General features: G+C 43.6%; 1 protein-coding gene across 2 annotated transcripts; it reads left to right on the top strand.

Annotated features, from left to right (window-relative positions):
- The first annotated feature begins 48,829 nt into the window (after nucleotides 1–48,829).
- Zcchc2 (zinc finger CCHC-type containing 2) lies at nucleotides 48,830–95,996 on the top strand. 2 transcript variants are annotated; one of them, XM_051147214.1, is made up of 14 exons: nucleotides 48,830–49,811; nucleotides 60,750–60,861; nucleotides 63,964–64,040; nucleotides 66,003–66,074; nucleotides 72,154–72,266; nucleotides 76,204–76,298; nucleotides 78,517–78,600; nucleotides 80,128–80,185; nucleotides 82,518–82,650; nucleotides 83,993–84,057; nucleotides 84,429–84,523; nucleotides 88,667–88,795; nucleotides 91,370–92,848; nucleotides 93,813–95,996. In XM_051147214.1, the coding sequence occupies exons 1-14, from the start codon at nucleotides 48,876–48,878 to the stop codon at nucleotides 93,878–93,880; spliced, it is 3,516 nt and encodes a 1,171-aa protein (XP_051003171.1). In that variant the 5' UTR covers nucleotides 48,830–48,875; the 3' UTR covers nucleotides 93,881–95,996. The 2 variants fall into 2 exon arrangements, with proteins under 2 accessions (XP_051003171.1, XP_051003169.1); XM_051147212.1 differs by having other exon boundaries at nucleotides 82,515–82,650.
- Nucleotides 95,997–144,179: the final 48,183 nt, after the last annotated feature.

The following is a 144,179-nucleotide window of genomic DNA, read 5'->3' as shown; positions in this document are numbered from 1 at the left end:
CCTGTTTTAATATATCAGTGACCCATCAGAAAGTCTTTTCAACTTTTCAGAGCTAACAGTTTGACTTAAGATCACACAAACTCAATAAATGTTGGGCGAACTGAAGAAAACTATTCTGTGTGACTTCAAACCACTTTTCCATTTTCACAGTGGGAAGACAGCACAACAGGTAACCAGCTGTTGTCATAAACAGAAACATTCAGGCACTATCTGTTATTGCCGAAGAGCTTAGACTCTAGGCTGCTGTAGTGCCTGTCAAGGGCTTTGACCTGTTTAGATGTACACAGATACCCCCTCTGTGTCTGTCTGTCTCTCTCTGTCTCTGTCTCTCTGTCTCTCTCTGTCTCTGTCTCTCTCTGTCTCTATCTCTGTGTCTCTGTCTCTCTGTGTCTCTGTCTATCTCTGTGTCTCTGTCTCTCTCTGTCTCTGTCTCTCTGTCTCTCTCTCTCTCTCTCTCTGTGTGTGTGTGTGTGTGTGTGTGTGTGTGTGTGTGTGTGTGTGTGTGTGTGTGTGCGCGCCAGGGTGCATGCATGTGCACAGATGCATGCATGTGGATGCCAGAGATCAGTCAGGAGTGTCATTCCCCAGGTGATTTCCATCCTCAGGTTTTTTATTTGTTTATTTGTTTGCTTGTTTGCTTGTTTGTTGTTTTGACATAGTCTCTTGTACCCCAGGGTAGCCTCTAATTCTATATTGCTGTAGATGATCTCAAGTCCTGCTTCCACTTCTCAACTAATGAGGTTACTGGAATGGGCCATTCTGTCTCTTTTTTGAGACAGGATTTCTCACTGCTAACCAAGTTGGCAGGGCTGGCTGGCCAGCAAGCCTCAGGGATCCCCAGTTCTCCACTTCCCTTGTGCTGGCATGTTGAAGCGCAAGCCACCCTCGACTTTTTACCAAATGTAGGTTCTAGTTATTGAACTCAGTTCCTCAGGCCTAGATGGCAAGAGAGCCTTGGTTATATGAGAAAACTGGTTGACAGCCAGCATCCTCCATGGTTTCCGCTGCACTTCTGTGACTATGAGTGAGTTCCCTAGTGGAGGCAATGCTATATGCAGCAGCAAGCAAGGCCTCCCCTCAGGGTCCTGTCCTGAGTTCCTGCCCTGACTTCCCTCAGCAATGGACTGTGACCTAGAGTTGTAAACCAAGCAAACCCTGTGTCCCAAGGATGCTTTGACGTAGAGTGTGCTATCACAGAAATAGAAAGCACAACAGGAAGGCTAGGAATCCAAACCTCTAATCGCAGCACTGGAATGCCTGAGGCAGGAGGGTTGCTGAAAGTTTGGGCTATTTGCTGACACAGATCTCAAAGAAACATTGAGCTCAGAATTTAAAGCCAGGTTCCAGACAGCAGAGAAGCCTAGTTCCCCGGGGCAGGAAGACGGGAGCTGGGGATGCACCGGCTGCTTTACAGTGAGTTTGCTCTTTTTCCAAAACCAGGAAGGTAATAACCCTGAGTAACAGGGTTTGGATCATTTTGGGTTTTTGTTTTTGTTTTGTTTTATCTACAAAAGTATAAAACACTTAAAAATTAAAACATACAAAGAATCAGTGGGACACTCCATCTGTTATTTAATAACCTTCATTATTTTACTGATTATAATATAATGTATGTTCTTTATAGAAACTATGAGTAATGTAGGAAATTAAGCATAATATAAGCTCCTCTGTAGCTCCGCTATATTGCTCCACCCACCACCAAAGCTGGTGAACCTACAGTCTCCCCTGCAGTGCAAGTTTGGTAATCCAGTCTCTGCTTTGCAGTCCTGTCTTGGATTAACAAGCCAGGTGTTAGGTTCTGCAGGCTTGCTGTCACTCAGCTTGGGCCTTGCATAATGGGAGCAGCTTTCCACACCACCTAAAGGAGCTGGGTATGGCTCGGTCCCACGAAACTGCATTTACAGCTGGGCAGGGCAGCACAAGCCTTTAATTCTAGCACTCAGGAGACAGGGTCAGGTTGATCTCTGTGGGTTCCAGGTCAGCCTGCTCTACATTTATATCCCAGTCATGGCAACAAAGTGAAGCCCTGTCTTCACACACACACACACACACACACACACACACACACACACACACACAGGAGCACATACACACATGCTCAAATAAAACTGCTGCATTTACAAAATAGCTGCCAGAGTTTGGGCTTGTACAGTTTGCCGACAACTGCTTTGTAGTGTTTGGTTCAGGGAAAGACAAGCATGAATTTATAAAGTTTTGTTTCCCCGTTGTGCCTTGGTCATTTCCATTCCCACTGTCCTAACTGCCGAAGACACAGATGGAGTCAAAAGATGGAAATCACTGTGTCCACTGGATAGAAACCACTAATGAACTGATGCAGGTGTTCTATTAGCTGGTGAAAATAGACTTCCAGCCAAAATAAGGCAGAGGAGACAAAGACTCTATTCCATATTATAAAGGGAACAATTCATCAAGAGGCAGAACATTTGCAAATATATGTGCACTGAACATTGAACTTTCAGAACTATGGGAAATGTCTGTTGTCACCCAGGCAACAATGTTTTAAATCTGAAGTCTAAATGAACTACACATTTCTTGACACAATGTCTCATGTACCTCAGGATGCCCTGTATATTATAGGTAAGGAGCTTCGACCTTCTGACCCTCCAGCCTCTGCCTCCCCAGTGATGGAATTACAGGTATATACAACCATGCGTAGCCTATGGGGCACTGGGGATGGACCCAGCCAGGTCTTTGTTCAGGCCAGCTAAGTACTCTGCCAGCAGAACCACATTGCCAGATTGGAGTAAAAGCTTTTAAGTATAGAAAATTGCTTGAGGGAAAGAATGGGAAGATGGTAGCCATAGACAGGAGCAGCAACAGTTGGGTTTGCAGGAAGGGTGGCTCTAAATGACAGCCCAGGACTGTCCCTAATGCAGTCTACCTCAAAAGTGCCTCTGTCACAGGAAATGCTGTGCCTGACCTTTCCCTGGTGTTAGTGTACTCCCCACCTCCAAAATAGTCTTATCCCATGATCCTTATTTTAATCATATTTTCGAGAACCCTTTTCCCCCAAGTAAGAGCACATCCTCCATCCTGGAAGACGCAACTGGAACATTCTGCCTCAACTCCGTAAGTGGTGTTATAGACACGGGTCTAGCTGTCAGTGTTTTTTTTTTTTTTTTTTTAAGACAGGGCTTCGCTATGTACTCTAGGATGGCTTTGAACTTGCTATACCTTCTGCCTCTACCTTCCAAATGCTGTACCACCACATTCAATGAAATTTGTCAAATTGATCTAAATTTCCAAATGCCTTAGTGTAAAGGCATTGGTACCCTTATATTTCCAAGTCTATAAAGTCACAAGCAATATCTTTCTTTTAGGCTCATATTAGTAATCTGTATCGCCTCCTCCCCCTTCTCATTTTCCTCTCTCTTCTTCAACTAAATCTTTCTAGAGCCCCTCCCTTTCTTTTTTGGATACAGCAAAAAGCCTGATCCATTGCCTTGTTGTTTCTATCATACATTCCTTTTGCAGTATTACTTTCTATTCTTTCTTATCCTTTATTTTGATGTCTTAGGATTTAGCTTGTTTTTTAAAAATTTCTTGGAGTGGCTCTGTAGCATGTCAGTTTTTACATCTTGGAGTGGCTCTGTATGTTATCTGTTTTTGCATTCTTTCTTTTTAATATGTGCATTAAAGACTACATTTCTTTCCAAGTGCCTCGTAAGATATGAGTTGCCATCAATTGGTTCTCATATATTGCAAGCATTTTTACTTTTTGCATAGACTTGGTTCAGAATTAATTTGAAATTAGGTGGGGATTACAGCAGCAGCTCAGCCTGAGGGAGCTGACATAACATACACTGCACCCTGTATTCAATCCCTAGTACTAAAAAGTGAAAAAGAAATTAACTTGCACAAATTAATAAAATATGTTTATTTTCAAGAAAATCTTTTGCTTTTTTGTAGAAAATTATTGAGTTTGATGCTTAGGGAAATAATTTCAGTGTTTAAAATATTGGAACTAATTAATCTGTCCAGAATCCATAAGGTGCAGATAGAAATAAATGTCACAGTTACCATTTTAAAAGCATGTTTTATTAAATATGTCAGACATATTAAGATAAGAAGAGTAGTATTGTCCTCATCTTATTTTCTGTTGCTGTGATACAATATCCTGACAAAAACCAACCTAAGAGAGCAAAGGTTTGTTTGGCCCAGAATTCCAGATTACAGGCCATCATTGTGAAAATCTGGGCAGCAAGAACTTGAGACAACTGGGTCCTGTCATGTCCACAACAAAGAGCAGAGAGCAATGAATTCCTGCATACATGCTAGTGCTCAGTTTTCTTGTCTTACTCTTAAGCAGTTCAGAATGTCGTGCCTTGGGAATGGTGCCATCCACAGCGGGTGAGTCTTTATGCCTCACTGCCCTAATCAGGACGATGCCTGCAGACGTGCTCCTGTGAGTCTAGAGTGTGTCAAGTTGACAATTAAAACTCTCTTTCACAAATATAAAGGATACACACACACACACACACCGCCACCAGTGTTGTGTTACTACAAAGAAATGTCTGAGACAATGAATTTATAAAGAGATGAGGTTCCATTTGTTTTATCACATTGAAGGTCCCAGTCCATAATCAGGTGCATTTTTTATTTGGGGCTCTGATGAGGGCAGCCCATCATGACAGGAAGGCATAATGAAGCTAAACACTGTAGATGTTAAGAAGTAAGGAGGAAGAAGAGGCAGCCAGTGTCACACAGGTGCTTTTAGGGACATGCCCCTGCTGACCTGAGCATCTCCCATGAAGCCCCGTCTCTTGAAGGTCAGCAGTATTTCCCAACTGCACTGCCTTGCTCCCCGAGAGGCACTAGCTACTTTCTAATCACCATGACTAAATACCCTATAAGAAGCAACTTGAGCAAACGGCTTCGCCGGTCCAGTCCATCATAGTGGGTAAAGCGTGGCGATAAAGGGATGTCTCATCGAGTCTACCGTCAGAAAGCACAATGGGATGAGTGCAAGTACTTGGCTCCCTTTCTGCTTGTATTCAGTCCAGAACCGCAGACCATCGGATCCGCTGTCGTCCACAGTCCAGGCAGGTATCGCTTTCCTCCAATACCTTCATTGTGCCTCTAAGTGTTACCAGATTAACTCTTTTTATAAAAATATATTTTATTATTTTATTCATATTATATCTCAGTTGTTATCCTATCCCTTGTATCCTCCCATTCCTCCCTTCCTCCCATTTCCCCTTCCTCCCCTCCCCTATGACTGTGACTGAGGGGGACCTCCTCCCCCTGTATATGCTCATAGGGTATCAAGTCTCTTCTTGGTAGCCTGCTATCCTTCCTCTGAGAGCCACCAGGCCTCCCCATCCAGGGAATGTGGTCATATGGGGCACCAGAGTTGCAGCATTGATCAAAAGTTCAACTGCAGCTATAACTGGTGGCCTGTTCCTGGAATTCTAGCAGTGAGGAGACTGTGAAGAAGGGATTTAAGTCTCTGAGTTCAAAGCCAGCATTAGCTACAAAGTATGTTTCAGGACAGCCTGGGCTACTGAGGCCCTGCCCCCACTCCAAATTCTAGAACTTGAAAGAGAAACTCAACAATATGTCCTCAATTAAAGATGATGGCTTGAGGAGAAGGCAGTTGTTACAAACAACCCAGACAGTGGATGAAAGAGGCTTGCAGGTACTGTCTTGGGCTGAGTTTGCAATCAGCAAACTCACCTGTCGCTGGAATTTCCATCTTCCTGGGGCTTTACCTCCATCCCCACAACTCCATCGTGTACATCATCTCCTTAGGGGCTGCCCTGCAGGGACTCCAACACCATAGCACACTGCCTAGCTTCCCACCCTTCCTCTGAAATCTTGGTGGCAGCTGCCGTGTCCCTGCAGCTCTTGCATTCTGCATTTCTGTAAAGCTGAGCCTCGTGGCAGCGTGAGCTGAGCCTGCACCTGCCTGCACCGTGGCCTCTTTGCAATCTATTTGACTTCAGTCAGGATAACCTTTCCGTCAACAGTTCTGGATATGGAATGCATGTAGGCTGAGATACGCTGCCAGTGTTTAGGACAGGTTTAGCGCAATGCTGTGGCAGATACAATGTATACAAGGTTTCTCCAGGCTTGCACTCAACTATTGCTTTTAAAATTAAATATGTTTGCTGTAACCTGCCCTCTCCCCCTTCATTCTGTGGCTTTTACTGTTTTCTCTCCACCAGCTTGAGGTCATTCCATTGTGTATGATGAGATCTTGGGCTTCTAGAAAAAGTGATTCTGGAAATGCCGTCTGGCTAACCATTAGATGTGTCCAGACAGACACACACTCTGCAGATTATCTCCAGGAAGGAAGAAAAATAGATGAGAGTCGCAGAACTATTTATACAACCATCCTGCAGGCTTTGGCCTGGAAAACTGGAAACTGGGACTTTCAGGTTTTTGATTGCTTTCTTCCCCGACCCCCCCACCCCACCCATATTTCACAAAGTTTAAATTATGACCATCTGTTTCAGAAGATATAAAAATCTTGAATTCTGCCTTCCTCCATGTTAACAGAATACTAACCCTTTGGGAAATCGCGTATTGATGGAGGCGCTCTGCTGCTTGTGGCAATCCCAGAATACCACAGCTCGTTGCCTACGCACTTCATCGGCTTTCTCAGTCTAGTGATGAGCACTCGTCTCCAAACCACATTGTCGTGTGATGCTGACAGCGTTTCCTGTTTGGTGACAGTGCGTGATGGTGATAGGATAGGCCTTTTCCTTGCAATTCTTACTAATTACGTTTTTCTACTTATTCTTTTGTTCATCTTTCATTCTTCCAACACCCATGGAACACGTATGTTTCAACAGCTAACATGTTAGAGTTGGGGCACTATGGAGAAATTAGCATGGCCTCTGTGTGATAATGACATGCAAATCCGTCAAGATACACACACACACACACACACACACACACACACACACACACACTGGCTTTTCAAGACAGGGTTTCTCTGTGTAGCCTTGGCTATCCTGGACTAATTTTGTAAATTAGGCTGGCCTTGACCTCACAGAGATCCTCCTGCCTCTGCCTCCCAAGTGCTGGGATTAAAGGCGTGTGCTACCACCACCCAGCTTAGTAGTTTATATTTAAAAAAAAAAAATCACCAAGTCAGTTTCTGGTAGTTTAAAAAGCTGTTCACACTTAGTTGTTAATCAAACTTGCTTTCATTCTTAGAGCCTAAAGGGGATGTGGGAGTGAAAACACTACTCTAAATCCATCTTTCTGCATTCTCATCTAGGCCCCACAAATATAAAGGACACATCAGTGTGCTATATATAGTCAATACTTTCCCCAAAAGTCAGAGGCAAATTATAGCATTAGGACTAGGGAAGAATACCCCTGAAAGCTCTGTGGAAGACCATCCCAGGAAGGACTGGGGAAGACCACCCCAGGAAGGACTATGGAAGACCACCCCGGGAAGGACTAGGGAAGACCACCCCAGGGAGGACTATGGAGCACCACCCTGGGAAGGACTAAGGAGGACCACCCTGGGAAGGACTATGGAAGACCACTCCGGGAAGGAGTAGGGAAGACCACTCCAGGAAGGACTATGGAAGACCACCCTGGGAAGGACTATGGAGGACCACCCTGGGAAGGACTATGGAGGACCACCCTGGGAAGGACTAGGGAAGACCACTCTGGGAAGGACTAGGGAAGACCACTCTGGGAAGGACTATGGAAGACCACCCTGGGAAGGACTATGAAAGACCACCCCAGGAAGCTTGTGCACTTTCTGCTCAGGTTTCTTAAAGATTACTGTGTACTCATTCTCTTTATCTTCTCTCCAAAACAATTCCTTTCCCCATCCTACTGATAAGCTTTCATGGAGCACCAACTGTTTCCTACATCTATTGAGTGCCCACTGTTCTGAGCACTGTCCTGAGTGCTGAAGATACAGATAGAAATTGAGAATAAGCCATGTTAAGCACTACCTACCACACAGTGAAATGAGAGTGTTGCATTCTTCCTCAGTGTATGGCTTCCTGGTATTTTATAGTTAATTCCTTCTTATTTTATTATTTTATCGTTTCAAAATTCTTTCTATGTTCAAAATACATGTTTTTCATCTTCTTTTACTCTGTCTGCTTTTAGCGTGTCTCACAGATAAATATAACCTTTTCTTGCACCAGCTGGACTTGTTGAAGATGTAGAAGTCAGAGGAAAGAAGGATTTTGAGTGAGTGTGCAGCTGCCTGAGTCAACAGTTGAGCTGGAGTGTGGAGAAGAAGCAGGCAGTTGTGTCACACTTGCCTTGCAAACATGCCTCAGGCTCCCAGGAGAAAGGAACAACAAAATGAGTCAGAGCAAAGCAAAGAGGGAACCCCACCACCTCCACTTCTAGCTATAAAGGAAAAAGAGGGGGAGGCCTGGAGAGGTAAGTCTTATTAACAGGACTTCCCAGCCACAGGGGCCTCCGGACACCTCCGCTGTGTTGATTCCCAAAGACGACCAACTTCAGAGCACCAGTGGGTGGGAAATGGCACAAATAAAAGTGTAAAGAGAGGAATGGGAAGGTGGTTAGCAAGTGAAGAGAAATGTGTAAAGGGAGGAATGGGGAACTGGTTAGCAAGTGAAGAAAAGTGTGACTTCCCCTTCGAACTATGACTTAGAAACAAATATCGCAAATAGCTCTCTGGTTTGTATTCAGTTTTGAACTTTATTGTACTTGCACTGTAATTTTAAAATATTTTTGTTACTTTTCACTTATAGGATTTATTGAAATATATTTAATGTATTCTCTTAAAGCATTTTTTTGCATGTGTGACAGTTTTAAAACAAGATGCACCATTGAATTTTAAACCAAAGTGATTCATCTAGTTCATTGCTGTATCCTTAGCATCAAGATTATTCTGGCCCCATAAAAAACATTTAGTGGGTATTTTTAAAATTAATCCCTGGATTTACTGACACACAAAACTATAACTTTGCCTGGTGAACATCTTGAGGAGAGTGTAATTGAAATGCATTATATATTTTTAAGGAATAAAAGTGTTGTATTAATGGGAAGTTTAAATTTATTTGCTTTTCAGACCATGCCCAGTGAAGGATTAGCTGTGGCTCAATGTGTACTATAGGGGAAACATTGCATTTTCACTCTGTGATAAGTTATTAACATAATATCTCAAGTTATGACTATAGGCTAGGAGGTCCAGGGCCACACATCCATCAGAGTGGAAGTACAGTTGGACTCAGAGGACTGCTGTTACAGAGATTGGTACCAGAAGTGGGGTTTTTGCTGCTGGACACTAGCAAAAGGTAGACACCAATCACTGTGCTGCCTCAGTTTATCTGCTCATTTAAATCTCTACCACTGAGATATTCACTATGCTCTTAGGATATGGAGTAGAAAAATGAATTGTTAGACATACTCAAAGGCCTCCTCATAACTCATCAAAGAAGCAGATCTATGGGTGGACTGATGAGCTGAGACTGTGGTCAAGTATTAAGAGGGGCTAGCCAGTCTGAAGGGCAGTAAGAGACTCACATGTGCTTAAGATGATCCACCAGAGATGGAAGCAGGGTTGGCTTTCAAGGGACACAATGTACAACGGTCATCTGAGAGAAGCTGCAATGAGAAAATTCATATTCATTTCCAGAGCTGCTGAAGCAAAACTTCTCAGACTGGGTAGCTAGATGTCCTAGGGGAGGTGGTATTAGGACTGGTTTCCTCCGAGGCCTTTCCTTAACTGTTGGGCAGCCACTATCTAGCTGTCCCCTCCCTCTTCCCCATGACCTTGCACCAGTGTGGTGCTTTCTGTGTACACACAGAAAGTATTCCAATACCATGGTCTAGAGTGTGACAGGCAAGCGTTCTCTCACTGAGCTATGTATACCCATAGCTTTGTTCCTCCTTTTACTTTCAGGCAAAGTCTCACTAAGTTGTCCAAACTAGCCTTGAAGTCACTCTGTACTGCAAGCAAGCCTTGACTCTGTAATCCCCCTGCTTCAGTTCCTGACTGTCTGGGATGGCATTTCTGTGCTATAATGCCTGGCCTCTTCTTTTAAAAAAAAATGTATAACCATTTTATATACAAGTTGTAAGTCTTTCTCTTTGTAAAGGAAGGCATGCATGTGTGAAATTTACTATAACAATCTGGAGAAAACATCGAAAGGTGTCCAAGTAACAGAACCATGCATTGTACTAGTAATATTTCTATAAACTACATAATCTCATTAACTCAAACAAGGCAAAAACACATGCAAGAAGCATCTTGGGTTTTCACATTACCATATCCATTCAAATACGCTTAAAATATATTTTATATTTGCTCATTTTCTTTTCTTTTTTCTTAAATAAACTATGAATCACAAATGACAAAATTTCACCAAAATGTATAATATATTTCTTAGGTGTGCCTTGAACTGTTTGGGGGGGGGGGCGGGAAGAGGGATTTCTAAAAATAAATTAATTAAAAAACTTACAAAATCAAAGTATTCACAGACAGTTATTAACAATGGCAAGACTACATAAGCCATTCACAGCACACAAAGTGAATTTCTGCAAAACCTGGGGGTGGAGGGTGTTTCAGTGTCTCTGAGGAGAAATTAGTACTTTTTAATATATGCCGCTGATGTTTTTGATGGGCTACAGTTTGCATGGGAGATGTTCTGTACCAACAGAGCATAAACTAAGAGGTCTTTGGCTCTCTGTATTCTGGCTTGGCAGCTCAGGCAAAGCTCACACATTCATCAATGTTTGGTGGGAACTGTAAACCTTTTAAAAATTAACATGTATAGCAACTTTCCCATATGAAGTAAATCAATTCGAAGTGGAAGGGGACTCAGTGCTCATGCCGCAGGTGAAAATAAATGCATTAAAAATAAAGACCTTTAAAACACAAAACCAAAAACAAGCAGGTGGTTATACAATAGCATACAAGAGAGGTTGGCCTGGATTTTCATGTTTCGTTTTGGTTGGTTGGTTGGTTGTATTTGTTGCTGCTTCTCTTTGTAACAGCCCTGGCTGTCTTGGAACTCACTTATAGATTAGGTTGACCTCAAACACAGAGAAATGCCTGACTCTACATCTAGAGTACTGGGATTAAAGGAGTGCACCACCCAACCCCCCACCCCACCCCCACCTGCCTTTTGTTTATTTGTCACTTACTTTAAACCTTAAAAAAAACCTTAACACTTCCTCAGATTTCGCTGTGTGCATTGGCCTACCCAAAATCTTATGGTCAAAATATAACTCATTATTCAACAAGTTTAGATACAGCAAGAAGGCAGGATCAGAAGTTACCAATTTAAAAAGAGAACACCCAAACCCTCCAGAGATGGAAAAGAAAGCACTCGGGTTACTTCTGGTGTGTGACGAGCACAGCTGTCTGCCTCAGCAGCTTCTCTCCTTTTCTGCTTGAACATCAAAGCAGTACAGTGTACGGAGCTATATTAAGGTGGCTGCATTTTGTGTTTTTTTTTTTTTTTTTTTAATCCCTGAAGAAACAATACTGTATGAAAATATCACGTTACAATGAGGTCAGTAATGAAATCATAGAAATTAAAATAATAAAATCTAGAAAGTAAAGGTGTTTTTCTTTGTTTGCTTGCTTGTTTCCTTTTTGTTGTTTTTATAAAGACTTTTGGGTACAGCCACACTCTAGGATCTGCTGGCAATGCAGCAAGTATGTGTTTTACAATGAAGAGGCCTTTGCAGAACTAGGCCGCAACAGTTCTCTTTATGGTGTCAAAGGCATTCAAGATGCACTGCAGGACATGGGGAGGGCCTGGTTGCTATGATGAGTTCTAACTTAATGTTCTTTTTTCTCTCCTTTAATAAGTATCTTTCCCCACTTTTCTCTCTCTCTCTCTCTCTCTCTCTCTCTCTCTCTCTCTCTCTCTCTCTCTCACACACACACACACACACACACACACACACACACACACACACAATGAATTGGTATTGTATATCTTAATTAATTCTTCCACTCACTTTCCTTGATACACTCCACCTCCAGGTCTGTCCCCAATGCCTGCAGTGTACAAGCCCAGCTTGGTTGCTTTTTATTTGTTTGCTATTACAGTTTATTTTTTTTTTCAGTGCTAGGAATTGAATGCAGGGCCTCACCCATGCTAGGCAAGTGCTCCACCACTGATCTTCATCCTTAGTCCTCCTTTAATTTTAATTTATTTTTATTAAATTTATTTAATCATGAATTCATTTGGGGGTGTACACATTGTGGCAGGTCACACACGTGAAGGCCAGAAAACAATTTCTGGGAGTTAGTTTTCACCTACCAGCATTTGGATTCCACAAATCTAACTCAGGTCATCAGGTTTGGTGGTAAGCTCCTTTACCTACTTAGCCATCTTGCCATCTTGCCATTCTTACCATGAATGTCCATTCTTTTTTATATACATAATAATGGATTTTATTATGACATTTTCACACATATATGCATGTATTTCAATAATATTTACAGGTGCTGATACTGTCTTGTCTCCTTACTCCCTACAGTCTTCATCTTTCCAAATAACCCCACTTCTACTTTCATGTGTCATGTTTGTGTGAAATATGAATATATGTATGTATAATATATGTAATGCTTGTTGACCCACAGAGTTTCATTAGGGCTGCTTACAGGGGCATGGGAGGGCTTGGCTTACAGGAGCATGGCCACGTTACCAGTGGCTATACCATTGAGGAGCATGTCTTCCCCCTCCCTCAGCAATAGTAACTGCATATACATCCTTAAGGAGGGATGAGCCCTCCCTATAAGGCCCTTTCTCTTCCATGACAGGCAAGGTCATGCCCAGATGCCAGCATTCCACACCATTCCTGTTCTTTCCTCTGGCTCTAAGCTCCCTGACTGTCAGGGAGCTCCAGGGATTTGGCTGTCTCGCCTCCGCCTTCTCAGTTCTGGATCTCAGGTGTGTTGTGTTTGTTTGGTTTTTCTAAAGAGAAAGGAAAAAACCCCAATGTTTTAATCAAATTAATTCAATGTACAAACACCATAGGGCTTCATGAACAAATAGGGCCAATTAGACCTGGTGGCAAGTCTGAGTCACCAGTTTGTCCCAGGTTCAGCATTGTCCATCTCAGGTCTGGACATGCATGGCCTAAGGACTTCTATACCATCTCACTTGACAGTAATAACTCTGATGTATGGTCTGTACAACTTCAGGATTCCCATACATTTCCTCTTCTTCAGACTGAAAGAATGATCTACTCTTGGAGGGTGTATGGAGGTGGTTGGGGTCCTAGGGCCTGGCAAAGGTACCACTCATTGAAGTTGATCACCTGAGGGAACAGGTGCTGGATTGACTCCTGGTTGTGTCCAGCACAGGAGACAAAGGGTCATTTACTGGAATTCCGTCTGATGAGTAGCCAGGGGCTCCCGGGAAATCTTTATGTGCATCCTCAGAGAGCTTGGGTGAATGCAGATTTTGTCACAGCCTTGGATCCTACTGTGGCATGGACATGTGAATGTTTCTTTCAATCATTGCTAATGGCAAACTTGCTGTCACATGTTGTGGTTAATTTAGAAGTAGAGCCTAATAAATGTTTATTATTAGCCCTATAATTATTATCATGGCTGTATTTTCTAACCCACTAGCAGCCAATGAAGACACAGACACCTGTTATATTTTAAAACAGCCTTAGTTAATTTGGGGCAGGGCAGATATTAATCCCCTAAGCTACTTCCATATTGGAGCAGGTATCTTATACACTGCCCCAATCCCATGCCATCTGCTCCAAATGATTTCTATCACACTACCTCCCATCCATAATCCCAAATACTTGCTAATGTTCTTCATCTGGGCCAAACCCTCCATCCATGCCAGCCATGGGCTTCTCCTCCACCAACCCCTGGTGCGGCCTTCCTTCCTTGTTCTCTTCCTGTGTCATCTCCCTTCATCTCTTTCAGTCTCTCTCCTAAAAGCCCAGGAACCTTAGCTCTGCCTATCCCATTTGCCCTGCCCACGTATGATGGCTTTTTATTGGTCAAACAGGAACAAGGTTTTAGGCAAGGTTACAAACATTTTGGGGTACGTGAGTCTGCTCATTTGGGCAGCAACCAGACCAACCTCCAACAGTCACAGAGATCAAGTTCACTTTTGACAGGCTTTTCTCCCTTGTGGTTCTGCACAGAGAGTCTGCCTCGAAGCTGGTGTGGCTGCTCTGCTTTGGCTACATGATGAGGTTCACTCCTTCATGGACAATGCTGAAAGTTTTGGAACAGGCTTTGACACTGCCGGCTGGAGGTGGCAGCCTAGTCTCTTCGCCATATAAGGACAACAGCTAGAGTGCAGGAGGGCCCACCCTAAGGGTCTCTTTTAATTAATTACCCTCTTAAAGGCCCTTTCTCTAAATACTGCTGCATTCTGAGATGAACATTTTTCAGATGAGATTTGTAGTGACACAACTAATGTGGGTTTTAAGGAAGTGGATTAGTACTTAGGCCTGCAGAGCTCAGTAACCAATGATCCATGCAAGGCACGTAGTTCCATCTGGGCAGGGATGAAATATCCACTCACATTGCAAGATTGGCCCTAGAATTCTTGTCACTAAGTTAGACTTGGACAGTTTCAGATTCCACAGACTGTGAAGAACCCACTGATATTAACGAGGTCTGCGACAGCATAAAGAGAAAAATGCCAATTGTCTTAGTAAAGGTTCTGTTTTGGAAAATATAGCTGTTTTCATAAAAATATGTCATTGATGCTAGCATGCATGCAAACATGTATGGTTACTCTTAAGTGATTTAATAAACATTTATTGTAAAGTTATAATGCGGGGGCTGGGTAGAGTGCTGAAAGAGTGGACACAAAGCCCGAGTTTGATTCCCAGCACCACATACAACAGGTGTGAGGGAGCACACCTGTCATCTAGCACGCAGGAGGTGGAAACAAAAGAACCAGAAGTTCAAGACTGCCCTCAGCTCTATAGTAAGTTTGAGACATTAGAGCTTGCCTCAAATCTCTCTCTCTCTCTCTCTCTCTCTCTCTCTCTCTCTCTCTCTCTCTCAGTGTGTGTGTGTGTGTGTGTGTGTGTGTGTGTGTGTGTGTGTGATAAATAAATTCATAGTAGAGGAAATAACTATTGAGTTATATCCCAAACAAACCAGAAGTTTATTTTTTTGGAGTACAAAGATTTATGAGCCTCAAAGGTTTTACAACCATTGCCTTAAGAAAACCACTTTCATCTATAAAGAACGCTATGGAATATGTCAAAAGGTAGCAGAAGGTTATCTGAGCTGTAAACACTGAACTGAACAAAGATGAAGAAGGGCTGCCAGCAGCCGAGGCAGCCCCAATGCTATGTGCTGCAGAGCAGGGAACTTCTCAGATGCATTTGCCACTTTTTAATTTTTTTCTTTTTAGTTAACACATTTGGAGAAGTTATGAGTGTGTGCATGCTGGTGTGCAGGGGAGTGAGAAGGGGGCTTCAGATCTCTTGGAGCTGGAGTTACAGGATGCTGTGAGCCACCAACAAGGGTGTTTGGAATAAAATGTATAAAAGTAGCATGTCTCTAGTAAAAATGGCCATCTTACCAAAAGCAATTTACAGATTCAACGCAATCCCTATCAAAATGCCTACACAATATTTTAAAGACATTGAAAGATCAATTTTCAACTTCATATGGAAAAACAAATAACCCAGAATAGCTAAAACAATCCTATACAAGAAAAGATCCTATGGAGTAATCTCCATACCCAATCTCAAGCTGTACTGTAGAGCAACAGTAATTAAACTGCATGGTACTGCCACAGTAATAGGCTGGTTGATCAATGGAATCGAATTGAAGACCCAGAAATGAATCCATACACATATGGTCGCCTGATTTTTGACAAAGAAGCCAAATCTATTCAATGGAAAAAGGATAGCATCTTCAACAAATGGTACTGGTCTAACTGGATGTCTACATGTAGAAAAATGAAATTAGATCCATATTTGTCACCATGCACAAAACTCAAGTCCAAGTGGATCAAAGACCTCAACATAAAACCAGAGACACTAAATCGGTTAGAAGAAAAAGTGAGGAAGAGCCTGGAACACATTGGCACAGGAGAAACTTCCTGAACAGAACACCAACAGCCCAGGCCCTGAGGTCAACAATTAATAAATGGGACCTCATGAGGCTGAGAAGCTTCTGTAAGGCAGGAGACACTGTCAAGAGAGCAAAGCGACAGCCTACAGACTGGAAAAAAATCTTCACCAACCCTACATCTGACAAAGGTCTAATATCCAAAATATATAAAGAACTCAAAAAATTAACACCGCCAAACCAAATAACCCAATTGAGAAATGGGGCTCAGAACTAAACAGAGAATTCTCAACAGATGAATATCAAATGGCTGAGAAACACTTAAAGAAATGCTCAACATCTTTAGTCATGAGAAAAATGCAAATCAAAACGACTCTGAGATTCCATCTTACATCCATCAGAACGGCTAAGATCAAAAATTCAAGCGACACAACATGCTGGCAAGGATGTGGAGACAGAGGAACATTCCTTCATTGCTGGTGGGAATGCAAATTTGTACAACCACTTTGGAAATCTATCTGGTGCTATCTCAGAAAACTGGGAATAGGGCTTCCTCAAGACCCAGCTATCCCACACCATGGAATATACCCAGAAGATGCTCCTCCACACAACAAGGACATATGCTCAAGCATGTTCATAGCAGCCTTATTCATAATAGCCAGAACCTGGAAACAGCCTAAGTGTCCCACAGTTGAAGAATGGATAAAGAAACTCTGGTACATTTACAACATGGAATACTATTCAGCTATTAAAAACAAGGAAATCCCAAATTTTGTGGACAAATGGATGGAACTAGAAATGGTCATACTGAGTTAACCCAGAAGCAGAAAGACTCACATGGTATATACTCACTTATAATTGGGCACTAGCCCAAAATGCATGTCCCATGAAAGTCTTCACTTACCAGGAGATTGGGATATATGTGAGGGCATTCCACTGAGACTCTAGGTAAGAGAAATATAGGAAATGGGGAAATAGAAGGACCCAGAGGGTCCTAGAGATGTACAAGGAGAACACCATGATAGATGGATCAGGGCCCGGGGGGTCTGCTCAAGCTATTACACTATCCAAGGACAATACAAGTAGTAAATATCAAACCCTTACTCTGATTTACCCAATGGACAGGACATTCTCCACAGTTATGTGGAGAGCAGGGACTGACTTTGACATGAACTCTGGTGCCTTTATAAGTCATGTAAATAATTAAATATTTATTTTCTTTTAAATTATGTGCATGTATGTCTTCACATAGAGATGCACACATGAGTGTGGATGACCTCAGCAGGCGGGGACATCAAATTCCCCTGGAGGTAGAATTACAGGCAGCCCAACTCCAGTGCTAGGAACTGAACTCTCATCCTCTGCAAGCACAATCCATACTCTTTGCTGCTGAGACAGCTTTCCAGCCCTAGAAATCATATATTCCAAATAAGAACTTCCAGACATGGTGGGGCATACTTGTAACACTACCACTTGACAGACAGAGGCAGTATCTTTCTGAGTTCAAGGCCAGCATGGTCTACCTAGACCCTACCTCAAAAAAGTAAAAATAAAGTAAAATAAAATAACATAAATAATAAGTACAAACCCTACTGGCCAGATGTGGTGACACATCCTATACTCACAACATTTGGAAAGCTAAGGCAGGAGGATTGAAAGCTCGAGGAGAGCCTAGGCCATGTAGAGAGACCTTGTCCAAAATCAAACAAACAAACAGCAGCAGGTGGATCCTTCACAGGAATTGATTCTTGTCTGCCAAAAATTGACATCTACCCTTAGGTGAGTCACATGGCACATGACTCCTCTGATCTCTAAAACTGGAATGAGATTAGACTAGATTGAATTTTGCCCTAGCTCCAAAATATTTAAAATTAGCTCTGGGTCAATCATTTATGTTATTAGGTGTTTAAAAAATAACTTCTTGTTATTCTATCTATTTTTATTAGTTTAATTTTGAAGTAGAGTTTCATTGTGTGGTCTAGGGCTCTCTATGTGTCCCAGGCTGATCTTGAAATCTCAGTCTTCCCATTCCAACTTCCAGAGTTCTGGGAATATAGACTGCAACAAACCACCGACCAGTCGTTTCTCTTTAACCTCACTCACACTTACTCTCTATCTCTCACTTCTCAGTATGTAGGTTTTGGAATTGTCTGTATCCTTGTGTGATCTGGCACTTGTGGCTATAAACTGCCTCAACACCAAAGGCCCTGTGCACGTGCTGTAAGCACCTCAGCCTTGGATTATATGTTATGATTTGAACACATAGCTCACATTTTGTAGGGCAGCAATATGTAAATACCATACATTTTTACATAAAGGACTAGAATATTCACAGTTGTTTTCTACCTTCAGTGGTCTTGAATCCAGATAACACCAAAATCAAGAGATGACTGCACAGTGCTCCCAAATTATGTGATACGTCCTGTTATCTCTATGTAGCATTGCTGCTGTTTCAAACAACAAATCCAGGCTGAAGAGGTGGGTCAGGGGTCAAGAGACATGCTACTCTTTTTTTATTTTATTAATTTATTCAGATTACAACTCAATTGTTATCCCATCACTTATATCCTCCCATTCCCCCTTCCCCCCCACTTTCACCCTATTCCCCTCCCTAGGTCTAAGACCAAGGGGGACTTCCTTCCCCACTATATGGTCATAGGCTATCAAATCTCATCTTGGTAGCCTGCTTATTCTTTCTTTGAGTGCCACCAGGCCTCCCCACCAAGGAGAGGTGGTCAAATATGGGGCACCAGGAAAAAAAAAAGGCCATTTCTAATTTTAAGAGTGCTAATTACTTGAAAAATTAGTTACATTGAAAAACGAGATATCGTTTTGGAGTTCTGCTTACAAATTCATGTTTTGAGAACAATTATTATAAATACAGCAAAGCATTTGTTTGCAGCTTCCAACTTGCTTATTTTATTCCCATTCTGCTAGCATTCACCTAGCCATTCAAAATTACACATGGCGTTACACATGGTCATGCATAGCTGTAATCCCAGCACTCACAGTCAGCAGGGGAGCACAGGATGTTCAAAGTGAGCCTTAGCTAGGCAGTGAAGCCCAGGCTAGCCAGGACTCCATGACACGGCCTGTATCTCAAAACAGTAGAGATTCTTAATTAAAAAGTAATAATACAATAAGCTCATACATATAGTGTCTGGTATGTGATAAGCACACTTCTGGGCTCTGGGACAAAAATCAGAGAAGCCCCTGGACTCTCGGAGCATACACTGTACCCAATGGGCCAGAGACGAAGAAAGCTATTGGGTGTGAAAGTGCAGAACAAAATAAGAAAATTCCAAATTTCAAGTTATTGCTCATCTAAAGGGCAATAGAATACAAAGAGATAATTATTAAGAATATAAATGTCTTTCTTCCTTTCTCTCTTTCTTTTTTCAACAGGGTCTTGCTCTGTTGCTCAGGGTGGCCTCAGACAGGGTCTTGCTCTGTCACTCAGGGTAGCCTCAGACTGTTGGCACGTCTTCTTTCTTGCCTATCAAGGGCTGAGGTTAAAAGTGTATGCAACCATACCAGGCAAAGAATGTGATTTTTCTTGCATTTTAAAAGGCATTCTCATTGCCACCACCACCAAAAACTTTGTAAATGACTTAAAGATGTTACTACTGACTTTCTGATTTCTGAAACTCCCTGCACCTAACACGGAGCACTAGACTGTCCCTTTGTGACCATGGCCTTTGCCTTCTATTGCAGCCTTCCTTTATGACATCCAGCAAGGAAGCGGGTCCTTGGCTGAGCAGTTTGAGAAGGAGAATGATCAGTGTTTTAGTGACCAGAGGAGCACATTTTCATCAGTCCTAAATATTATCATTATTATGATTATCCTGAAAATTCAGGAGGGGGGAGGTAAAAATTCATAATTTGAAGGCAGTTGTACTGCCACCACTTTGAGAAATAATTACCAATAGTTATTTTTATGTATGCTTCAAATATATGTTGATACATATAGGTATATATGTAATGATAAATTAATACAGTAGTGTTAGAATCCTGACCTTTTCTACTTCATGTAATAAAAACACATTTCCATTAAAATATAGCACTGAATCACTTCGACAGCTGCGTGAGTACTATCTCATAAGCTAGTAAGCCTTTATTGTCAATCTTTTTCACTGTTGTAAATGTTGCACTGTTTCAGGGCACTATGTTGGTGTGTGTGTGTGTGTGTGTGTGTGTGTGTGTGTGTGTGTGTGTGTGTGTATGTGTGTGTGTGTGTGTCTGCCTTTGTGAGGAGGGCTTAAATGTCTAGGACAAAATGTCGAAACAGAATTTCTGAATCAGAGTTTTCTGTACCTGTTCAAGCTCCCTCCCATATGGACTGACACCTGTCTATCAACCTGCACCCAGTGTGTGTGTGTGTGTGTGTGTGTGTGTGTGTGTGTGTGTGTGTGTGTGTGTGTGCGCGCGCGTGTGGGAGCGGATCAGCAGTTCAGACCTTAATCCAGCATGGCTCGACATTCTAACAGGTGAGTGGGAGGACGCTATAAAGACTAGGCTTACAGATTTCGCTCCACATGTACCCAGTACTTCCCACTTGGCAGATGTGAAAGTTCGTAAATACCACCACTGATCAGAGGGAGGTGTGGGCGGGGCTGCCCTGGTGGTTTCCCATGGCACCAGGGGCTTCTGATGCTTGTAATTGCAGCCAGCAGCCTACCATAGGGCACCACCCCCCTAACTATCCGTTGGCTGGGGCTCACTAGTCAAGAGACTGTTCCTCGCAGCACACTGAGCACCTCTGAGAGCTGGCATCTGTTCCCCAGAGCAAACTCCTCCCCGGTGTATTTCAAATGGGAAAAGTTCTGTGGAGCCAGCAGCGGAAATGGCATCCTCTCCCACCCTAGCCGTCAGAGCTGCAACACTTGGCCCCTCAAGAGCAGCAACACCGTCCTCTTTGACTTCTCTGATCATTTTTCAGGAGAAATTTTGGCTGGCTAATGAAAACTGAATACATTTTGAAGAATATTAGGGTGCAAACACAGTCATCTAAAAAGGAAAGCGGCTACCAGTCCAGGAGCGAAACACTGGGGCATTCCTCGTCAGATTTGTATCTCCTGTCTTTGGACTGATGCTTGCTATCTGGTATGGCGTCACAGTGGCTGGTAGCCAGTTAGAGCAGAGTGCAGTTTTGCCTTTTACATACGGACCATGTCCCACCTGCTGGAGTTCAAGAAACCTGTCAGGGCTGCCTGCTCTGGCTCCTGTCACAGGACTCTCAGACAGAAAAGGAAGAGAGGCCCTCTCTGTCCCACAACAGTCCACGTGGACCATCTGTCTTCCAAATCAAGATCTGCCCCTGCACCCTATTAAACCTTGCGCCCCCAAGGCCTAGAGAGCCACACAGTGTCAGGGCAGTAAGAGCCCCTCAGGGGGACAGTCCTGAAGGAAAGATCCACACGCCGGAGTGGGCTGGAGATCATTTCATCAAAAGTCCAAGTCTCTGGACTTACTGAGCCAATAGCAAGCAGGACCTCATGCCCTGTGGACCCCATCTTTGCCCTGTACTTTGTTCCTACCGCTGCCCATGTCTGTCTCCAAAGAAATAAAGGTGAATGACTTCTAGATTTAATCCAGATCGCGAGATGCCTCAGCACGCAAAGGTGTTTACTGCCAAGGGACAACGTGGGTTCAGTCTCTGGAACACACATGGCAGAAGAAAGAACTGACCTCAACACAAGCTCCAAAGTGCGCGTGTGCACACCACACCCGCATGCACGCGCACAGAACGCATTTTTCTCAGAGCAGCGAGTTCTTTCTCTCACTCGGCTGAGTCGCCACCATCAGTGAAAGTATTTCTAGAACAGGAATGCCCCGCACATTTGATCATTTCCTCAGTTGCTGTTCATCGCTCTTGCTTGTTTTCATGTCACATGTCACCACAGGGGCTTGGCGATTTCAGCTTCCAAAACCTTGAGCCAAAATACTTTTTTTCTTTCTACATAATGCCTGGTATTTTGTTCCACCAGTGCAGAACGGATTAGGATAGTTTACGAGGAAAGGAAGGCTGAAATAGAGGCTGGAGGGTCCTCCTGAGCAGGGAGTTGATAGGTCTCAACTTGGAGTCTGTGAGTCACATTGCCTCTTTCCATTACAGATCCATGTTTATAGCTTCTCTCCTCCCCTCCTTCCTTCCTTTTATTTAAAAATTAAAATTTTCCCTGAGGTTACTATAGATCGACATGAATTTTAGCAAACAGTAAGGATCTTGGCTACCGGCTGGAGTCCACACAGATCTGAACAGCCACCTGAAATAAAACAAGAATGTCGTGGACATGGGCAGCAAAGCCAAGGCTATGACCTGTCTCTACATCACCGTGGAGTTATATTTATCAAGGAAGGGTGCTATAACACATTATTTAAGGGTTTGTTGGCTGGATTTACAACTGTTAAAAATTCAGACATATGGGCTGCAGGCCTCCGTTCGCAGGGGTAGGTTTATTCAGAAATGAATTCATAATGTTCTGAAAACCAGGAAAGGCGTATGGGGTGGTTTGAAGAAGGCTGCGTCCAGGGAAGGATTGTCATGGAATGGTGGACATGAGTGAGCCCTCTTCTTTGGGATTCGCTGATACATGTTCAATGCTTCTCTGATTTGGTGTTTTCTTCTTTTCTAGATTTCTTTTTGAGAATTCCCTTAGCATATTAGTCAAATTCTATATAGAAAGACCTCCCATGGGCCTCGGCTGAGTTTAGAGGCTAAGGAGGGTGTGGGCTGATGTGGATCTAATTAGCTGGACAGAGCCAGTGGGACCAGAGCAGGTAGAGCCATCTGAGCGATTTGCAACTCTGCTACCTACATCACCTACAAAACTGATCAAGGGCCTGGCAGCTCCAGGGATGCAGAGCCTGCCTGGGCCCCACCCTTGTGCCAACAGTACATAACAGCTTAGACAAGGCAATCATAAAATATTTGTTGAATGAGTTGATAAATATCATCTAGCGTGGTACATAAAACAAATAATAAACTGTTAGGTACTTATTTTTTAATGTCTAAATAGTTTCTATACTAATGGTACAAATATAAACAGTGTGTTGTGATTATCTAAATGGAAATACACATAATAGACTATGAATAAAAAGCTTTACTTGATAAAAATGCTAGGTGATTTAAAAAGTGTTATCACATATAGTTAAACTAAGTTTAGTCTTAGGAAGTTGGACCAGTGCTGTGGTTTGAATGAGGACTGCCCTGCATTAGCTCATGTGTTTGAACACTGGGTCCCTAGCTGGTGGCACTGTTTGGGGGAGTCATGAAGCCTTTGGGAGGTATGGCTTTGATGAAGGAAGCATGTCACTGCAGACAGGCTCCCAGGGCTGACAACCTCGCCTCATTTCCTGTTCCCATTCCGATGAAAGTCGACCTCTCTGCTTCCTGCTCTCATGCTATTATGAATGCTGTCTCTCTGGAACTGTAAGCTGAATTAACCCTTTCTTACTTAAATCACTTTGGGTCATGGTGCTTTGTCACAGCAATAGAGAAGTGACTGAGAGCAAACTCAGGTTCAAAGGCTGAGGACCGGAGACTGTTTAAGCTGATACCAAGTGAGTCCATCCTAGTGCCCTACCTCACCGTGCACTGTTACCACCCAGAGCATCATTTTCCAAGTTGTTTGCAGTGTCCTTGATGTGTCTTCCCTTTCTTGACAGATGGGTTGTGAAGAGAATGGAATCTTGCTTTAGTCTGGGCCCAAGGTGAAAACAGTCTTGGACTGCTTAACCCCACTGAAACTTTGTCTCTAAAAACAGACAAACATCTTGGTATGTTTAACTCAGCCCAAGACAAAAGACAAGTGTATTGTATTGAAAAAACAACCATCAATTGGGAGGAGGAAGTGGGAGAGAGAGAGGAGAAGATTGGGATGGGGGGGGGAGAAGAGGGTGTGGGGAGTCGGGGGATGGGGAGTGGGCGGTTGGGGGGCAGGGGGTGGAGGGTCTGGGGGTGGGGAGAGAGAGAGAGAGAGGGAGGGAGGGAGGGAGGGATGGAGAGAGAGAGAGAGAGAGACAGAGAGAGAGAGAGAGACAGAGAGAGAGAGAGTGTATGAGTGAGTGAGCTTGGAGGTTCCTGCTCACAGCAACCGGAGTTTCAGGATTTTCAGCAGCAGTGGTCTCAGGGGATACGTCCAAGTTCAGTCCACAGATGGTGTGGCTTCTTCTGTCGGACAGATGATCTGCAAGACTGCTGAGAGTTACACCAGGGGAATTGCCCCCATGGAATTGATACCCAAAAGGTTTCATTCTTGTTATCCTTAATTGCCTATCTCTCCTATTTAGGGTAGTCTGGTTGTAAAGGAGGTACATGTCTTTAATAAATCCCTAATAAAGTAGAACCATTAAGGAGTTGGAGCCATCAAGTGGTGCCCAACATGGGGCAATTTTGGTCTTGTACCTGTCAAAGGAATTCATCCACCTACATAATAAAAGCTATGCTTCTCGGACAGGTCTGCTGAGTAAAATTGCATTAGGCTCTTTCTACTTAAACATTTTTCTGAAGTTCCTGAGAAATTCCCTAGCCTGCCCTCTCAGCGTGCTGTCGGCAGCACTCAGGCCTAACATGAAGAGCGTTCTTCCACTACCAAAGCAGGCAAAGATGGCTGACTGCTGTGGCTGGAGTGTTGTCCTCTCATGGGCTGGATCCTTTCTTCTTCTTTCTTTTTTTTTTCCATAAATTTATTTCCTTAATCACTTTACAACCTTATCCCAGCCCCTCCCTCCTCCTCTCTCAGTCCCATCTTCATACCCACCTCACCTCATTCTCTCCTCCTCTCTCTGAGAAGGGGAGGCCCCCTATGGATACTAATCCCCCCCACCAGATATCAAGTCACAGTGCATTCTCTCCCACTGAAGCCAGACAAGGCAGCCCATCTAGGAGAAGGGGATGCAAAGTTAGGCATCAGAGTCAGAGACAGCCCCTACTCCCATTGTTATGGGACCCACATGATGACCAAGATGCAGATCTGCTACATATGTGTAGGGGGTCTAGGTCCAGCCCATGCCTACTCTGTGGTTGGTGGTTCAGTCTCTGTGAGCCACCATGAGCTCAAGTTAGTTTACTCTATAGGTCTTCTTGTGGTGTCCTTGACCCTTCTGGCTCCCTCAATCCTTCCCCTCACTCTTCCACAAGACTCCTCAAGCTCTGCCTATTGTTTGACTGTTGGTATCTATATCTGTTTCCATCAGCTGCTGGATGAAGCCTCTCAGAAAGCAGTTATGGGAGGTTGCTGTCTGCAAGCATAGCAGAGTACCATTAATAGTGTCAGGGGCTGGGAACCTTTATTTTTCAGCGTGACTGGTACTGATGGGAGGGGCCTTCATGGGAAGTGCTGGCCTCCTGGAGCCAGAAGCCTCACACACAGACTCATGCCTTTCCTGCCCAACTTCTCTCTCTCTCTCTCTCTCTCTCTCTCTCTCTCTCTCTCTCTCTCTCTCTCTCCCTCGCTCTCTCCCTCCCACTCGTCTCTCTCTTCCTCTCTCTCATCCTCCCTCTCTCTCTCTCTCTCTCTCTCTCTCTCTCTCTCTCTCTCTCTCTCTCTCAACTGAGAGTCAGTTCTTATAAAACCCGGTTTGACTTTCTCAGCATTCTCTTGCATCCTGCATTGTCATGGGATCCCTTTCACTTTCTGTTGTGCTTTCCAGCAGCATGAGAACCTCATTAGATATGAACTCCCAATATGGAACGATAAACCTCGTGCCATTATAAATGACCTAGGCTCCCATACTCTGCTAAGACAACTAAATATGTGGACTCTAGCCAAATTGTATTGATGTGCTACTGATCTTGTCTCCGTAGAAGGTAGGCCATAGACTAACCTGACTCATTCATTCACAAATGATAACATATATGGGCCAATGAATAGAATTTGGAGTCCAGAAACAACACCATGCATCTCACATATCTATGACTAATCAACAATAATAAAACAACAGAATACAGATGAATGGTGTCCTCCACCAATGTATATTCACATGCAAGAGAATGAAGTTGGACCCTAATTTGTATTACATACAAAAATTAATTCAAATAAATCAAATATCAAAATCTCAGAAGAAAACAGAGTGGTAATTCTTTATGGCCTCCTGTTTGATAGTAGACTCTGAGAAATGACTCAAAAAGTAATTAACAAAAGAAAGAAAACTGGATTTCCCAGGAACTTAGCATGGAATCCAGGTGTGGTAGCACATGTCTCTAATCCTGCTACTGGCAAAGCAGAAGCAATAGCATCTCTGTAAGTTTGAGACAAGCCTACCCTCCATCGTGAGTTACAAGCTAATGAGGGCTACCTAGTGAGATCCTGTCTTTTAAAAAGTAGTACATAAAAAGACATTATTGAGAAAATACAATGATATCCTTACACAATGAGAAAAAATATTTGCAACACGTATATCTGTAAGAGATTTGAAACCAGAATATACATTTAAAAAAACTTATAGTTCAACAACAAAAGGGCACAATTAAATTCAAAAGTAGGCAAAAAATTGATACATATTTCTGCAAAGATGATGTTTTAGTGGAACAACAGGCACATAGAGGGAGGACCACCTGGCATGGTGGAGATGAACACCAAAGCCACAGTGAGATCCTTCTCCAGGATCCGATCTGTTAATGACGGAACTGGAAAAGATCCTACTGGTAGCAACTCAGACCCAGAAAGACAAACATGACATGTTCTCTCTATTGGAGGCTCCAAGCCCCAAATCTTCAGATGTGACTACATATCCTGGAGTAATGCAGATGCAAAGAAAGTAAAAAGAGACCGTTTCCAGGGTAGGTGAGTGGGGGAGCCAGAGAGAGAGGAATAGCAGGCTACAAGCCATCTGATGCTTATTGGGGAGGGGGAATGGGAAAAACAGGGGGGCGGGCTATAATTAGGGAGAGCGGAGGGAGATAAGCACAGAAGAAGGAGGGAGGAGAGTAAAATGACAGTAAGAATATCTGGAAAGTCATAAGGAATCACACTATTAACTGTCTACCTAAATATACCTATAATACATTTAAGTCAGTGTATAACTTGAAAGGACCTACAACCACCACTTTACTAAGGGAGCCTAATCCCTGTCAACAGTCTCCAAACATTTGTCCTTATGCCCTGAGATAAGTGTAGCCTTCACTTTTCAGCAACAAAAGTTCTTTGCAACAGATGGAGACCATTACAGAAAGGTGCAACCAGTCAACATGCAGAATTGTGGAGCCCACTCCCAATGGATACATCTACAAACCTCCTGCACCTAAGGCTCAGGGAACACTGCAAAAGAGGGAAGGGAAAGACTGTACGAGCTAGAGATCAGGGAGTTTGCTGTGAAAGTGTGTCTCCTAGGAATGTTAGAAGCTGCACATAAAGTCTCACCACATGACTACCCAAATGCGAGTTGAACAAGGCATGCTAAAGTGGAAGGGAAAGGCAGGAAGTGTCAGCTGTACACAAACAACTACAAGCAGCTAAGAAACTATGACAACAGGAGAAATACCCTACTGGTTACCCAATACCAAATGGACAGCCCTGAAAGCACACATACAAGTAGCATTATGCAGACTATGCAAGCTGTACTTAGTTATTTGAGAGAGAAAGAGAGAGAGAGAGAGAGAGAGAGAGAGAGAGAGAGAGAGAGAGAGAGAGAGAGAGAGAGAGAGAGGACACAATGAAAAATCATGAATTTGAAAGAGAAAAAGGAGGGGAATATGGAGGGCTTGTGGAGAAGAAAGTGAAGGGGGAATAATGTAATTATATTATAATATCAAAAATATAAAAAAATAAGCCATGCTTTGTGTCACATGCCTTTAATCCCAGCACTCAGGAAGGCAGAGGCAGGTGGATTGTTGTGAGTTTGAGGACAGCCTGTTCTACCAAGCAAGTCCAGAACAGCCAAGGCTACACAGAGAACCCCCCCTCATATATATATTTTTTAAGGTCACAATAAGACACATTTAATAAAATGAGAAATGACAAGTGTTGTCAAAGACATGGAGAAAAGGAGCCCCCTGGACATTGCTGGTATGGATGGAAAATAATGTAGCCACTATGCAAAACCATTTAGCAATACTCCAAAAGGTCCACAAAGGTCAACAGAGCCAGGTCCCCAGAAATACCCATCAAAGTAATTGAAACAGGTACTTTAGTTCTTGTACATAAATGCTCACAGTAGTGCTCTACTGACAATAGCCAAAGGGTAAGATAACTTGATCATGAACAAGGCAAATGAATAAATCAATGTGCTTTATGCAGTCAATTATTAGCCTGATGATGGTTTGATAAAATACTCTGTGTATACACGTTCATGTAGGGGTGTATGTGTGTGTGTGTGTGTGTGTGTGTATGTGTGTGTGTGTGTGTGTGTGTGTGTGTGTGTGTGTGTACGCACGCACATGTGCAGGCCACAGGTCAATGTTGGGTGTATTCCTCAATTGGTCTTCTCCTTATTTTTTTGAGACAAACTATCATGAAAATGAAGTTTGCTGATTTGGTTAGACTGACTGGTTAGCAAGCCCAGGGATCCTTCTGTCTCTTGCTGCCTCCCCAGTCCTAGGATGACAGACATACGTCCATGACTGGCTTTTTATATGGGTCCAGGGGACTGAATTGAGGTCTTCATGCCTACCTGACAATCCCTTTACTGAACAATAGTTTTGACTCTGGTGTGAAAGCCATATACATTCATTTGAAAGCCTTCTGTGAAGTCAGGGTTTTCTTCTTCTCTGAGGCTTATGTGTAAGAAGATCCTCTCCTAAGTTGCTGGGCAGTGGGAGAAAATCACAGCTCTCGATGAGTCCCATGATCACTCATGGTAACAGCAGATGTTCCATGCCATACTATGTAACTGAGCTATGAAGTTGTATGTAACACAAAACTCACTTTCAATTTACAAAACTCTCACCTTGTGATGGATGTATTAGGGCTTAGCCCAGCTAAATCTGAGAAGTAAATGTGTGCAACACTGGACTATAGTGGAACTCCAAAATCTCAGTGCCCCATGCATCAGTTGGAATGTGAGTGAACCTAAAAACGTGTTCAGTGAAAGAAGACAGATTTAAGATGTCACCAAATGTAGGATTCTATTTGTCTAGTCTATCAGGAATAGATGGACCCACAAAACCAATCTGCAGGAGCTCAGGCTAGGTGCGGTAGGGACCAGCTCCTGAGTGGGCACAGGTTTCCTTTAAAAGTGATGACAGTGTTTCAGAACTAGGTGTGCTGCACTACAGAGGATGTGTACTAAAATGCAACTCAATTCTCCACATTAAATGGTTGCTTGTATGCTGTGTAATTTTTTTTTACCTCTATAAAAATAAAACAGAAAGAAACACCATGACAGTGTGCACCAGGCCCTTGACTGCCCCCAAGTACTGGGCTTTGGGCCTAAGCACAGCCTATCATCTCATAAACTCTCAGCAGAATCCTTCAAATCTAAGCTATGTCTGAATGGGCAGGAGGTCTGGCCTTGTCTTGACATTTACTGTGGCGTAGGAAAAAGTAACACATATATCTCTCTTCTCCAACCTTCTGTTAACAGGACTTCATACCTACTACCAGCATGGGTTATGTAATTTGCAGAGTCCCATGTAAGGTGAAATTATGAAACTCTCTGTTAGTAGTTATTAACTGGTCTGCCTAGTCTTGTGCCTGCACCATACTGTTTTATTGCCATAGTTGTGTAATTTGTCTTGAAATCTTGACTAGCCATCCTTCCAGCATTGTTCTTTCTCCTCAGGATTGCTTTGACTATTTGCCATCATTTGTGGTGCTCTATAAATTTTAGGGTTCCTTCTCCTATTTTCCATTTTAGAAATAATGTTGTAGAAAAGAGATTTTTGACTGGGATTTTGTTGAATCTGTACATTGTCTTTAGTCGTTGCCACTGATTCCACCCGCCCAGAAGCTTGGGAGCCGTTCCATTTTCTAGTCCCATTCTCAATCTCTTTCTTTACAGGTTTTGTGGTCCAGGGCTTTCACTTCTTTGGTCAAGCTGATTCCTATCTTATATTCTTTGAGGCTATTGTGAAAAGGAGTGTGTTTATGATTTTTTTCTCAGCATGTTTGCTGTTAGTATATAGGAAAGCTACTGATTTTTTAAAATTGGCTTAGAAGGCCCCAAACACGAGTACACATAGCTACAGCTGTATGGCAAAAATGCTAATACACACACACACACACACACACACACACACACACACACACACAAGTAAAGGCAGGCTCTTGAACAAATTGTGTTGAGAAAACAGAATGTCTGTATGTAGAAGGATGAAATTACAGCTGTGTCTATCACCTTGCCCAAAAATTGACTCTAAATGGGTCAAAGAACTCATGTGAAACCTGAATAATTGAAACTGCTAGAAGAAAATATATATTATGTGTGCCCTACATAACACAGGTGTGGGAAAGGACATTCTGAGAAGGAATCCTTTTGCCCAGAAGTTAAAGCCAACAGTCGACAAGTGAGAACTCACAAAACTCAAAACATCTGTACTACTAAGGAAATAAGCAAGCAAGCCAAGAGGAAGCCCACAGGGTGGGGAGAGAACCTTTGCTAGCTAGAAACAGAGATGATTAATATCCAGAATATGCCAAGAACAAAGAATCAAGAAAACAAACCGGGCTCTGCAGACACTGTGCAGGGACTGAGACCTTGGAAGAATCGGTGTTAAAAGGAAGGTGTCCAGCAAATCCCTCCCCTCGGAGCTCAGGGGACTCCACAGAGGAAGAGGAGGAGGAGGAGGAGAAGGAGGAGGAAGAGGAGGTAGACAGTGTATGGAGGGCACTGGGAGAACAAAGCCCTCTAATTAAGTGGTGCTCAACCTTCCTAAAGTGGTGACCCTGATACAGCTCCTCATGTTGTGGTGTCCCCCAAGCATAAAATTATTTTCACTGCTACTTCATAACTGTAATTTTGTTACTGTTAGGAATCACAATGTAAATATCTATGTTTTCTGGTGGCATTAGGTGACCCTTGTGAACGGGTCACAATGCACAGACTGAGACCTCTGATCTCTGATGAGAACGCTTCATCAGCAATCTTCCAGGCTATTCTAAAGACAGGGTCTTGTGTGCACTTTCTAAGCCAGGTCAGTGATATGCCCCAACCTTTCCCTCTCAGGATCCCTCTTGTTGCGCAGGGATTCAGTTTACGTGAGCTCCTGTGCAACTCCGGCCCTAAGTCCAAACTCTGGAGGCCAGATGTGAACCAGAGCCAACAGGACAGGACCAAGGGCAGGTGCCAGGCTCCCATACCCTAAGACCCTCTCAAAGACTGATGCCTTAATGCCCTGGGCATCATCAAGCCAACACAGGGTGCTATCTCTCGTTTTTCAGATGAGTAACAAGGTTGTTTCCAGCATACTTATCCCTTGGGGAAGTTTGACTTGCGATAATGCTGGCTTTGTTTGTTTGTTTGTTTTAACATGGTATAAGATTTACTATAGAAGCATGGGTAGAGAAAGAAAGGGGGCATCCCAGGGGACAGCGATTGTGTGTGTGTGTGTGTGTGTGTGTGTGTGTGTGTGTGTGAGAGAGAGAGAGAGAGAGAGAGAGAGAGAGAGAGACAGAGACAGAGACAGAGACAGACAGAGACAGAGAGACAGACAGAGAGAGAGAGAGAGAGAGAGAGAGAGAGAAAGAGAATAATAGAACAGTGCTGGCTCTTGAACTCCTACCTGGGGCATTCTTAGGATCAGGATTCTGTTTTCATTGTGCTGTTGGCTGAGATTCGGTTTCCTTTCCTGTCCTTCCTATCAGTTAAGTTTCAGTTCTGTTTTTCACTATAGTCTCTTTCCCTTTCCTGACGGTTCCCATTTGCTGTCATTGTTCTTTTTTGCTCTTTAACCTGATTAAAATAAACAAGTTAGTTCAAGGCAGATGTTCCCAAAGAGGAACTTTCAACATATTGAAAGCTCAGTACCGTGTCTGTCTATTCTAGAACAAGCAGAATCCATTTGCTTTATTAGATTACATACCTGCTTGTGTACACACCGGCTTGCTCCTGGGAAATTCCACAGAGTGAATGGAGCACCAAGAAGTTCCAGTGCTGCAGAGGATGTAAGGGACCTACACACCCAGTGTGCCTGGACAAAGGACTGAATGAGACCTCCCCTGAGATGGAGAAGGATCTGTAATCTACTGTCTCCTCTTGGTTAACACTTAGCCACCTTATGCACTGTAGAAATACTCCCTGTACTAGGCTCCCGTTTTTCAAGTTGCACGACATTCTCTCATAGCGGAGGTATTTGCTCAAAGTGTTATTTTTGAACATTAAAGATGATCCTACCATGAATATGTTTTCAAATGAGGAATTTTTTGTTTCCTTTTTCTCATATAGGATTATTTCCTCAAGGTGCAATCATAGTTACAAAAACCTTTTAAATCCTGGCTTTTAGGTTTTCAAATGCACCATGATGCATATGTGCAGGTCAGAAAACACTATAGGGATTGGTTCTCTCCTCCATGTGAGTCCCAGGGATCAAATTCACATAATCAGGTTTGGCAGGAGGCATCTTTAGCCAAAGAAGCATCTCATCAGCCCTCATTATAACATGTCCATACATAATTATCATCCCATTTCACCTCACTCTTATCTCTCCACCATCTGCATCTTTTCTGTCCACGTGTCAGTTTTAAGACTCTTGATACCTATTGTCATTACTTTACAAAATGGGTCCAGCAGTTTACAGCCTAAAATGCCCATGTTCATGTTGCTGGCAAAATCAGCTTTTGTTTTGTTTTGATTTTTTGTTTTTTGTTTTGTTTTGTTTTGTCCAAAAGAACTATTTTGTTAAAAATAGTTTGCATGCTTAATTTGTCCAAAAACTTCTTAACTTCATACATGGCCATCTTTGATTTTACAAATCAAGCTTTAATCAGCACATCTATTTAACACAGATGCATAATCAGAGTAAAAGAATATAGTCTGTGAATGGATAGATGAGCATTACTACAATGAAAGGAAGCAGAGTTGCTGAACTGGGTGACAATTGTTACTGTAGCTCAGAAAAAGAAAAGCTCCATGGACTGGCATGTCTGGGGACACAGGATATGTCCTTCTGGACATGAGAGAATGACAGGCCTCCGGGGAAGCTAACCAGAGGAAGGAGCTCTTCCACACTGGGAGGGCGATTCACAAAGCCGCTGGGGCAGAAAAGCAGAGATTTGCAAGTGACTGTACAGTAAATTCAGATCCTCCATTTCCTGAAACCAAAGGCGTCAGCCACACGTCATGTAGTGTAAATGCTACATAGTTTTAAAACTGCAAGACCCTAACACCTCTTCAGCTAACCGTCTCCCACCTCATTCATCTCACAGAAAGGTGAAAATGTAAATGAAGGGTTATAAGTCTTCTGTCTATCCCAAGGACACTGCTCCTTCTCCTGATGCCTTAATAAGAATCCAGGGCACTCAGGTGCTTAGACAGATAGACAGATAGACAGACAGACAGGTGCACCTGTAACTCCAGCTCTGTGCTGAGAAAGGATAGGAGGATTGGTGGGGTTTGCTGACTGCTGGCATAGCTATAGGCCCAGGGAGAGAATAGGTCAAGAAAATAAGCAACAAGTGATAACCTAATGTCTCTCCCTGGCTTCCACACAGTCAAGGGCATGTACAGCCGTGCACACATGTTTACACACCCCTCTCTTTATGCCTGTCTCTGTTGCTCTTACACACACACAGACACACACACACAGACACACACACACCAAGAGACAAAATTCTTCAGAGAAGACCCAAATGGTCATTGGGTAAGGGTGCCAACAAAGAATGATTATGCAGATTTGAAAAGGTATCTGAGCTTTGAATAGCCTGAAAGGTTAGTTCCATGTCTCTACTCGGTTATTTCAAATACAGTCATGAAACAGTACAGCTGGAAATTTGAAATTACTTCCATTTGCATATTTAAAGAAAATCTGTAAATGTAAGTAAGCATCATGTCCAGTCAACGTTTCCTTGAACTTTTCTTTTTTTCTTTCTTTTTTTTTTGCTTCACATAAGTCACCCTGCTAAATTTTATGAGGAATCAATAAAAAGTAAGGGCGTGGATGCACCACTAAGTAACACAGCTTATCTATAAATGCAGAGAAGCAATTGGTACAGACAATGTCTATGTAACATCTTCAGCCTAATCAGAGTGAGCACTCAGTACCAACTAACATTTTGGAGGCCAAGGCACAAAGATTCTTGCACATTCAAGGGCAGCCTGGGCTACAGAGTGAGACCTTGTTTCAAAATTTTACATATAAGTATATTATGTAAAACTTACTGTATAATTTTTACAAAATTTACATAAATGAAGGAAAAGAGACGGGGCCATTCCTGGGTGGAATGGGCAGTGTGGGGACTCTATATAAGGTGTGAGTCCGCATGTCCACAAGGACGGCTCAGGGTTACAACAGAGATGAGAGCTATCCCAGACAATGAATAAAACAAGAGCCTTAGTGCCTATTCTTGGCAAATTAGATAAACACATTCTCTAGTTGCTAAAAATTAACTTTCCAAAATAGACAAATGTGGTAGAGCCAGCCACATAGCATAAAATAGCATTTACATTGCATAATATTAACACACATACATAACATAACATAAAATTAGCAGTGTACCTCACCAAGAGATAATGTTAGCACAAGAGAAAAATGTATTTCAAAAGATGACATATAAATTATCTATTCTCTAAAAAGTAAAATAATCAGCTCTAAAGAGACACCCAACCTTAAAAGCTATAATGCATATATATTAGAATAGCTAGAAAATGCACAGTTCTGAGGGACAGTGGTGACTAATGGTCACATAGCTGTGAGAGCCCACGATGGGTGTGGCACCCACTTTTTCTCTTTGTAGAAAGCATGTAAGTTCTGTAAGTGTGACTGTACAAGGAAAAGGTGGCTTGTGTGTATATGGGACAGTCTGTCTATACATGGTACCTTTACCACAAATAACCTCAGAAGACTTTACACATGACAGAATTAGACCCATTATTCTAAGTAGTCCTCCATAGAATACAAAGATGCTATTTCCTGTTTGGAGAAGTCTAAACGTCAAGAAAAGACACCACTACTCACAGATGCAGAACACATGCGAAGTACTTTTATTAGAGCTTTCTTTCTCTCCTGAAGGCATTCCCGACTTTGAATGAAACCAGGCTCTATGAATATTTAACCCAAATCCTAGAAGCTGTTTGTAGACGTGGAAGATATGTGATAAGTATAGCAGAAAGGACAGGAGGTGGGCACGTTTACCACAAGGGTTTCCGTCACCGAGGATTTACACTCTGCATGAATGACTACACTATGAAAAACTGGAGGGATACATTAGATTTCTAAAGGATCTAACTTTTGTGTTTGTGCATGTTTGTGCCTATATTTGTGTGTACACAGCCACAGGTGTGCATGTATGTTGAGGCCAGAGGTCAATCTCAGGCATGGTTCCTAAGAAGCTGTCCTTATGGCTTGGTTTCATTTTCTTCTGAACATTTTTGTGACACCCTATTGGTTTTGTGTGTCTGTGTTTGTGCATAGTCACACTTTCACAGTGTGTACAGGGCCAGAGGACACCTCGTGGGAACAGGTTCTCTGGTACTGAGCATAGGTCATCTGGTTTGGTGTTGGCTTTTTGTTTTTACTTATTTTTTTGTTTTTGTTTTTTAAAATTTGAGATTACAATGACAATGCTTCTCCCTTGTCTTTTCTCCCTCCAAACCCTCTCATACACCCCTCCTCACTCTCCTACTAAGGCCTTTCCTGAAGACCAACTCTTTCGCTCCTGGCATTCCGCAGCTGCCTACAGTTTGCCATGAGGGTAGAGACTTGTGGGGCTTTTCCCTGTCCACTTCTGTCATGTCTGTTGGTGTCATCCCTGTCGGCTCACATTTGGACAGACATGCTGGTGAGACTGCATGGGTGTAGCTTCGGATATTCCTAGGAAACACAGTTGCACAGCAAACTCCTCAGTACTCTAGCCCCTACAATCTTTCTGTCCCGTCTGCAACGTTCCCTGAGCCTGAGGTGCAGGAGCATTCTGTAGATGCCTCCAAATGGAGTGGACCTCACAACTCTGCATTTTGATTGGCTGTGGGTTTTGTAGCGGCATCTGCCTGTTGCAAAGAGAAGCTTCACCGACAAGGGGTGAGGACTACATTTATCTGCAGGTACAAGATCAAATGTGTGCGGATTATTGTTCGTGATTAAAGGCGGTACATTCATGGTTGTTGCTTCTCCTCCAATAACCATGACGACACTGAGAATGGGCTTCCAGAACCAGACACGCTTTTCCTCTTATTGGGTGAGTCTTAAGTCCAATTTGAGAGCAGTTGGTTACCGCCAAGGCATGTGTGCCACCCACTAGGGTCTGTGCTGACAGAGATCCAAGAGTCCGCGTCCCTCCTAACAGAAACTCCAATACCTGACACGAGAAGCCATCTTTTGAGTAGTTATCCACAGCTGTCCAAGAAGCTCTCAAAACATACAGCCTATTGCTGTTGCCCTTGGTTGCTCCCCAGAGGTGGAAGGTGAGTCTCTATTGCTGAAGACACCACACACTTCAGACCAGACCCAGAGACCCCTGAGCTGGAACTGACGTGAAAGCTTCTTCTCCGAGGACTAGGTTTCATGGTATCAGCAGGTATCATGCCTGCTTCTCAAGAAGAAATGCAACTGACAGTCCTGAGCAGCTCTGATGTCTATTAACCACGTCAGCACAACATCAGTATTAACTCTGCTCAGTTTGCACAGCAGCTGCTACATGTTTTTAGAAAGCCAGCCTCCTCACACAGTCCAGGTAAATCATTAAAGAAATGAGTAAAAGAACCACGGCAGCAGACACAGTTATAGGTGTTAGGACTTAATGTTATACTCTCTGAGTGTTCAGACCTCAAGAAAAACATCACGAGGTTTACACAAAAGCAGTAAGACTCCAATAGGAGAGAAAGAGCAGCTAATAGAGACAACCTCTGAGGGGCCAGATGTCGGAGACAGTGAACAAAGAAAGACCAATGGATAGGTATTCTCCACTGATGAAACGAGCCAACTCAAGCCAAATTAAAATATAAAGGCAGGTTCAGTAGGGGAAGCTCTTAGGCTGGTTCTCCAGTCTGAAGGAATGGGGCTAGGGAAGTCACCATGCAGACCGGGACACAGAGAAGGGGGGAGGAGAAGAGAGAAAGAGAGAGAGAGAGAGAGAGACAGACAGAGAGAGAGAGAGAGAGAGAGAGAGAGAGAGAGAGAGAGAGAGAGAGAGAGGTAGGGGTGGGAGAGACAGAGAACCGAATGTCTGGAGAGTTCAGCACAAAGGCAGGTAGGTGTACCAGCCATACCCTGTAACAGGTAAGGACTGAGGGATGCTGGGAGAACCTGGAGGCCAGGTCTGCTTTGTTTAAATAGGCACCTCAACTGCTTGTCCCAGGTCTGAATCCCAACACTGAGTAACAAGGTAGACAAAAATTAAAAGAAATGCCAACAATATACTAGCAGACACAAAATATTAATAAGAATATAGAAATTGTTTTTTAAAAAACAAATAAAAAATGTGTAATTGCAAGTGACATAAAAAATTAATCAAGGGAGTCTCAGTAACAGATTTAATGTTTCAAAAGAATAAATGGATTTTAGGATAAGCTCAACAAGATCATTTCATGTGAATAATATCTTAAGGGAAATGCTATCAGTGTAATAGAGAAAAAGTATTAAAATATATAGGCTGTAGCCATGGCAGTACACAGAAGAACTTCAGTCAGTGGAAACACTGTTAACAGAAAATAATAATCATCTTAAATTAAAAAATATAACAAGACAAAACCCTACTTTTCAATTCTTAGTACACAGAAGACAGAAAAATAAGCCCAACTAATAAAACAGAGGGAAGAATGGATATGACAAAGGAAATAAATAAAAATAGGAAACAGAAAAGCAATGGAGAAATTAAAGATAGAAAGGTTTTGAAAGGATATCAAAATATGTCAAAACTCTAGGTAGATTGATAAAAATAATAAGACAGGCAGGCAAGCAGGCAGATACACACACACACACACACACACACACACATGAAGGACGGGTATCACTACTGAACTTACACATTTTAAAATTAAATGAAAGGGTTGAAGCTGGACAGTGGTGCTGTACACCTTTAATCCAACCCAGTACTCAAGAGGCAGAGGCAGGTGGATCCCTTTGAGTTCAAGGCCAGCCTGGTCTACAGAGTGAGTTCCAGAATGGCCAAAGTTACAAAGTGAGGCCAAACCAAAAAGGGTGGAAGGTAAGAGAAATATCATGAAGGAATTTATGCTAACAGATCAGAGAGCTGAAATGAAATGGACAAATTCCTATAGAGATAAAAAAATTTTTTAAAAAACACCAACAGTCTGAATTCTACAAGAAATAAAACATCTAAACAGCCCCATAGGGGAAAACCTTAATTTGTAATTTAAAATACTGCCATGGTAAAATCCAAGGCCTGCATGGGTGTGGCCTAGGCCCTCTTCATATATGCTATAGCTGTGTAGCTTGGTGTTCTTGTGGGACTCCTAACAGTGGGAGTGGGGTGTCTCTGACTCTTTTGCCCGCTTTTGGGACCTTTCCTCCTACTAGCTTGCCTCTCTAGCCTAGACTATGCCCAGTCTTACTGCATCTTCTTAAACGATGTTTGGTTGACATCCCTGGGAAGCAATTATTTTCTGAAGAAAACTGGGAGGAGTGGATCTGGGGGACAGGGTAAGCTGGAGTTGGGGGAGAGTAGGAGGGAAGGAAGGAGGAAAAACTGTAGTCAGGATGTAATATATGAGAGGAGAATTTTTAAAAATCCAAAGCCCAGTTATTTTCTAGGGATGAAATCTACAAGTCAGGTACAAAGTAGAATAACTTCAACTCTCCCAGAAAACAGAAGCAAAGGGCATATTTCCAAGTTATTCTGTGACAGTGTTAATGTGTACTCAAACCAAAGCCATGAGATATATGCTTGTATTTTTATGTTCCTCCTAGGAATGGACAACAGCAGAAAATTGGTAAGGTGAAAACAATATGTACAGATTCCACCAAGAAAAGTTTATCCTAGCAATGCAAGGACATCTTAGCATCAGAACGCCACTTAACACACACAGCATTTAATAAAAATAAAGTTTACAAAGCACAGAATCACGTGACCAGACTCAAAGCATTTCTTTCCAAAGTCCAGCATATACTTAGGATTAGAAAATAAAGCAAGGGCTGGAAAGATGGCTCAGGAATTTAAGAGCCCTGGCTGTGCTCTGCCAAAAGACCAAGGTTTGATTCTCAGCAGCCACATGGCTGCTCACAGCCATTTGTAACTCCAGTTCCAAGGGATTCCAAGGCCCACTTTTCTAGCCTTTAAGGGCCCCAGGCACCACTGTGCTACACAAATATAATTTCAAACCAAACACCCACACATAAAAAATACATTTAGAAAAATATTAGACCCCAAGTTCAATGCCCAGCACCATGGGAAGTGGATGAAGTGCACGGCAAGTAACATGTAGAGAAATTGTGCCTAATTTACTTTTTGCTCTATTATTAAAATTTTAGTAGTGAATACATATGACTTACGGAGTTGAAAAATAAGCGGTTAACACTAAACTCTTTGGTTTCATTCGAAGTATCTCATACACCATTGAGTGTATAGTAACTACAGCTTGGCTTTGGGGTGGCCAGCAAGCATTTGAATGCCTGCGTTACCTTCTAGCACAAGAGCTAGGGGAAGCGAACCAACTCCACAGCCTCCATTTCCTCATCTACACAATGACACTGTTGGAAGAGAGTTACGAAGACGAATGGATGCTGTACAAAATCACTCATCAACTGACACTCCGCTCAACACTTGGTCTGTGGTCATTCACACTAATGTGGTTGCTCTGTTAAGGAAGTCTTGTTTTCCTATGAGGAAATGATTTTTTTCCTTGGCTGTCATTTCCTTCCTTTTGTGACTTCTTGAAACCACCAGAGTGAAGAATACACCAGCCAGAGCATTGGTTGGGTGAGACAAACAGGAATCCTCACCGTAACTCTCGTCCTTGGAGTAGTCCTGTACCTGAGTCCTTCACTCTACACATGGCATCAGTTCTTAATGCCACTGCTCCGGTGGCCAGGGGCTAGGTGTCAGCAGGGGAGAGCTGGTGTAGCATTTACCAGAGCAGCTGGCAACATCCCTTACCTTAAATGCTTGTGAGACCTTGCAGCCAAAGGGCTGGATGAAGCAGAAAGTGTGCTGGGGTGGGCTCTGGGAGAACTGATCATGGGCATGAGTCTTAATTTAGCACCTTGTGTTCATCTCCTACATATGACTAGCTTGCCTGTGTCAGCGGCTGCAGCCGAGACTCAGGGAGGTCAGAGGTCAGCAAATGACACCATGGCCAACAGTCTTTAGTCACTTCTAACTTAAAGTCTTCTTGTAGAACTAAAATGGTTCTGCAGGCTACCCAGATCTCACGGCAACAAGGGCAGCACCACGAGCTTGCTAATCTTACATTTGCAGTTAAATTTGGGAACCAGTAGGCTTGTGGACATAAAAAACATTCTTCACCATATAGCTCACAAAAACACAAGAGAAGACTTAGGCTGAAAATTCTATCAACATTTCAAAGAGTGATCAAATATTTTAAATACCATTACAGCTTGTAGAAAAATGAACCTTGACTTGAAGTAACAAAAATAATCATCTGCTAATGTTTCGAGTAGAGTCAGACTATAAAAATCAGTATCACCTGTAGACCTCAACCATCAAGCAAATTCATGAGGAAAATAGTCTGTTTACTTAAGACTTAAGCTGATCTAGTATGTAGGCCCTTTGTGTAAATGTTTGCAACAATTTAAAACTGGTAAGTAGCATTTAAAACTGTGTATTAAAGAGGAAGGACAGCTGGTAGCCATGAAGAGACTTGATACCCTATGAGAATATACAGGGGGAGGTAATCCCCCTCAGGAACAGTCATAGGGGAGGGGAATAATGGGAAAATGGCAGGGGGGGGATGGGAGGATACAAGGGATGGGATAAACATTGAGATGTAACAAGAATAAATTAATTTAAAAAACACAAAAAAAACAAACAAAAAAAACAATTTCTTCAAATTATTTTTTATAAAATAAGGTTTCAGCCTTGGTGTAGTCTTAGCACTTGGGAGGGAGAGGCAAGTGGATTTCCATGTGTTCAAGGTCAGCCTGGTCTACATACTAAGTTTCAGCCTAGCCAGGGCTATACAGTGAGATCCTGTCTCAAGAAAAGGAAGAGGTTTATGTATCCTAGGCTGGCCCCAAACCAGCTATGCAGCTGAGGATAACCTTGAAAATTTGGTCCCCTGCCTCTTAAATGCTAGAATTACAGATGAGTGTGACTATGCAGGATTGTATGCGACCCCGGGGATCAAACCACGTCTTCCTGCATGCTAGAGAATTACTCTAGCCACATCCCAAGCTAGTTCCAACTTGTCGTATTGGCATGCTATTGTTTGGGATCAATATTACTTACATTTATGTGATGTATAAATTTAAATTTCAAAGAACATGAGCAGCAGGTTGAGTCATCATTCTTGGCCATACCACTTACCCTGTAGGTGATGCTCGAGGTACTCATCACTCTGACTTACCCCTGAGGATCTGGTCAAACAGATTGCCATTCAGTTCTAATTAGGGATAGCCTTGCTGTGAAGGTAGATCAGAAGCTCTGTCCCCCAAAGTAATGCACAAGGAAACTGGGGCTTAGCCAAGATTGCTTCTGAATTAGAATTACAGTGTGAAATTTTGACAGAGGAAAGACAGAGGTTTTTTTTTTTTTTCAATGAAAGTAAAGGACAAGCCAAAACAAACAAACAAACAAATTAACTAGTTAACAAACCTTCTCCAGGGCACAGTGGGTGTCTCTTGTGATAAAAAGTTAGACCCACAGATATAGAAGCTGCCTGCGCCAAGGAGTGTGCCGTCAGCCGTGCCTAGTGCATGCACTGCCTGTCCACTTCCCTGTTTCAGATTACAAGCACCCTCCTGGATCTCTTTTGGAAGAAGGTAGATAAAAGAATCAACTACTGCAGAGAATTTAATTCTAACATCCCAGGCAGGACAGCATCTTCTTGGCACTCCACCACGCTTCGTGTAATACGATTTTCTGTGGCCTCCCTTAAGGTTTCTGCTGAGGGTGACCTTGCCTGGACTTGGCTCTGTCACAGGTTTCCCTTGTAACACATTGACAGACTGACTCTCGGGACACCTTGTGAATGAGTCGGCAAGTCATGACCAGTTGGTTCTGACTGGCTTTACTCCTTACATTTTCCAGAGGTCAATAACTTGAGGTGACACATTCTCCAGCAAGTTTGTAAGCCCTTTATAAATCTTCTATCTTTGTTTTGAAGGGATTTTTGAATAACGTTTTGTTCCATTTAGAAGACCAGGTAATTTAGCTACTTTACACGTGCTAAACAATGCCTGAATATTTAATATTATGGCAAAGTATCAGCAATTGATACACTCTGAGAAACGCATGGCCAGCAGATGCTGCTATCTGAACACCACAGAATGCCTCCCTCATTCCGCACAACCAAGACACACAATAAACACGAGTCTGTTGCAACTGTGCCACAGCACTCTTTATCCATAAATAGGACATGCCCAAATAATGACAGAGTATACACGTAGCAGTAGCAATCACTTATCATCATCTGCAAGTACTATGCACACTATAAATAGTTGCATGTACTATACTTTCTTTTTTCTTTTTTGGTTGTTGAGCCGGGTTTCTTTGTGTAGCCTTGGCTGTCATGGACTCCCTCTGTGGACCAAGCTGGCCTCGAACTCAAGGTGATCCACCTGCTTCTGCCTTCCTGAGTGCTAGGATTAAAAGCGTGCATTACCACACCACTGAGCACACTATAAATAGTTGTATGTGCTATATTTTACTTCTTTGTTGTTTTCTTTGGCTGTTTTGAAACAAGGTTTCTCTGTGTAGCCTTGGCTGGCCTCCCCGAGCTGGGATTAAAGGCCTGCGGCACCGTGCCTGACTGCAGTGCTTTCCTATAGTGGCAGCGCCATGGGCTTATTACAGCAGAGTCATCACAGCAGTCAGGAGTGTGCTGTGTTGCCACGTTAAAATGGCTATGAACTTACTGAGTGGCAGGAAGCTTTTAGCTCCATTGTAACCATGCGGATTCATGTGTGCATGCCCATGACTACTGCTTTCATGAGTCTTTTGGATGTGTACTTGGGATCTCTAGATTTTCCATTTTATTTTGAAAAAAAAGAATCACACTAACAGAAAACTAAAACAATGCATTGCTTACCACTTTTAGATTTATTTATCACATTTACTTTATTTTTTTAATTAATTTTTCCTAAGCTATCTGAAGATAAATTGTAGGTACCATTTCAATCTTTTGTGCTTCTGCTCACATCTCTTGGAGACAGAAGCTTTTTCCTATAAGCCACAATGTTACTATGTCATCTAAGAAAGTCACCATTGAGGCAAAAAGTATCTAATGAGCTCGTATCCAAATTATCTAGTTACCCCCCAAATGTGTCTTTAGGTTTATAATTCAAGTAATCAATAAAATCAAGCATTGCATTTAGTTGTTATATCTCTTGAGGGTCCTTTCATGTAGAACAGAACCCTCCAATTTGCTTTGATGATGTTAATATTTTTATTTTAATATTCATGTCATCCCAAATAATGATTAACCTAGGTTACTCTATTTCTGCATGATTATATTCATTATATTTTGACAATACAAGATGCATTTCTAGTAGCACTCTTGACATGACAAAGAAAAATACTAGTGGTCCATTACTGCTAATACTAGCTGTGGCATCGGCTTTAATGACATTCATTAGATTTATTCCAGTAAAATATTTTTTCTTTGTTTTAAAATAGTTTTTAGATTTACTCATTTCACATATACACATGTTTTGTTTGCATGTATGTCTGTGTTCCATATGCTTGGTACTCCAGAAGACAGGAGAGGGCATCAGATCTTTTCCACCAGTTATGCAGATAATGAAAATTGAATAGGGTTCTTCTGCAAAAACAGAAAGTGCTCTTAACTGCTGAGCCATCTCTCTAGCTTCTATTTTCTGTTTTTAGCTGAGGTGATGGAGAACAGGTGTTTTGTTTACTTTGTAGCCAATAGTAAGCATGTCAGAACTAATGATTACAATTGACAGTTACAAAATGTTACCTTCAATATTTTCTGCCTTTTCCTGTAGAATTTTCCCAGAACCACATCCATTCCTCTTTTACTCCCATGGATTAGATTTTTCTTATCCTCTAACATTATTGTATTATGTTTACACTGAATATTTCCCAAACCTCGAAAGTTGGACTTCATCTGTCCTTATTTCAAACTAAGCAGAATTTAAGATTTGTAGATTTCTAATCGAAGTCACTAGTTTGAGGACCTTCTAAACCAAACCATTTTAATATTAAATTTGCTTTTCAATAGTTTCTAAGATCATGAGTTTCATTTTTTAAAAATTCAATGTACAGTGTTTGAGAACATACTAATCCTGGCCAAGCTAGGCCCAGGAGTCTTTCTGACACAGAGTCAAACCTCCAGGGAAACTCCACTCACGGCGAGGATCCCAGCAAAAGTGTCTTCCACCACATCTGGGGCACAGAGTCCAGACTACCAGTGAAAACACCGTCACAGAAATGGTGCTTGTGATTTTCACTTTTCCCTCATCTGTCTTGTATTTTTAGAAACCCTACCTCACAAAACTTACCTTGTAAATTTTTATGTGTAATTTTCCCTTAAGTTGTAGCTCAACCAATAATTTGCCTATGTTATCTTCAAAATCGTTTGATCAACTTTTCAAATAAATTTTAAAAACTAACATTTATATATAAAGCTGTATGTGACTTCACCGAACAGAAAATAATTTTTGAAATATACTTGTGACAATTTAAATTATGAAAAGGGCAAAGTAAAGTACAATGATGCTGCCATGAATGTTTCCTTGGCACCCGCCCTTCCCTTTCTGCTTTGTGGCAGCCTCTGTCTGTTCTGGGGATCCTTATAAATCAGAAGAAGCCGACTCCACTTCTTTGGACCCAGAGATTTATCAAGAGTGGAGTCAGGGAGACCCTTGGGCCTGGCCTGAAGATGCTGATTTATACATTTTGGTCTTTCCTGCTAGATGATGCACAAAGACTCAAATGCCGCAGAAGCTTCTGGCCTTTACTTCTGTTTCACTGTTTATTCCTTTGTTTATTTCACAATTGTGTATGAACATCTACCATGTCCTAAATGCGTTGAACATGTCAGCAGCCGGTAAAATGTCAAGTTGAAATAGACATGGCCAGTTAATAGACAGATATAACCCAGCCACAAGTGCTTCGTGACTCACACTTATAACCCTACTACTTATGAACTCAAGGCCAGCCTAGCCTTGTGAGACCTAGTCTCAAAAAAATAAAATAATAAAATAAAGGTATTCAGTGGAAGAAATAGAAAAACATGTTAGAAAGTCAATAGGTCAATATTCATGATTCACAGGACAAGCTTTGGAGGTGGATCAGACTGGCAGTTTGGGATTACATCTTGGCTACGTAGAGGATTTGAACAAACAGCCCTTTATATTCTGGGTATATGTATGTCTGTGCACGTGAGTGCGCTGCCCATGGCAGACAGAGGCATCAGATGCCCTGGAGCTGGAGTCACAGGAGGTTGTGAACTTCCTGATGTGGGCACTAGGAATTGAACTCCTGAATTCAGGTCCGCTGCAGGAGGGGCACACTCTTATCTGCTAAACAGACTCTAAATACATCTTTTTCATGGAGAGGATAAAGTTAAGCAAATCAGGGTTTGGATAAAATTACTTGCTATAACCCAATTAATTGCAAAAGTCCCTTCCATCATTGCTAGCATCCAAATCCAAAGCACAACTTACCCTGAAACAAGTTTTCTTGTTGCAGTGAAAGACATAGTTGGATGTTAAAAATAAAAGCATCTTTTATGTTACACTAAAGGTATATCAAGATCATCTAAAGACAAGACACCGATCTACAGGCTTTCCTGGGCTGTCTCTTCTGTTTCCCAGAGAAACAGAAGCAATAGAACATGTTACAAGAAGAGTTATTAGACTGGCTTATACTGTATGGGATAGGTAGTTCAACAATGGCTGTCTACAGGCCAGAGAGGCTGAGAACCTAGTAGCTTCTGGGTCCACAGAGCTAAATGCCAGCAGCAGTCCCAGCTACGGGTCTTCAGTTCTCACTAGAACTGGGCTAGATGTCAGGGAAGAAGGCAGTGGCAGGAGCAGAGATGATGTTCTCATCAGAAAGGGGGGCAAGGCAGGCAGGCAGGCAAGAACAGCAGCGTGACCCTCAGACCGCTATTAATTTGGGCCCCTTGCTGGCAGACGCTGCCTTCCCTAGTGGGTGCCGCCATAGGGGACGATCTTTCTCCCCAGTCGCCCCTTCCAAGAATTATTCTCTTGATTCGTTCAGAAGCATGTCACTGACAACCAATTTTAACTATCACAATTCAAACCCCGCACTCACTGTTACTATCCCCCATGTGATTTGATTCTATATGGAACAAATATATATAAGAATTTTAGAGCAGGTTTTTGGAACCAGGTGGGAGCTCGTATTTCTTAGGAGTCACTAGAGCCGTCAGGGTAGTTCTCCCCAACTAAACCCACTCCCGTTTTGCCCTGGGCTCTCTCTTACAAACACTGCAGCAATTCATCACTCTTGCTCACTGTGTTCTCTCACTTATCATAGGGTAGAAATACACTTAGACCTGTATGCGACTTGCAGGGTGGAGAGAGGGCCCCGAAACAGCACCCTGTGGGGATAAAATCCCTAGGCTGGTGGAGGATAGCCTGAATTACAGCGTAGTGTGTATTATTAGAGTTGTTATTATCAATTGTTCTCTAATGCTGGCCAAAGCTACAAAAGATGAAAGCCATCATTACCAAATACAAATTTAATTCTGAAGAAAACGTGGATTGGGTGTTGTGAGTCCATTAACTAAGTAGCTGTTTGATGCCAAGGAAGATGTAAAGATGGAAAAATGCAATGTCTGGGCCACATGTATAAATCAATTTGGAGGTAGAGTATTTACTCAGTACAGAAGGCATCCAAGTATAATGTGGGTGGGTGGGGGGAGGGGTCCTTATACTACTGTCACTTAAAGTAGTCTACCTTAAGTTCCAGAAATGTGACGATGAGATTGGGCAGGAACAGTAGACTTGAGGATAGTTGGTAATTGAGGCTGACAACAAATGGGGCATTAAGTTCAGAGTAATACATGGCAGGAAAGCTTCCACTTATTTTTCTCAACCTGACATGTACTGAGTAATTCTCCATCTCTCGGTTTCATCACGGAAGCTGATTCAGGATTCAACTCAGCTTTATCCCAAATGATAAAACTGCGGAGTTGTGTCTACACACTCTAGGAGATGGCCAACACTCTGAGCCAGGGGGAGTGTGGAAATTCATTTTCTCACACTCTACTAATGTTATGTAGTATGAGTTTTTAAAAATTCTGATTCCCCCTACCTTCCAGGCCACAATTTCTACTTACATTCATGGACTGACAAACAGACAAACAGCATCGTAGGGACTCTGACAGGCAGTTATGTTCCAGCACCAGAGAAAGATAACACGGAAGGACGGCCCTGAGGGCTCGCTGAGAAGAATCATGGCCCTTGGCTTTTTTTTTTTTTTTTTTTTCTTCCGGGGCCAGGGAGGGGATATATATAATTTTGGGGGTCTCCAAACCTTAAAACTTTGTCCAGACAGTATCTTATTAAAATCTTTAAAATGAGTTACAGGAAAATCACACCAGCACAATGATTCCAAATGCTCGAGGATAGGAACTAAAACGTAGCCAATAAATGAAAAACCATAGATCTGTGCCAGGATCGTGTCCTTAAACTGAACTTCGGAAGCTAGAAGCATTAGGCCATAGCACCCCCAGCCTCATGGTCCCCTGGCCTGATAGACAGTCCAAATCTGCACCTTGCAGCCTGAGCGTGGCGCTCGCCACTTCTGGCCACTCCGCATACCAACCTAGCTCCCGTATCTACGACCCAGTGTCCACACGAAAGGCCTGGTGAAGTTTTAGAATCTGGTAATTTCCCGTGGCCGACTTTTGCCAAGTCCATCAGGAGGCGGGGACTTGGAACCCGCTCGCCCAGCTCCGGGGCGGCGGCTGACGCGAGATGGCCCGCAGCTACGACAGGGCCAGACATCTCAAGAAAAACCAAATGCATTTCTCTCTTCCCACGTGAACCTCGCACGCGTCTCACTGCTCCGGGTCGAGCTCAGCTCATCGTGGTCCCAAGGTCTCAAACCCACGTTCTCAACCCGGGGGAGCCCACCAAGCATTAGGACCACGCGGGAGCTACCGGACCTTTGCAGCCTGCAAGAGCGGGGCGTGGCTTCTCGGAGAGGGAGGCTCCTGGCAGGGGAGGCGGGGCGGCCGAGGAGCGCGCGTCACGCCGGATCTGGACGTTGATTGGCTGGCGTGCGGTGCGCGGAGCCCGCCAGCGTCCCCGCCCAGCCCCGCAGCTCCTCCTCCTCCTCCTAGCCAAGCGGCTCTGCCAGCGCCGGCTCGAGAAGGAACCGCTCTGGCCGTCGCCACCAGCCCAGTGCGGACGCGGAGGAGGCGGCGGAAGGACGACGCGCTTGTCGGCTTGCTCCTTCCGCACCGGACTCCCCAGCGGGCGCGGCGCCCAGGGGAGGAGCCGCCGCGGGCACGCCCCGCCTCCTGCCCGGGACGCCGCCGCCGGTCGGCCACCGCCCCCTTCCCCCTCGCCGGCGAGACCCGCCCCCGGCCCGCCCCGGCGGCATGGAGGGGCAGCGTTCTTGACGGCCGTGCCGCCGCCCCGGTGCTCGGCTCCTCCCGCCGCCCCCGCTCCCTCGCTCGTATGTCCGCGCCGCCTTAGCCGAGGATGCTGAGGATGAAGCTGCCGCCTAAGTCGACGCACCCCAGCGAGCCGCCGCCCGACGCGGAGGAGCCCGAGGCGGACTCGCGGCCCGGCGCAAAGGCGCCGCCGCGCCGCCGCCGCGACTGCCGCCCGCCGCCGCCGCCCACGGGCCCGCCGCGGGTCCCCCGGCCGCTGCCGCCGTCGCCGCCCCGGGGGCTCGAGCCGCCTGTTGCTGGCGGGCCGACGGCGGGCGCGGGCATGCCGGGCGACGGCGGGCACGCGGCGGCGGCGGCGCTGCGCGAACAGGAGCGGGTGTACGAGTGGTTCGGGCTGGTGCTGGGCTCGGCACAGCGCCTGGAGTTCATGTGCGGGCTGCTGGACCTGTGCAACCCGCTGGAGCTGCGCTTTCTCGGCTCGTGCCTGGAGGACTTGGCGCGCAAGGACTACCACTACCTGCGCGACTCGGAGGCCAAGGCCAACGGCCTCTCGGACCCAGGGTCGCTGGCCGACTTCCGAGAGCCCGCCGTGCGCTCGCGCCTCATCGTTTACCTGGCGCTGCTGGGCTCGGAGAACAGGGAGGCCGCCGGCCGCCTGCACCGCCTCCTGCCCCAGGTGGACGCAGTGCTCAGGAGCCTGCGCGCGACTCGGGCCGAGGGCTCCCGGGGCAGCGCGGAGGACGAGCCGGTTGGCGATGGCGAGCAGGACGCGGAGAAGGACGGCCTCGGCCCGGAAGGCGGCGGCAGCGGATGCGCCGAGCTCGGAACTGGAGGCGGGCTCGGCTTCAGGGCCCAGGAGGAACTGCTGCTGCTCTTCACCATGGCTTCGCTGCACCCGGCTTTCTCCTTCCACCAGCGGGTCACCCTGAGGGAGCACTTGGAGAAGCTCCGCGGCGCGCTCCGGGTGGAGCCCGAGGACGCGGAGGAGGTGGAGCAGTGCAACTTTGCGGGCTCCAGTGCCCAGGTAAGGCGCCAGGAGGTGAGAAGGAGTGACGGTGCGGTGGCAGCCCCGGCCTCGCCCTCGGAGGCCTCGGGTTCTAGTTCCGACCCCAGCCTCGTGCAGGTGTCTCTGAATAACCACGCGGCAGCTCTCGGCCCTGGGTACTCCTCTCCTCTTCGTTCTCTTGGGCGGCTCAGTTCCAGTCACCCGCGTGCGTATAGAGCCAGCCACCCGCCATAACAGAATGCTCTAGAATGCTCCTCCGACGTGCACGAGGTGTCACGGAAGACGTGGAGCTCCCTGACCCTAGACCTCGGATGAGCAGGCTCGTGGGATATTTTGGGATTTGTTTGGGCTCTAAGTGCAGGGGGAAAGCCAAGCGCTAGAGGGGCCTGTCAACTGCAGTCTGGCCCTGGGTGGGCCCTTTCCTAGTCTGTCAGCCTTACCCCTTCGCGAAACTCCCAGGTTAATGCCCGTGTCTGTGGCACACGAGACTTTTCATGTTTAGTGTGTGCCAGTTAAAAGGTTCGAATAGGTCTTTTGGCCTTTACTCAGAGAACTTTGATTCCCAGAAAGAAGAAGAAGAAAAAAATCTATGTAGACCTATGAATTGGCTGACCTAAGTACTAATGCTGGTCATCAGGGTAAGAGGCCTGGGATGGCCTGGCTAAGCCTTTAACAGACTACAAACAAGCCCTCCTAAAGGGGCTTGATTTCTGCCTCCAGATTTGTGGCTGGTGATCTCTTAGGTCTTTACTGTAGGCATTAACGTTGTCTAAAAGAGTTATTAAAACACCACATACTTTGTAGGGATCCACTTGTCGCAAACATTAAAGAATTTTTAGAGCCTGGAAAGCGATTTAATTAGGCCCAATAAACCGCTTAAGAATGACAATTTAATGGTGCATGGGGCTGTTTCTTATTTTTGTGGGGCAGATCTTTTGAGCGGTATTGATTGGGTGTCATGCTTTTCCACTTTAAGGGGGGGGGGTTCCCTCCTCTGCTTGCCTGAAAGTTAACATGTATCAACAGCCAGCCATTCAGTATCCTAGAACTAAACTTGAGCGTTATGTTTCACTAGTGATTGTATAAACTCATTACCCCAGAGCTGTGAGTGTTCAGGGTCAGTCTCAAGGGCTTTAGAGACATTGTAGCCTGAGTACTTAGTTTTTTCCTGAGGTGTTTGTGAAGTGACAAGTTTATATTTTATTATAAATCTAAGAAAACCCAGATGTAGTAAAGCTAAGACATTGCATTTTCTTGGTGACTGTAAAGTCATACCATCTTCTAGTGTCTCCACCACCAGCATACACGTATGTGTAATGATGGGAAAGGCTTAATTCACCCTTCAGCCTACTCACCAACTACACCTGAGAAGTCGCACCACAGAGCCTTGACATTTAGAGAAGCGAGCATGAGCTCTGGAACATGTTTTCTTGTCACGCTATAAAGATAACCTTGGATTTGGTCTGATGAAAATGTCCCACGAATTACATTATCCCATTCTTATTGTACGAGCACAGGTACATCACTGATTTGCCGAGTCTTAACTGTGAGGAGTTACCTTTCATGTTGCTTTTAACATGCGAACTGTAAAGCAGACTGAGGGGCTAGGTTTGCCCTAATCAGAGTAATGAGATTTTTATCTCGACTGCTGTGCATGGCCTTTTCTGGCCACCAGTGAGTGCTGGGAGGAGAGAACCAAGAAGAGTGGGCATCCTGCCATTAATTTCAGCACATCATCACTTCTCAGGAAGTGGGAGTAGGGAATAAATCCTACAGGGATTTGTATGGGCTACAGGACTCGCTGGGGCTGTTGCCTCGCACTTGGTACGTTGCGCAGCAGATTTCCCCAGTAGTTGTTTGGGGTTGATGAACAAGCCATTTATGTCTGATGAGACAACTATGATCCCACCTTCTTGAGGTGTGTGTGTGTACTGGGATGGTGTAATTGTGTGCACCCCAAGTCCTCCAGCTGACGCTTGGCCTTGGCCTTGCTGTTGCTCACAGGCTGTCATTCTCGGGGCTGCGGGTGCAGGTGGGCTGTTTTAAGTGAGGATTCCGGCGGTCCAGCCCAGCTATTGCTCCGGCCCTCGATGACCTAAGCACACACTAGCTATGGCGCGGGCGGGATTCCGCAGGGAGCAGACTGGAGCGGGCACCGGCCGCTCCCGGGGCCGCGGGGTCCACCCGAGGGCGCTGGGGTCGCGCGCGGTCGCGGCCCACCGACAGCCGCGAGCCGGGGCTGCCCCTCCCCCGCCGGCCAAGATGGCGGCCGCGCAGCCCACGTGACCAGCGCCGTCCCGCCCTTGCCCCGCCCGGGCCCCAGTCTCGGTGTGAGGCTGGCAGTGGAAGTGGAGAAGAACCACGTGGGCCCAAGGCTAGTGAAGGCTTAGACCTGATGAAGGGGAAATTCATGGGGCTGCACTTAATTGCACCGGAAGTAACTTTGGCTGCAGGTATGCAGCTTCTCATCGCTTAGGAACCATATTTTTAAAATTAGTGTTTATGACCAAGAGAAACATTTGCCCTCGATAGATGAAGAAAAGCAATTTTAAATTTTTTGCTAAAGTATAATGGTTCAGAATATTGTGCCTAAAAACTGTGAAGTGGATTTGTTTAATTTTTTAAAATCTAATGGTATTGAGGCGTAGAATGTGTACTTTTATGCTAACTTTGTATTCTGTGCTTTGAAGGTGACCTGGACACAGTATCAGTTCAGTGACAAGTCCACATCAGAGAAACAGGATAAACAAGTACCAGGGTAGTGTTAACTCTTAGGGCATTTTAAGTGAGATTTGCATCATTCTTTACTATTACGTTATATTAAACCTTCAGTATTGGCACATACATGTCACCTTTCTTCCGGGCTGCAGGAGACTGCCATTAACTTGTATATGATTCCACAAATAGGCCAAGGAATGGTACTGGGAATACTCAGTAACGATGTCCTAGGAAATTATGTGAAGTTCTTTGTTAGAGTTCACATACGTGGCAAATAGCTGCAAACACCTGATGTTAAACATAGTTCTCTTCCTTTTATTAATAAGGTAAACCATAAATGCTTAGAAACCAAAACCTGTGTAGCTTTAGGTGCTAGCTTTATTCCTGTGTTTGACTGACTATAGGCACTCAGAACTATTTGTGAGCACTCACTGCCTACTTTTAGAGGTGTATCCCCTAACTAGCAATACAGAGGTGTAAGAAATGAACCGCTCTGGTTATCGTCTGGGTGGACAGTGGCTGGTATTGTGGGGTTAGCCTTTTTTGGTTCTTGGTGCTTGAAGCATGGTTGTTTGACAGATGGTACTAATGTTTGAATAAAAGATTTTGTGTTTTAGTGTTACTTTAACTCGTAAACTGTACTGAACTCAGCAGAATTAAGTGACCATGAGTCCTTTACTGACTAAAATTAGTACATTTAGTACAGGGGAGAAACACCTTGTGAAGTTGTTTGTTTTCCATAAATATGTAAATTGGCTGTATTGCCTTTGGCCAATCTAATATTTCTATTCAGATTCCAATACAGATAACGTATGAGTTGTGTTGGAGCATGAGAAAGAAAACTTTACAACAGGTTTTAACCTAAGTTTTACTTTTCCAAGAAAATGTAAATGTGTTTGTGCCATCAGAGTCCATAGAAAGAACACCTACCTAGAAGTTTGTAGCAGGATTCTGCTGTTGTGTTAGGTGCTAAGGTGTGTTTGTAAGAGATGGCAGTAAAAGGAAGAGTGTTTTGTTATGTTTGAGCTGGTTTCACACTGTAACCCAGGCTTGCCTTGAGCTGGGGGATCCTTCTTCCTCTGCCTCAGAAATATGGAATATAAGTGTGAGCGATCACATTGGCTAGGAATCATTTTTACGGTTCACTAGTAACATATTTGTTTTTAGGCCATTGCTAGAATGTGTCTTACGTGAAGTGTCTGTGGGACAGGAAGTGGGTCTGGCCTGAGGTTTTCTCACTTGTTGGGAGCTTTTGAGCTGGGTTGGCCTCCTGGGTGGTGGACAGAAACATGAAGCACAGCATCTGCAGGTAGAGCTGGGAGCAGGGATAGCCTTGTCTTCCATACACAGTGTTTGGTCTGCTTGGCTGCAGCAAAGATTAAATGCATCAGTTATGATATAAATCACTGTTGGAAGAGGCTTTTTACAGTCAGGTCATCTTTATTTTTTTAGCAGATAATTACCAAAACAAAGTACCTGGTTTCCTATGGGGATGGTTTTCTCCTGGAGTGCAGGGTGGGGTGTGGGGGTGCACAGGGAAAGCTAGTACTCCTCAGTGAGGTAAGATAGGGCTCTTACAACCACACACCTGCGCTGCTTTCTTTACTTTGTGGAGATGGGTGGGAGGTTGTGCTGTAGAGCTCTTGCGGGGGTGGCAGGGGGTGTGTGTGCCTACATTTCCAGCTCTGAGACATTAACCAGCCAACTTGAATCTGAGCCTTAGTGTCATCTATAAAATAAGGAAAATGACTTCCTTTCCAGGTTATTGTGATTGCATTAAGAACAAGTCGCAAGACAATTCAGACTGTTTTGAACACATTCTCATGCTAGTGCAGTTTTCTTTAACACTGAGTTATGACATTTTATTTTCAGGAAAGAGTAGTCTTTTTGTATTTGAGGCTTTTAATTTTCTTACTTAAAGCCCACAGGATAGAGTACTTTTACATTCTTATTGCTGTAATTCTAGATAGATTGGTTTTCAAGAATGGATACATAGTTAAAAGATAGATTTGGAGAGATATTTATTTAGGAAAGTTATTTTTGTAACACAATGTAAAAAACATTTTTTTTTCAAACCCCCAAAGAAGAAATCCTTTTGAGTTACAAATTCAGTTACACAATTTCTTTTAGTATTGGATTTGGGACGATAAATGGAAGGGAATAAATATTTTAACTCTGGTACAACTATAATCTTATATATTTTCACCGTTTAAGTAGGAAATTATAATTTAAATTTATGTGAAGTCAAGCATGGTGGTACATGCGTGCCTGTATGCCAACAAGTGAAGGAGCTCAGGCTGGCTGGCCTGTACTAAGAAAAGCTATTTTATAGTTCGGTTAAGTTACGTAGTTCATTAGTTCAGAACACAGGTAGGGATCCATGTGTACTTAAAAGCATTTCTACATTGAAGCTGTTGTATAATTTGTTCTAGATTGTTTAATAGTTTGCATTCTTTGAGAAATGTTAAGCTAATCTTCTTTTCTTGTAGTGCTTGAATCTTAGTATTTGGGAGGCTGAAGCAGTGAATTTGAGACCATATCAGCAAAAAACCAAAAAAAAAAAAAAAAAAAAAAACAGAAGCAAGAGGTAGTGTTGCTCCGAGTACATTAGTTTTTCATGTTACATGCTCTATGTTTCCTGATGGAGCACTGTGTGACAGGACTTTTGTAACAGTGAGAAAGGGAAGTGGCCTGTGTTTGTTGTGTAGTGGGACCCCAGCCCTGGGTCCATTCCTTTCGTCCCTGCACTCTTGGATTCCCTGTCACATGGCTCATTTAGCAATGTTCAGCGCACATTGAAGGAGTAGTTTATCTGGGGTTTTACTTCATATGTATGTTTTGCCTTCATGTATGTATGTGTGCCATGTGTGCCTCATATCCTTCAAGGCCAGAAGAAAGCATCAGATCCACCGGAACTGGAGTTACAGGTGGTTGTGAGCTGCCATGTGGGTGCTGGGAACCAAGCCCCAGTCTTTCGCAAGAGCAGCCAGTGCCCTTGCCACTGAGCCATCTCTCCAGGCCACATTTAGATTTTGAAAAGCTCCCTTCCAAGCTTCCCAGTTCCCAGAATAAGATGGAGACGTCCTCCTCATCGTGTTTTATGTAACTGTCTTGACGATGAGTGTGAAATGAAGTATGTGCATAAAACTCCCATCACTATGATGTGTCTGGTTACCTTGACCGTCTTCCCTCTTTATTCTGACTCTGTCCTCCAGTTTTGAAGTATTGATGCCATGTTCTTTTGGATCTTGATTTTTTTTTTTTTTTTTTTACAATTACTATTTACAGTATTCCCTAACTAGTTCCCTTGGTTTCACTTTTCCATCTCACTGCTTGGGTACTGCCACTGGATATATCTCTCTAAATCAATCTTTAGTCTATTTAATTTTCTTTCATTGACTGAGGGACCCTGACTTTAATAGACCCTTAACTCAATGCCTTCATAGTTCTTGCACTTCGTCCCACGGAGCTCATGCCATCCCCTCTTCTGTGAGGATCTTAGACTGTCAGTCTTCTAAGCTTCTGTCAATTCAGAATCCCATTAGCACATATATTCTCTTGGAGTTTGGGCACTTCTAGAATTCTTACTACTATTTTAAAAATACATGACTGACCTTTCTTGGTAGGTCTTTAGATTATCTGCTTATTTTTTGTCAACATTGCATATATCCTAATTGCTCAGTCATAATTTCTTAAACCTAGGCTTTCAGATGTAGCTCTGGAAGTATTGCTTTAAGACTGAAAGCATTGAACTGTGACTTTTTTTTCCTGGTCTTATTTTGTACTCCCTCCTTAAGCCTCTGTATGGGGGATGCACAGATGGGTACAGACCTGGAAGTGATGGTTTACTAGTTGGAGATGTCATAGTTATGAACTATTGTCATATTCTTTGGATAGTTGACTGTGTAGAGTCTCTTTCGGTGTTTGGGCTCTAGCTTTTGATTTGTGTGAGAGGCAGAGAGAGGGAGAAGAGGAATGGAAAATACTTTGCTTGTGTTTAGAAAGTTAAAAACTTGACTTTGGTTACTGAAATGAGCACTCTGTAAATTCATGTGGAATTTTTAAAGTTTATTAATAAGACTGTCTAAACTGGGATCGTTTCCTAGAGTATAATTGATTTTTGTTTTAAGTGGTCCTGGAGGGGAAAGTGGTTAGGTATAAACCAATGACTGTGGTATTTAGAGAACTACTTGACAAAAAGCCCATCCTAAAAAGAGGTTGCATGTTACATGGTGAAAGGAAAAGCTGTTGCTTTTGGAAATGCCTTGTTTCCCTTCTTTGCTGTGGTAAGTGGCTGCCCTGGTAGGTGCACTTAAGTGTCACATCCTAACACAGCGTTTCCCAGCACTGTACACACTTTACTGACTGTATATCACTGTTAAGGCCCTTAAATTTTTAAGCTTAAATTTCTACATGATTCCAGGATTTTAAAACTAACTTTTATTCACCTGATGTAATTGTGGTTTTGGAGACTTATTGCTGAATATGCTCACTTTTTCTGCTAGCTTTTTTTCTGAACTCTTGCTGACTGGTTCAACTTAGCTGGTCTGGCTCAAAACTCCTCGCCAAGCTGACTGATTCAGTTTGGCTTCTCTTGGCCTCTCACTGAATTGCTCTGCTTGGTCGCCTACTAATTTTGGCAATATGTTCTAATCCGGCTCCTTCTTATTCTTTGGCTCATTCTGTCTTCACCTCTGTCTAGATTGTTCTCTCTCTCTGACCAGTCTCTGTACAACTGTTCCGGTAAAACTGCCTCCATGAACTGAACTGCCACAAACTCAACTCCACTGCAGTGACTTCCCCCTGACTGACATCTGACTGACCTCAACTCAACTGAACTGACTATCCCTGCACTATCTTAAATCGCCTCTCTTTCCTGTATGAGTTCTCTATTCTGTCAAATCTTTCTCTGATTTGTCACTTTGTCTGTCCCTCAATTAGACTTCACTGTTTGAAATCAAAGGTGTGCACTAAAAGTGTTCCTGTATTCTAGCCTGATCACGCAGACCTAGGAGGTCTTTGTCTGTGGTTAGAGCAGCTGGATTAAAACTCCTCTACACAAAAGTTCTTCTGCACTGAAGGTGACGCTGTGGCCTGGAAGGTCTGGTAGTACCTGGACCATGTCCTGCTCTGGGTTTAGTTTGCTTCCTGTTTAGAACTCCTCCCTTGGTCTTGCCTCTGCGTTCTCCTCTCTTGTGGGGTAAGGCTGTAATGGAAAAGCAGTTAACCGTGGGTGTGGGCTAGCGAAGGGACGCATGCATGACTAGGTCCTTCTGCACCCCTGAGTTTGCCATGTCACCCCAGCCCAGGGCAGGAGTGAAGCAGCTCCTGGTGCACTTTGCTCATTCCTTGCACAGAAGGGAACTTCACTACCTGTTTCTTTCTTGTCTCCTTGTCATTTTTGTCCAGTGGAGTTTGACTTTCAGCCGTGCACCTGTTGTCTTCCCAGGTGGCACTGTTTAGATTGAAGCATCAGAAGCGTGAGAGTCACACAAGGAAAACTTCAAGGGCAATTCTCGGATGAAACGTGATAGAGACAATCTCCCTGCCGTCTTGTTCCATCTGTGCGGTCCTGTATGGCTTACCGTTGTTATTCCAAGTATCGTGTTGAGAAGACTGTGCATACAGAGAAGCAGCCGTGCCCTGGTCTGGTCTGTGGGCTGCAGTGGCAGAGTGTTTGTTGTGCACAGGTTAGCTCCCTGTGCTCTCGCTTCTCCTTGACTGGCTTCTTCCACAAAGGTGGGATCCAGAACTTAATGGGGGAGGTAGAGGTCTTTCCTGAATGTACAGTGACATCAAACAGTAGTCCTCAGATTTCACGGCATCATTCTTCTGCTGAATGCCATGCTGTGTGGCACGTGAAGACGGAGATAGCATAACTGACAGCCTTTCACATTTGGTGCTGATAAACACCACAACTACGTTCTCTGCAGCTCATTGTGAACTTTAGAAACAACTTCTAAATTTAATCTGAATGATTTTCACAGTATTGGTACCTACCAAGACTTGGGGATAAAAAGAAGCTATTTGCAGAACTTAAGTGTTGTTAGACTTGGTCCTAGTTTATTAAACAGGTTGCTACACAAGCCTTCTAGCGCTCAGCTAAACTCTTGAGCCCTGTTGTACTTTATTTTGAGGCAGTCTTGCTAAGTTGCTCAGGCTGGCCTTGAACTTAAGAGTATTCTGTTTCAGCTTCTAGTGCAGCTAGGATTATAGGAATGTACCACCATGCCTGACAGTTTCATTCTTAAAATTAGCTTCAGATTTATTATTTCAGTTATGAAGCAAATTATTTTCCTGTGGCAACAGTGTGGCTAATTAACTATGCTAAGATATTTGTAACAAACTTTGCTGCCTTCTTCTTTTTAGAGTGTTTGGTGTGGTGGTATTGGTTATACCACATCGTCACCAATTATTCTTTCCTTATTTTAGATAATAACCATTCTGATGGACATAAAGTAATCTCATTGTGGCTTTGATATGCACTTCCTTATGGAAATTTATTGTTGCATATTTTCCATTTGTTTATATTTGGAAATTTTTTAAAACTCAAACCATATTTTGGCAGTGTAAAAAAAATAAAATAAAAAAACAGTCTGCTATAAGAAAAGGAGTGGAGCTGGAGAGAAGGTTCAGTGGTTAAGAGTGCATACATACTGCACCCTAAGAGGACCTGACTTGCCTGTAGCTCAGCCTCCTCAGGCCCTGTTCTCATGTACACATACCACATATACACCATAATTAAAAATAAAGCCTTGAGGGATAAAAAGGAGAACTGGTTGAAACTGTTTAATAAGCTTCTTTTAGGTAACAGCTATTTGAGAGGATTGTAATGCTTTGTTTCTGCTTTTGTTTGTTTGTTTGTTTTTTATCATGCTGAGAAGAAAACCTAGGACCTTGTGCATGCTAAGCAGGTACCCTGCTACTGAGCCATATTGCCAGCACTGTATTGCAGTTTTTGTTTGTTTGTTTGTTTTTTAAAGTACTTAAAGCGGTTGAAATTTCAATTAGCAAAATCTCTCAGGCAGATGTGGGCTGTGGAAAGATTATATAATCTGAGTTAGGATAAATCCAAGTTTATTGTTAAAACTAGATAACATTGCAGGTTGGTAAAGACTGTGGGGCTGATTGTCTTAGCTGTTGGGCACTGAAGAGAGCCGTGCTCTCCTCAGTACATGGTTCTTTGCAAACAATACAATTACCTTGGGTTTCTAGAAGGCGGATATAAGGCTTAGTTCCCAAGAGTATTTAGTGTACTCTATTCACACAAATAGAGCTGTCTTCTGGAATCTCACACTCACTTTCAGGCCAGTTTGGGTCATTAGGCGGCAGGCAGGTAAAAGACCTTCCATGAGATCCTCGGAAGTTTAGGGTCCTCTATTCTTGGCATTCCCACAATTAAAAAGTCAGTATATGTTACTTTCTGTGTTTGGCTCTTGAAACAAGTGATGCTGATATGAGTGGTATTGTGAGGTTCTAGGTAAGAGGAGGTAAGATGCCAGGATAGAAAAATAGAGGACTGTTTTCTGTTTTTCTGCTTACCAAGAGTCTCATAATAACACTATACAAATAGCACTGCTTTAATTCTGGAGAGCTCTAAGCTTGGTGTGATTTTTATTATTGTAAACATCCAACCTTCAAGGCACACAGCCATTGTTCACTAGTGATGGGCTGAGTAGACTAAGCCAGGGTCTGAATTCTTAGTGGTTTCTGGGTGACTTGGCTTTGATAGTAAACCATCCATAGATAGTGTTTCTTTCAAAGATTTGCTATGTCTTGATGGTGCTGTTGATAACACTTTTACTAATGGAGCATCCTGTTAGACTCTCACTAAAGCTAATCAGTAACTAAACTGTAAGTAACGATTGACATACAAAGTACCAATGCACTTAGCTTGGAAAATTAACATAAAGTGTACCATTTATTCTATATGTCCTCTTGATATGTCTGCTTCTTGTGGCATAGAGTGGACACCACTGGCCACTCTTGATTAGCAACATTTGATTTTTGTGTACTAAGATAGCTGGGAAAGTAAATATTTGAAAAGACTATTATTACTGCTAAATAAAAATAAACATTGATACTGCTACTTGTGACTCTAATACTTGGTGTCTTTGTATCCTTCATGCTTAATCACTGGTAACTAATAAAATCATTATTCAGACTAGACTGTAGGACTTGACTTTCTTATGGAGTTTCCTACTCTGATGTAGACTAACACAGCATCTTTTCTTCCAGAATGACTCTGCTTGTGGTGATTATATACAGAGTAATGAGACTGGGTTAGTAGAACAAGCCCCAATACCTCAAGATGGACTCACTGTGGCCCCTCACAGAGCTCAGCGAGAAGGTATGCTGTATTCACTGTGTTTACACTGTAACTCAGGGGGGTTTGTTATGTTGCCCTTGCTGCTGCTGGTGGCAGGTGGTGGTTGAGACAGGGGCTCACACAGCCCAGGCTGGCCCCAGACTCACTATAAAGCTAAAGCAGGCCTTGAACTCTTCATCCTCCCATCTCTATCTCCCAAGTGCTAGGATTACAGGCATGTGCTGCCAGGCCTCGGTTATGTGGTGCTGGGGAGCCGGCTTAGGGCTCATCCATGCTGGATGAACATACTGTTTCATTGTAAACTCTCATTTCAGAGAAATCTCACTGGTCCTGGGCTTTTGTCCAAAAGCAATGCTCCAAATATTCTAACTTCTGTGTTCTGGGGACCCCTTGCTCTGCAGCGTGGATTGTCCTCTCATGTGTGTCTGGCCTGTGTCACGGACAGTTGTCTTTTTGGCTATCTCTTAAGACTCTATATGTATTTCTGGAGGGCAAAGACTTTATCCTATTCCTAAAGTATCGTAGGTATTAAGTGTAGCGTTTTTTCTGTAGAACGTGGTCGGTGTCTGCTATTTAAAATAGGAAAAGCAACAAAGTTCATAATAAGAGGATGAAAATGCTCACTTCCATTTTCCCTGCAGCATGCAGGTTTAAGGAGGGTTGGCATGTGGGAATGAAAGCCATTACCATCTGTAAAGAGATGGGCTCGGATGGTGCCTTTTCTGTGCATTTGGGGAGTCCACAGCCCGTATGGAGAGGAAATCTGAACAAAATGTAGGCTGCAGCATGCACATGTAGGTTGCAAAATGCAACATTTTCAGTCACAGCTGTGCATGTATGTCAGTATACTGCCTTTTAGTCAGAGTCCTTTTGATGTGCAGTTTTCCTCAGGAAATCTATGTCTCTTGAATTATTAAAAGTGTTTATCTAATTATCACCTCTGTTGAAGATGACCAGGGTACTCTCCCAACTAAACTTCAACCATAAACTCAATGAACATGAGTAACTTGATGCAGAACTTGATTTTTATAATCTTTTGGTTTTTTTGTAAAAGTTTCTTTTAGAAAAAGACTATTTCAAAATGATAGCAGTTAATTTTAAAGTGGTACTCTGGTTATTCATTCTGTTAAAAATGTGGTATGTAGTACATGCTCTTTGGTCTTAGTTTATGAGTATTAAGACAGGCAGCAGCAGGTCTGGTGTAACTTGAAATCCAGGATGAAGCTGAATTCATATTCCCAGCTTGGTAACAAGACCATGCCCCCTCCCTTTCCTCCTTTCCCTCTGCTTAACAGCAAATAGTAAGGACTGGATCAGTTGGTAAAGCACTTTGCAACCTGAGGACTTGAAAATTAGGTCCCTAGCACCCACACGCAGAAAGCCAGGCAGAGCAGAACATGTGCTGGCAGACAAAGACAGAAGAGAGTTCCCGGAGCTCACTGACCAGCCAGCCAACTTAGCTGATCACTCCACCCCAGGTCTAGTCAAATACACATTTCAAAACAAGGTGGAGAACCAACATTGGCCTCTGGTGTCTCTCGCTCACACAAGCGTGTACGTGTACGTACGTACACACACACACACACACACACACACACACACACACACGAAGGTGGATGTGGGGTGGGGGGATGGCCTAAGATGGCCTTGTCTTCACAGTCCTCCAGCCTTTGCCTATGCTGTGTTTGGGGTCACACCCAGAAGTTAGTACATTCTAGACAAGCACTCTGCAAACAAAGCTCCATCAAACTCGTTCAGTGAGGCTTTATTCAATAGCATCGATCTTTATGTGATTCAGTGATAACTGTGCTTGGAAACACAGACCTTCCCATCCCTCTTTGGTCACTGTAACGTTACACAGGTGTGAGACTTACCACCAGGCATTTGAGATTTTTTTTTCTACCTTCACCCTCAACCAACAATTTCTGAAGCTTTGGAGAGCCTGGCTTGATGCAGTCATCAGACCAGACCTCTTGAAAGATGGCACTAAGTGCTGTTCCTGCTTTCTCTCTGCTTATTGTGGGTGCATTTCCTGCTGCGTTTCTGTGTGTTGTGTTTCATGCTCCCTCATTGCTCACCTTTCACGACATGTAACAATCTGATTGTCACTTCTGTGCTTCTGCTGGTTTAACAACTTCTAAAGCAGAGTGAATCCTCCCCCTTTCCGTGTCATCACTACACATTCCTTTCCCAGCTCTTCTCTGCCATCATTGTCAAACTCACTGCTGTCAGCCTCCGATGTTGTGGCCTCAGCACTAAGTAAGTATTGCTCCTGGTTTACACCCCAGGCAACAGGCTGGTCGTCTTCAGGTCCTTGTAGTTTGTAGTCAACCGTTGCAGAACGGCTTTCCTCCTCCTCCTCTTTTTTTTTTTTTCTAATTTGATGTATTGCCTATGATGACAGCTTACTGACAGAGCTGTAAAGTGAGTGGCTGGTGGTTTGCAGTAAGCTTACTTAGTTCATGAATAGACTGCTTATCTCTGTAAATAGTCCTTGTTCTCAAATTCACAATCACCGGTGTCCACTGTTTCCTCCCCGTAGTAAACTGTACATTTAGTTCATTCACAGGGAGACTTTATGGTTCCTAATAGTGACCAGTTTATACTACATTTTGCCAATTCCAGGAGTTACAAAATCTCCTTCCGGCCTCTGGGCACCAGACATATATGTAGTATACATACATATATACATACATGCAGGCAAAACACTTGTGCATATAGAAATAAAAAACAGGAAACTAGATAGAAGTTATTCCTATTATATATGAATATTTGAATGAGCTATACATATTTAGTTGATTCCAAAGAGCTATTTTGAATAAGAATTTTTATTATTGTCCGTTAGGAAACAACTTTCCAGTAAACTATCTTTTGATATTTTGTTTGTTTTGGTGTTGAATGCTTGGTTTGGGTGTTCAGCATCTAGACGTATATAGAAAATATTCACTCATGGTTGAGTGGCATGTTGCTGTGTACCAGTTTGTTTCGTGAGTTAAGGCCAGTTATTAAGTAAGCAGATTAATTACTAGCGTTTTTCAAGTTATAGGATTATTTTAGGTAACTGAATATTTGTGTAATCTCTTAACACAAGTCAGCATGTGTGTTTTTTTTTCTTTCTTTCAGCTGTACACATTGAGAAGATAATGTTGAAAGGAGTCCCGAGAAAAAGGGCTGACAAATATTGGGAGTACACTTTCAAAGTAAGCTATTTTCACCCCCAGGGATGCCTCATTTGCTACAATAAGTGATCTTTAGAAGAACTAACTGCTAACAAGCTTACTACTTTAAACATAAAATAAATAAGTAGATAAATCAATAAATAAATAGATAAAGGCAGATAAAGGATAGCTATAGATGCTTGATTGATAGAATGATAAATGGTTGATAAATAAATGATAGTTTAAAAACAAGGAAAACCTTAAATTTAGGGGGGACTATTAAAAGTATAAGGTGTAAGATGTCACTTTTAAAAGTAAAAGTAAATATTTTCACAAGTATTTGCAGACCAGCGAGCTCTGTCCCTGACTGCCCTGCTTCCCTTGCTCCTCGTGGGCTTCTCCTCCTGCTCTGTGGCTTTGTGTCTTGTTGGCTGTGACCCGCAGGCCCAGTCTGACTCTGTTACTTTCCTGCTTCCCTCTGTGCTGCAGCTAGCTTCACTGCTGAGCCTTCTGAGGGTGGACCACACATACTCTAAAGTGACGTGGAGTGAGGCCAGGCTTGCGCAGCATCACTTCAGTTCTTCCCATAGGCACTGCTTACCACATTCCAGCTCTCCTTTCCTGAAGACTCTCCTAACCCTCTGACAGGATGCTTTCTCCTTCCTCTGCAGATTGCTACCACTATAGCTTCCACAGATCCTTGAATAGATTGTCTTATGGAAGCAGACATCCTCATCCCCTGCCATCCTCTAGTGTCTGCCTTGCTCAGTACATTTGTTGAATGAATTTCAAAACTCTTTACTTCTGCTTTGAAGGAGGAAATCCTTGACTTTGTAGTTTCTGTTTCCAATTTCCATGTGTTTCACTTTTGGAGTATTTGGCTCTTTGCCCTTGAAACTCAGCATGCTGGCTTCTTTAGTTGTTGGAGCTCTCTGCTTTTCTCTAAGACCTTTCTCTTCACCCTGGACCAAAGCACAGCTAACATCCGGCTCAAACGCTCCCTCTCTGGAGAGGCTTCTTAACACCGGCTACTCTTGTCTTAGTCCCCGCCCAGCCCCATCTTTGAAGTAATGATGACTGGTCGAAATTCTTAACACATTCATTTGGTTTTATGTAACATGAGACTGAACTCGGACTTCAGTTGTCATGTCTACTCCTGTATCCACCTACCAAGTCGATATTTATCATTGAAGAAATGTCTACCAGTCAATAAGGAAGGTTGCTAGATAGAATTTTGTGTGCATTTAAAGTATCTAATTGACAAAGCGAGTCCAGGGCAGTCAAGGTTACATAGAGAAACCCTGTCTCAAGAAAACCAAAAATAAAAGTAAAGTATCTAATTGTGATATGATTAATTTGTAAGACTTATATCTCAAACAGTTATTTAAGTTAAGCCACTGTTCAGTAGAAACTGAAGTTCACAGAGCTCTGAGAGTGCAGAAGGCAGAGCTGCACATCAGAGTGCAGACCCAGGTCCTACTTAGCTCATTTTCTCCATCTGAAAATGCAAGTAATTATACTTGCCAAGCGTCTTGCTAGGACTTACGACGCCTGAGATGAAGGTGAAGCCTCTTGGGTAGTTGAGTCCCCCTCAGCTGTGAGGTGGTACTTAGGAGGACAGCCTGCACTCTTGCTTCTCTTGGGATTTACATGAGTGAGCTTCAGGAGGCGGGATCTACCCTGTCAGGATCTTTTTTGTACTTAACCATAAAAGCAAGACATTCCTGAAAATTTCCTGAAAATTACTAAAACAGTTATGCTTTTAATACTGTCCCTTTTTAAAAAAAATAATGCAATTTAAAAGGAATTATCAGAAAACCTTTTTGAGTAGAATGTCAATGTACAACTGAGCACCTGTATAGAAGCCGTGATAATGCTAGATGAACTTTATATTTCTAGTTGCTAATCTTAAAACTTAAGGCCTTTTGTTTTACACATGGCTTTTTCCCCAGCCAGTTTCTGCCTAAGCAATAACCATACAATATGTGTGTTTTCTTAAATCAGGTAAATTGGTCTGACCTTTCAGTCACAACAGTAACAAAAACCCACCAAGAGCTACAGGAATTTCTACTGAAGGTAAAATTACAGATTTTGTTGTTAAGATTTGTATTTGATATAGAGATTCCTAAAGTTTCAATGTCAAAGGAATCGCCAAGAAAATTAAAACACACATAGGCTGACTCCAAACTCTGAATGAACATGAGCTGTAGAAAATGTTACGTTGTGTTTCTTCTTACCTTATATTACTGGCACAAACAGCGGAAGAATGTAGAAAATGGGCCCTGTTCTTAGCCCCCTGCAGAGATGTTCCTTGTTGGTGGTGTTTGCAAAGGTTCTTTCCCCAGACAGTGGCTGCAGCGAGATGAGATTTATTTTTCTGTGGTACCTAATACATGAAGTGAAGCTCTGCCTGTGGGCTCTTCTTAAACCTTGCGTCCTTTCTTCCTTGGAGTTCATCCTTCTCCCACCCGACCCTCATAGTGTCTTAATACCATTGGGAATAAGAAGATGGCGGAATTCTATCCTGCGTGTTTGTTTTGTGTACATCCTTACTGGTTCCTTTGAGTAAAGTCTACCAATCAGATATAATTGAAAAAACAAAAGAAATAGGGGGAACTAGGTCTCGGCGATCAATAAATTATTACTGCACAGTAAGCAAATAGAGTTTATTGTAGACTGGGAGATAAAACTGAAAAATCCAGAAACAGGACATGTTCCTGACTCAGGCACCAGATTTTATGTAGATGTGCCTTTACTGAGCACCGGACTTGAGGATTTTTCTGGGGTTCACATTGTGTGCTTGTCACTCACTGTATGTGTCTTCTGTTCAGATCACTTGCGTGTCTGTTGATTCTGAACTCTGCAAGGGACTGATCTTCACCAGTCTGTGGGCCTCAAGCCTCATGCTGGAGACTGGTTCTCTGACACACATTTGACACCCTGTCAAAATGTTAGTTTGCTGGATTTGTTACTCTGTTTAGATTAAGTCAATTGAATGTTTTTTCCCTGTGCCTTATTTTAAACTGAATTCTCGCTTTCTCCTCCCCTTTTATTAAACATAGATTCTTTTTCATGCTGTATATCCTAGTTACAGTTTCCCTTCCTCTCCTTTCCCCAGTTTCTCCCCACCTCCCCTCCCATCCACATCCATTCCTTTTCTGTCTCTCATTAGAAAAGAACAGGCTTCTAAAAGATTAACAAAGTAAAATGTAGCAAGTTATATAAAACTACCACAAGGAAGTTGGACAAGGCAAGTCAGCAGAAGGAAAAGAGCTCAAGAGAAAGCACACCAGAGACTCACTTGTGCACACACTAGGGAGTTCCATAAAAGCACTGAGCTGGAAGCCATAATATATACAGAAGACCTGGTACAGGCCTTGTTCTTGCTGCCTCAGTCTGAGAGATCATATGGGCTTTGCTCTGTTGATTTAGAGGACCCTATTCTAGTGGTACCCTCCATTCCCTCTGGCTCTTCTCCTGAGCTCTGAGGGCAGGGATTTGATGGCGACACCCTATTTAGAGCTGTGCGTCCAACGTCTCCTCACTCTCTGATGGTGAATAGGTGAGGTGCTGCTCTATAAGCACAGCAAGAGGCCATTGAGGTCATTTTTATTGTTTTGTTTTTAACCCAGTAGTATTTGGTTTTACCTTAGGTTTCTGGATTCTCTCAGTTAAGGGCTGAGAACTACCTGACCCATTCAAGTTACTCACCAGCTGCATGTGAAGCTGAGGGGAGCTTCATTCATTCATGTTTAGTCACCAGGGCCTGTGCTCGTCCTATCAGTCCTAGACAGTTTGATGAGAAAGAAGGCAGGGAAGAGGTGACAGAAGAGCACTGGCCTCTTTCTGCCAGACGCATGGGAACAACTAGAAAGGAGTCAGGGAAACTACGGCTGTGACCCTGCCAGGTACTGAGAACCAGGCAGCACTGCAGCAGGGAACGCAGCCCTTGGCTGACCTCTGATGGTGGGTTGGGGCTGCCTCTCCATCCTTTGCATACATTTGTAAGTCTCTTCTGCTTATCACCAGCTCTCTTGTGCTTGATAGGATACATGTACCAGCATCTAATGTAAGTTAAATAAGCAGTTATGAGCAGCCACCATTTGGCTTTGGCGACAGGATGCTCCTGTTTCCTTCTTTCTTCTGTTTTCTTCTCCGGGGCACAGTTCCGCTGCTGAAGAATGAGCTCCAAGGGCTACAGAGACACGGCTGAGGTTTTCAGGGAAGCCAGACACTGCCAACTTGGGTGTGATGTTGCCACCTTATTTGTTGATCTTCCTGCAAGAGTTCAGTGAGCAACGCAGACCCCGCTGCAAGGCTCTGGCCTGGCTTCTAGCAGGCTTCTTTCTTGTGTTTCTCTCCCTAAGCTTTAGCAGTGGTGTCTTGACAGGTTTCCTTTCTTCTGTCACATAGTTTTTCTAAAAGCTAAGTGCCTAACAGCAACAAAAGCCGCAAATGCCTTCTCATTCTTCAGGGTTGTGGTAATTAACCTTCAGCTTAGTCAGCATTTGACTGAAGCATTTTTCTTAAATGCATGAACACCACACTTAGCTAAAATAATCTGCACTGTCTTCCTAGAAATGAATTGTCTGTTGTCAAATATCCTTGATGTTGCCTGCGCCCATCTTTCTCACTGTTTGTAGAAGGCAGAGCAGAGCCTGTCCGGGGCAGTGGCACTGGTCGCTGTTTAATTGCACTTACGGTTTCAGGAAGTGAGCTTGAGGTTGAGGTTGCTGAGTTCTCTCTTCATGAGAGCAGCAGCTTCTGTCCTCTATGTCCTGGCCCCTTTCAGTTTTCTGTGAGTTTTTATTTCTTTCTTCGCTGCTGTATCCACAGTTCCTGAAACAGACCTGGGACCAGAGTAGGAGTTTGGATGCTCGCTCACTTGAGTGAAATGTAGTTTGTATTGCAGGGAGTTTTACAAGTAACAGTAGGGGACGCAGTGCAGATCTATGACCTCCTTCAGGAAGGTCCCTAGAGCATCTACTCCAGAAACTCACTGTCTTAACGTGAGAGCGGACAAGTGCTGATGCGCATGCAGAGTATGCACTGTGAGCTGCGTTTCTGCAGCTGTTCCGCACTTTCCAGATTGAGGCAGTTACAACCGGACTCGGGCGTTTCTAACCCTGAAAATTACTCCATGGTGTCTGGAGGCTCCTTTAGAGATCCCAGAACTGAAGCATGTGATTGGCACAGCTGCATGGGATCTAACCTACTGTGCGGATCTAACCTACTGTGTGGCTAGGGAGCCAAATCAGAACGCTGTGGTTCAGATGGCAGTCTGGCCCACGGTCCCTCCTCCACATGTTGAGAGGTGGCAGCCTGGCCTTCAGGTCATGGTCTTGACATGCAGCTGTATTCTATTAAAGTCTGAAGGCCGCTGTCAGGGAGAAAGACAAGTTTGGCATTTGCAGCACAGTTTAAGTTGACTGTCCCCTTTCAGAGGGAAGGACTTCTTCAGTGAGAACCTGCCTTCTGAAGCCTCCTGAATATGGAGAGAAGACTGATGAGCTTATGGGAACCAGTTGTATTCATCAAGATTTGGGTGCCAAGATAACACGAGCTGGCTCTAGCCAAGCCTCTGAGTCTTTGCACATTCCTAATGTTCAGGGGATGATAGTTGATCACACTTGCAAAAACAAAGTTGACTAAACTCTGAAAAATAACTGCCAGTGATATCTGACTTGGTGTCTAGTCTTCCAATCAAGGGATGCGTGTTGACCAAGAAAGTTGTCATCAAGGTTATATCCAAAGCCATGCAACAGGAGATTAATATGGTTACATATAAGGACATCTCCATCTGACTTGTGCTACTGAGACTCCTAGGAGACTCCTTAAGGTGAAGGCTGCAACTCCCTAATGTAAATCAGCAGTTTATTCTTGTTAACTTTGTATTAATAAGGAAAATTAAATAAAAGTAAATGGCTGAACATTAGGCTTTAGTGTTTTTAAAGATAAACTTGTATCTAGGTACAAAAACCTTTCATTACTCTGAGATTGTGCGGAGCCAGGACTCTGGACGTGGAGGCTGGATATTTTACAACTAAGATAGAAAGAGAAGAAAAAATCCAATGTAAAATAGATATACTTTAAATCTTTATTTTTGGCAAATAAGCTTCTTCCAACCTAATGGCCTTTGGAAAAAGAAGAGAAAAACAACATGAAAATAATTGCATACTAATGACTGCATTTCCACATTCAGCCCAGTAATGTGAACCATGTCATTGAGTTGGAAGCACTTTGTGTGGCAGAGTCCTCAGTTGAGTAAAGCAACCACCAGTGGTTTGAAACTTGAAATTGATGTCTCTGTCAAAGCTGTTTTTCCTTGACAGGGTATACATACTCCATAGAAATTGTGGTACTGATGAGGCAGCTTCCTTCTAAAAATGTTTGCTACATAAGCAAGAGTAGCCATGTAAAAGCTGAGTGTGGTCAGACACACCTGTAGCTGTGACATTGGGATGTGGAGGGGCAGGTGGATCTCCTGAAGCTACCAGCCAATCACTCAATGAGACCCTGTCTCAACAGCTGAGATGGAGAACAATAGTAGAAAACACTTGGTGTCAGTTTCTGTGCTCCACATGAGTGCACATGTACTTGCATGCACACATGTTCATGCATATACACTATATGTGCACACAATATAAAGAAAAATCATGTTTAAAATTAGTAATAAAAATATAGTGTCAAAAATCTGTATTAAAGTGCTGTTGCCGAAGTGTCATTGTTGAAACTAGGAGTTTTTATTTGGGAAATGTGTCAGTTCAAAATTTGTGTCTTTCACACTGGTGGTTGGAAGACATGATTTCCTTAGTGGTTTTGTGATCTCCTCATCTTGATTAGCAGATCCCGCCCAAACATCCCAGGGCCATGCTCCATGCTCACTGTACCTGATGTCAGCAGTGCTGCCACCTTTGCTCAGCGGACACGATTTACTCAAAGAGTGTTTACTTTGAAAACCAAATTATGTACATTGTTTATGTCTGTGGCTCCTTAGGTTATATACTCGACTTTGACAGTTGTTCCTGATTTTAATGATAATGACAGAAATTCAGAAGTTAATCACAAAAGTCAAAACTGAATTCTTAAAAAACTTAGTTTTAGAATCCATTTTCTAGGAATATTTTTTATTAAACAAGTTAAATAATATGGTAAGAGTTTTGTTTCATTTAAGCTTTTTTCCTGACCAAATGATACTTTCTTACAAATTCTAGCATATTGCTTACACATCCATAACATTGAGGAAAAACTCTGAGCAGTGGTTTTTTGTTTGTTTGTTTGTTTGGTTGGTTTTTTATTTGTCTGTTTGTTTTGGTGTTGTTTTTATGGGCATAGGGTGTGCAGTGTATGTACACATGTAGAGGGCAGAGGGCAGCTCTGAAGAGTCCCTTCTCTTCCCTGGGCTTGGGGTTGGACTGAAAGTTTTAGGCTTGAGAAGCAAATGCTGTGAGTCGTCTCACCAGCTCTGATGGGTGGTTTTTGTTTTATTTGTTTTGTTTTTCAAAACAGGGTCTCTCTGTGTAGCCTTGGCTGTGCTGGACTCTTTTTGTAGACCAGGCTGGCCTCCAACTCAAAGTGATCTACCTGCCTCTGCCTCCCACATGCTGGGAATAAAGGCATGCTCCATCATGCCCAGCATGATGGGTGTTTTTTTTTCTATGTAAATAAAATGGCAAGAATTTGACCCAGTTTTCATATCTTGGTTATTTGGCATATATCATTTAATTGCCGAACATTGCCTGAGATTAAAATGGGAGAAGCAGGAAGCACTGAATTGATAACTGTAGAGGCAGAGATAACACTGTTCCGAACAGTGTTCCAGCATCAACGTGCCGGCTGTATTATGGAGAATGCTCAATTTAACTTGAAACTTTGTATAAATGTCATCACAAAGCAGGGTTGGGGGCTTGAGTGTGAGATTTGCATGCTGAACACTTGGCTTTCCAGTGCACTTAGGCTAGTCTCCAGAGATCTGCTTCCTCTAGGACAGACTTATACCAGTTCAGCCTGCTGCCTTGGAAAATATGCGTTGAGATGGCCAATGAGAGAAGGCATTTCTTTTAAGTTTATTTGTATTTGTTCAGTTAAAAACACCACCACCAACAAAAAAACCTCTCAGCATTGGATATTGTGTTTTTTTTTTTTTCTCTTGTAGCTTCCAAAGGAATTGTCGTCTGAGACTTTTGACAAGACCATCTTAAGAGCCCTGAATCAGGGTTCTTTAAAAAGGGAAGAGCGGCGACACCCTGACCTGGAACCCATCCTAAGGTAACAGCGTCTGTGTTAGAACAGGCTGCTGAGGGAGGGCAGAGATCTTTCGCTGGCCTTGGTGACCTGGACTTTGAACTCTGGTACTGGATAGGTCTAGGCTCACAGTAGAAGATAGAAACCCACACAACAAGGATATATATTCAACCATGTTCATAACAGCCTTATTCATAATAGCCAGAACATGGAAACAGCCTAAGTTTCCCATAGTAAAAGAATGGATAAAGAAACTAGTACATTTACACTATGGAATACTACTCAGCTATTAAAAACAAGGAATTCCCGAAATTTGGGGATGAATGGATTGAACTAGAAATGATCATAATGAGTGAGTTAACCCAGAAGCAGAAAGACTTAAATGGTATATACTCACTTACATCTGGGCACTAGCCCAAGGGGCATGTCCATGAAAGTCTTCACTTACCAGGAAAGTGGGACACAGGGAGGACAGCCTATTGGGACTCTAGATGAGAGAAGCATGGGAGAATGGGGAAATAGAAGGATCCAGAGGGTCCTAGAAACCTACAAGAAGAACATTATGATGGGCGGATCTGGGCCCAGGGGTCCTGCTCAAACTATGGCACCAGCCAAGGACAATACAGGCAGTAAACTTTGAACCCCTACCCAGATCTAGCCAATGGACAGGACATTTCCACAGTTGAGTGGAGTCTGACCTTCACAGGAACTCTGGTGCCCCATATTTAACCATGTCCCCTGTATGGGGAGACCTGGTGGCACTCAGAGGAAGGATAGCAGGCTACCAAGAAAAGACTTGATACCTTATGAGCATATACAGGGGGAGGAGGTCCCCCTCAGTCACAGTCATAGGGGGAGGGGAGGGGTGTAGGGGGAAAATGGGAGGATACAGGGGATGGGATAACAATTGAGATGTATATGAATAAGTTAATAAAAGAAAAAAAGAAAAAGAACTTGCAGCTTTAAAAAAATAAAATTAAATAAAAAAAAAAAAAAAGAAGAAGATAGCAACCCTGTTTGTCACTATATTCCTTCTTTCTCTAACATCTATTAAGGATGTCCTTGCCTCGTGTGGGGTTGGGAGAGACTAAGTGAGATGCGGTTGATGGGAGGGAGTGGACAGGAGGAACCTTGGAAAGTACTTGTTTACTACCATTTGCTTGAGTCCAATGCTGCTCAAGGTCTGGCCTTTGCCCTTGTGAAATTGTTGTGTCATTTTGAATGTATGTATTGCTTAGATGGTTAATTATAGGGTCCTGTGCCTTTAAACCCTACCTTGTGTTCTTTCCTAAGACCTTCCATGTACAGGGGCTAGGGGTGGGGTGATACGGGGTAGTAGGTGGCACAGCATACTCCTTCCCCCTCAAATGCAAACCCTTTGTGGTGGGAATTTGAAAGGTGTCTTATATTATCACTGACATAGGTTTGCACGAGAAGGGAGAGGTTGAAGTGATGGATCAGATACTGGAGAGGAAACTGTTGATACAGTTCTATAGGCAGGGTGTGGTGGCCCATGGTTTTAATCCCAACACTGGGACATGGGACACATGGATCTCTGAATTCAAAGCCAGCCTGGTCTAAGTATAGTAAGAATTTGTCTTTAAAACAGAACAAAACAAAACAAAACCCACCAGGTACAAAGGCTGAGAGTAACTGAGTGAGGGAAACTGAGAGGCCACACAGGAAGGTCAGCTCACACTCCAGAGGCTGCCCACTGGCTACTCCATGCTCATTCCCAGGCCTGCAACTTTCAGAAGATAACCCTCTATCTTCCCGTAAGGCTAGCGGTTTATTTATGAAGTCATGAGGCTTTAGCCACATATCTGTTTAGATATTTGTGGCATTCTTAGCTCTTTGAATGAAATATGAATTAACGTTAACAATTGTCCTTTGTACTGTTTAGCTGTGATGGTTAAAATGAAATTTTGGATGTTATTTCAGCTCATTCTTTGTTTTTGTGTCTCACCTATCTATCTCTTGTAAGATTAGAAAGTCATTCCAGGGTTTTGGTTTCAAGTTTCCAGTTTTACTGTAAGACCCCCCCCCCCCCGCCCCTGCTTTGCCTTCAGAGCATTGAAGCAGGCTTCCTGAGGAGGAACTGTGCCCTATAGTGTAGCCCAGGCAGGGAACGGCTAGGTTGTCCCCAACAGAGATAGTTAGAAATCTGGAATGGGACCTATTGCTATTATTATTACAAAATCCAAAGTGTGACTGTGGGAGAGAAACACTAGGCCGAGATGGAGCCCAGGATGGCTACCCTTGCAGATACCCACATCACCAAGTGAAACATGACTTAGGGTGGGAGACACCCTGAGGCTCATTCCAAAATTGAATGTGAAGGTGGATCTAAAGTTGTTAGGAGACTTGATGGGTGTCGACTAGGTTAAAATGGAGGAAGAGAGGCCAGGTGACAAGGCAAGACTTGCAAGCACATGAGGGCCAGGATGGTTGGAGGAGATAACCACCTTCCACCAGAGCAGCTCAGAAGAAAGCTCGAGTTGTGTGTTTAGTAAGGATGAGGAGATACAGGCTATAGTCACTAATTTGTGGAGTTTCAGATGACACAGGGGAAGAATTTAGTAGAAGAAAGGGTAAGAGGGGAGCAGAGAGCATTCTGGGTAAGAGCAGGTGGATAAAGTTACAGAGTGATTGAATTCTTAAGTCCCCATATGCTCAGATTTCAGAGAAACGTGTACATTTCTGGTGGACCGTATGAAAGTGCGGGTCCTTGTTCTCCAATACTGGGATGGGCAGGGCATTCCAATTCCAGCGAGCTCCAGGAGGTGCTAGTGGTTCACAGAGGGTCTTTACAACTGACCCAGCACTCATCTGCATCCAGCTCAGCTGTGGGGGTAGGGTGTGTTGAGCATGAGCCCAGGGCCTATGTGGGAACGAGCATGAAGAAGCCAGGTGACAGCCTCTGGAGTATGGATGGCAACAGAATATGACCAGAAGGTCAATTTGCGCTGTACTCTGCCCATATTGGCGTCAATATGTTCTTTGAACCCAGCCAGACCAGGTAGGTCCCCTGAAATCACTGGTCAGCCAAGCAGTGAATTCTAGCTTTAGGAAGAGTGACCCTTTCTCAAAAGACGAAATGGAAAGCAACAGTGGAAAACACTTGGTAACTAGTAACTAACTAACTAGTAGTGGACAGAAGCTCCGCTGTTCTGCTTCTTCAGTAAAGAGGAAACAATTTCATAAGCTTAATTCAGTATGTCTTAATCCAATAGTGTGCAATGTACAATGACTCTTCGGGTGGTTGTGACATTTCCATGATAAATCTACCAAGTGTTCAATAAAGACCACGAGGGAATTCACAGGAGAAAGAAAAGAGCCCTCTTGGCCAGATGATCTTTTTTAAATTTTTTTTTCTTCGCCTATAATTACAAATCTACAGTTAAGTTACCTCTCAAGTTTAAAATGTAGTTCTTCCTGTAGAAAATCTTAAGTTAAAATCATGGTGTGATACGGATTTGACGTGCCTTAGGATGTGGTGGCAATCTGTCACTGTGTTCTCTATTTCCCAGAACTCTTAACCTTTCAAACTGCTCAGCCTGAGAGTGTGGGGAGGTCCCTTGATAGAGTTGCGGATGACAATGGTGGCTTACATGAGAGAGAGGCTTCTGCAGGTCTTTTCTGAGTAAAGGCAGCTTTTGGACCATCTGAAGCAAACAGCTAAATAATACGTTTTTGTTTGTTTGTGTTTGGTCAGGTTGAAATGCCCCCATAAAAAATAAATCTTTGTAGTAGATTCTTGCAAATGGGTTTTGTTAGAGTTTTCCTGTTCTTGCAAAAATACATTAGGAAATAATGCTTTCTTTGGGGAAAGTTTGGCTTTCGCTCCTCACCTCCACCCACCCTTGCTTGATTGCAACACTTACTTAGGTTAGTGTTTTAATCTGAGCTGAGACTACAGATATGTGAACTGGTAGTTAATGCAACTCTCCTTCTCTCTCAGGCAGCTATTTTCCACTTCGTCCCAGGCTTTTCTTCAGAGTCAGAAAGTACGCAGCTTTTTTCGGTCAATATCATCGGAGTCTCAACACAGTCTCAGTAAGTAGCCTCTGATCCTCTGTAGAAATCTGGGAAGTGTTTTTGTCTGTTTTGTTTTGTGGGTTTGTTTGTTTTGTTTTTTTCTTTTTTATGAGGTTTGTTTGTTGCTTGGTTTTTCTCTTTCTGTGCCATCCTGTTGTTCAGATGTAACAAATTTTAATCAAGTTGAGGAATAGAGACATGCAATAAAGAAACATTTGTCCTCTTTAATGAACTTCACACTGCACCTTTAAAGATAATGATATAGGAAGGGTAATAAAACCAAGCAGACTGGTTACCAGGAGAAATATGTCCCTCAGTCCTCGGCACAGCTGCCTGCTCTAGGGCAGAATGTGCCCCCTGCCTCCTGTAGTGCCATTCTGTGCTGGCTTTCACAGCTCCGTAGCTGTGTGTAGCTCCTGTATCCTCTGTAGTCAGGCCAGCCCGTGCTAGCCGGAGGACGCTGTGCTCCATCCCTTCCATGCTGTCTGCTGTCTCCAGACAGGCTGTCTTTGTTCATGGACCCTGCTGAGTGCATAGCCTCTGCCTTATCCCAGAACTACTCTGGAGATATATTTTACTGTTAGTCTTCTGATTAAAAAAAAAAAAAAAAACTTTAGAAGTTTGATAAGAAATCCAGGTATTTATTAAGCCCTTGCACCTCCCTTGGGTTCCTGAGGCCGTAGCTTCTTGAAAGCTCAGCTCTTCTGAGAGCGTTGTGGCTTACTGTTGTGGTGTGTCTGCATCCATTGCTGTCACTGCCCCTTACGGTCAGACCCATTCAGTGCCAGACTGCACACCACCTCTTCAGGAGATTCTCGCAGTCTTGTTTCTCTGTGTTGTTTGCCTTCCTGTTTCAGTGTTCATCTCTTCTGTCTCATGTTCAGTTTTCCACAGATTCTCTTCAGCCTGATTTTTAAACAAATATTTTGCCAACAGTGCTGATATGTTCCAGAGATAATTTCTACTCATTTTAAGCATAGCCAATATTTTGAGGAACTTTTTTTTCTTTAAATCTTTCCTTCTGTGTTCAATTGTCATTTTCCTATACCTAAAGGAAAAAGAAAATACATGGCTCCTCAGTTTGAGGTATGAGAAAAATAGATGAAAAATATAATTGATTATTCAGTGTGTGCTAACTTTTAAAGTTTAACTAACTGCTGGTGTGGCACATGTGGCATGTGTGTGCATGCCTTAAGTGTTTGGAACCTAGTTAGCAGGGAGGATCAAAAGTGCAATTGTAAGACTAGTTGACTGAAGAAAGACACACCACTCTGTAACTGCATTTGTCTGAATAGGGGCAGTACCTGTTAAAGTCATGGGTATCCCAGAGCTCTGCAGACTTCTTAGTCAGCACTTCTCCCAAAGCAAAGTGTGAGCATTCTTAATAGTGTCTACCTGACTCTTTTTAAAAGATGTTGAAACAAAGTTAAGCTTTTTCCTAGGTTATCAGCCTGCTCAGGAAAGCTCGCCACACGGGACGTATACATACACATGAGACAAAGTCTCCTGGGGGCTTGGCAAGGTTTTACATTTCCAAGCAGTGCTAAGGAGCCTGGATGGTTTTATCTGAAGAGTGGACATGTAAAATACTGTTGAACATACACATCTTGGATTGTGGGGAAACATGTCAGCAGTCCACATGTGTGAGTTGTTTTGCTGAAGAATAACACAGTATTGTCAGGATTCATTTGCACACTTTAAAAAAACCCTCTATCTTTTGTTCTCCTGTGGCAGAAAAGTGTCCCATGTACTTGAGCCACAGTGTTACACTCTTACATGGCTTAGCATCTCTTTGTCTAGAGTTCACTGTTGTCAGAATGTGGTCAGTGGGTCAGTGCTGATCCAGTCACCGCTTTGTAACCAAACAGAAATGTGGGGCTCTATAGCAGGTCACCCTTGCCACAGTGTTGTTGCAGGGCTTTAAAATGTAGCAGTTACCAACATACTGGAAAATTTAAAAAGTTTAGACAGCAGATAGTAGAGGCACACTCCCCATTTGATCTTCCGGTGAGTGAGCTGACAGACGTGGGGTGACTTCTCCAGCCAGGTGGTGCCTGAGGGAACAGCTGCCTCCAGGACTCCACTGCCATAGTCCTGTGGATTCTCGAAGGTCCTTCTTTCCCTAGTAACTCTTCCCTGTCTTCTCCTTGGAGCAGAGGGATAATCATTATACTATTTTCTTTATCTCGCTATTATAATTTTCCCAGAGTTAGTAGTATTGAATTATCTCCTGCAGATAACTTACAGTCCTCTCTGAAGACTTCTAAGATATTAGAACACTTAAAAGAAGACAGCTCAGAAGCTTCAAGTCAAGAAGAAGGTAATTGTAGACTCACTAGGCTAAGTCTGCCTACACTGACACTCACACAGGGCAGAGCAGAGCAGAGAGCCCGGATACACACAGGGTGCTGGGGTGTGTCAGACATGGCATTACAGAACAGAACAACGGGCAGAGGAGCGGTTGTTCACTCTGTGGTGTTGGCACAGCTGGCTTTCTGTATGAGCTGTGTATTGAGCAGAACCCACAGAATGTCATGCACAAAGCTTTCAAGGGAATAACAAGTATTTGTAAATGTACATTATAAAGCTCTATGTGTAAACCTGGGAAAAGAAGGCCTTGTTGAATAAGGAGGATCGTGACTGTACGTTTGACTGAGCAAGAACTTGATATGTGGGGTCAGAGAGGTCAGATACTTAGAAGAGAGTCCACAGATGAGTTACTAGCAGGTTGTCCTCAGGAAGAAGACTAACGGCTCTCAATAGAAGGATCCTTCTACGGTGGTTCAGGCAGTGGAATCCATCATGTGATGTGAATCAGGGAAAAAATGCCTTCCAACAGATGAGTGAGTAAAGACACAGATAGGAAGTTTGTAGATGAAGAAACCCTCAAACTGACAAGCACACAGCCTCACAGGTGACTGAAAAAGTGAAGGAGAGGACATGGGACACCATTGCACATTCATCAGACCAGTGAACCATTCTCAAATCTGATGCCAGGAGGAGTGGCAGTGGGAGCTCAGACAATGCAGATGAGGTACACATGGGCACGCACGCTTACACAGACCACATTTGGCATGATGCAGTAAAGCTGGAGATCATGCTGCTGGCAGCTGATCCAGCATCTGGGAAATGTGCCTGTGTGCTGGCTGCAGCGTGGTTCATAGCAACACATACCAGGGAGTTGCCTCAATGTGTCAGTTAAGTAGTGATATGACGACTGGGCAACAGGTAACATAAAAAGGTATTGTAGCATGTTCAACAAGTCCCAGCCCTGAATGAGTTTATGAGTGTACTCACATATACAGGCAGTTAGAAATGGAGCTTTCACGGGAGTGTTTCAACAAGTTAGATGATATGTAACCTCTGTGGATGGGAGTGAAGAGTGACCCTTAGTCTTATCTCATACATTATGTAACTAGAGAGTAATAGTACATGGGTGTGTGTGTTTCTTACAGACTTTTGAAATGGAAATAGTTTTACCTGAAGTAAATACAGTTTGAAGTAAGATGTGCACACTAAATTTGCATGATTCTGAGTAAAATTGGTTGCACATTTGAAGCAATTCAATAGTGTATTATGTAACTGAAGGTGTGTTATAGTGTGGTGTGCTAGTGCATACCTGTAATCCTAGCACCCTACAGGCTGAGGCAGGAGCTGGAGTTTGAGGTCAGCCTGGACTCTAGAAGACTCTGTCTTACAAGCGGAAACTCCCCTTATGCTGGGGACTGGGTCCAGTGCTTGGCAGGGACTCCCACTGTTGATGCACCAGTTCCTGCCATCATCCTTTTGATGTTTTGCTGCAGCATAGAGTCATAAATTAATTCTGCTTTCCCTCCTCCTACCCTAGATGTGTTACAGCACACCATAATCCACAAGAAACATGCTGGGGAAAGTCCCGCTGTGAAGTAGGTATCTAACTTTTAAAGTGTAAATGCTTTTGCACACCTTAAAGTCAGCTAACACTTAGTTAAGTTTCTAACATATTTATTGTCTGCCATTGTACCATCTTGTTCTTTGTTTTTTTCAGTTGTCTTACCTGCTGTTCCCCTTTTGTCTCTCTCCTTGCTGTCTTTTAGGGAAGCCCTTCTCTTGTGGCAGCCTTCATAGTTGCAGACTATATTTTGTTTCTCTGGTTGTTACCCCAAAACTTGCAGTGTGTCTTTCGTCTCTTGATGCCTAATGTAAATTTGTGCTTGCAGCATTTCTCAAATAATCCAAGGAACTTAGATCACTATAACTTCATATGTTTCCCTCTTCTGAGTTATAAATCATAATTGTTCTGTATTTTCATTCTCTTTGTAGCTTTAAATTTTGATAACCTTATTTTAAATTTTTGAATAATAATCTTTATTAGTGTATTTTCAAAGATACATATAATCCTGAGCTACTTCATTTATACATTTATCATTTCTTTTTGAGGTTTACATGTATTTCACTCCAAACTTGCCAAGTGGCAAGCACTTTTTTATATTAATCAGGAACATAAATAATTTAAACCATTGGTCTTGTCCCTTGGAATCACCTACTAATTTACTCAGGTTGTCTCCTTGGCTCACTCTACAGTGTGAAAGCATTAAGACCGCTGACTGTCAGTAGTTCCTTCCAAACTGCAAGAACAGGCAGGTCCCTTTTTGCTCCTTATCCCTAAGCATCCACCTATGATGATTTACCTCTTCAATGAAAGCACTGTTTTTCTGCAATTTATTTGTATGTGGTAAATGCAGTTAGAGGGTGTGTGTGTGTGTGTGTGTGTGTGTGTGTGTGCGCGCACGCGCACGCACACACTTTGTGTTACTAAGGGCTTACAAATGCGAGGCTAGCCCTCTACTACTGAGCTACAGGTAACCCTGAGTGCAATTTAAATTTTTGTGTGTTTTTTTTTTTCAAGACAGGGTTTCTCTGTGTAGCCTTGGATGTCCTGGACGTGCTTTATAGACCAGGCTGGCCTTGAACTCACAGCAGTCTGCCTGCCTCTCCCTCCCTGAGTGCTGGGATTACAAGTGTGAGGCACCATGCATGGCTGTAGCTTAAGTTTTTATCTACAGAAAAATAAGTATAGCTTGCCTTAGTATTTAAAAGCCTTTTTGCTTGATTTGTGATTTGTGGTTGGCAGTTGCTTTCAGCTCTTTGAAGCTATAATTGATCTTCTAGTCATATAGTCCTCATCTATATGGTCTACCTACCCGTGGTCTACCTCTGACACCTCTGATGTCCACAGCAGATCACATAAAATCATTTATGTCATTTCTAGTTTACATAGCAATAGTACTACTCCCTCAGTCAAGCAGCACACGCTTTCTGCTTTGTTGATGAGGGCCCTTGTTGGTTCTGTGGGAGCCTGCTTTCTGTCTTTGTAGGTGGGCTTGGAGCTTCTCTGCCTAGGGCAGTCCCTGCTCCTCCTCTCTGAGATCCCCTCTCACTCTAGAGTGCTCTTGGGGCGGATCCTCGAGGTCTGTAATAGACTTTTGTAGCTGTTTTGCATCAGATATGCTTCTAAAATCTGTAACTTTGTATCCTTTGAGGTTAGAAAATTCTTAGCTTCTGTCTTCAGATATTCCTCTTATTTCTGTTCTCTTGAGCCATCTTGTAAGAGTCACTGAGGTCCTTATGTGTTCACATATCCCACTGTCTTTTACATTTTTATGTTATGCCTTTTTTTTCTCAGTATATTTTGTTCAAACCAAACTTATCATAAGTTCTTTTCATTAGTTTCCCATCCTTGAATTGTTACTCTGGTTTTACAGTGAAGACTTTACATTTGGTTCTTTAGCGACTTTGTGGACTCCTCTGTCTTCTTTTATTCATTACTAGTGGTATGCACCCAGAGTGTAGAACCAGTAACTTGTCTTTAGCCTGTTCCTGTTGTCTGTTCTTGAGGGGTTTCTAGGCACTTTACACTGATCCTTCATGTGCCGATGCATACAGCTCCTCACTGAGCAGTTCTTACCTTTCTGTTGAGCTGACTGACAGTGGAGTAGGGACACTCCAGTCACACAGACACTAAAGGCAAGTAGACACTTGCTGCTACTCTTTAAAGGCAGTTATTACTGATAAATTAGACATTTACCTATTTCTTAGAGTATCCCTTTTTCCATATACCTATCACTAGACACTCCAAAACAACAGAATCTAAGAGGGTCGAGAAATAGCTCTTGTAGCTTCTTCATTGAGATGGTAGGATAGGCTAAGTTATGGGGACAGACTTCACACTGTCATATGCTTTCCTTTTACAAGCAGTGTTGGTACGAACTGTTCTCCATTGGATGGGCTTACCATGCAGTATGCAGAACAGAATGGAATTGTGGATTGGAGGAACCAAAGCTGTACCACCATCCAGCACTCAGAACACTGTGTGACCTCAGCTGACCAAGTATGTGGCGGGTTGGCTTTGGTACCATGTGGTTAAGGCATTGCTGCTCTGTGTATTTCCTAAGAACTGCACTATAAGCCACTGTCAGGTGGCTTATCTGGGAAGAAGTGAGGGAACGGCTCAGCACAAGACTTTGTCCTTAGACCTGATTGAATTCTTCTGAGGTCTGGAAAGGTCTGTCTAGATAACTGGCTGCTTGCATAGGAATGATACCATTTAATAAGACACCTACAGTCTTTATTCTAGTTCTGAGGGTTCAGTAAATTTTTCCAATTTTTAGATTTTGGTCTCAAAAGAATTATTCACCTGCAGGTCCCTATCTTGATATGATTTTCAGACTGGCCTTTCCTGATAAGAGTTTAGGCAGGGTTACCAGCACCCTTGCATGTGCTAAGTGAGTGTTTGCTCTCTTGTGAACTGCTGTGGTGCGAGGACAGTGCTGTGGTGCACTTAGTGCACTGGGCCACCACGTACTGGGGCAGAGGACTCAGGCTGCAAGTGTGATCTGTCTAGAAGGTAGATCTGTGAGCTTTATTGTTTCTGACCAGTACACAGATCCAAGTGTGTTTTTGTGGACTAGAGCTTAATTTGAGAAATTATAAGTTGTCAGTGTTTTTCCCTCTATTCCAATGTCTATGCCCTCTCTTTAAGTTTGACAAATAGGAGGGTTTTATTGACCCAAACTTTAGGTGAAGACCCATAGCAAATACAATCGCTGGATCACAGTCTGTTTTGGACAGTAGTCTCCCTTGCCCACAGAGGTAAGCAGAACTCAGCAGAACATTCAAAAACATAGGTGGTATCAAATCCTACAGATGATTTTTCCTATACATACATGCAAAGCTATGATAAACTTGTAAGTTGGGTCCCATACGAGGTTAACAACAGTAACTAGTGTAATAAAAAATAAGATATAATGGATTGATATCCTAATTTATGTGGTTGTACTTAACTGCTCTCCCACAAGTAGTGAATATGGCCTGGATGTATCCCAGGAGGGTGGAACAAAGTGAGGTTTCACCACGCCACTCACAACTGAAATTTAAGACGTAGGACATGTTTACTTCTGGAACTATCCTCAGTATGTTTTTGACTGGTTGACTTATTGTTCTTAGAAAAAAAGAAAATTGAGATCAAATTTAAAAGAACAATTTTCCTAGGATTAATTTTAAGTATTTGTCATAGAATATGTACGCTTTCCTGCTTCTGTAGGTAACTTGAGAAGGGGCTGAAAATCCAAGTGTGTTAGTCTGTAATGGAGAACATGCTGTTTTCATGTCTGAGAAGGGCACCTGTAGCAATGTGTGGTATGGCTGAAGTCTTTGTTTTTCATTTCTACTAGCACTCTGCTGAAAAACGGAGCTTATCTTCAGTAAATAAGAAGAAAGGGAAGCCACAAATAGAAAAGTAGGTTCAATTTAATGTTTCCAAAGATAGGAAAGACAAGCATGGAGTATTTGGCTATGGATGGGATGTATTTAGGCCATATATACAAATAGTATGTTCCGATGGTTTTGCTTTTCTTTTTAGTTTTGGGATTGACATTTATAGTTGAAATTATCAACATGCAAATGACAGAAGTAAAGCTGTTATCAAAGGATATGTTCAGTGTAGAGGGGCAGAGCTCTCAGAAGCACTCTGAATGTGGCCCCTAGCCGTTTCTTTCTTAGAGTTGTTGTTAATTATACAAGTTTCTGGGGATTTCAGTACTACTGTATTTAACATTTGTGATAGAGAACCTTACAAAAGTATTGATCCTATATATCTATTTGGTTTAGGGAGAAAAATAAGAAAACAGAGAACAGACTGAACAATAGAATAAACGGCATTAGACTTTCTGCTCCCCAGCATGCTCTTGGCAGTACTGTGAAAGGTAAGAAAGGTCTCATTCTGCTGCTCCTTTCATCTTCGGGGTGACATCAGCTTAGTGCACGCTGAGCTATTGTGTCAGACCCCAGCAGGCCGTGTTCAACAGTTTCCAGTTAGACGGTCCGGAAGGTAAAGTGGCCAGGCTCTACTGCAGAGTTGGCTGGTTCTGGCGTCATGGCGGTCTTGTTGTGGCTCTGGGGAACCCCCTCAGGGAAATCTACACACATTCTTGTCAGTCAATTTTAGAACATTACCAACACTTACATTTGATGACTTTTCTTTGTGGAGCTTTGCTAGAGTCAGTTATTTAGTTTCTATTTGCCTCCCATCTCGAGGTAGGGGACCGTAAGTCCCTCTGTGTTTAGAGTAAAGATCCACCTGAAAGCCCTCTTCTGCTAGTTCATCAGTTGCTTTTTTGTGTTTTATTTGCCTGCAGTATTAATTGTAAAGATAGGAAAAGAGTGAAAAGCCATAGATCTCTAGGAAAATAATCTGTGTGTGCCTGACACTAACCCATTGATTTATTTTTTTAATTTAAGTCTTACTGCCCTGGTAGTACATTAATTTGTGATACAACAAAAGTAACAAAAATAAATGTTTTAATGTATATATTGTTATGTACGTGGGTGTGAGGGTGTTGGATCCTGGAGTTAACAGACAGGTGTGAGCTGTCATGGGGGTTCTCTGGATGTTCTTAACTGCTGAGCCATCTCTCCAGCCCCAAGAATATATTTCTTAAATTAGTTGTCCATAGAGAGACTATAGAAAGAAAATGATTGTATTTTGAATCTCAAATAGTGCCAGTTTATTGTATTAGCTAAACTAGGAGTGACTTTACTTTTCTATTGCTGTGATAAAACTCCATGACCAAGTCAACTTTTAGAAGAAAGCATTTAGTTTGGAGCTTAACAGTTTTAGAGGTGAGTCTGTGCCCATGCCAGCAGGAAGTGTGGCAGCAGACAGGCAGAGGAGTTAAGTGCTGGAGCAGCACAAGACAAGAGGGCTGCCTCTCGTGAGAACACCTCCTTCAAACAGGCCACACCTCTTGATCCTTGCCAGGTAGTTGTAACTGGGGACCAAATGTTCAAACATGAGCCTGTGGAGGCTGTTCTCATTCAGACCACCGTGAAGGGGAAGGGTGACCTGGAAACCCGTCTTGCCTATGTAAGGTTGTGGTCCAGGAGTGTGTTGTCGCACTTTGATGTCTTAGGTTCCAAGTGGTGATGGCAACTGATAGCAAAGGTCTGTCTGCTGGCGGCTGACTAGAAGTCACTCCTGCCAGGGCCTTGTGTTTCCCCTGGCTCATTTTCCATATTGATTCCACATTTGTCTTCAAAGAGCACATTTAACTGAGTCACATAAACTGGAAATAATTGTTTCTTCCTTTATGGAGCTGTACATCCCATGAAATGTATATTAGGGTTGATATATGGGTCCTTCTGATTAGTGTGTTGTTCAGCTTTTTCAGCAATGTATTCTATCTTAATGCATACCATTTACTTTAAAAAAAAAAAAATGGTAGTGCACACCTTTAATGCCAGCACTTGGGAGGTAGAGGCAGGTGGATCTCTGTGAGTTCGAGGCCAGCCTGGTCTACAAAGCAAATCCAGGACAGCCAAAGCTACACAGAGAAACCCTGTCTTGAAAAACAAAAACAAACAAAATCTATTTACTTTTATGTGCATTGATATTTTGCCTGCATTTATGTCTGTTAAAGTATCATCAGATCTTAGAGTTAGAGACAGTTGTGAACTTCCATTTGCGTGCTGGGATTTGAACCCGGGTCCTCTGGAGGAGCAGTCAGCCGTTAACTGCTGAGCCATTTTTCAAGCACTGTATCATTTAATTTTTAACATTTTATTTTAAATTTTACCTTCTCCTTTGACTAGCAGTACATTTGTATAGCTAAGAAATATGAAAAGGAACAAAATAAAGATCTCTCACTGCTCCCTTCTGGGTTTCTTCTGTGCTACTGGTCATCTCTGTAGGCAGGAGGTTTTCTTGGAAACCTTTTTGGTAGCTCAGTGCTAGAGATGGTGGCACACTCCTGAAGTCCCAGGGCTTCGGAGGCTGACGCAGGAAGATTACCAGTTCAATTCAATGCCAGAATAGATCACTCAGTATATCATGTCTTTTTTTAAAAATCGCTTTATAACTATTCTAAAGAGATATAGGCATTACTACACAGAGACCACTAAGAGCTTACTGCCTTGGGGTCTGGAGAGAAAGCTCAGTAGTTAAGAGCACTTTAGGCTGCACAGTCATGAGGACCTGAGTTCTTAAAGGAGCACTCGCAAGCTGATCTGGATCTGCTGGGGGCAGAGACTGCTGAGCCTCCTGCTTCCAGCCTGATGGAAAATATGTGCCTTGGATTCAGGGAGAGACTGTCTCAGAGGCATAGGTGGAAAGTGCTAGAAAGCACAGGGACCCTCTTCTAGTCTCTGCATAAATGTGCACACAGGCATGTGCACATGCACATACACGCAGACACAAACATACTCCAAAAAGTAGTAATTAAACTTTAAAGAGAACTTAATGTTCACTTTATCTTGCTAGTGTTTCTTTCTTCCCATTTTTTATGTTTTTGATTGCTGCACCACAAAGGAAATCAGACCCTCTTGAGATTTGTTTTTGTAAAATTTTTACCCTTCCATATAAGCCCACTATCACTTCCTTACAGCTTCATGAGTTTTTGTTTAGTTTTTCCTTGGCAAGTTGGTGTAACCAAAAGGTGCCAGAAATATTTACATTGCTAATGTACATTGTTAATAATTTTTCATTATTCATCTAACATTTGCATGGCTGTGGTAGGTTAGGTCATTTTTAACCATCTTTATGCTGTTAGAAGTGTATTCCCTTCATAAAGCACTGGTTAAATTAACTAAATTTAAATTGCTTATTGCACAGATATGTCTTCGCTGGTACATAATTTGCCAAAATAATTAACAATCTGTTAGGAGATGTTCTGATGTATTTTGATGCTAATTAGTGCTTACTGTCTCTGTGACCCAGCATTTGCTTAATAAAAAGCCATCTCACCTGGGCAGGGCAGGAGATAAATGTGGCTAGGAGAGAGAGGAATCCTGGGAAGAAAAAAAGAGAGACTACCACAAGGAGGAAGGAGAGCGACCTGAAGGAAAGAGAGGAAAGCCGCCATGGGTTAGCTGGAGGAGAAGCACCTGGCCGGTGTGGATGGAAAATTTGGCTCAGATAAAAAACAGTAACAAGTATTTGGGATTATTGATGGGAGGTAACTTGATAGAAGTTATTAGAAACAAATGACATGGGATTGAGACAGGGATCTCATGTCTGCCCCACTATGAGAGGTAGTTTAGAGGGTTAATATCTGTCCTGTCCTAGGTTAACTAAGGCTATTTTAAAATATAACAAGTGTCTGTGTCTTGATTGGTTACTAGCCGGGCCTATAACAATCACTGCCTTTTATTAGTCTATCATGTTGCCATGGAAATGAGTGGCTTGTCCATACATCTTAAGAATTCTCTGGAGTTGTTTATATGTATTTGTAGAGTAAACATGTGTTGGATGCTGGCTGTGTAACAAAAACGATGTTAGCAATTGGCTTACTGAAATGAATAGGGCTAGTGTACGAGGGACCCATTCTAGTCACATGAATATTCTGTCTTCATGTGCCTGCAGTGGGTGGGGCTAATTGATCCTTGTGTGGACTGCAGTCATTCCTACAAGGTCTTGCCATAAGAGTAGCTAGCCTCTGGATAAAACTAAGGTGCTACCTGATCTGCTTAATGAAAAACATGTTGTTTTCAATACTCTGGTATGGCTAGTGGTTTTAACAGAACAAGTATGATAGACCACCTACTCTTAGAGGATTTCTTTAGCAAGCCCTAGGGAGATAGATTCTGTAGACATAGAGCATAGCTCAACGTGGCAGTATTGGACCAACCCCACAAGAAACTAACAACTGATTTAGTAAAATAGACTTATTCTTCTCTGCCTTTGTTTTAAATATGTATTTATCAGCTTCTTAATAATGAACTTTAATATAGATCAAAGACAGTTTTTAAGTGTTATAGGAAAACAAATTATTTATAGCTACAACTAATTTCTAATGATTCCATTTGAAAATTAACATAACTATTTAACATAACTGTAGAGTTGTTACTTTTAGATATGAATTTGGACATTGGATCTGGACATGACACATGTGGAGAAACGTCTTCAGAGAGTTACAGTTCTCCGTCTAGTCCACGCCATGATGGAAGAGAAAGCTTTGAAAGTGAAGAAGAAAAGGACAGAGGTTTGCTTTTAAGAGAGGGGATAGAAAGAGGTGGGGGTGGATGAAACTGTGCTTTCTCTTAAATAAACCCAGAGGCATAGAAAACCCATTATTGACTTAAAATTTGTATAAAAGGTATTTAAATGCCAGTCACTGTATACTAAACCAGATTGAAAGGAAAGGGATTATAACCAAATCGTCTGCTGTGGAGGAGAAACCATCAGGGTGCCCTCAGCTCACACGGTGATGGTTTTGTGGAGACATGTCCAGACTGAACATCTTTCCTTGTGATTTCTGTGGTACTGACTTTCAAAGCTATTTTCATTGAGATATCCTTTCTATACGAACTGGTAAGGAGATGGGATTAGAATAAAGTAAAAGGTCATAAGGGTCTCTGTTCTTCCTAGATTCACCTGTTTCTCTTAAACACTCTTTGATTGCTCCAGGCCTTTAGTTAATTTCCACCTTTCTAAGCAAGTTTATTTTGGCATTTTCTGCTGTTGTCATTGGAGAGCCTTACTCACCATTCTGGTCTGCCAATCAGAGCCCTTGGAAAGCCTGGGTGTAGTGAGGACGCTGTACTTCATCTGTGCCAGCCACAACTGATGGTTGACATCACGATGGTGAAAGTACCATGCTGACTGCAGTCTCAAGCCATTTCTCTGTTATAATTCTGACACCATGCTTCCGGGCCACTTACAGCCTGCCTCGGGACACCACTACTCCACAGACACTTGCAGTCAGCCTTTACCTTGTGGTTGTTTTTATAGTCCCATCAAATGAATCCTGCAGTGGTCAGCACTACTAATCTGAGGCCACACTGCGCTTTTGCACAGTTTTCTCAAGAAAGAAGTGAAATACCCTCTCCGAGCTATGAGACGCTGATAGAGTCGCTGTGCCTTAACTGTGTGTCGTAGTGCGCATTGTCGTGAGCAGATGGCGCCTGGGCTGTCAGGTCTGTGGATAACCCGTAGCATTCCTGTCTTGTTCTCAGATCTGTAAGGTGATAGGCCTGTATGGAGGATACTGCCCTTTATTCCTGTAGGATTCCCTAAATACTTAGCCCATTAGGGTGCTCCCAGTCTCACACTGGGATGGAGAGTTTTGGATGTTTTCCAAGTTTAGTGTACACGCAAAGAGTGTGTGGCTCTGTTGTTGTTCATTTTAATGATGCTCTGAGACTTTATGCTTTCCAAAGTCAGTACAGAAAACATCCTTCTGTCTGATCCTTATAGTGCCCCAAAATTACAGGATTATCCACTGTGACCTAAGACTTAAAGTTTTAATTTATCTGAAACATGGTTTCTCTTTTCTTTTTGAACTTGATTTTTGTTCTTAACTCTGCTCTAGTGGATGGTACAGATCCAGTGCCTTGTAGGGGTTGTTGACTTCAGGGTACTATCTCTGTAAAGTTTAGTAATAAGTAGTGTACTGACTTATCTGTTAGGGAACCAATTTACTATGGCCATCCACTCATTAACTCAGTCCCCCTTTAGTAAATTGAGACAGTTCAGTAATAATATGAGATTGTCTGTGTCATTAAGTGGGCTCTGTTTAGCCTTTCTTTTGAAAGGTTAATTAGCTTTTGATACTCTTATTTCAAGAACGTTTGCCATTATTAGCTGCACATAAACAGTCTCGCCTTAGTGAATACAAACACCCTAAGCGCCTCGTGTGATACAGCTTAATTTGCTGAGAAAAAGATTTTTATAGTAGGCATTACATCTAACTGAGTGAGCTGTGTAGATGGGCAGGGTAGCATTTTCCATGTTTAAACCCTTCTCTCTGCCCTGACTGGAAGCTGGAGTGACTTTAGTATGCACCATGGTGTAGTACAGGAGTAAACACAAACACAGAGCAGTTCCGTGTCTCTTGTGTGGTGGTGGAGAAATGGCAGTGCTTTCTTTCTTCTTCTGCCTCCTGTGTTGCAGCAGTATATTCATGTAGGACTAAAACAAGGAGCTTTACATTTGCCCTGTTGAATATACTGGGACAAATACCAGTTCCATTTCCACCTTGAGCATTTGGCTTAAATATTGTCCTGATCAAACTCCTTAAATTGAATTATTTATGAGATAAATTAAAATCAGGTTTGATTGTACAGAAATAAGTAGGTTACCTTAAATTGATTATTTAATGCTTATCTCAGTAAAAAGGTAGTGGTACATGTATTTTCCGGTGACTTTTGTTGTTGCTGCTGCTGCTGCTGGTGGTGTTGTTGCTACTGCTGCTATTGCTACTGTTGTTGCTGCTGCTGCTGGTGTTATTGTTGTTGTTGCTATTGCTGGTGTTATTGTTGTTGCTGCTGCTGCTCTTGTTACTGTTGTTGCTGCTGTTGTTGTTCTTGCTGCTGTTGTTGCTATTGTTGCTGCTGCTACTGCTGTTACCATCGTTGTTTTGCTCATAGCTCCACACTTTAGAGATCAAGCACGCTAAAAGCCAAGAGCAGAAGAAGTTAGCTTGGGTGTTTGCGAAATGTCATAGAGGGACACATTCCAGGCTTGAGAATTAATTTTGGAAATACCTAAATTTCAGCTCTAAGAGGAGAAGTGGGAATTCAGCCTGGGTTAATGGGAGTTTGCATGTTTTCTGTAGACACAGACAGCAATTCTGAAGATTCTGGAAATCCATCCTCAGCCAGGTTTACAGGCTATGGCTCGGTCAACCAGACTGTCACTGTCAAGCCGCCTGTTCAGATTGTCTCACTGGGAAGCGAGAGTGGAAACCTTTTAGAAGCTCCATTGACCTCACACAAGTATCCACATATCCCCTTTATGCCAGCTCTACACTGTGTCATGCACAATGGTGCCCAGAAGTCGGAAGTCGTCATTCCTTCACCCAAATCTGCAGATGGCAAAACAATAGGGATGCTTGTCCCTAACCCTGTGGCTATTTCTACAGTGATGGAGTCTACAAATTCAAACCCTGTTGGGATCCTAGGCCCAGCAGCTTCCGGAGAGTCAGAGAAACACCTGGAATTGTTGGCGTCCCCTTTACCTATTCCATCAACCTTCCTTCCACACAGTAGTACTCCTGCTTTGCAGCTAACATTGCAGAGGCTAAAATTGCCACCACAAGGATCGTCTGAGAGTTGCACAGTTAATATTCCACAACAAGCAACTGGAAGTCTGAGCATCGGATCACCAAACACTGCCTTTATTCCTGTTCATAGCCCAGGTAGTTTCCCAGGCTCTCCTGTGGCTGCCACGGACCCCATCACAAAGTCTACATCCCAAGTGGTAGGACTAAATCAAATGGTGCCTCAGATTGAGGGAAACACAGGGACCGTCCCTCAGCCGACCAATGTGAAGGTAGTTCTTCCAGCAGCTGGCCTCTCAGCTGCACAGCCACCAGCTTCCTACACCTTTCCAGGCTCACCCCTTGCTGCCAGTGTGCTACCCACCCAGAATTCCAATGTGCTCAACACAGCCACTTCTGCACAGCCAGCAAGTACAGGCATCAGTCAAGCCCAAGCCACAGTTCCTCCTGCTGTTCCTACCCACACCCCAGGCCCTGCCCCAAGCCCCAGCCCTGCCTTGACACACAGTACTGCACAGAGCGACAGCACATCTTACATCAGTGCTGCCGGGAACACGAACGCTAATGGGACCATAGTGCCACCACAGCAGATGGGGCCCTGTGGTTCTTGTGGGCGAAGGTGCAACTGTGGGACCAGTGGAAATCTTCAGCTAAATAGTTACTATTATCCCAATCCAATGCCTGGACCAATGTACCGAGTCCCATCATTCTTCACTCTGCCATCCATTTGCAATGGCAGCTACCTCAGCCAAGCACATCAGAGCAATGGAAACCAACTTCCTTTTTTTCTGCCTCAGACTCCATATGCAAATGGCCTGGTACATGACCCAGTCATGGGGAGCCAAGCCAGCTATGGCATGCAGCAGATGGCAGGATTTGGGAGATTGTATCCCGTATACCCAGCACCCAGTGTAGTTGCCAACACCAGTGGTTCTGGGCCCAAGAAGAATGGGAATGTCTCATGTTACAATTGTGGTGTGAGCGGACACTATGCACAGGACTGTAAGCAGTCGTCCATGGAGGCCAATCAACAAGGTAATCACACTAACTCCCAGAGGACTTGCTTTTGACTTCCCCGTTTCTTCTTGATTATGTGATTCTGTCTTAGCAGAAAGATCGTTTGTGTGTTTGTTTACAGAGATTGTATTTTCAGTGACAAATCAAAATGCAGCCAGAGAGACCCAGTGTAGACCAGGTCAAGGAGCACAAGGAAGGTCCGGAATGAGCCAGAGAAGCCCTGTGTAGGCCTCATCACGGAGCGTGAGGAAGGTGTGAGGAAGCTTAGCTTGTCACTCAGGCATGGGCACCAGAGGTACCTGTCAAGGCTCAAGGGCCATCCACATTCTATGTTAGGCCCCTTGCTTGCAGCACTGTATTTTAAGTTACAATCCTCTTTCATAGTATTTATGAAAACTTTCAAAGCTTTTAAATTTAAAAACTAGGACGTCCGCTAGTCACCTGGCATACGGTTAGAATCTGTGTGCAACCGGCTGGCCCACATATGTGTCCATGTTCCCTTTCATTCAGTACATGAACATTAAAAAGAATAAAATTCAAGAGTCCATTGAATTCTTACAGGAACAAAGTTATTTGAGCAGCAGTTTGGGAGTTAAGAAACAAGAATGAATTTGAATAGTGCTAACATAAGAAAGAAGAAAACGCACTTTAATAGATGTGGATTAAGGGCCAGTTCTGGTCACACTTTTTTTCTCTCTTGCATTTGGCCTTTGTCATTGTGCCAGATCTTACCCAGAGGTCATCCTGAATCCAGAGTATATAAATTAGGCACCCTCAAAGGGAAATCCAGCTACATAGCTTTAGGTGACACTTACAGCAAGCTTGCCACTGCTTTGGGGAGAGTGACTGAGTTGCCAGTTTGGACTGGAGCTAGTGCTGAGGAAGGGCCTTGGAAAGCATGCCCGTTTACAGTCTTGTGTAGTGGGTTGTGATATGTGTAGCCATAAGCGGTGACTTAGCCGTTCTGTCTTTCCTGTTTTAGGCACTTACAGACTGAGATACGCACCTCCCCTCCCCCCTTCTAATGATACGTTGGATTCTGCAGACTGACCAGAGTAAAGCTTGCCTACTTAATGCACTCACGTGTGGGGAGTCATGGGGTGTGGAGGGGAGGAAAGGAAAGGTATTTGTTTCTTTGTCTGTACATTTCCTAAATTTCTATGCAGTTGGGAGTTTTCATTTCTCTTTTACCTATGTCTACAATAAGAATGAATGCTATGCTCCTGAGCCGCTGGTCTCCTGGCTCAACAGCAGGCTTCCGTGTATGATACATGTAACTTAAACTTCAGACAAACTCTCAAACAGAAGACATTGATGTGTGCTTTTTTACACTGAATACTTGCTGTGTGCAATGTTTACTGAATCTTTAAACTGTGTATTTGACCTTATTTGTTTTCACAACACTGGTAACAGTCGTATGGTTTGGGGAAAAAAAAAGCAGCTTGCTTCTTCCTGGCTTTCTCACATTCACCCTGAACCACATGTGTCTTGCCAGCCGCCTTCTTTCCGTGGCCTGCGGTGGCAGTGATCAGCAGGCCTTGTGGCACTTCTCTAACTTGCTCTGTGTGTGAACCAAGGGCAACAGGTTTCACCATAAATTTTAGAAGTCAGATTCCCAAGAAGTATGTATATATATCACAAAAACATCACGTAAATACATTATGCAGCACTTGTCCAAATAACATGAAAACAGTGGGAGAGAGGAAGTAAGACCTCGGGAGCCAGGAAACGGACACACAGGCTTTCCGTGAGAGGACAACTCACCTCCCATCACACTTTTGTAGCCTGTTGCTTCAGAGAGACGCAACGTGAACTCACTGGTGTGAATGTTGTTCTCTGTGTGCTTATGTCTGTGATGACAGTCAACAGCCAGTTCTACTTGTTGTCACCCACAGTGCCCTACCAGACACACTTACATCATCTGTGCTACACCAGCTGTTACAGTGTTGCATTGTGTTTACAAGTGTAAAGCTGTGGGTTTCTACAAAAGCCAGGGATGTGCTCCCTAAGCTGTGTCTCATAGCAAAGTCACTTTTATAACCGTTTACCACTATGCTTGATGACCGGGTGAAAGGCTGAGTTCTGCGTGTGAGGAGATGGTATTAATCATGTCGGTGTCGTGTCACTAAGTTTAATGCTGCTGGGGTTGTTTTGTTTTGTTGTTTTGTTTTAATTTTTAAAGCCAATCTATGTACTAAATTGCTTCCAGGTAATTTTTTTATTTCCTGAAGTGCACTGAGGTTATCTGGAAGGTTGGATGTCTCTCCAGTGACTGCCGCATTCAACAGCAATGAACAAGTACCACCATATATTATAGGCCTAAGGGCTGGGAGGGTATAGAGCAGAAACAGCCGGCCACTGCTGTGGGGAGTATAGTTGGTGCACAGCAGAGGCACGGAAATGTTGGCTCTGGGTTCCGAAACCTGACATTGTGAGACAGAGAAAAACTTGAAGAAAAAAGTTAGTTCAACACTTCAAAAGTAGCAATTCTATTTATAGCACCACTGTACATTCTGAGACCTTCAGGGGTAGGACCTCTGGGGAGAGGGGGGAGTGACGGGGTAGACAGAAGCTTTAATTTAGAAAGAAACAGTTCAAGTAAAGGAAATTATTTTGATTAAATATATTTTATTTGACCTGGGTATTTTTGGACCACATTATTAAATTGTTAAGCTGCAGTTGAGTTGTTCAGGGGAGAGTATTGATAAGCCTTGTACAGGTGCATTGTGACTCACTTGCCAGATGTACTTTATGGAGCTTATTTTATGATTTCAAATACTGTACTGTACATAGGAGGTATGTTACCTTCTCCTTATTTGTATGTTTACCATATACTTTGATATTTGAAATGTTATGTACTGGAAAGGCCACTTATATTTCTAGAACAGATTGGATTTTATGCAACATTTTTTCCTTGAATTAACAGCAATAAAAAATGAAAAACAGCCTAAGAATTTTGCCTTATTTCAGGTTTTATAAAATTGCAAGTGGGCTTTCATGGTAATTTTTCTTTTAAGGCGTCAATTCATTTTCCTCTTTACATGGGCAGTGTCTCCCAGTGTGACTTACCACCTGAATGTTCTAAAGCCTTACCCTGGTGTAGGTCATCTGTGTAGCCTCCAAAGAAAGGGAAGACGGAATGGCCAAGACCATCTTTATAAACAGCACTGTCCTTAGAAACTAGCCATCCGGTTTATGATCCCATTTACTAACAGCACGAAGGGCCCAGTGCGTCCATTTTGTTCTGTGTTGGCTGTGAGAGGCACCTAACTATCATGGTTCCATATGTCATTCTTGTCGTTCATTGTCCTCTGATCTGCTCTCAAGCCTGTCCTTAGGCTGTCAGTCATTTCTAAGCATTGGAGGCCAGTGTGCCTGGTGTGCTGTCAAAGTCTCTCCCAAGTGCCTCAACCGCTGACAGCACATGGGCTGTCACTGTGAGAGGCAGATCCAGAGCTCCTGGACTGTCCCTTGACCACTATCCATGTATGTTTAGTTGTCCATTGAACTGTATTACTTGTCTATTACTGTGATAAAACACCAGGACCAAGGCAACTGATAGGACTATGGTTCCAGAGGGTTAGAGTATACAATGGTACCCTGGACGCCGGAGCAGGATGCTGACAGCTGATGTCTTGACCTCTCTTAACTCTCCTCCAGTGACCCACTTGTCCACCGAGGCCACACTGCCTAAGGCTCCCCAAAGTCACTACCCACCAACTGGGGACTAAGTGATGCCTGGGACTAGGGGTGAGGGGAAGCATTTATCATTCAGGCTTCCACAGCTACCCACTTTCCCCGTTAGCCTATCGGCATGCCTGTCGGCATCACAGAAGTGGTGAACTCACCGCTGCCATCACGTGTGCTTTCACCCGTCCCACCCTTCTCACCCCACCAGTGGGTAAGTTTTGTTTCCTCACCTGTGCTTCTTCTGACCGGAGGGAGGCAGAATCTTCTCACACGTAGTCCCCTGGGGTCTGTGTCTGCTCACCTGGTTTGGGACCCTGATGCTGCATTCCTGACACTCATTCTCACACCTTGAAATTAGTCCTATGGATGAGTATCGATAAATGGATCCATTCTGTTAGTGGACTAAATTTATTGGCTGTGACTAAAGTCCATTTGTCTAAAGTAAAAACCAACTAAGTCCAGCCACCTTAATGGAAGAGACAGAAGAAGAGAGGTGTAGCGTGAGATGGTGTTTAGAGGGACGGGAGGCTGGGATTGAGGGGGGCCTAGAAAACTTTGAGGGATTGGTTAAGTCTGCCTCATGTGCTAACAAAACCTACCCTTAAAGAGTTTGTCTTGTTGGAAACCCCCAAGTCCATCATAGATATGGGCAGTTTATACATAGCCAAAGTGTACTAGTTACTTTGTGAAACAAGTTCATTTAGTAGGGGAACTCAACATTTAGTTTTCTTATCTAAGTCCTAAAATACTGTGGGTTTTGTTTTGTTGTTCTGAAGAGGTTCCAGCTTGAAAAGGATTCAGGTGTTAATGGGGTCTGATATTTACAAGCCACACCCACTCATGCCTGGGAGACATCTTTATTCAGTTCTACATACCAATGCAAGCATTCCAAGGCTGAGGCAATCTGTGGTATAATCCAACCCCATAGCCTTGTTGTGATTTGTTCTCAATGCAGATGCATGTGCACACACAACACACACCCATTCATTTTCAGAACAGTGTTTTGAGACACTGGAGCGAGGAATAAAATGGCCTCTCTGACTTGAACTGTGGCCCTGTAGGCAAGGACAGCTACAATGAGAAGGGCTGTGGGGTCCCAGACAGGAGAAGAGCAGCACGATTGCCTTTGCATATGAGCTTGAGCAGAGAGAGCAGGCCATGTAGGCAGTCCATCCTTCTGGGGTACCCCATGACTGCTTTATGTACCTTAGATTCCTATAACACCAGCATGCTTTGTTATATATAAATCACAGCTACTATGTCTATTCATGTAAAAGTTTGTTTTCCCCCCCAAATCTGAGAATGCCTATAATTTCCAAATGCCACTCTATTGAAAAAAAAAAATCACTAGGATTTTTTTTTTGAGGTGGGGGTTCATGGAAGCACCAGTGCATTGAGCACTTCTATGAAGCTCTGTGGACAAACTGAGTTCCAAAGACTCTTCCCTCAAAGTCTCAAGCTCAATGACTGGCCTTTGTCACCTGAGGAATCCTGTTTCAGTGTGCATTGGGAGGTGAGGTGGGGTAGAGGTGGGGTGGAGTGCAGTGAGGTGCTTCATTATTGCTTTTTTTGTTTTGTTTTGTTTTCCCTCCTGGAGCTCCAACTTTGAACCACTGTGAAAACGAGTCCTGGGCACCACCTCTCGGGGAGGAGCAGTTGTTCATTGGAAAGCAATGCCACCACCTGGTGGGGGACAGAAACAGCACAAGCAAACAGATGCATTTCCTACTGACCTAATTTAGAGAAAATTAAATATAATAAAGAACATTTGGTTTTGTTAGCCTGTGCCCAAAGCCTAAATGAATGCAGGCATCCGGCCATCAAGTGTTGCGAGCCAGCGCCTCTCTCAGTGGTGTTTGTGTCAAGGCGTTGCTGGTGATTCTGTTTCCCTCTTCCTGTGGAAGGCTTGGCCATTTGAGGTTCAGGGCAGGAAACAGTACAAACAGCGGTGGTGAAGACCAGGGCCCTGCTTGAGATCAGCGCTCACCTCCATGCTCACCTCCAGGCACATTGCCTGTCCAGTGCAACACTGCACCAGAAAAAGATGGCATAAACCTGTAGGAAGCTTCCTGTGAGAGGGCTGGGCCAGGTGGTGGGCAGCCTGCTGCACAGGCCGGGTCCTAGTCAACCGTGTGTCCGTGTGGTGGACGGCATGGGATAGGGAAACATGTCCACAAACAAGAAGTCTTAGAACTTTCACAGACAAGCTAGGCGAGGCTCAACCCATAGTGAAGGTTTTAGATGTGCGCAGGCGACCTCTAACAGAACGCTGCTTAACTTTACGGAGGTTATGACTATCCTGTGCATCTTAAGCGTTAAGTGTAAAAGTGAGGTGAGCTGTAATGGCGCATCTGCAGTTCCAGCACTCAGGAGGTTCAGGTTCAAGACCTGTCGGGTCTGCATAATGGGTCCCAGACCAGCCAGGGCTCCATAGCAAGACCCTGCTTCAAAGAGGCGAAATAGTTAAAAGTGAAGGAGGGTACAAGCGGGAAGAACAAACAATCCAATGATCTGAAGCCTGAGAAATGGAGTTGCAACCACTCCACCCCGCGCGCCCACGAAGGCCTGCTATGTGGCAAGAGGACCACCAGGTGGCGTACTCTCACAGCCACGGTCACTCAACTCTCTGTGCTCACAGAAGCCACATTCCATTTGTTGTGTGGAAAATAACTGCCCTGAAAACAGAAACAAACTCGGCTTGTGCTAGAGCCCGTACCAGTCATGGCTTTGTTCTTGTGCCCACCTTACGACATGTGACCCCAGCAGGCTGATTAACAGAATGGCAGGTGGGAATGGCAACGCTCACTTTGTTGCAAGGAGTCAGTGTGGCAAAGTACTTTATAAGCACTCGATTTCTGGCCTATCCTAGGCTGTCAGTCTGTACTCTCAGCACCTGAATGCTCAGTATAGATCAGGCTGTCAGCCTCAAAGCACTACCAGGTAGGAACTCTGCTTCCATTTTACAGAAGGGGAGTCGCTAGGGGTAAGAACCCACAAGCAGAGAGCACTCAAGTGACAGCACAGGCAGTGAGGCCTCAAGCATGCTGTCCCACACGCCATCTGTGTCCGGGCAGAGGAAGATCTGCTCTCGCATAGGGCCATCTTCCTCGGGTGCACTCCTTTCCGCCCGGGCCTTCCCAGGCCTCACACTTGTGCACCACCACACTTGACTTCTCCCTTCTTCCAATGCTGGGGATGGAACTCAGGGCCTCCTACATGCTAGGCCAGCACACTGCTACTGAGCCACGCCTCACTCATCTCAAATGAATCCTGCGCAGATGATCAGAAAGCTTGTTGGGAGCCCAGCCATGACATCTCCAGCGTCCCTTCAGCTTCGGTGTTGGGAGACTTGAAGTCTGACTTCCCCTTTCAGTGATAGGGTGAAGTCTGTAATTTTCACTCCTATGCTTGTTTTTGACCTTGCACCGCTCTGGAATGTCGCACGTGGCTGTGACAGTGGACAGATGCTAAGAGGGGGCACTGCAGAGGAAGAACTGAGGACAGTCAGCCTGCCCCTAGGAAGGACAGCCAGTAGATGGCAGGATAGACGTGTAAACTGCGCAGGCCATCTTTCCCATCACCGGTTCCAGGTTTTGCTCTATTTGGAAGTGGAGTTTTCATTTGGGGGGGGGGGGGGGGGAGAGCTGATACCTACGAAGACCAGTGCTGACAGCGTGAGCCTTGTGCTAAAGGGTGTGGAGTTACCTGTGGTTTGAGGGTTGACAACAAAACACCAGTGTCAGAAAACAGTGGTTCTGTGAGCTAAGGTGCTTTAACCTCTTTAAATAGGTGAAAAAGAAATACTGATGCAGGTGGATTTACTAAAAGCCCAGACTGGGATACATAGTGAGAGAGTCTATCTACAAAAAGAATATTTCAGTGTTCACAATAAAGTGTGTTGGAGCAGACATCCATTTGTTTACATTGCCAGCATGCTTTCCACTTACGGCAGTAAAGCTGAGTGGTTGTCAACAACTCACCCTATGGCCCTTTAAGCTAAAGCAGGTGTTGCCTATTTCTTCACAAAGACAGCTCGCTGAGCTATGCATACACTCTGCTAATTTTCTTTTGTGAAATAAAGACATGTTTCCCAATGTCTTTAAACCCTGGTGTTCTGGAGCAGGAATTTGTGCCCTTCCTTAATCAGTGCTTGCACATGTATGTTCCGGATCTCAGCTGACACTGGCAGGGGGCCTGGTTCCTGTGGTGGGCACAGTCAATGCTACAGTAAATGGCCCGGGTCCTCCAGACCCAGAGGATGAGCACTAACTATGGAAAGGGTGACAAAGGGTATGTTTTAACTGGATCAAGAAGGAAGAAGGGAGCGTTTCCTCGTGAGGAGTTTCACAAGATGACCAAGAATGGACTATTCAGTGATGGATTTCAGGATGCTCTGCAAAGTGTTGGGTGGGGAAGATGAAAAGCTGGAAGAACAGAGCTGGATGCAGGCCCAAGGACAAACCTAGGGTAAAGTGGCAAAAAAAAATCCCACAGCTTTAAAAGAAATGAGTTCCTTTGTTCTGCCGAGTTTGGTGCTGTTAGGGCTGTTTCTCAGACTGTGATGCTGGGGTCTTCTGCAACACAACCCCCAGAACACTCCACCCCACCACACCACACACACACCAAGAAACAGTCCTACTGGAAGGAAATTTCCAGAAAGCACAGTCATCAAAGAAGATTGAAAATAAGAATTCAGACACTGGAGAGCAAGACAAAATACGTACGTACATACATACATACATACATACATACATACATACATACATACATAGTTCAAGGATGAAATAGCACCACTGTGGACAGTGTGGATATGACATTGTCCTGTGAGGTCAATAGTGGTAGGAGAAAGTCACTGGAACAAAGGTAGGGCACTGGGGAGGGCACTAGGCAAAGCTGGAGGAAGCCTGCAAGCTACTGTGCACACAGGGCTGGTACTGTCACAGTGCAGGGGGAGGGAATGACTCAATGGCCTCTTGTTCCTGGTGAAGTAGGTGGAGGCAGCACTAGAGGAGATGTGCCAGGCCTGGAGTTACTGTGCAAGATTAGCTGCCTGGAAGCAACAAGGAGAGACATACCCCACCCACCCTTACCCCCAGAGTTGACTGGTGTGACCAATCACAAGGCACACTTTAAGAATTTTGTTTTTGTTTTGTTTTGTTTTTCTCTTTAATGATGCAGGAAACTGGATTTCAGGTTAAGGGTAGACACTTGTGGATTCCTGGCAGAGTTTGTGTTGACTTTGCTTTCTGAAGTCATCAACCTCTTTTGAGCCATCCAGGTTCCCAACCCATCACTCTCCCAACAAATGTTTTCTCCTTTCTTTACCTCCCAGAATGCCTTGCTAAAGGGGCCCTGTTCATGTGCTCACCATGGCTGAGCCCATTTCTTCCTTGTCCCAGGAGCCTGCTTGCCTCCATCTCTGGAGGCTTCACTCTCCTGAGTTCCACTTCCTGTCCAGGCTTCCAGGGCACTGTCCACAATCTGTGTGGGAAACAGACTCACCTCAGGAGACCTTGCCCACTAGCTAGTGATAAGCCTCTGTCGGTTCGTACCACTCAAACTCTGGGTAGGAGAGTCACTCTGGCCCTCCAGGGTTGTCTGTATATAGACAAACCAAGTGTGCACACCAGACAGCCCACTAAACTAGGTACATGCCCAACAGAATTTATATGAACTTCGTTAATATGGATTATGGAGGGACAGAAAGCTGAGGGGATGGAATTCGTCTCCTGCTGGCAGGAGGGCATGGAACAGCAAGTGAACCTACAGTCTAATTCCAGGACATGTGCGGACCCCAGGATAAGCTACTTCCCAAATACCTGTTAACTAACAAATAGTCTAGTGGTGATAAGCAATAATAATACATAAGGTTATTGGTGTGAGGAATTTTAAAAAGCTGCTCCAAACTATGCCTCATCCTCAGCATATGTTGAGGAGCAGGAGCAGCCCCTCTCCTGCCGTACCCCACATGATGAGATGGGGACCACACACAGCCTTCAAGGCCTCCTCCTCCTCCTGTTGCCTTTTCTAATTCTGAGAAAGAGCATTCCCCCCCCCCATTCTGAGATGGCCATGGAGTGTCTAGTCACCTACTGTTCTGCGGGCTCTCATCTGAGAGACTGCACACTAAGAGCCTGTTCCCGTGGCCTGGCTTCTTCGCCCCCTCTCACAGGCCTCCACCTTCCTTTGCTCCGCACCCCTAGTGTTCTTCCACAGAGTAAGATCTGCACTGTGTTGGGCTTGTTTGAGTCTCAGGTTTTGCTTGGCTGGTGTGTTCTTGCTTATGGCAAACGAGTATACATAGTATCAGTTTAGCTCATTGGCTCAAATATCAAACCACAAAGAAGAAATGTTGGGGTATTTTTAAGCTGTTATATTTGGTTCTTATTCCTCTACATCCTTTCCTACACTTATTCCTTCCAAGCCCCCCCCCCACACTAGGTAGGAGAGAAAGGAGGTACTGTAACAACAGGAACCAGGAGCAGCAGGGTGGGAGAAGCCGCTGCCTACTTCATTGAGTGCCTTTGGCCCCTCTCAGGGCTCTCGCATTTATACCCTCTCGAGAGTCCCCAGAATTCCAAATGTAAACTATCTGCAGTTGGCAAAACTATACCCAAGACAATCATAGTTAATGGCTGTGGAAAAACTGAAGCAGCCTCATATCCTATACTTGGAATTAAAAAAAAAAAAAATCACATAACATAACTGTGTTTTTAAAGAAACTAAAACTCTCACTACAAAGGAAGGAAATTTCCCTTAGGATCCTAAGGCCACAGGCCCTGCCTGAGTGCTCATACCTGTCAATAAAGATGGTAGCAGTGTCCACCTCCTAGGTGTACATAGAGTTAAGTAAGATAACACACGTCAGCATTTTTAAACCATAGTTATAGTTCCCTTCAACACATCTTATTCTAAGTCTGAAATCAGAAAGGCCCCTCTTCGAACTAAACAATATCTTGCTTTCTCTCATTTTTGATCTCTCAACAGACAGGACAGGGTGGCTGCCTTGTCTCTGCCTATTGGGCTCTGGGAACTGAACGTGAGTCCTCATGCTTAAGAGACAAACACCAGCTGTGCTACATTTGTAGCCCTGTGTATTTTACCTTATTGAGATGAGGTCTTACTGTAGCCTAACTCATCCGGAACACACTCCAATCCTCCTGGTTTGGCCTAAGTACACAGCATGTGCTTTATTTTATTTTGGTGTCAACTCCTTTTATTTTCATTATGACCATCCTATATCTGCATTTTCTGTCCTTAAAACTGATAAGGCAATATTGATGCTTTCCTTACTAAAGTCCATATGCAGTTGACAGGTGTACAGTGGGCATTGCTAGTACCCAACCATGGAATATTCTGTGATAATTTCTAATAGAAAAATCATCTGAGCTTCATCTGCTCTTTTTTTTTTTTTTTTTTGGCTACATAGTTTTGCCTTTCCCAAATATCATATGCACAGATGTTTCTCCACTTATCATAAGGTTACATCTTGCTAAACACATCATAAATCAAAACACCTATCAAACACCACAGGTTAGCACCATGGCGCACTATGGACAATTAACTGTTTACTGGTGAGCAAGTGACTAACTGGGAGCCCTGGAGTACCACCACTGTCCAGTGTTGTCAAGAGACTATTATACTGCACATCCTTAGCCTGGACAAATAGAAACTTAAAGTGTGGCTCCCGCTGAATTTGTACCATTTTCACCGTGAGGAAAATCAAAGTGGAACCATCATATGCTGGGATGGTGTGCAATTGTCATCATACATGTAGCTTTTCAGATTGACATTTATAGTTAGGTGCTTCATGCATTTTCATAGCTTCACAGATATTTACAAGTAATATTCCATTGTATGGCTGTGCAGGATTCTCTATTCATGTCTTTTTTAGGACATCCTGATTGCTTCCACGTTTTGTCAGTGGTAGATAAAGCTGTCTTAAACATCAGTGTGGAGGTTTTGAATTGACATTTTAATTTTCAAGTTCTTTGAAAAACATACCAATGGTTGTTAACTGCTGGTTTATGTGATGTGCTCAGTTCTATAAGCCAATAAACCAGCCGCCAAAGTGACTGTGCCATTCTGTGTGCACACCAGAAATATCTGAGCGGTCCTGTTGCTCTGCATCCTTGGTAACATAAGATGATATATATCAGTGTAGATTGTAACCATTCCTGCAAGTTTGTGATGGCATCCCATTGGTGTCTTAACTTCCTCTTATGGAGTGATGCATCAAGTCACACATCTCTTCATCTGCTAATTTGGTATCTTTGGTGCGGTAAACTTATCTTTCTGCTGATGTTTTAATTGGGTTGTTTCTCTTTTTTTATTTCAATTTTATTACATTTACTGTGTGTGTGTGTAGGGAGGGGAGAGGTGCACGTGTATGTTTGTGCCATGCCATGTACGTGAAGGCCAGAGCATACTTTGTGGAAGTTGCTTTTCTTTTTTTTTTTTTTTTTAATTAATTTATTCTTGTTACATCTCAATGTTTATCCCATCCCTTGTATCCTCCCATTCTTCCCTCCCCCCATTTTCCCATTACTCCCCTCCCCCATGACTGTTCCTGGGGGATTACCTCTTTTTACCAAGTGTGTCCCAGGGATGAAAGCCAGGTACTGGGCTTAGCGAACACCTTTCTCCACTCATCAGCCTGAGAGTTATTTTCTTACTAGTGAGTTCTAACAATTCTTTGTATATTATTGGGGTACAAGTCTTTGTAAGATACATATTTTGCAGATATTTTCCCCAGCCTGTGGCCTGGTTTTCATGTGTGTGTGTGTGTGTGTGTGTGTGTGTGTGTGTGTGTGTGTGTGTGTGTGTGTGTTTTAACTGTAGTGAAACAGAGATGTAGGGACACCACAGGACAGAAAGCAGCCAAAGACCTTTTTTCTCTATTTTTATTCTTATCACAGGACATGTAAGCAGTCTCCACCGGGGTTACCTTATGCACACAGCAGCTTGCCAAAAGTGAGATTCCTCGAAGGTTGCCAAATCCTTGGCCCAGAGCTGGCACAGATCACTTGGCAAAAGACATGGAGATTCAGAGCGTCCTCCCTGTAGGGATAGGCAGGCACAGTCAGGGCCAGAGCCAGTGCCTACCTTCCATGATTCCAAGGGCACAGGGACAGGGAGCCTGTGGGGACATCCTCTTCAAGTTCCCTTCTATCTTATTGCAGACACACTTGACTGATGTGAGTCATAAAAGATCAAGTGTGCAAGCCATCAAACACTGGCTTCATGAAGGGCTGCAAGGCTTGGCTGTGCTGTGCACACAGGGATGTTTCTTTTCTGAAAGGCGCCAGCAGATCTTGGCAGGCCTTGGTGGGACAAATAGTGTGAGATTATTCCTTTCACCTGTGGATGGGAAATTATTCCCTGGCAGTGGGAAGGGAGTTCAGCCCGTGGAAGGCTCTTCCTGTGGGTCTCCAGGACTTTCCTTCTACTCTACCCACCTCTGGGTCACAGTTCTTTGTAATAGAGTCACATTTTCTCCTGAGTTCAGTTGTGATACAAGTGTGTGTCCGGCTGGGTTGGAAAACATGCAGCAAAGTCTCTTTGACCCACTGAAAAGAAACTATTGTACCCAGCTTGTTCTAAATTACAGCTGCCTCCCAAATCACTCTTTCCACCTACTACAAAGTGGACCTTCAAGTTGACCCCGCAAAAAGAGTGGTAATTACTCTTAATTGAAAATGTCTGGAGGTGGGTATGGTAGCTCACATCTCTAATCCCAACACTGGTGAGGTGGAAGTACATGAATCTTGGGAAGTTTAAGGCAGCCTGGTCTACTTCAAACATTGTACAAACTTCTCAAATAACTAAGAAAAGAAAAGAAAAAAACTAAGTCATTTTTATCAATGGAACATGAAACAAACCAATACATTTCTATTTTCTGTTAGGAAGATAACGCCCAAGCCAGACTGAGTATGCACTTCACAAGAGCCTGGGCCACCCAGATGCAAGACATTTATGACACTTGACAGTCATTTAATCAAAACCACAAAGTAACCCAAGTGTGGTGGTGAACACACTTGGGAGGATAGTGAGTTTAATAACAAATTGTACCACATAGTGAGACCTCAAACAACAAAAACCCCAACAAACAAACAAAACAAAACCAACCAAAGCAAACTCCTGCAAACACCAGAGACCTGAGAACCTGAGTGTTTGGAAGTTTTGTTTCTATATGTAAACGTGTTTTTGTTTTCATCCCAGATATGGGATCTGGGGAGCTGCTCCAGTTTGTCCACAGCGGGTAACTGTCTCATGAGAGGACATGTTATCTTTGTCAGCTGGGAACTACCTCATGTGGGGGTGTAGTCTTTGCAAGTGGGAATAAATGCCAGGCCCAGAGAGAGACTGGTGGCCCTGAGAAAGAAGAGGGCTGCTGGCGCTTTCCCCTGCTGCTCCTGGTTGCTGTTCATACAGTTTGATGAGAAGTTGAAGATCTCCTGAAATGAGGATTAAACTTGCCCCCCAGGAACCCGATGACCCTAAACAGCAGGAAGTAGCTAAGGAAAACTATGCCCCCTCTCCCCACTAACCTTCTTTCTTAGTGATTAAAAAAAAATACACAATTCCTAGGCATGTTGGTGCATACATATAGCCTAGCACACAGGAGTCAGAGGCAGGAGCTCCAAGTCCAGTGCTAACCTGGGCAAACACTGTCCAAAGAAGTGAGTGAGTGAGTGAGTGAGTGAGTGAGTGAGTGAGTGAGTGAATGAATAGGAAGGGAAAAAAAGAAAGGAATGCAGAGAGGGAAGAAATGTGAGCAAAGGGAAGGAAAGATTAAACCAAAGTAAAAATGGGCAAAAGATCTGAACATGTCACCAAGGAAGGCCATACTAATGAAGTCCAAGTCAGTGGGAAGATGATAGCATCAGTCACTGGGGACCTGAGAACAAAGCTGCCATCAGGTACACCAGGGACAACGTGGCTGCACAAGATATTGGCCAGGATATGGGTCAAACACTTTTGGGGGCCTAGCAAGTTCTTAAGTTAAACATATGCCCACCCATGATCCAGCCATTCTACACTCAAGATTGAAGTTACACCAGAGATGTGAAAAAAAAAAAAACTTTCTGTACAAGAAATGTCCACCAGAGCTTTATCTGTACTGGGCAGTAACACAAGTGAGTCTCAAAGGAATTTTGCTCTCAGAAAGAGGCATGCAAGTATGGTGGAACATAGTTGGGAGGAAACCACGTAGTGAGGTTCCTGGAGAGCTGGCCACTGGAAGGCTGAATGAGATGGGTTCCAATGGCAGCAAAGGGTCACAGCAGCAGCGAGGCAGATGCACCTGCCAGCAAGCAGAAAGGCAGGCAGGCAGGAGACTCTGCTTTTCCCTCTTATACTTACACTGCCACCAGAGATGCTGCCCACCTCTGAGGTGTTTTTTTCTCCCAGCCCCAAGCTCCCTGAATAGACCAGTGAAACTCAAAATATATATACAAATATCTAGTCTATATATATCTAAGCTTATTTATTCTAACCTCAGTTCTGCCACCTAGCTGGTTACCTCGGCGCAAATATCATGTGTCTGTCTTCCTTACATCGTGCTGATGACTTTCCTGTGCCTGCCTCTATCCCAGAATCCTTTCTGCCTCCCAGATGACCTACTTCCTATTTCCTGTCTCAGCTATAGGCCATTGACTTTTTGTTGACAAGTGATGGCCTCCATACAGACCCAAGAGATTTCTTCTACAGCCCACTCTGGGGGAGTGTCTCCCCCACTATTGCCTGGAAAACTCTCATGGACCCAGCTACAGGCATCTCTCAATTTATTCCCATCTCCAGCAATCAACGTTAACCATCACAGCACCCTAGAGCGCATCAGCATAGGTGAGGATTATCTATGTGGGTGGGTGTATTTAACAGGAGGCCCAGGAACTCAGTGACCACACCACACTGAGAAAATAGGATGACACTCTCCTAAACAGGAGGCCACCCAGCACTGAGATGGCAATGGCCCCACTGACCCCACTGATCAGACTACGCGGTGAGTGCAGAGCTCCTGCCTCTCCCTCCCCGGGGCTCACATCAGCTTGCTCCCCACTCTGACACAGGCTACTATGGCCATCTAAGTGTTCAGTTCAACCCGAACCAGAGGCCTGGATCAACCCTGTGCTCTGGCAGCCCCTTCAACCTGGCTCTGGTCACTAGCATCACCCCAGCTGAGTTTGTAAGATGATCTGACCAGTGCTGTGACTTGCCTTGCACCTGTGTCAGCTCTCTGCTCCCCCTCCAGTGAGGCCTCTTTCAACCACCTCGGCCTCTTTAATCCTTCTGTAACAGTTGTGGAGCCGACATGGATACATATAGATATAAATACAACATTGTGTGATGTGTTCTATGTGATCTGACAGTTCGTACTAGTAATTAAAATTGGAATAAAGGAGCCTATATTTGCCAGCTACCAAGGAAACACTGACACTATGGAAATTGCAGCTGACACTATGGAAAGACACAGTTGTGTCTATTTCTGACATTGCACGCTCCCCACGTTGCTCCCGTGTCTGTCTTCTTCATCTGGTTGCCTGGTACCTCATCCGGAAGGTCTTGGGCCCAGGAGTATCAGAGAATGCCCTACAGCCAGGGAAAGTCCTGTCCCTCTGGAAGCATTCACCTCCTTCCTGCATCTACCCAGGAGCCTAATCTTATTTACTGCAGGTTTGGTTCTGTTGCAGCACAAAGTGGAGATTTGGACCCCGGGAAATGTTTGCAAACGAAGAGGTGCCAGGTTCCTGGTAAGCACTCAGCAAACTAACGTTTGCTAACAACGCATGAGAACGAAGTGAGACACCATTCTCATGACTCCATTGTGATTGTGTGTATGTGTCCTTGTATGCTCCCATAAACGTCAAAGTCAGAGGTCAATGTTGAAATAAGTAAAAAATGAACAAAAACAAGTCATTAATTATTGCTGGGGTGTGTGTGTGTGTGTGTGTGTGTGTGTGTGTGTGTGTGTGTGTGATGTGTATATGTGAGTATAGGCCCATTTGTGCCAAAATGTACACGTGGAGGTCAGACAACAACTTTCCAAGTGTTTTTTTCCATCCACAAAGGGTGCCAGGGATTGCACATAGTTTGTCAGACTTTTGCAGCAAACACTTGTACTCACTAAGCTATCTTGCTGATGCTCCACATTATTTTTTGTATTAAAACAATGTTTCATGTGTACGGGTATTTTGCCTTCATGCTGTCTATGCACCATACCCATGCAATGCCTGCGGATGCCAGAAGACTACAGATAGCTATGAGCTGCTCGGAAAGTGCTGGAAAACAAACGGTTGTCCCCTGGAAGAGCAGACTGTACCCTAGACTGCTCGGCTACCCCTCTAGCCTCTCACCTTACTTTCTTTGGGATAGATTCTCTCACTGACCCTGGAGCTCACCAGTATGTCAGGACTAGCTAGCCGTGGAGCTTCAGGGATCTTAGTGTCTCTACCTCCCTGGCACATGGATTACAGGGTTGAGGTCCCACCCCTGCACTGGGATTACAGGTGTGTGAGGTCCTGCCCCAGCACTGGGATTACAGGTGTGTGAGGCCCCGCCCCAGCACTGGGATGACAGGTGTGTGAGGCCCTGCCCAGTGCTGGGATTATAGGTGTGTGAGGCCCTGCCCCAGTACTGGGATTATAGGTGTAAGGCCCTGCCCAGTGCTGGGATTACAGGTGTGTGAGGCCCTGCCCAGTGCTGGGATTACAGGTGTGTGAGGCCCCGCCCCAGCACTGGGATGACAGGTGTGTGAGGCCCTGCCCCAGTACTGGGATTATAGGTGTGAGGCCCTGCCCAGTGCTGGGATTACAGGTGTGTGAGGCCCCACCCCAGCACTGGGATTACAGGTGTGTGAGGCCCCACCCCAGCACTGGGATTACAGGTGTGTGAGGCCCCACCCCAGCACTGGGATTACAGGTGTGTGAGGCCCCACCTCAGCACTGGGATGACAAGTGTGTGAGGCCCCATCCTAGCATGAGGATTACAGGTGTGTGAGGCCCCACCCCAGCACTGGGATGACAAGTGTGTGAGGCCCCACCCCAGCACTGGGATTATAGGTGTGTGAGGCCCCGCCTCAGCACTGGGATTACAGGTGTGTGAGGCCCTGCCCCAGCACTGGGATTACAGGTGTGTGAGGCCCCGCCTCAGCACTGGGATTTTAGAGTGCTGAGAATCAAAACCAAGGACCTTGTGCTTTCATGAAAAGCACTTTTTCTAAGTCACCCCCACTTTTGCTTTTTTTTCTCTTACCAAAAAAAAATGATGTGTGGGCAAAAGCGATGGCTTAAGACACTGTACTGCATGGCCTGGTGTGGTGGCATATGCCTTTAAACCCAGCACTAGGGAGGCACAGATGGATCTCTGAGTTCCAGGCCAGTCAGGGCTATCCAGTGAGAACCTACCTTTAAACACGTGTGTGCATTGGTTCTCCGGAGAACTAGAGTTCAGCGCTCCTCACCCACATCAGCAGTCTCACAATCTCCTGTAACTCAGTGTCAGGGGATCCAATGCCTGTAGCCTCTATGGACATTGGCATTCATAAAACAGACTCCATACACATATATAATTGAAAAAATAAAATAAGTATTTTTTAAAAAGAAATGGTGTTCAATTCTACTGGACATTTCAGAATTGTGCCTCTTTTGAGAGGAAACTGTGGGGATCTTCAGGAGATCTGTGAGGTACCTTTTCCTACTAAAGGCAAGAAAAGGGCTCCCTTTAACACAGGGTAGGAAAGAAGCTCCTTGTCAAAGGAAAAACAGATGGCTTCTCTTTATATTTTTAAGTGCAACACATAAACATGGCATGCTCATAAACAGAATTTTCAATAGAGTGAAATATTAAAACGCTAAAATTCTCTCTCCCTGGGATAACCCACCCACTGCATTCCATGTGTGGGTTTCCTGCTATTCCAAACTGTTCCTCACAGGCCTTGAAACTTCTTCTTAGCTGGGGGTGGGGGTGGGCGGCCTTGCTCCCTTTCCTATGCTTTACTTTATTTTCTTTTATTCTTTTTTTCTTTAAATAATTTATTTAGATTACATCTCAATTGTTATCCTCTCACTTGTATCTTCCCGTTCCCCCTCCCTCCCTCTTTTATCCTATTCTATTCCTCTCCCCTAGGTCTGTGACTGAAGGGCACCTCCTCCCCCACCATAGGGTCACAGTCTATCAGGTCTCATCCTGATAGCCTTCCTATTCTTCCTCTGAGTGCCACCATGCCTCCGCACCAAGGGGAAGTGGCCAAATAGGGGGCACCAGAGATCATGTCAGAGGTTGTGTATGTGTGTGTGTATGTGGTTTTTTAATAAGATATTTTCCTTTTATTAAGTATCACATTCATGCAGTAAGGCACATGCTTGTCTGAGCCTTTCACTGCTGGGATCGTAGGGTGCATCACCATGCCTGGTTTATGTGGGCCTACGGGGATGGAGGCTTCATGAGGCCAGGCAAGCACTCTGCTAAGGGAAGTCTTCCTCAGGCCCTGAAGAGGCTTTGTAAAGGAACTCCCCATTGACTATGTGAAAAAAGTGCTAGCCCTGGTAAGCTACTGAGCTTATGGGTGATGTTATTTTTTTTCACCTCCTCTATACTTTGCCATGTTCTAATGATGCACATGCCACTTTTTGAATCAAAACATTAATTGTGGCAAAATGAATCTACAACAGCACTTAGCCTTAGCCATTGGGAGTGTGGTTTAACTGTGAGGCACAGCCACGCTGCTGTACTCCAGAGTGTCTTTGACCTAGCAAGTCTAGAACTCTGTGTCCGTCCTTCACCCAGCCTCTCCTTCCTTGACTTCAGCCGCTGGTTACCACTCCTGCTACTGCTTTTGTTTTGTTTTCTTGAAACAGGGTTTCAATCTATGGTCTTAGATGGCGTGGAGCTCACCATGTAGACCAGGCTAGCCTCAAAACTCCACCTGTGTCAGCCGCACAAGTTCAGGGGTTCAATGTGTGCACCACCATCCTTATGCTATTTCACTTAAAAATTTTTTTTTTATTATTTGTGTGGAGGGTGCATTCCATGCCACAGTGCATTGGGGAGGCCAGAGGACACCTTCAGGACTCTGGTCTCTCCTTCCACCAGAGACAGGTTCCAAAAGTTGAATCAGGTTGCCAGGCTCTGATGGTAACCATCTTGCCAGCCACAACCTCTGTTTGCTGTGTCTGAATTCAACTGCTTTGGATACTTCAGGCCAGTAGATTCATAAATAATCTGCTGCTTTGAAACTAGTTTATCACATCTAGCAGGCTAAATGACTGTCCTTGCTGTACATTTGTGCTGTAACGTGTCATATACACACATACATACATACATACATACATACATACATACATACATACATATATTGCATGGATCCCTCATAGTTTGCCTGTCACTTCATCCATCAACAGATATTGGAATTTGTTTCTACCTTTTGACTTGTAGAAAAGTATTCCTGTGGTTGTTGAGCTGCGGATGTTTTGATGAACTTCACCCTTCAATTTGGGGTTCTTGGAGGAGGTGGGATCACTGCACGCACTGTTCCTTCATTATTTGGGGGTTGCCTCACTCCTTTGTAGTTACTGCACCCTGGCTCTCCCACCAGCAGTTCCCAAGGGTTCCACTGTCTTCACAGCTTTGCCAATGTTTGTTCTTTATTATTGTTTGTTTTTCAATAGTGGCCATCTTCGTGAATACGCATTGTGCTTCAACTTGCATTCCCCACATGGTCTGCACTGTCAGACGTCTTTCTCAGGCTCACGGCTATTTGTGTATCTCTGGAGGAATGACTATTCGAGTCATTACCCATCCCTAAATTCCCCTCTTTGGTTGGTCTTTGTTGTTCAGTTCTGAATATCTGTTACACTCAAAATCAGAAAATGATTTTATTTCACAAAGGAAGGAGACAAAGCATAGGCAATGTCAATCGAGGCACGTGTCGTGTCTGAAAGCTTTAAACACTTTGGCTCGAAAAATAAAAAGTTCAAGTATTGGAACTCTTTAGCAATTACTGTGTATGTCAGGGTAGACTGGTCACTCTAACAAAGACCCTCCAGACCTTAGGGCCTTAAAACCAGGAATTGCTCCTTTCAAGTCCAGCCTGAAGGAAGGATGGGAGGTACAAGGGAACACTGGGGCTGTGAGTTATGTCATCATCTAGGGACCATCCTGTAATACTGGCATCCTTAATATGTGTTCTCTAGGGTGTCCATGGAAGAAGATAAGGGAAAGGTTGCACAAGGGTAACTTTTGTGCCTCAATCAACCCAGCACCAGGGTACTGACATGAAGTTTAATGTACTTTATTTTTTAAAAATTTTTAATTTAAAATAGATTCCTCTCTCATATAACACACCCTGGCCAGTTTCCCCTCTTTCCACTCCTCCCATCTGCCCACCTCAACCTCCTCCATCCCCCAGATCCACTCCCTCCAAAAGATAAGAGCCAAACAGGACAAAACAAGATACAACAGGACAAGGCGAAAACCCTCATATCCAGGCTGGGCAAGCAACCCAGTAAGAGGAAAAGAGTCCCAAGAGCAAGGAAAAGAGAAACAGCATTAGAGAAAAGAGGCCCTCCAAACACCAAGCTGACAGCCATTACATATATGACCTAGTGTAGATCCGTGAGGCTCCATGCTTGTCACTTCAATCTCGCTGAACCCATGTGAGCCTGGCCTAGCTGACTCAGTGGGTCATGTTCTCCATCCCCTCTGACTCCTACAATCGTTTGTCCCCCTCTTCCTTGGGGTTCCTCAATATCCAAGAGGAGGAGCCTGATGGAGACCAGTTTAGACTCTCTCTACACACAATGTCTGCCTGTAGGTCTCTGCATGCATTCCTGTTTGCTCCTGGAGGAGGCCTCGCTAATGATGACTGGGCACCAATCTATGAGTACACCAGAATATCATTAAGGATCGTTTTGTTTTGTTTTTCAGTTTTGTTTGGTCATACCCCAGATTTCTGGCTATCCAGTTTCCTGTCCCTGACCATTAGGCAGTGCAGGACATGGTCTCTCTCACATGGCATGCCCTCAAGTTAATCATCGGTTGGCTCCTCCCACAAATTCTATACCACCGTTGCCCCGTCACATCTTGCAGACAGGACATATTGAGGGCTTTATGGCTTGACCTCTCTACATCCTGTGAACTGTGGATGATGTCCTTGGTAATGGGACCCTGTTGGCAGTTTTCAGAAAGTGACCTTCTGTCCTAGCATCAGCCTGGGTTGTTTGGGCATCTCAAAGGAACATAACCCAGTCCCACCACCAAAAAATTTCCTGGCTACAGAAGATGCCAGTTCAGATCCACATCCTGCCAGGAGTCCCCACTAGGGTCACCCTCACAGAGCCCAGGAAGTCACACTGTGCCCCAATGCTCCCCAGTTCCAGTGCTCTCTCCCCTCATTCTCTTCTTCCATCCCTTCCTCCTCTCCCATCTGATCCTTCCCACTCTGTCCCCCACCCATCCCCAGTCCACCTGCAAGAAGTGGTTTAAAATTTCCCCTTCCTAGGGAGATCCACACTTCCCCCCACACCCTGCCCCCGCTGAGCCCTCCTCATTACTATACTTTGATTATCATTTACGTAACAGTAAATATCTAGTTATAAGTGAGTACATACCATATTTGTCTTTCTCTGGGTTACCTCACTCAAGATGATTTTTTTCTAGTTGCATCCATTTGCATGCATGTTTCATGATGTCATTTATTTTAAACAGCTGAGTAATAATATGTTGTGTAATGTACCCATTTTTCAGCTGAGGGGCATGTAGATTGTTTACAATTTCTGGATGTTATGAATAAAGCTGCTGTAAACAGAGTTGAGCAAGTGTCCTGGTGGTAAGATGGAGTGTCCTTTGGGGATATAACCAAGAGTGTTATAGCTAGGTCTCAAGGTAGGTTAACTCCCTATTTTCTGAGGAACTGCCATGTTGATTTCCATAATGGCTCTACAAGTTTGCACTCCCACTAGCAATGGAAGAATGCTTGTGTTCCACATCCTTGCCAGCATGGACTGTTCCTTATGTTAAGGATCCTAGACATTCTGACAGGTGTGATATGGAATCTCAAAATAGCTTTGATTTGCATTTGCCTGATGGCTAATGATATTGAACATTACTTTAAATATTTCTCAGCCATTTGTGACTCTTCTACTGAGAGTTCTCTGCTTAGATCTGTACCTCATTTTTTAATTGGATTATTTGTTTTTTGATATCAAATTTCTTGAGTTCTTTATATATTTTGGATATTAGACCTCTGTCAGATATGGAATTGGTAATATATATATATATATATATATATATATATATATATATATATGTGTGTGTGTGTGTGTGTGTGTGTGTGTGTGTGTGTGTGTGTGTTCTATTCTGTAGGCTGCCTCTTGTCCTATTAACAGTGTCCTTTGCCTTGAAAAAGCTTTTCAGTTTCATGAGGTCTCATTTATTAATTGTTCACTTAATTAATTCACTTTATGTCCAGATCATAGCCCCCTCCCTCCTCTCCCAGTACCTCCCTCCCTCTTCTTCTCTCCCCCCTTCTCCTATTCCTCAGAAAAGGGGAGCCCCATCCACCTGCTCCAGCTCAAGTCACATCAGCACTGAGCTCATCCTCTTCCTTTGTGGTCTGGCAATGCAACCCTGCGGGGGGGGGGGGTGGTGGTCAATAAAGCAGACAATAGAGAGAGACTCTGCTCCCCTTAGTAGAGGACCCACATGAAACCTAAACTGCCCATCAACTACAACTGTATAGGAGGCCTAGGTCCAGTCTATTCATGGTCCTTGGTTGGTGGTTCAATCTTCACAGGCCCCTCTGGGCCCTGGTAAGTTGGTTCTGTTGGTTTTCTTATGATAGTCCTGTCACCTTCAGGTCCTTCTATGCTTCCCTCCACTTTTCCACAAGATTCCCTACACTTTGCCCAATGTTTGGCTGGGTGTCTCAGCATCTGTTTCAACATGCTGCTGTGTGTAGCCTCTCAGAAGACAGCTATTCTAGGTTCCTATCTGTGAGCCTAACAGAATATTATTAATAGTGTCAGGGGTTGGTTCTCTCCCATGAGGTGGGTCTCAGGTTGGGCCAGAAATTGGTTGGACATTCCCTCAATCTCTGTTCTATCTTTATACCTGCACAACTTGTGGGCAGAGTAAATTCTGAGCCAAAGTTTTTGTGAGTGGTTGGTGTTCCCCTCCCTCCACTAGAAGTCCTCTGGAGGTATCTCCATCCCTGACTTCAAGGTATACTACAGAGCAATAGTAATGAAAACTGCATGGTACTGACATAGAAATAGACTGGTTGATCAATGCAATCAAATTGAAGACCCAGAAATAAACCCACACACCTATGAACACTTGGTTTCTTGACAAAGGATCCAAAACCACACAATGATCTTACAGTAAATAGTGCTGGTCTAGCAGATGTCTACATGTAGAAAATGCAAATAGATCTGTATTTATCACCCTGGCACAAAACTCAAGTCCAAGTGAATCAAACCTCAACATAAAACCAGAGACACTAAATCTCTGAACTCATTGGCACAGAAGACAACTTCCTAAACAGAACACCAACAGCTCAGGCTCTAATATCAACAATGAATAGATCAGGCCTCTTGAAATGGAAAAGCTTCTGTAAGGCAAAGAACACTCAATAGAAAGAAATGGGAGTCTAATTACTGGGAAATGATTTTCACCCATCCTATATCTGGCAAAGTGCTAAAATCCAAAATATATTTTTAAAAACTCAAGAAATTAAACACCAAAAACCAATATAATCCAATGAAAAATGGGGTACAGAACTAAAGAGAGAATTCTCAACAGAGGAATCTCAAATAGCTGAGAAGCACTTAAAGAAATGTTCAACATCCTTAGTCAATAGGGAAACACAAATCAAAATGACCCTGAGATTCCATCTTACACCCTTCAGAGTGGCTAAGATAAAAAACTCAAGTGACAGCACATGCTGGCAAGGATACGGAGAAAGGGGAACATTCCTCCATTGCTGGTGGGAGCGCAGACTTGTACAACCACTTTGGAAATCAGTCTGGCACTTAGAAAATCTATACTGCTCCTGGGTGTATACCCAAAAGACGCTCTGCCATTCAACAAGAACACTTGCTCAACTATGTTCATAGCAGCTTTATTTGCAATTATTTATCTTAGTGCCTGCACTATGTGTATTCTGTTCAGGAAGTTTTCTCCTATTCCAATGAATCCAGTGCTGTTCCCCACTTTGTCTTCTCTCAGGTTCAGTGTGTCTGGTTTTATGTTGAGGTCTTTGATCCACTTGGACTTGAGTTTTGTGCAGAGTGATAAATATATTTTTGCATTCTACATTCAGCATCCAGTTTGACAGCACTATTTACTGAAGATGCTTTCTTTTTCTCATTGTTTATTTTAGGCTTTGTTATAAAAAAAAATTAGGTGTCCATAGGTGTGTGGATTTATGTCTGGGTATTCAGTTTGATTCATTAATCCGTGTGTCTGTTTTGTGCCAATACCATGTGGTTTTTATCACTAGTGTTCTGTAGTACATCTTGAAATCAGGAGTACTGATACTTTCAGAGGATCTTTTGTTCAGGATTGTTTTAGCTATACTGTGTTTTTTTGTTTTTCCTTATTAAGTTGAGAATTGTCCTTTGAAGGTCTGTAAAGAATCGTGTGGAAATTTTCATGGGGATTGCATGAAATATGTAGATTGACTCTGGTAGTGTGACCATTTTTACTATGTTAATCCTACCGATAGTTGAGTTTCAGAGATCTTTCCATCTTCTGATACTGTCTTCCATTTTTTCTTAAAACTCTTGAAGTTTTAATCATACAAATCTTTCACTTGCTTTATCAGAGTTACTCCAAAATATTTTATATTATTTGAGGCTCTTGTGAAGGGTGCTGTTTCCCTAATATTTTTCTCAGCCCATTGTCATATAGGAGGGTTACTGACTTTTTTTTTTAAAGTTAACGTAGTACCCATCCACTTTACTGCATATGTTTATCAACTGTAGGCATCCCTGGTAGAATTTTGGGATCATTTCTATATACTATACTATCATCTGAGAATAGGGATACTTCGATTTCTTCCATTCCAATTTGTATCCTCTTGATCTCCTTTAGTTGTGTTAATGTTTTAGCTGGAACTTCAAGTGCTATGTTGAATAGATACAGAGAGAGGGGACGGCCTTGTCTTGTTCCTGATTTTAATGGAATTGCTTTGAATTTCTTTCCATTTAATTTGATGGTGGCTATACACTTGCTGTAAATGCCTTTATCATGTTTAGGTATGTCTCTTGTATCCCTAATCTCTCTAGTACTTTTATCATGAAGAAGTGTTAAATTTTTTCAAATGATTTTCAGAATCTAATTAGATAATTTTTTTCAGTTTATTTATGCGGTGGATTACATTTATTGATTTCTGTATGTTGAAGCATCTCTGAATCTCTGGAATGAAGCCTATTTGATCACGGTCAATGGTCTTTTTGATGTGTTCCTAAACTTGGTTTTCTGAGCATTATATTCAGTAGTTCTCCATCTATGTTCATAAGGGAATTTGGCTCGAAAGTCTCTTTCTTTGTTGAGTCTTTATGTGTTTTGTGTATTGAGGTAACTGCAGCCTCATTAAATTATTTGGGAAGTGTTTTTTCTGTTTCTATTTTGTGGCATAAGTTGACGATATGGGTGTTAACTCTTCTCTGAAAGTCTGGTAGAATTCTACAATAAAGTAATCTAGCCCTGGGCTTTCTTTGCTTGGGAGACATTTAATGGCATCTTCTATTTCACTAGTAGCTACAGATCTATTTAATTTGTGTATATGATCTTGGCTTAAGTTTGGAAAGTGGTACCTATAGAAAACATTATCTGTTTCATTTTGAGATCAAAACAAAATTCCAGTTTTGTGAATTACAGTTTTTAAAAATATTCTCGTATGATTCTCTCAATTTTCTGTGTCTATTGTTATGCCCCCTTTTCATTTCTGATTTGATTAATTTGGATATGCTCTCTCTGTCTTTTGGTTAGTTTCTATAAGGGTTTGCCTATCTTGTTGATTTTTCTCAAAAACCAACTCTTTGTTTTATTGATTCTGAGAGATTCACGGAGGTGTGGACATAGGGAGGGGAAGCTGCCGCTGATGCTCTGTTGCGGCACTAGCATGGGGGACCCTGTGAATTGGATTTAGGGTAGCAGAGAGAGTTGAGGTTTTGTTTAAATGGAGTCAAAGCTAAGCAGTCCTGGGGCAGGTAGGCCTGCCAGTCATTGACCTATCAGTTTCTGGGGCTGTCTGTCCTACATAGTGGTCAAATGTTGTCAAAACTCTGAAGAATCTCTTCCTGGGGTTATGGGATGGGGGCAAGTTCCTCCTCTGGCTAGTGGCAGGATTCAGCCTTTCCCTTCCTCTGCATGGTGTACTTGGTGAAATTTGCATTCCTTGGGTTCCACTGTTCCTGTATTCTAACAGTCAAAGGACTAGAACACAGTAGCATTTAGAATAGCCTCATTCCTGACGGTACTAGCTACAGTTCTCCACGATCCGTCCACCTCAGGTACCCCACATCTGTTTTCTGCACACCCCTGGTTTATCTCTGGAGGTCTTCCCTGGGGATGAGCCTCTCCTTAGCACAGTCTAGGTTTGTGAACTTCCTTCCTGGATATTGAACCCAAAGGTTCATGCTAAGGCTGCCTCAGCCAAAAATTTGAGAAGATTGAGGTCAACTTCATGATTTTTCAAAAAATATATTTTATTAATTTGTTCATATTACATCTCAATCATGATTTTTTTTAAACAATAGTTTTCACAGAAAATTAGTAAGCTTCGTAAGTGATTGCTTCTGGCCAGGGCCTGTGCCATTGGCCACATTCAAACCCTTCCCTACAACCTGGCAAGATAGCTCAGTATTTAGGAGTGCTTGCTATTCTAGAGGATCAAAGTTTGATTCCCAGCGCCAACATTAGGTGGCTTACAGCCACCTGTAACTCCAGCTCGAAGAAAGCTGATGACCTCTTCTGGCCTCTGCATCCACCCAGACACACACCCACACACATAAATAAAAATAATACTTCTCTGGATGTAGGGTCTACACTGCTTTACTTTTTCTCTTGAATATTACCTGCTCTAACTGTAGTGTGATACCTGGGCTATAAGGAGCAGCTGATGAAAAGTGGTTATTTTTCTATTCTCTCTCTCTCTCTCTCTCTCTCTCTCTCTCTCTCTCTCTCTCTCTCTCTCTCTCTCTGTCTCTCTCTGTCTCTCTCTGTCTCTCTGTCTCTGCTCTCTCTCTCTCTCCTGGCTCGTGCTCTGTCTCTCTCTCGGCCTCTCTCTCTCCTCGCTTTCTCCTTCTCTCTCTCTCTCTCTTTCTCTCTCTCTCTCTCTCTCTCTCTCTCTCTCTCTCTCTCTCCCTCTCTCTCTCTGTGTGTGTGTGTGTATGTGTGTGTGTGTGTCTTGATTGTTTTGTTTTGTTTTGCTTCAAGACACAGTTTCTCTGTATAGCCCTGGCTGTCCTGGAACTCTATCTGTAGACCAGGGTGGCCTTGAACTCAGATCCACTTGCCTATACCTTTCAAGTGCTGGGATTAAATGTGTGTATCACTACCACCTGGCTAGATTACTTATTTTTAAATACAGAATCTCACCTAGCCCATACTGGCCACAAACTCTCTATGTAACTGAATATGACCTTGAACTCTTAACCATCCTGTCACCACCTAACCAGTTCTGTGGTTACAGGCATATGCTACCACACCAGGAAATTGTGGTGATGTAGATCCAATATAGGGCCTTAAGCATCTTAAGCAAGCACTCTACCAACTAAGCTACATAGTCAGTCCAGAAAGACTTGTCCTCAGGGTATCAGTGCCCAATTAAGACATCCTGAACTTCTAAGCCTTTGCCATTTAAAATTATTTTTTAAAGATTTATTTATTCATTATTATGTATATAGTGCTCTGCCTGCATGTACATCTGCAGGCCAGAGGAGGGCATGAGATCACATTATAGATGGTTGTGAGCCACCATGTGGTTGCTGGGAATTGAACTCATGACCTCTGGAAGAATAGTCAGTGCTCTTAACTACTGAGCCATATCTCCAGCACCTAAAATTATTTTTATACACAACTTGTTTTACACACACACACAGATCATATGTTTGTGTGTGTGTGTGTGTGTGTGTGTGTGTGTGTGTGTGTGTGTGTGTGTGTGTGCACAGTGTTAAGGGTGGTGCTTAGGGCCTTGTATGCAGTGGGTAAGCGCTCTTGCCACTGAGCCAAGCCCTGGGCCCAATAAACCTCATTTTAATCTCCTTTCCTAGCACATTGGATACAGAAGCATGAAACTTTCCCAGGCTTGCTAATGCAACAGCTCTGGCTCTCTCCATCATCTTCTTCCTATTTCTCTTCATAAATGGGTTTATCCTTCCTGGCTTGCTCTTGTAAGAACTGGTCAAATATTGCCATGACAACCAAATACATTCCTCATTTTTCCTCTTCCATCCTTTTCACCACCTTGACTCCGTAGCTCAGCAGGCCTATGGGCTACCCCTGGGGTAATCACAGAAAACAGTGTCACCAAGGTTTTGCTGCCTTATACAAGGTTTGTCATCTTTTGGGCCTTTGATGTCAATACCTGCCTCCTCACCACTGTGGACTCTCACCACTGCTGAAGGGGCACAGACTTCAGCGGGTGACAACTGTGACCCCAGTTCATACACCGCATCCCATTCAGGGCATTGGGGAAAGAGCAGTAAAGCAATTCAGAGCCAGCTCCCCAGAAGAGCCAGGATGTGACCTTACTGGGTTCTATTCAGTCCCTCCTTAGGGCTCCTCAAAACGCACATTGCTTCCTGCCCATAAGTAGGTCACCATGCCTGTTAATGAGCCCTTGAGAAGTGAGTCATCAATCCAGCCATTCAGCCCTGTCGGGGAAGCTCCCATGGGCTCCTCTTCTGTGACTCATAACATAAGTCCTAAAATCCAGGCCTGGTTCAAGATGGACCTGGTATTTTTACCCTGCCCCAACTCAGAGAATGGCCACATCAGGGACACCTTAGCACTTTTCAACTCTCTACATGAACGAAAAGTCCCAAATACGAGTGCATGCTTAGGTCTGTTAACAGAGAAGGCAGGAAGTGGGCTAAGTGAGCCAGAGCTCCAGGGACAGCTATCTGCCACCTCAGAGACACCACCTTGCTTTCCCATTCTCTTTCTCATTCCCAAGGCACATGGCCTTCTCTGCCCACTCGGGAGCAGCTCATCCTCAAGAATAGGTATTATTAGGGTTTTACCACCTCAGCTCTGGGTCAAAACAAGACCGCACAACTTGAGCTCCAGGGAAACTCGCATCTCTTCATATCATCCCCAGTTTTTAAGCTCCCCAAAGACTTAAAAATGGGGTGCGGGGCCGCCTCCTTCCTGGTCTAGCATCTTCTGGAAACTCTATGTCCTTTCTCTGCAGCACTCATCTTGGGGTTGCTGGGTGATGATGGGGTTCCTGGGGTGACCAGCAGTTCCAGGAGCTCTGTGGAAAGTCTTGTAGCAAACATCCCTTAGGGTTAGCAGGGCCTTGCCTTTGTGCTAGCAAAAGCGTCTGCTGGGCTCACATGAGCTGGCACTTTCTTTTAATTTTATGCTGGTGAGGTCCAGCCTTTTGTTTCCAGCTTTGTTCTTTTCCTGTGAAGGAAACAAGTCGTCTCTCTTCCTTTCTCTTCTGCCTTCCCCTTTCACCTTGGAAGCTTGGTAAGTTGCTATGTAGAAGCCACAGTAAAATCTTTCCTTAGTCTTCCTGGTGGCAAGAGGACTAAGGAGTACTCAAGTCAATTCTTGTGCAGTCAGCAGTGTGTCATGGACGGATTGCTAAGAATCCACGATTCTTCTATCATAAGAAGACAGGAGACCCAATTCCTGGGCAGTTGCTAAGTCACCAGACTCCTGTTCACACGCATATTATTATCATTCTCTATGCCAATTTAGTCAGGACTATTTACTACAGTTACCCCTGTTCAAAGTCAGCATCTTTTCTGAGACAGGGTCTCTTACATCCCAGCCTGGTCTTGAACAGCCTACGTCATCAAGGATGACTTTGATCCCCTTGCCTCACTTTCTCAAGTGCTGAGGAGCACATTCCAGCACTTTCTGTTTGTCCAGTTCTTAACTGCACTGAACCCAGGGCTTTGCAAGTGCTAGGCAGGGATGCTACCAACTGTGCTACAGCCTCAGCTCAAAGTCGGCGAATTAACTTACTCCAAAAAGGGAGGTGGACTTTGAGGACCCCAGGGTTGACTGATGACTGGAGCAGCACACTGCCGGCCTGCTCGGCAGCCACTCTTCCCTGAGTAATCAAGGAGTACCTCACCTCTTTATCCACTCAGCTGAGACCTCTGCAGCTCTCCAGACCTCTGCATACCACAGCCTTCCAGTTCTCCTTCCAGTCTTGGTCCCTTTATGCTCATGGCATCTCCTTGTGCCACTAGCCAGGCAGCATTCCACTCACAGGACGAGTTAAACAAGAGAAGTGTGTTGCTCTTGAGTTTTAGAGACTGGAAAATCCAAGATCTGGGTAGCAGTAGGGTGGAGGGGGGGGGGGTGATGTCTGTGGGAGACTCCACCCTGGGCCTCTTTCCTATTTTTTCCCTAGTTTTTGCAAACTTGTAGGCAAATAAATATGAACCACTGATTTCTTCCATGTCATTGTCCCTCTGTCTCTGTCCACAAGTTGAAATTTGCTTTTTTTAATAATAAGGACTACATTCATACTGCATTTGTAATAACCCTATTTCCAAATATAGCCATTTTTGGGGTCCTGAGGGTTATCTGTTCTATGTAGGAGCTTGTGGGATACAGTTTAATTCTTAATTGTTCTAACTCAGCTTCTAGGGTGACTGTGTTCATTCCTCAGGGCTGCTAGAACAAATGGCTACAGACTTAGTGGCTTAAAACAGGAGTGTAAAGTCCCTTAGTTTTGAAGGTTGGAGGTTCAGGATGGAGGGTCACAGGGGGTGAACTCCCTTTGAATTCTGTAGGGGAATTTTTCCTATTTTCAGATGAAGCCTCATTCCCAGATTTTATGGATTACTGTTTCAACATGGAAGGTGGGGGTGGCATTACAATTCAACACAGCCCAGGGACCATCTTGTCTGCTGTCTGGAGCAGGTCACTTCTGCGTCAGCCAACTGTCCTAATCAGCTGTCAGGAGAATGTTTCATGGATGAGGTGACATGGTTAAATGTGGAGGCAATCTGGTTACTCAGCAGACATGGGCCTGACAGGCCTGGTAAATGTGTCTCCTAGTGCATGCTTTTAAATATGTTCCCACTTCGGGTCAAAACACAGGCTGGAAACTTTTGTTCCACACTCCCTCTCTACTTCTTGTCCAGATATGGTAGAAAAATCAAGGCCATTTCAATCCACTTGCTCATCACAAAATCTTTTGTCCCTCATTGTGGTAAGACCCCTTCTAGATACTTCTCTGCGTGCTGTAATCAGACTCTCAGTGGTTGATATGACCACAGCCTATGTAGATTAGCTACAATAGTGAAACAAGAACAAATCTGCCTAAGCAGAAAAGGCCCATCTTCCATTAGCAAGGACAGCTTCATTCCTGCCACTGACTTGTCACAAGTAGTTCTGACTCTGCAGAGACTGCCTTAGGCTCCCGGGATGGACTGCCATTACAGACTGCCTGGATGCAGGTTGTGGCCAAATTTGGAAGTCCTCATGTGACCTCAGAGGAGCTCTATGTGACCTCTGGAGCTTCCACTTGCTGGCAAGTTGTAACACATATCATCTTGTGGCAAGTTCACAGAGAGAACAAACTGGCTTTCAGCTGTGTTCAGGTTTTGTCATTAATTGAGGGACCAACTGAGCCTGCAACCTTTGATTAGTGTGGCATAGCGTTTTTCATTAGGCTGTAGACTTTAATGACGATATAGCCTCCACAGGATCTCCAGGGACTACCCATCATCTCCCACTCTCATGTCTCCTGGCTCAATGCTTTTGCTTCCCTGTGTATCTGGGTTAACATACCCTTTCAAAATATCAGCCCCGAAGATTCAAATTCCAAAGTCTTAACTGCCCAGACATACAACTGGCTCCCTGTTGGTAGGGCACCCTTGAGAGCCTGCCAGCTGTAGATTTTTCTCCTTGATCTGATATTGACCTTGTTGCTTGACTGTGGGTTTAATTAAGCATAGCAGTGAGTGGGGCAGACCCTTTGAACAGACACTGTGTTAAGAGGGAATCCAATAACTTAAAACAAACCTGGACACTTCAGTAAGCCAGGAAAGGACTGACACTTCCACACATGGTGACACACCTCCCACTGGGGACTCTCTCAGGGTTCACCCTGCTTCCTAATCATGACCACATTGGGTCCTCAAAACAAACCTCAGTCCAATTTTAGGATCCTCACCTAATAGCTAGACAACACAGGGAAAAAATTATCTGGTTTACTTATTGCAAGGCGAGACTAGCAACCTTCATTTCTTGACCTCGAACTCTACTCAGAACCTCTAGTTTGATGTCTAACACAATTGTGGGGGTGGGGTGTGGGGGTGGGTGGTTGGGTGTGCGAGCATGCACTAATTTTTCCCAAGAAAGTAGGACCTTCATAAATGCCTAAGAAGGTCACCCTACTTAATCCATGGGTTCCCTGGGCTCCCTAGCTGTTTTATCCCCATCTTGTTAAACATTCCCTTTGCTTTTTTCTATGCTCATTATCTATTGTTGTGTTGGAGGGAAGGAAGAAAGGAGGAAAGGAGGAAAGAAGGAAGAGAGGGAGAAAAGAAGGGAGGGAGAGAAGAAGGGAGGGAAGGAGATGAATAATTAACTTTAGGTTCTGCCAACCCTTTGTCTCAAACACTTTGCCCAGAGATCAAACTCTTTTATCCCCTTTTCTGTTTTCCTTTGATGCCAGGCTGTCTGGGAGGATGTGCTTTTCCAGTTGCTGCTCTAAATACTTGAGGTCATTTCGGTTCCTGCTTCAGCAGAAAGGGTGAGTTGGGGGAGGGGGCGCAGCCCACCAAGCTCCTTTTCCTCCTTTGGCTTGTTTGTGTTTGCATAGTCTGTTTCAGCAGTAATTGTCCTATGTATGAAACTATGAGACCTTATTTTGACAGCTGGCAGTGCCTTAGATACTGGAAGATGTCATCGGTGAGGAGTGAGCTGAGACAAATCGGAAGCAGCTGCTCAGGGTGGCAGCAGCCTGTGAGCACAGCTGTGGGGTTTGAGGGTGATGGTGGGGTTTGGGCTTTCATGCGCTTCTCTGTTTCTGCTTTGTGTTTTCCCTGGACATCATTAGGTTCTGAGCACCGCAACTGTATAGCTATAACCAGGAGTTCTTGGCAGTGCAAAACAGGAAGAAGGCGGAGAAGAGATGTGAGGAAGAAAAGAAAAAACAGGAGAGGTGTGTCAACGTGAGGTAACAATGAATTGGAAGCCATGAACACAGGAAAGGAGAGCAAGAAAAAGACAGATGGGCTAAGAGATGGTTCAGTTGGTAAAGTGCTTGAGTCTGGATCCCTAGCCTCATAAACAGCCAGACATAGCATTGTGTGCCTGTAATCCCAGGGCTGGAGAGACAGGACAGGAGGGTACCTAGGATTTGCAAGTCTAGCTGAATCAGTGGAGCTCTAGGTTTAATGAGAGACCTTGCCTCAAAAAATACAGTGCAGAGTAATAGAATATAGCCCACATCAACCTCTGTCCTCCACACACATGCACATGTGTATACAACAGAAACAGGTACACACACATGCACACACACACACTCTTGCACATTGGTGCACATATACAGATGAACACACATGCATACACATACACACACAAACACAAACACACATGCACATATACGAATGCACACACACAAACACACCAGCACACCCACGAGCACACAGAAGACAGAATAGGTTGTTTGGCAGAGGGGCTGACTGCCAAAGTCAGGCTCTTCTGAGATCTTCACATTATCCTGCCAGATTTGAGTTGCCTTAGGGCAAGGAGTCTTGAGGGTACCCCTGTCCTAGCATACTGCAGACAGCAGCCCTTGTGGTCCCTTTAATTCCCCAACACCAGGCTAAGCTTTCAGTTATAGGCCAAGTTGAGAAAGGACAGCCACCCTCCAGCTGGCCTGCTCTGATGTGGTCTATCCATGCTCACCCACGGGAAACAATACTCTTGGTCTTCTTGGGGTTCTAGGACATCCCCTCAGTACCAGCTGTCTCAGGTTACTGGGCTATAGCTGCCCTGGTTTCATGTGCCTCCCCAGCTATAAGCTGTGACGCCCTCTTTCCTCTGTTCTTTCACCCTCTTTGATGTTAGGGGTGCTCCTTTGTCAACAGCACCACCAGCACACCCTAAAATAAGTTATTTGTTTGTTTGTTTTTGAGATGAGGTCTGGCTATATAGTCTAGAAAAGCCTCTGACTCACTGTGCAGAACAGACTGGTATCACGTCAGTCTTCTTCCCTCCCTCAGCTTCCTAAGTGTCCGGATCCTGCCATGCCTAGCGAGGAAGCCCAGTTCTAACCTTGCAAACACCGGGGCTCTGCGAAAGAATCAGACCCATGTCTTTCCCTCAGCACTGAAACCCCAAGAGAAACTTCGGTTTTCTCACCAACAGTGAGGATCCTTGGGGCAGCTGGACACAGAAGCAGACATGAGGAACGACGTAGTTTGTCTCTCTGCCATCATAATTTGGGGGACTTAGGGAGGACAATCAGTCCCCTGCTTGTGGCGGCTGAGGGGACTGGTCCATTCTGGTCACAATAATCCGGGCAGTTTCAGGCAGACTCAGATGTTAGGGAAGAGCCACAGCTCGGGGGCATGGGACTGCCGGGAGGTCTTGGGGTTGGCTGCCTTTGCCTTTCCTCTCAGGCACCTTCCAGGCTCCTGCAGCCCTCTTAGGGAATGGGATGGCTGCCCTGGGCATACCCTCCGGTTTGCAGCCGGCTTTTATGAAGAGCTTTCAAAGAAAGGCAAGTGACATGTGCTTCCTTCAGAGAACAGTCTCAGGGACAGAGGCTGTGGAGTCCCCTCACTCTCCTTGGAGTGGCTGGATGTTAGACGGGGTGCAGAGTCCTTTAAACAGTCTTCCTAAGTAAAACTACATGCTTGAAGGACACGTTGCCAGATTCCTTTTCTAAGAGACAAACCTGACTTTCACATGAACTCTGGTGCCCCATATTTGACCATGACCCCTGGATGGGGAGGCCTGGTGGCACTCAGAGGAAGGAAAGCAGGCTTCCAAGAAGAGACTTGATACCCTATGAGCATATACAGGGGGAGGAGGTCCGCCTCAGTCACAGTCATAGGGGAGGGGAGTAAGGGGAAAATGGGAGGGAGGGAGGGATGGAATAACAATTTAGATGTAATATGAATAAATTAATAAAATATATTTTTTTAAAAAAGAGACAAATCTATTTTCAGTATGACTAGCAAGATGTAAGCAACCACTGTTCTTCAGCCTAACAGAACTGTTTTACACTTGTATTTAAATTTGTGCTTTGGGGCTAGTGGGTAAGTCTGAGTTTGAGCCTACATGATGAAAGGGGAAGGCAGTTCCTGTCACTTGTTTATTTGGCTTAACCTCCCACATCCCTAGTGCACTGCTGAAGGGAGTCAGGACAGGAACTCAGGCAGGGCAGGAACTTGGAGCCAGGAGCCATGGAAGAGGGCTTGCTCCTGTGTTTGTTCTCTCTCTCTCTCTCTCTCTCTCTCTCTCTCTCTCTCTCTCTCTCTCTCTCTCTCTCTCTCTCTCTCTCTCTCTCTTTTGTGAGACAGGGTTTCTCTGTAGACCAGGCTGTCCTTGAACTCACAATGAATCACCTGCCTTTGCCTCCCTGAGTTCTGGGCCTCATGCTTTCTTATAGAAGCCAGAACCAGCAGCATTTCAGGGATGGTCCCACCCACAGTGGACTGGGCCCTCCTATATCAATCACAAATTAATAAAATGCCCAATCTCATGAAAACGTTTTCTCTGTTGGAGTTCCTCCTCTCAGTCTGGCCTGTGTCAAGTTGACATACAATTAGCCGTCATACCCACAATAAATAAATAAATAAATGTAAAAATTATTTTAAAATTTGAAAAACAGGGGACGGAGGGATGGCTCAGCAGTCAGGAACACTGGCTGCTCTTCCACTAGTCCTGAGTTCAATTCCTAGCAACCGCATGGTGTCTCACAACCATCTACAGTGGGATCCTATGCCCTCTTCTGATGTGCAGGCGTATGTGCAGACAGAACACTCAATATTCATAAAATATACAAATAAACAAAACATTGAAAAATAAATGTGTGCTTCTGATGTCATGCCAAAGTGTCAGCGTCTCTTCAACGAGACAGCGTCCCTGCCTAGATGAACACAAAGATGGAGGTTTCTTCAAGTGACAACTCTAGACAGCTGGTCCACACATGCACATACATGGTGTCAGGAAAGACGAGTGGGCAGAGTGCATTCCCAGAATGCGAGAGGTCCTGGGTTTCATGCCCAGTGTTGGGGAGGGGGGAAGCAAGCAGTGTGTGTGTGTGTGTGTGTGTGTGTGTGTGTGTGAACCTGACCTGACACCTAGCACAGTCACCAGTTTATAGGGCAGACGGCGAGGAATGCCACCCTTCTTGGTTGTATTGAGGTATGACCTCATACTCCCCCCTCCTGGGAGGCCACACTCCAAGCAGACACACCTCTTTAAGGAGCTTGCCTTACTTGGTCCCCTGTGCTGCATGTGGCATCTCCATATCTGACATCTGCTAAGATTGCGAACAAGTGCTCCAGTTGTCCCCATAAAGTGCACCCATTGTTTTAGAGGCTGTGTGTCCTCAAAGCATGGCCGCTACTGTTATGGCCTCACACGTAACCAACACACGGCTATTAGGAGAAAAGGGTGCATCTTATTCTTTCACATCACACCTGCTGCCTACACTGTTCTTTAGTTATGAAATCATTTCTGCCTGCTCTTCGTAACCAAGAGTTGCTGTTCTGCAGAACACAGACCCTAAAATAGCACTCATCACTTCTTGCTCTTCCAAGGTGTGTGTGTGTGTGTGTGTGTGTGTGTGTGTGAAAATGGGTTCCAAAAATGCAATTTTCTTAATGTGTTATGTAGCAATATAGAAACTAGATGTAACAAGTCCAGCAAATGATGCTTGCCAAATTAACTCTTCTGGGCACTTCCTTTTCCTGCCAGCAACTGAGGGGCAGTCACCAGTTTCCCTTCCTTCACTCAGGACACAGATTAAAGTTGGCGTGGCTATGACAGATGTCAGTTACAAGTGTCAGTCATGTAAAGAACGTCCAGTGTGGTGTGAAGCACAGCACTCAGCCAATGTGAAGATGAAAATAAACCTTTTAAAGCCTGTGTCCCAACCCAGCATACCCACACAGCAAACCCTGCAGGCATCGGAGAGCGAATTCCAGCAAACGTTTTTGAATCTAAATTCTTCACATTCCACTGACTTCATCAAAGACCCCAGCCTTTACTTCCTCCCTGGTCCCTCCTCTTCCTCCTGTCTCTCCAGTAGCCAGGCTTGCTGAATGAAATGGCACAGCTATTAGTGAGGTAGGGGGCCAGAGCCACCCTCCATCTACAGCTCAAAATCAAGTCAAGTTTTTGCATCTAAACCAAACCTTCTTGATGCATGAGGATGCTAAAGGAAGGGACATAGGTTTCATTCAGTAAGAACCACTTTTTGGTGCTGGAGAGATGGCTCAGAGGTTAAGAGCACTGGCTGCTCTTCCAAAGGTCCTGAGTTCAATTCCCAGCACCCATATGGTGACTCACAACCATCTAAAAAGTGATATGATGCCCTCTTCTGGCCCGAAGATGTACATGCAGGCAGAGCACTATATGAAATAATAAATAAATAAATCTTTAAAAAAAGAACCATTTTTCATTAACCTATTAGGAATACTTAAAAAATATATTTAGTTATTTATCTGTGTGTTGGCAGTCACCTGCAGGAGCTGTTTTTCTCCCTCTACCCTATAGGTCCTGGGGATGGGTCTGAGGTCAGCAGGCTTAGGAACAAATGATTTAACCCACTGAGCTATCTCACTGTCCACCCTGAGTCCCCTCTGTACTACTAAACAACTTGAAAATTAAATTCAGCATCAATAAGGAAGCTTCCTGTGGAAAGTAAACAGCCTCATCAGGGATACCTGTGGAGCCCCAGGACAGCTGGGGTATCCTGGGAAGTGTCGTCTTCTGCATGCCCTGTCTCTGTCTCACTAGGCCACAGCAGAGCTGGGTAAGCCTGGGAGAGCTGACATTCTGAAGCTCGCTGCCACAGCTGCTGCCTGGCAGCAGTTACACTTCTCTGCACAGTGCTGCAGATCAACAGGACACCAGCTCCAAGCCTGATGCTTAGCAAAATGGAACAGCCTGGCAGCTTGCTTAGGTCTGACTTCAAGACATTGTTCCCAGTTAAGAACACCACTGACATTGAAGCTAGAGGTGGGCAACACACACACACACACACACACAACACACACACACACACACACACTATATCATATATATACACACTATACACACACACATATATGTGTGTGTGTGTATAGTGTGTGTGTGTGTGTGTGTGTGTGTGTGTGTGTGTGTGTGTGTGTGTGTGTGCTGCTGGCCATCAGCACCACCATGGGAAAGAAGCAAGGTATGAGGATCAGAACCAGACAAGGTACCAGATGTCTGACCTGAGCAGAGAAAAAGGTGGGCTCTGGAACCCCATGAGGGCCCCCATGCTGAAAGAACAGGCCCGACTTACTTAAAATAGAAAACATTCTGAGTGAAAGAAGCCAGTCACAGCAGAACTATATGAACTCAGACATGACACACCTAAAAATAGAAAGTGTCATAGGAAGCCAGGTGAAGGAGCAGGACAGAGCTTCTGAGGAATCCTGGAGCAGGGGCATGACAGCGGGTGCACTGACGACCCTGAACTGGAGGAGGAGCTGTTATTTCATGCAGTTTCCGTCTGGAAGGCTGGAGGCGGGGGCGTGGGGTGGTTAACGTGATGTGAAAAGACTCAATAGCACAAACCTGTTTAAAATGTTAAATGATACATTTTCTTTAAAAAAAAAAAACTTTAAAGCATAACTCATCAAGTACGTTCTTTTGAAAGGAGAGTTTGAAGGCTGAGAAAATAGTTCAGTGGCTAAGAATGGGCACTGCTTCCTAGCACCCACACCAGGCAGCTGTGGCTACCTGTAAGCTCAGGTTCAGGGGGCGGTTGGATGCCTCTGACTTCTATGGGCACACACACACACACACACACACACACACACACACACACACACACACACACACGAGCCTTGTGACTCTGTCCTAAACTGTTGTATACCACCATGTCCAGTTGGTTTTTGGTTTTGGCTTCACTCTATAGCCAGCCTGGATCTAATTTCTCACTCTGGTGACAGACAAATCATGACACAAAAAATGAGAGGGGGGGAGGGAGGGAGGGAGGGAGGGACAGAGACAGACAGAGATAGAAAGCGAGAGATAAAAGAAAAAGATTTTCCCAGACTCTCTTTTCCACTTGGTATGCTAAAGCCTCCAAGTATAGGAAATATAGAGAATAAACAAATATGTTCTCCAGGGAAAGAGCAAAACATAACAAGGCCAGAAGGAGGCAGATAGAGGAGAAACAGTTGGTACTTTTCTGCCAGAGGGTTCCCAAACTTTAGCACTCTATAGAATCCCCTAGAGGGCTTGTTAAAACGTGGGTGCCATTTTAAACAGTGTTCCATGTAATGATGAAGTTGCTGGACAGGACACGTCACTGTCTCTGGGAACCAACAGCCTATCTGAATCCCTTTAAAGAATTAAGAGCATAATCAAGGAGTTTGCAAACTTTAGTAAACCTCAGTCATGTAGCGCTGCATGTTTGTGAGAGTACGCATGCACCGGAGAGCTTCCCCAGCCGATTTTGATGAATTGGTTCTCATGCCACAGTTAATAAATGCTGCCTGAACATGCATTAATTACTCCAGCAGCTCTCTATGCGTGCGAGGTGTGTGGAGTCACTGTTGGCAGAAGCATCACTACTGCCACCTGGGTAATAATTAAAAACCCAGGTTTCCAGGCTCCGCCCAGCCCTTCCAAGTCAGTACTGCTTTCAGGGTGCGTCTCTACTATCTGGGACTTAAGCCTTGTCCTGGCCCACATTGACTTTGAGGTAGCTCTTTGGACAATTAATTTGATAAATTTTCCATTAATTTTCCTTCTTTTTAAAATTTATTATAACTTATTTAGATTATATCCCAATTCTTATTTCCTAGCTTGTATCCCACCCTCTCTCCTTCTCCCGCCCTATTCCCCTCCCTTAGACCTCTCACAGAAGGGAGCATATCCCCTCACCATATGACACCAGCCTATCAGGTCTCATCTGGATAGCCTGCTTCCCCTTCCTCTGTGTGCCACCAGGCCTCCCCACCAAGGGAGTTCAGGTCAGAGGCACTCCCTGCTCTCCCCACAACCTTGGAGAATGAGTTGCCCACTGCCTAGAGCTGAACAGGGGGTCTAGGTTCACTGCATGCATTGTCCTTGGTTGGTGCAACAGTTTGTAAAGACCCCCCCTGGGGCCACAGTGGGGCTCCTGAACCCTCTGGGTCCTTCCATTTCCCTGTTCTTCATACCATTCTCATCTGGAGTCCAACAGCAAGTCTCAGTAAGGAGCCACCTCCTCAGACCCATCATCTTTTAAAAATTATTGTTATTATTATTGTTGTTGTTGTTAATTCACATTACATCTGGATTGTAATTCCCCTCACTCTTATCTTCCTATTCCCATCCTCTCTCCCTTTTCCACTCTATTCCTCTCCCCTAGACCTCTGATAGGTGGGGTCCTCTTCCCCCACTATCTGACCACAGACTATCATGTCTTATCTGGATAGCCTGCATCCCTTCCTCTGCATTCCCACAGGGCCTCTCCGCCAAGGGAGCAGTGATCCAATCTCAGGAACCAGGGTTTGTGTCAGAGGCAGGCCTCCGGTCCCCCCACCCCATCCCCGCTTATCCCATATGGAGAATTAGATGTCTATTGGCTACATCTGAACAGGCGGTCTAGGTCCTCTGCTTGCACTGTCCTTCATTGGTTTATCAGTTTGTGGAGGCCCCCGGGGCCAGATCCACCAGCCTTGAGAGTCTCCTTGTGGAGCTCCTGACAATGCCCCTCTCCCACCTCTGTCCTTCCAACCCCAACTCTTCCATACAACTCCCAGCTCTTTACCCAGAGTCTGGCTGCAAATCCAATCAATCCCCCACTGGGTGGAGTCTCTCAAAGGGCATCTATGTTGGGCTAATATCCACTTACAAGTGAGTCTATACCATGCATGTGTTTTTGTGTCTGTGTTACCTCACTCAGGATAATCATTTCTGGTTCCATCCATTTGCTTGCAAATTTCAAGATTTTCTTGTTTTTGATAGCTGAATAGTATTCCACTGTGTAAAAGTACCAGTGTTTATTTATCTATTCTTCAGTTGAGGGACATCTAGGTTGTTTCCAGATTCTGGATATTATGAATAAAGCTGCTATGAACATAGTTGAGCAAACATCCTTGTGGTATATCATTTGTGTATATGCTCAGGAGTGATAGCTGGGTCTTGAAGTAGCACTATGACCAATTTTCTGAGAAAGCACCACATTGATTTCCAAAGTGGTTGTACAAGTTTGCACTCTCACCAGCAATGTAAAGATGTTCCCATTTCTCCACATCCTCACCAGCATGTGCTGTCCCTTGAGTTTTTTATATTGGCCATTCTGATGGGAGTAAGATGGAATCTCAGAGTTGTTTTTGTTCACATGACTAAGGATATTGAGCATTTCTTTAAGTGTTTCTCAGCCATTCAATATTCCTTTGTTAAGAATTCTGTTTAGCTCTGTACCCCATTTTCTAATTGGGTTATTTGCTTTGGTGGTGTTTAATTTATTGAGTTCTTTATATTTTTTGGATATTAGCCCTTTGTTGGATATATGGTTTGTGAAGATTTTTTTCAATCTGTAGGCTTTAATTTTTTCTCCTGACAGTATCCTTTGCTTTACAGAAACTTCTCAGTTCACCAAGTCCCATTTATTAATTGTTGATCTTAAAGCCTGAGCTATTGGTGTTCTGTTTAGGAAGTTGTCTCCTGTGTCAATGAGCTCAAGGCTCTTCCCCACTTTTTCTTCTAACAGATTTAGTCTGCTTTTATGTTGAAGTCTTTAACCCACTTGGACTTTAGTTTTGTGCAGGGTGATTAATAAGGGTGTATTTTCATTTTTCCACATGTAGAAATCCAGTTAGAACAACATCATTTGTTGAACATCTTATCTTTTTTCCATTGTATGTTTTTTTACTTTGTAAAAACAACTGTCCACAGGTGTCTAGATTTATTTCTGGGTCTTCAAATTGATTCCGTTCATCAATCAGCCCATTTCTTTGCCAGAACCATTCCAGAACAGTTTTTATGATTGTTGCTCTATAGTACAACTTGAGATCTGGGATGGAGATTCTTCCAGAAGAACTTTTATTGTACAGGATTATTTTAGCTACTCTGGGTTTTTTGTTTTTCCATATGAAGTTGAGAATGGATCTTTCAAGATCTGTAAAGAATTGTGTAGATATTTTGATAGGGATTGCTTTGAATCTGTAGATTGCTTTTGGTAACATGGCCATTTTTACTATGTCGATCCTCCTGATCCATGAGCATTGGAGACCTTTTCATTTTCTGATGTCTTCTTCAATTCTTTCTTTAGAGACTTGAAGTTTTTTTATACAAGTCTTTCACTTGCTTTGTTAGATCTATACCAAGATACTTTATATTATTTGTGGCTATTATGAAGGGTGTAGTTTCCTTAATATATTTCTCAGCCAATTTGTTATTTGTATACAGGAGGGATACTGATGTTTTTAGTTGATTTTTTTACCCAGTCACTTTGCTGAAGGTGTTTATCACCTGTAGGAGTTCTCTGGTGGAATTTTTTGGGTCATTTATGTATACTGTCGTATCATCTGTGAAGAGAAATACTTTGAATTCTTCCTTTATGATGGGGATCCCCTTGATCTCCTTTTGTTGTCTTATTGCTCTAGCTAGAACTTCAAGTAATATATTGAAGAGATAGAGAGAGAGTGGCCAGCCTTGTCTAGTTCCTGATTTTAGTGGATTTTTTAAAAGTTTCTCTCCATTTAGTTTGATGTTGGCTATAGGCTTGCTGTATATTGCCTTTACTATGTTTAGGTATATGTCTTTTATCCACGACCTCTCCATGACTTTAAACAAAAATGGACATTGGGTTTTGTCAAATACTTTTTCAGCATCTAAAGAGATGATCATGTTTTTTTTTTCTTTCAGTTTGTTTATGTGGTGGATTACATTGATGGATTTCTGTATATTGAACCATCCATGTATGCCTGGGATGAAACCTACTTGGCCATGGTGAATGATATCTTTAATATGTTCTTGAATTCAGTTTGAGAGTATTTTATTGAGTATTTTTGCATCAATGTTCATAAGAGAAATTGGTCTGAAATTCTCTTTGTTGAGTCTTTGTGAGATATAGGTATCAAGGTGACTATGGCCTCATAGAATAAGTTTGGTAATATTCCTTCCATTTCTATTTTGTGGAAGAGTTTCAAGAGTACTGGTATTAGTTCTTCTTTGAAGGTCTGGTAGAATTGTTTTTCAATCTCTTTATAAAGGCACTTAGTGCTATGAATTTTTCTCTTAGCACTGCTTTCATTCATTGTGTCCCAAAGGTTTGGATATGTTGTGCCTTCATTTTCATTGAATTCTAGGAAGTTTTTAATTTCTTTCATCCTTGACCCAGTTGCCAGTGAATAGGACATTGTTCAGTTTCTATATGTGTATAGGCTTTTTGTTATTCTTATTGTTGTTGAAGTTCAACTTTAGCCCATGGTGGTCTGTTAAGATGCAGGGATTACTTGAATTTTCTTGTATATGTTGAAGCTTTCTTTGTGACCTACTATATGGTCAATTTTGAAGAAGGTTATGTGAGGTACTGAGAAGAAAGTATAATCTTTTGTGCTTGGGTGAAATTTTCTATAGATATCTGTTAGATCTATTTGATTCATGACATCAGTTAGTGTCATTATTTCTCAGTTTAGCTTCTGTTTTGTTGACCTATCCTTTGGTGAAAATGGGGTGTTGAAGTCTCCCACTATTAATGTGTGGTGATATATATGAGATTTAAGCTTTATTTTTCCTTTTACAAATGTGAGTGTCCTTATATTTGGGGCATAGATGTTCAGCATTATGATGTCATCTTGGTTGAGTTTTCCTTTAATTATTATAAAGTGTCCATCCTCATCTCTTTTGATTAATTTTGGCTGAAAGACTATTTTGTTAGATATTAGAATGGCTACACCATCTTGCTTTTTGTGTCCATTTGCTTCGAAGACCCTTTTCCAGTCTTTTACCTTGAAGTAATGTCTGTTTTGTGGTTGAGGTGTCTTTCTTGAATTCAGAAGAATGTTGTATCTTGTTTATGCATCCATTCTGTTAGTCTTTGTCTTTTTAGTGGAGAACTGAGACCATTGATGTTGAGAGAGATTAATGACCAGTGACTGTTAGGTCCCTTTATTTTGAGGTTGGTTTTGGTAGAGTGTTTGTCTGTCTGGTTTTTGTTTTGTTAAAGTGAACTTATCTATTTTCTTTGCTTTCCTTGGTATAGTTAGCCTCTTTGGGTTGGAGTTTTCCTTCTACTATCTTCTGTAGGCCTGGGTTTACGGATAGGTATTGCTTAAATTTGTTTTTGTCATGTAATATTTTCTTTTCTACATCTATGGCTATTGAAATTTTTCCTGGGTATACTAGTCTGGACTGGCATCTGTGGTCTCTTATGGTTTGCAAGGCCGTTTCCTAGGCCCTTCTGTCTTTTATCATTTCTGCTGAAAAGTCAGGTGTGATTCTGATAGCTTTGCCATTGTATGTTACTTGTCCTTTTCCCCTTACTGCTTTTAATATTTTTGATTGTTCTGTACATTTTGTGTTTTGATTATGTGGCAGGAGGATTTTCTTTTCTGGTCTACTCTATTTGGTGTTCTGTAGGGCTCTTATATGTTTATATGCATCTCTTTCTTTAAATTGGGGGAATTTTCTTCTATGATTTTGTTGAAAATATTTTCTGGCCCTTGGAGTTAGGCATCTCCTCTTTTCTCAATTCCTATTATTCTTAGGTTTTGTTGTTTCATGGTGTCCTTGATTACTTGGATGTTTTGTGTCAGGAAGTTTTTAGATTTAAATTTTTCTTTGCATCAAATTCTTCCATTGTTGTCTTCTACACCTGAGATTTTTTCCTCCATTTCTTGTGTTCTGTAGGGGATGCTTACTTCTGCAGTTCCTGTTTTCTCTTCTAAGTTGTCTCTTTACAGGCTTTCCTCAGTTTGTGCTTTTATCATTGTTTCCATTTCCTTCTTGAGATCTTGAACCTTTTTTTTTTTTTTTAATCTCCTTCACCTGATTGTTTGCATTTTCCTGGATTTCTTCATTTCTTCTCTATAGACTTCTGCCATGGCCACTCTAAACTCCTGAATCTGTTTGGCAGAATCTTCCTGTTCATGGATTTTATTTGTTTCCTCCATTATCATCTTCATTATGAATGTTGTGAGGTAATTTTCTTGTGCTTGAGTTGTGTTTCAGTTTCGAAGGCTGATTGCTGTGTGATAACTGGATTCTAGAGATGTCATATTATTTTGGCTTTTGTTGTTTATGTTTTTTTTATGATGGCCTTTATTCATCTTGCTGTTTCTGGCATTGGGTAGTAGTTTCTAGTGTCCTTTACTGGCTGTTGAGAGCAGCTAGTAGGTGAGTGGCTATAGGTTGAGACCCCTTACCTGCAGGGATCAGGGACCCCTTCTGTGGATCAGGCAGGTGATCCAGGTTCAGATCTGGGAACTTTCCATGTATTGGCTGCCAGGTGGCCTGAAGTTGGATTCAGTTGTCCTCTACACCATGGAGTCTCCCTTGAGCTAAAATACCCAGATACTGGCACCTTCCTGCCCACAGTTCCATCTGAATCACAGAGTAGGGGTGCTGCTCGATGGCTAGGCTTTAGAGACTGTGCCTGCACCTTCTTGGACCTGGGAACTCTCCATGGATTCCCTGGGTGACCTGAGGTCAGATCCACCTGTGCTCCATACCTTGGGGTCTCCCCTGGACTAGCAGACCCAGATGCTGGTGTCATGTAGTCCATAGTTCAGTCTGAGAAAGGGTGCAGGTACAGTGTGCTGGCTGGCATGTGGTTTGGCTATGGGGACTGTGCCAGAGCTTGCCAGGATGCTGAACCTTCTGTGGATTAGCATGGTTATCCAAGGTCAGATTCACCCTGGAGTCTCTCCTGGGTTAGCAGATCCAGAAATTTGTGCCCTGCAGCCCACAATTCAGTCCAAGACACAAAGTCTGAACTGTAGAGCACAGATGCAGCTCACAGGCAGGCATTCATCCAGACTCTAGGGGCTGGACACACACCTGCAGGATCACAGGGACTCCTCCATGGACCAGCTGGATGGTCCAAGGCCAGACTCACCTGTGCTCCACACAGTGTAGACTCCTCTCACCTAGGGAACTCCAGATCTGATGCTCTGCAGCTCCCAACCCTCTCCCTCAGCTCAGTTCCATTGATCAGACACAGTGCATGATAGGCACCACCATCTTAGATTCTCTTAAACTAATTTCTTAACTCCTCCTCGTCTTCCTTTTCCTGCTGCTGCTGCTGTTGAAACAAGATCCCATTAATTTTCAGTGATTAAACCAGAGCTTCTGGACAGTCACAAATGTATTCTCACAATGCACATGAGCGATTGCTAGAAAAAGAAAATTTTATTCTCCTTTTGTTTTCCTACAAACATGAGTTGTCTCTCAGAGTGAGAAATTAGATCCAGGCTGACTACAGAGTAAGTCCCTGTCCCCAAAACCAAAAAACTAACTGGACATGGTAGCATATACCAGTTTAGGAAACACAGTCACAGTGTGCCATTTTGAGACCAGCATGGTGTACATAGTAAATTATCATAGCTACATAGCAAATCCATGTCTCAAAAAAACCAGACTAACCAACCAAACAACTACAAAAGCACAAAGCAAGACCTGCCAAGAAAGAGAATTAGTAACACTGTGGTACTAGAGGCATGACAGGCATAGTTAATGGAAATGTCAGGTATGCAAACTTTGTGTTAACCTAAAGAATATTATAAGTGGTTGTATTATGGCGGAAGGGTGGAAATCAGCATTCTCTTTTAGGTAAACATTAAGTAGCAGACAGAAGAACACAGGCAATAACATCTGGGAAGCAGGTCTCTAGCCCTCAAAGTTCCATAGACCTCTGTAGAATAATAAATTATTTTTATGTATTAATACAGCAAAATATTATGATAGCAATTTTCTTTAGCCAGCTAGTTCCCCAATGACTGACACAGAGAAGCTATGATTGATTATTAAGCTATAAGCACTGTGCTGGACAGATTCTGAGCTACCTTTAAACCCCACATGAAAGCCAATCTGATGATTCCTGGGGCAGCTTCTGCTCCATCACTCTTTTCTTACAGCTGCATGCTCATTGTCCATCTTGCCTCCTGGTGATTTCTTTATCTCAGATTTCTCACCTCCTACATCTTCTGCTCTTCTATTTCCTCCCAAACCCAAGCCCAGGAACCTCAAACTCTGCCTCCCTCAGTCATAGGCTTCAGCATCTTTATTTAGCCAATCAGGGACAATTGGGGAACATTCCTTATCATCACATGGTTACAGGAGATAGTTCAATATTCATAACAATGCCCATGGCAGGTTAGTAACCAGATCTCAAGGCACTGAAATCAGCATTGAGAACACAGTTGAACCTTCCTCCAACAGACCCCACATGAACACTGAGACTGCAAAGGTCAGCAGTCTCCTCTCTGTACCACACCACTTCATGGAACTCCTAGAACCAGGGGGATCTGAGAACTTCTCCTTTTGATTCAGTGCAGTGGTGGCAGGAATTCGTTCCAGAAGTATTCATGTCATTCTAGTATTAATGTCTACTCCTGCATATGTGTCTCATGATGGTTTGCTTTGTATGGATGTTGTCCTGTAAGATCTAGGGACTATTACATCTCTCCTCAATGTTCACTGTAAGGCCCCCTTTCTATACTCTTCAACATCTCACATTATCCCTTTTTTTTGCATTCCTATATCTCTTGAATACAGCCTTCTATAGCTAACAAGCCCTAAAATACATAGACCTCAGCAGTATCTCAACTTTCTTTACTTTTATTGGTTTCATTCTTTCTTATTTTGTACAAAATTGATCTAATACTTTTTAGGGGTAGGGGTTTGAGACAGGATCTCACTATGTAGCTCTGGCTGTTCTGGAACTCACAGAGACCTGACTGCTTTTGCCTCCCAAGTGAATGACCCAATATGCCCAGGGAAGCTGACCTAATGTTTAATTCTTACTCTAACACCCTCTGTCTTTTCAGAACTATTTCATACTTAACTGTTATGTTTACTAAGAAGTAGCACAGTGATAGATCCTATGACTCAGCCGAGGGCACCCATAATGAAACAACTCTGAATCTGTAGCTTACTTCATTACTATGTTGTCAGCAAAGCACAACCAACAAGAGGAAAGTAGAAAAAATAGGAACATAGAATTCACTTAGCTCCTGTGGTTTGGATTTTGAGTTTTGCTTAGAGGTAGACATCCAAGCCAAAGATGCTGCAAGGGAACAATGTTCAAGGGAAAGGGGATCCAGGAAGGAAGCCTCTGAACAAATATAGATATGAATAGCTGCGGATAGAATAGGCCTCCACCCTGGGTGTAAAATAGGAGCTGACAGGGAGCCAGGATGCAAGACATCAGATCCCAGAGTGGACTCAGAGGAGACCACTACAGAGGAGCCAGAAATCCAGGGGTTGACTCACTTGAGCATGTTGTTTGTTTGTTTGTTTGTTTGTTTCAAATGACTTAACCTGAAGCCATGAGGACCAAAGTTCAGACGCCTAGCACCTATATAAAAGCTAGATAGGTATAAGTTTGCTGCTTACAATCCAGGCACTTAGGAGGCAGAGGAACCCTGGAGAAAACTGGCTAGCTAAAGTAGTCTAATCTGCAAGCTTTGGCTTCAAGGGAGAGACCCTGTATCAGTATAGATGACAAAGAATGTTCAAGAAAGACATCTGATGTCAACCTCTGCCCTCCACATGCATGTGTATTTACACACCTTCCATACATACAACAAAGGAAAGTCTTAGTGTGGCCCTTGTATTTTTTTCAGTTGGAAATAAAAAAAAAAAAAAAAAAGTTGTGGAGTGTTTAATGGAACCCTTTCAACTTGTCTAGAATCTCGACTCTAGAACATCTGGGTTCCATATGTCAGGAAGCAAGTTTATAAAAAGTGTCACAGTGGTTTAAAACACTGGCCCTAGAACCGAGAGACTTGTATTAAAATCCTCCTTGACCCCCTATCATGAGGAAGTTTCTCAACATCTTTGGGCCTTATTTGATTTTAGTTTTGCAACAAAGCCCCATGTATTTTAAACTAGCCTTAAACTCGGCACAGTAGGGAAGGATGGCCTTGAACCTCTGATCCTCCTACCTCCAACTCCTGAGTGCTAGTATTACAGGCATATGCTTCCACACCAGGTTTATCATGAGCTCAAGGTTTCGTACACAGTAACCAAACACTACCAATGGAGCTACACACCCATCCCTGAGCCTTAGTTGAAACTGGAGGACGGTACCCAAATTGGGTCTTTGAGATGATAAGTCAGGACAGTGGCTGACACATTCTCAGTGTTACAGATTTTTTTTTCTGTTTTGCTATTGAGATGCATGACTGAACTCTTAAAAACACTGACCTTTGCTTCCTGGGTGCAAGGATAAGACCTGCAACGAGTCTGTGGTAAAGTGTTTAGCATTCCTTGATGTCTTAGTCTGCTTTTTAAAACTATGGTAGAATACTTGAGTGTGAATAATTCACAAGTAGAAACAATTTATTTAGGTATGTGGTTTTGGAGGCTGAGAAGTCCAAGATCAGGAAGAGAGAGGTACATGTGGCAAGGGTTTCATGCTGCTTCTTAGCATGGTGAAAATAAGCAACAAGAGAAGAGACAAAGTATGAAGGGGTCTTCTAAAACACCCACTTTCATTTTAAATCTATTATTATTTTGTGTGTATGTATGTGTGTGATGTGAATATAGACCCTTGCATGAGTGCAGACACTGGAGGAGGCATCAATCAGATGTCCTCTTTTGTTGCCCTCCGTCTTATTCCCTTGAGGCAGGGTCTCTCACTGAACCTGAGGTTAAGCTGCCAGCTAGCAAACCCCAGCCATGCTCCCATCTCTTCTCCCCCACAGTGCTGAGGATACAGAGTTGTGTAGTCATTCCTGGCTTTTTACATGGATGCTAGAGATTTGAACTCAGGTCCTCATATTTGCACAGCATGTGCGTTTACTTGCTGAGCCATCTATGCAGCCCCTAGAGCAACCCACTCTTGAAGAATACAAACTCACTCCTATAAGACATCCATTAATTCCCCTTCAGTGCCCTGATCAATATTTGGGCTCTTCTCAACTTGGCCACAGGGCAGTGGCACTTCAGCTTGAGATTTGGAGGCAGCAAATTACATTCCATCCCAGTGCTGGGAAGAGTAGGAAGGACACGGACAATGCTGCGGCACACTCTGTTGCAGTTTCTTTTCTTTGATGATATACTACAATGTGCTTTGCACTTAGAA

Source organism: Acomys russatus, chromosome 6 (genome assembly GCF_903995435.1).
Source record: "Acomys russatus chromosome 6, mAcoRus1.1, whole genome shotgun sequence".
In the NCBI taxonomy this organism is placed as follows: Eukaryota; Metazoa; Chordata; class Mammalia; order Rodentia; family Muridae; genus Acomys; species Acomys russatus.
This window is presented reverse-complemented; position numbering and strand designations above follow the sequence as displayed.

Bases quoted from the DNA above. Each gene is read 5' to 3' on its own strand.
- Zcchc2 (XM_051147212.1), top strand. From the start codon at position 48,876: ATGCTGAGGATGAAGCTGCCGCCTAAGTCGACGCACCCCAGCGAGCCG. The intron at 60,862-63,963 runs GTATGCTGTATT...TCTTTCTTTCAG, and splicing joins TCACAGAGCTCAGCGAGAAG to CTGTACACATTGAGAAGATA. The intron at 82,651-83,992 runs GTATGTGGCGGG...CATTTCTACTAG, and splicing joins GTGTGACCTCAGCTGACCAA to CACTCTGCTGAAAAACGGAG.